This window comes from Seriola dumerili, unplaced genomic scaffold, assembly GCF_002260705.1.
Source record: "Seriola dumerili isolate Sdu_G_001 unplaced genomic scaffold, Sdu_1.0 BDQW01000219.1, whole genome shotgun sequence".
Classification (NCBI taxonomy): domain Eukaryota; kingdom Metazoa; phylum Chordata; class Actinopteri; order Carangiformes; family Carangidae; genus Seriola; species Seriola dumerili.
The window spans coordinates 435,934-545,261 of NW_019174474.1; the positions used below are offsets into that span (position 1 = coordinate 435,934).

At 40.6% G+C, this 109,328-nt stretch overlaps 7 protein-coding genes and 1 non-coding gene across 10 annotated transcripts in view; 5 read left to right on the forward strand and 3 right to left on the reverse strand.

Annotated features, from left to right (window-relative positions):
• The window catches only part of LOC111228547 (multiple epidermal growth factor-like domains protein 11), a 51,972-nt gene extending 13,490 nt beyond the window's left edge, over positions 1-38,482 (forward strand). Inside the window, exons 6-25 of the mRNA XM_022754506.1 lie at positions 14,854-15,100; positions 15,271-15,391; positions 16,162-16,298; positions 18,362-18,574; positions 19,064-19,238; positions 23,162-23,282; positions 25,191-25,354; positions 25,506-25,608; positions 28,518-28,664; positions 30,072-30,206; positions 32,960-33,088; positions 33,630-33,758; positions 34,390-34,518; positions 34,670-34,798; positions 34,902-35,138; positions 35,357-35,523; positions 35,621-35,684; positions 36,979-37,023; positions 37,791-37,997; positions 38,257-38,482. Of these exons, the coding sequence (XP_022610227.1) occupies positions 14,854-15,100; positions 15,271-15,391; positions 16,162-16,298; positions 18,362-18,574; positions 19,064-19,238; positions 23,162-23,282; positions 25,191-25,354; positions 25,506-25,608; positions 28,518-28,664; positions 30,072-30,206; positions 32,960-33,088; positions 33,630-33,758; positions 34,390-34,518; positions 34,670-34,798; positions 34,902-35,138; positions 35,357-35,523; positions 35,621-35,684; positions 36,979-37,023; positions 37,791-37,997; positions 38,257-38,432 (2,975 nt within the window). The 3' untranslated portion in view covers positions 38,433-38,482. The remainder of the gene's footprint in view (positions 1-14,853; positions 15,101-15,270; positions 15,392-16,161; positions 16,299-18,361; positions 18,575-19,063; positions 19,239-23,161; positions 23,283-25,190; positions 25,355-25,505; positions 25,609-28,517; positions 28,665-30,071; positions 30,207-32,959; positions 33,089-33,629; positions 33,759-34,389; positions 34,519-34,669; positions 34,799-34,901; positions 35,139-35,356; positions 35,524-35,620; positions 35,685-36,978; positions 37,024-37,790; positions 37,998-38,256) is intronic.
• A 5,746-nt stretch (positions 38,483-44,228) lies between these two features.
• On the forward strand, positions 44,229-44,300 carry trnaq-cug. The gene has a single exon. It is a non-coding gene; the product is annotated as a tRNA-Gln (tRNA).
• A 4,269-nt stretch (positions 44,301-48,569) lies between these two features.
• On the forward strand, positions 48,570-70,556 carry dennd4a (DENN domain containing 4A). The gene is made up of 30 exons (XM_022754337.1): positions 48,570-48,677; positions 53,330-53,661; positions 53,872-54,118; positions 54,223-54,292; positions 54,436-54,605; positions 55,474-55,712; positions 55,829-55,895; positions 56,030-56,088; positions 56,192-56,336; positions 56,615-56,790; positions 57,159-57,259; positions 58,461-58,679; positions 59,117-59,262; positions 61,366-61,499; positions 61,857-61,989; positions 62,295-62,501; positions 62,625-62,753; positions 62,864-63,008; positions 64,259-64,381; positions 65,178-65,288; positions 65,879-65,953; positions 66,077-66,903; positions 67,027-67,243; positions 67,847-67,938; positions 68,058-68,233; positions 68,541-68,943; positions 69,272-69,389; positions 69,681-69,843; positions 69,935-69,999; positions 70,386-70,556. Exons 2-30 carry the CDS (start codon positions 53,351-53,353, stop codon positions 70,520-70,522), a joined length of 5,205 nt encoding a protein of 1,734 aa, XP_022610058.1. The 5' UTR covers positions 48,570-48,677; positions 53,330-53,350; the 3' UTR covers positions 70,523-70,556.
• A 2,162-nt stretch (positions 70,557-72,718) lies between these two features.
• Positions 72,719-79,700, reverse strand: LOC111228457 (sodium/potassium/calcium exchanger 1-like). Of its 2 annotated transcripts, XM_022754339.1 has the most exons (10): positions 79,576-79,700; positions 78,002-79,197; positions 77,143-77,202; positions 76,752-76,860; positions 75,239-75,319; positions 74,147-74,235; positions 73,721-73,978; positions 73,544-73,633; positions 73,090-73,256; positions 72,719-72,994 (listed from the first exon to the last, which is right to left on the reverse strand). In XM_022754339.1, exons 2-10 carry the CDS (start codon positions 79,043-79,045, stop codon positions 72,745-72,747), a joined length of 2,148 nt encoding a protein of 715 aa, XP_022610060.1. In that variant the 5' UTR covers positions 79,046-79,197; positions 79,576-79,700; the 3' UTR covers positions 72,719-72,744. The 2 variants fall into 2 exon arrangements, with proteins under 2 accessions (XP_022610060.1, XP_022610061.1); XM_022754340.1 differs by lacking the exon at positions 75,239-75,319.
• Positions 79,701-82,416: 2,716 nt separating this feature from the next.
• Positions 82,417-84,808, reverse strand: LOC111228622 (sodium/potassium/calcium exchanger 1-like). Its single transcript, XM_022754615.1, has 5 exons — positions 83,897-84,808; positions 83,343-83,597; positions 83,177-83,266; positions 82,800-82,960; positions 82,417-82,633 (listed from the first exon to the last, which is right to left on the reverse strand). Exons 1-5 carry the CDS (start codon positions 84,806-84,808, stop codon positions 82,417-82,419), a joined length of 1,635 nt encoding a protein of 544 aa, XP_022610336.1.
• An 863-nt stretch (positions 84,809-85,671) lies between these two features.
• On the forward strand, positions 85,672-92,919 carry ints14 (integrator complex subunit 14). The gene is made up of 12 exons (XM_022754341.1): positions 85,672-85,740; positions 86,169-86,455; positions 86,986-87,093; positions 87,249-87,404; positions 88,844-88,962; positions 89,072-89,214; positions 89,306-89,398; positions 89,842-89,986; positions 90,126-90,259; positions 90,592-90,710; positions 91,955-92,020; positions 92,130-92,919. Exons 2-12 carry the CDS (start codon positions 86,234-86,236, stop codon positions 92,361-92,363), a joined length of 1,539 nt encoding a protein of 512 aa, XP_022610062.1. The 5' UTR covers positions 85,672-85,740; positions 86,169-86,233; the 3' UTR covers positions 92,364-92,919.
• Positions 92,920-93,024: 105 nt separating this feature from the next.
• Positions 93,025-97,189, reverse strand: LOC111228459 (very-long-chain (3R)-3-hydroxyacyl-CoA dehydratase-like). Of its 2 annotated transcripts, XM_022754342.1 has the most exons (11): positions 97,021-97,189; positions 96,289-96,331; positions 96,129-96,202; positions 95,337-95,501; positions 95,125-95,170; positions 94,781-94,891; positions 94,539-94,666; positions 94,308-94,420; positions 93,760-93,866; positions 93,543-93,674; positions 93,025-93,453 (listed from the first exon to the last, which is right to left on the reverse strand). In XM_022754342.1, the coding sequence occupies exons 1-11, from the start codon at positions 97,096-97,098 to the stop codon at positions 93,377-93,379; spliced, it is 1,074 nt and encodes a 357-aa protein (XP_022610063.1). In that variant the 5' UTR covers positions 97,099-97,189; the 3' UTR covers positions 93,025-93,376. The 2 variants fall into 2 exon arrangements, with proteins under 2 accessions (XP_022610063.1, XP_022610064.1); XM_022754343.1 differs by lacking the exons at positions 96,289-96,331; positions 97,021-97,189 and adding an exon at positions 96,371-96,386.
• Positions 97,190-97,325: 136 nt separating this feature from the next.
• Positions 97,326-104,056, forward strand: ppcdc (phosphopantothenoylcysteine decarboxylase). Its single transcript, XM_022754344.1, has 5 exons — positions 97,326-97,515; positions 99,400-99,495; positions 99,938-100,066; positions 100,167-100,335; positions 103,911-104,056. Exons 1-5 carry the CDS (start codon positions 97,372-97,374, stop codon positions 103,997-103,999), a joined length of 627 nt encoding a protein of 208 aa, XP_022610065.1. The 5' UTR covers positions 97,326-97,371; the 3' UTR covers positions 104,000-104,056.
• The last annotated feature ends 5,272 nt before the right edge of the window (positions 104,057-109,328 follow it).

Sequence of the window (109,328 nt, forward strand, 5' to 3'; positions counted from 1 at the left end):
TTGCCTCTCAGATCTTTCCCTGTATGTCTCTCATGTGACTTATGTGCGGTGTAAATCACTGTGTCAAGACTTCAGCAGAGTGATGGCGAGTCCACCAAATGAATTGTAGTAAACACACTGTAGCTGGGAGCCATCTTTACTGCTGACAACACACACACACACACACACACACACACATGAATGCTGATCGTGAACTAAATACGATTAAAATATTCTTACTGAAAGCGACCAACACAATCTTTTGAAGAGGTTTTGCATTAGCATCATGCATCAGCTGGTTTGACACACACACACACACGTATCTGTAACACTTTCTGTACATATAAGCCTCATTGGCCCAGTATGCAGATTGACTTTGCCCGGCTCTGAAGATTTTTTGTACCATCCCATTAAGCAGGATTTATTGTTCCCCAAGAGCTCACTGCTCCATTACCTTTGGGAGAATGCCTAAATGTGTGTGTGCGCATGTGTGTGTGTGTGTGTGTGTGTGTGTGTGTGTGTGTGTGTGTGTGTCTATGTGTGTGTCTGTGTCTGTGTCTGTGTCTGTGTGTGCTTTCCTTCCATGCATATAAGCCGGTGGATATCATGGCATATCGTGGTGATGGTTAGTATGATACAACATCCAGTCCCGCTGGTCATTATCACTGTGATGTTTGTCATTAGTCAGAGAAAAAGTGTTAAGAGCTCCTGGAACACACTACCCAGCTCTGAGAGTCTGCATAGATGGCTTGATTTAATAAGGACATTAAAAATCCTTATCTCCTGTCCTTAAGAGAAGGTCAGTGTGTCTAAAATAGCTGAAATGCTATGATAACAGAGATAAGATATCTCCTGAATACTAACATGGAACAAAGCTGTTTTAGGCTCATTTCACAGTCTATAAATCACACTTGATTTTGTGGTTCATTGCCGTTTTTATGAAGTTTGTTTCCATAGATTCAATAGATTTTTACTGACCATTGACTTTGATGACCTTTTTACAGGTCAATATGTGGTAGACTTATTATCACACACCTGATATAGACTGTCATGGTGTTTTGTTTTGTGTTTCTCTCCATCTTCTCCGTTCAGTCTTCAGTGTCATATTTTGTTTAGTTTTGACCAGTTGCACATCCTTTGTGGCTTGTGACCTTTTAAAGCGAAGCTGTGTCTTCTTGTGAAGCTGTTTTTAGGGGCTTGAAGAGATATATCTAGTCAGTATAATATGATGAAAAGAAAACGATTATATAATTTTCTATTTCTCTCCTTATTAATCATCTCACTCAGTTGCGTATGTTGTGAGTAAGTAAGTTCAACCAGAGTGAGATTTTTTTCTATAGTTTTGTTTGAGTAATTTTTAAATGCTAGAAAAGCCTAAAATTATCCTATAATTCACAAAAAAACAAAGATTAGAGGAAAGTGTGAGAAAAAGACAGAATATTGTTCAGAATAAACAGATTTTTTCTCCTTTTAACATCCTGTTAATCTGTTCAGGACCCCCCAGTGTGAACTTGTGACCCCTTGTGGGGGTCCCGAACCCCAAATTGGGAACTACTGATCTAGACTATGCACATGAAAAGACTAATATAGTATTTTCTTTGCAAAACATTTGTCATAGACACCCGTATTACCTCTCGGGACCTTGGATTTGTGATCATTTTAGTCAGAATAATAGCCCGAGGTGTGACTCTGTTCTTAGGGATCATCACAGTCCTTTGGGTGCTGTGTTGCAGTGTCCTTGGTTTGCTTTGGGAGTGGGAGCATATTAGCAGTCTTTCTCAGATCCTCTGGTGCACCTGCAATCTCCTGATGTTTAACCCTGGACTTCATTGGAGTGTTGCAGTGATTACAGGCCGTCCTGAGGGACATCGATTGTCCTGCTCCTCCTAGGCAAGCCCCACACAATGCTGACGAATGAACTCGTGGCCCTGCCAAGTCCAATTAACTGTCAGTGCCGCATCGACGAGCTCCTCCGTTTGTTGAGAGTGAAGAAAAACAAACTTTTAATCAAATTTGCCTCCGGGCCCTAGGGTATTTGGGGTTGTATTTTGCATTCCACTGTGATCTGCCTCGCCTGCAGTTGTGCCACCCTCTCAGAAGGTTATATTGCATGTTGTTTGTGTGAGATAGCAGAATGCCCTGCACCTTACTTTAATGGCAGCACTATCTTTCCACTGTCTGTGACTGATGAATCATCTAGCTCTAGCATCTTAATATTACAGCCACAAAGCAGAATGACAAAAGACTAGGAAGCTAGGTCAACTCATGCAAAATTTATTTGCCCACATTGGCATTGTTTTATATTAAATGCAGAACTGGTTTGTGAAATAGACTCACAGTAGAGTATTGTGTATCTTTGGTGTGAGTTTAGTGCATTTTGTCACTGTAACATGCTTTCTTTCTGATGCCTGACTGCACCTCACTGACTTGAATGTCTATAAGCACCTTTGACTAGTTGATCGATAAAAGCTTAGGTCACGATCTTGCAGAATAGTTTGTGGGTTTTTTTTTTTTTTTTTTTTTTTTTTTTATAAACGTTACCTTCTCCACAAATACCCTCTGCTAATTCTACCAAGGTCGAGATAAACAACTCCCCTCCTCTCTGATTAGAGTAATGCAGACATTAAAAGCCCAGAAATTCAATTAAATTGGTGGCTTTTGCCACAGAGGAAAAAGGAAAAAGGACAAAATGCGAAAAGACACTATCGCATAGCTAGGGCGTACTAAGTGGAACAAAGAGATGTAGCCTGGGATCTAAACATTGACAAAAGGGCATCTGGATGATAAGAATCAAAGGAAATTTTAGAGGAAATGTAATCATTACCAGACACAAGGATGCATTCATAAGGATCCAATCTGTGTTGTGCAGAAACCGATCCAAAATTAGCTGCAAAGCCGATACAAACAGCACCAAACCCCCCCCCAATTACCCATGATCCACCAACAGACCACACACAAAAAAACCAAACCAAAACAAAAAACAAACAAAAAAAGAAAAAAACAAGGTCAATGCCGATGAAGCGGAGTAGCCAAACACGTGTCGCTGGCCAATACGATGTCAGGTCTGAGCAGAAAAAGCAGCCCTATAGGAGTTCATCATGTCCTGTTGTGTGCACTTCATTAGGACCTTTCAACTCAGTTTAGATGGATAAAAGACAGAAAATGCTGACTTACTGGTTCAGGCACCTGCATCCTCAAAGTGATGAAGCCCCCCTGAGAAATTAGAGTTACAAAGAAACTTGACACCATGTGATTATCTCGGCCTCGCACTTTAAACATTAGCTTGTATTATGATTCTGGGACTCACTTCCATTCCAGGCGTATGTATACTGTAGTATGAATGACAAAATCGCCCTCCGCCACAGAACAAAAAGAGGGTTAAGGTCCATGGATCAATAACACTGGTTCTTGCCTTGACTCTAAAATAAGGTTTTGGATGGAAATTTTTTTTTCTCCTGTAGCTTCTGTCTGTCCTTAAACTAGACAACTTCAGTTTAATCAAAAGTGACCAATGATTAAATCTATTGTTGTGCTTCTTTTAAATATTTTAACCACTGCTCCTTCACTCATAGTAAATGTCATGTAGACTAGATTCAGGATTTATGCCCCATGCTGACAGGGGCTGGAGCCTCCTGCTCTTCCCAGATGGCTCGATTCATTTCTGAGCTGCCTGTTTAATGTAACTACAGTATCCCTTTCACTCACCCTCTCTCTGTCACTCAACCCCCCACCCCCCCACCCTCTCTCACATACACACACAATACTCCCTAAGTTGCTGTTGTATACTTTTCACTTCGCTTTGACTTTGAGAATCGAGGAGAATAATTCATGGGCTTAGCGAGTTTCAGGGACTGGGAGAACAACGCTGCTTTCAGAGCCAGCAGTTCATTTGAGATGAACTCCAGGATTTCCTTTTTTTTAAGCAGGGGGGGGGGGGTTCTGCATTATCCTGGAGAGATGATGGTATAGAAGAAAAACCCTTAATCTACAGTTTTTCTGTGTTAATCAAAGGCTAGAGATGTTTTCCTGTTTCATATTGTACCAGCTATTTATCCATCCTGCACCGCATCTTTTCATACCTAATTGAGTGTTACGTGCTGCTGTGGATTTCAAACTTCTATTTTTCAGATATTGGAATATTTCACAAGATCTAGTGCTAATTTGGTATGTTATTAAACACACCACACTTTGTCTGTTTTTAGATAAATATCAGTGAAGTCAGCAGAATTTTGCACAAAGGTTTTCTGAAAGTTAAAACTGGTGTTTCTTTTTTGGCTTCTGTCTTGACGGCTCAGATCATTTAAATGCACAGGAGAGCGCTTTCTGATTGCACAGAGGACTAGATGGAGGCCAGTGAAAGTCTTCTGCCTCTTAACTTCCCTCACACAACATAATACAGTGTGTCAGTCTGTTGGCATTACTGGTGGTCAGGCAGGTAGAAACTCCCACCAAGATTTATGGCTTGATGATGGGCATTTGCATAATGTGAGATCATTAAAAAGCAATTATCCTTGTGTTTGTGTTCGCGTATGTGATCCTGTATTGTTGGGATTAATTTGGAAGGTTGATATCGGCACTGATGGTCCGTCTTTAAGCTAAATCATGTTTGTGTTTACAGTGAGGGACACATCCATATGCTGTCACATGTTAGACGCGTACCATCGTTGGTGGGAGTCAACACTTGACAAGCGGTGTTTGCTTGCACAACACTCCACGGAGAGAAATGGTCAAGGCATACAAACAGGAAAAAATAATAATAACTTGCACTGCATTTGCATTCATACACCTCTCTGTGTTGAGTGATGGGTTTTAGTGCTCTTTGACTCCAATTTTATTACTTTCCTGCAGAGATACAGCTTTAGGTAATGCCAATAATCAAATAGATGGAAAACATTATTTACAACCGCACACTTTAAGTTCTTGTCTTTTTTTAAGTGACTGGTCTGCTTTTAGACATCCACAGAAAGAAATATGACTTGGAGGCATGTAACAGTAGTAATGAAAAAGTTTAACTATTCTATACCCATTATAGTTTAATTTTTTTTTCATTTACTCTTGGAGCTTAGATTTCAACTTGAGTTTAATTTTAGTTTGTTCCCATTGCACATTTGCAGTTTTTTTTCTGGAAATCTATTATTGTCTAAGAAAAGAAATTTCTACAATTGATTTGGCTAAAAAGAAGTTTCTGTGTATTTTTCCTTGCACAGACTGTTGGTGTACTTACTTCCCTTCAGGTCCTGGACACATGATTGATGATTAATTGCAAGGGACTAAACAATAAAACGAAGTCTAAGTTGACAGTCAAACAGCATTTTCCAATATCACTTGTTTTAACTTTCACGACAACTGGAATAAAATGTGAAACTGTGTCTAAGAAGAGATCCACCAAAGATTTTAAACTGGATGCAACAGTGGTTCATTAAAGTTTACAGTCACATAATACAAACCCTTAAACCCTCCAAAATAGTAAATACACATGTTCCATTTGTCACAACCATAACTTAAGTGGCTTTTCACCTGAGCTCAACATGTCAGCAGCAAATGAAAAAAATGTCCATACAGTCAGTGGTGATTCAGTAGTAGAAAATGTGGATGTGGACGTTCTGATTTTCCAAAATTTTCCATTAAGAAAAATCCTTGCAGTCAAATTTAACTGTCATGAGTTCAAGCTAACCAGAGCCACTGTTAAACTGCCAACTTTGACAGCGGCTTTTCAGGCTTAGCAGGAGCTGAGTATTTGGTTCTTTTTTTTGCCACTGACCAAATGGCAGGTGGTTGCTGAGATTTGGGTAATTAATACTGAGGAACATGTTCAGGTAAAAAGAAAGAAAGAAAAAAAAAAGTCATGGCACATCCTGTAACTGCAGTCATCGACATACTACAGGTTGGACTATCTCAATTCCTCTCAAATCTGTTGATTAGTCAGTCAGCAGATAATGAATTGAACTATTTTGGTAATTGAATTAAACTTTTAAATGGTTTTCAAGCTAAATGACAAACATTCTTTTGTTCCAATATCTTGATTGGTAGTCCAGATTTTTTTATTATTATTTTGGACAAAGAATAACCAACCAACAGAAATTGGACAGGAATTGATGATTAAAATAATTATTAGCTGCAGCCCTGTGGAGTTTTTATGTTCACAAAAATAACTCTGCAATCACTGGTGCTTTTATCCAATTTGCACGAATGAGCTGCCTACAGGTCAGGGGGAAATTATTGAAATTTAAAAAATCTTAAATAAATAAAATAATCATGTTATCTTTAAAAAATTATTTGTGCTATAGGCTGTTCAAACAGTGTCTACTGTATATTTAACTGCATGGCCGCTTAGTGTTGGTCATTTATGAATGAATGAATGAATGAATGCTTTTCTGTTGTGTGACATTGACTGTAATGTGTGCATGTGACTGAGCCACTTGGCCTCACAGCTGTATGCTGCGTGATATCAGGTTGTCTGTACAGTGTGGCGTGCTGCGCTGATGCTGATTTTCGTGGTTGTGTTTTTGTGATGTTCCAAACAAACCTCCTTTTTCAAAACCTGCTATTTTCTGGCACGTACATAGATAATTGATGTCACCTAGATGTTAAAGCAGACTAGTTTAAAAAATCTCTTTCAAGCTCACATCCCCCTGATAACAAGTCCTAGATTCACCTATGAGTGCGTCTGTGTCCTCTGTTTGAAGAGAAACAAACTTGCATGTTCAGTGTCACATGAAACGCTCCTCATGCAGAAACATTTACAGTAGATCATCATCTGTTAATGGACTGTGTCAAATTGTCTGTGTGTCTGGTACAGAATTAAAGTCATACTATGCACATAGAGGTGCACTAATTTGAACCATGTGCACAAATTTAACAGCTAGAGTTTTATTTATTAAGACCACTCATGCAAATCAAGTCAGCTACAGTTCTCTAATGAGGAAACCTGAGACATAACAATGGACCCTGACACTGCAGCCTTGCACTACAAATGAAATATGGTGCAGGGGAAAGAGACCACTGTGATTTCACTTGTGTGGTTGAGCACACCAGAGGCTGCAAGATGGAGGACTGCCACGTCGCCAAGTTTTGTTCATCTCGCCTTGATTTGATGTTTTAGTTCACTGTGTATTTCATCTAGCAACATTGGGAATCTCTATTTTCATTCATTTCATCCCCTGACGTTTCAAAGATAGTTATTATCAAATGGAACACCTGTCCTTTGAAAAGTTTTGTTTTGTCAGGATCAGAGGATGTACCTTCTCTAAATGTGCTTCACTAGAAATTTACCTGGTCATTTGTTCAGATCATTTACATAAATAAGAGTAATAATACCACACTATAAAAATATGCCATTACAATTTTTATTTTTTACAATACAAAAAATGTATTTCAAATATAACAGTACTCATTATGCAGAATGGGCCCCTCTCTGTTTATGGTGTTATTGGATCATAATTATTGATGTGATAATATGTAAACAGTCTTTTATCGTTCTAGTGGGTTGAAGTGGGGCTAATCTTACCTACTTAATATGGCGTATGTGATATATAATACGGCACAAATAATATATATAATAGAAAATATATCACATTTTATTAACTGATTATATTTTTTGTATGTACAATGTTGCCTGAAAGGCAACTTGTAAGTGTAGCTTTGAATTAAATATAGTAAGTGCAGTCTTTGCCTCTGAAATATAAAAGTATATATTAACATTAAGTTGAATTTCTCAGAGAAGGTACCTCAAAATTGTACTTGGAAAAAAGCACATAACTAATTGTACTTAGTTATTTTCTACCATTGTTTGTGTAAATAGGGAATCTGAAACTTTCTCTCTCAGACTCACACACACAGCTGCATCAGTGCCAAAGCAAACATGAAATATGGCCCTGAGGATTCTTCGACTTTCTCATGGTGTTGATGGGGATGCCCCTACTGACATTATAGGAATGTCCATCAGTCCTCCACTCTGTGACCGCACCCCTTCATATTGACTGCTGCTGCCCCGTGGCACATTCTACTTCATCCTAATTAGAATTAATAATTGAAAATAGGAAATCAATGTGTGCAAATTAAGTGTGGTAACAGTTGGTTTTATCGGGTTGACATTGTTTTTTTGAGCAGTCACGTCGGTGCCCGTGACTGTTGTGTGTTATGTCTGCGATAGCTTTATTTATACTCTGGTCACTGTGTGTCGGTGTGTACTGTAGATAAATGTCCACCTCAGCTGTGATTGCTTTTTTGTTTTTGTCCTGTGGCAAGAGAGCAAAGGGTTTGTTTTCTGCAGGACAGGGTGAGGGATAAATTATTAATTGGAAGGAGCGGTGGGCTGTGTAACAATTTGCTCATCCAGAAGCATGAGCCGTGTCAGGTTCTGTTGAACAAGTGACTGGTTTACTGCACTAAAGCGAAAGCATCTTTTACAGCCTGCTTGTATTTCAGCTCAACACAGCCAGCTTTATTAGAAAGAGAGGCCGCTCTTTTAAGTAGCATCACTCTTAAGTGCTTGTTTAGAATAAAGCACGAATTGACCTGGCCTTGTCTGTCTCGGTCAACCACCAGCCCTGTTAACCCTGTTAGAGCTGCGCTGCAGGGGAGACGGCTGGCACCTGCAGGGCTTGTATTGATCCAGGTTCACATCCTGAAGAGAACTTGGACAAATGATCAGATCCTCCACGGGATAAACAACCAGGCCAGACTTTTTAATCAGTAATGCATAGATTTTAAAGGATTAAGTTATTCACTCATTGGGTTTGTGGTTCCAACTAAGCAACAGTCAGATCGTGTTGCTTCTTATCCACCTCCATGGTGGTATCAGGGGGAGGATATGGTGCATTACAGTGAACTGTGTCTGTTGAGAGAGTCTCTGTGTTGGTATTGTGGGCTTGGTCCTGTGCTGCTCTTCCCTCCAGGGGAATGTGAACACACAGTGGCTCGGCTAAGATGAATTAGGGCAGGACAAACGACACGCCCAACAGCAGAAGCTGCAGCATGCTGTTATTCCAATTCAGCAGAATTGCCCCCATGACTATTGGCATTTTTTTCTGTATATTTAGAAATTCATTTGTCAAGCTCACAGGGATGTATCTAACTGTTTACTTGTCTTGTCGGTGTTTTCTGAGGACTAATAAATAACAGTGTAATAGGTGTCAGCAGAACATGGAGGGGGACAGTGGGGGCTGTCTTGTAGCGTAGTGGCAGCTTTTACAGCCGCAAGTTTAACAACGCTGAGAGACATTTGTCACTCAATGCAAATTTACCACTTTGCACAACAATCATCACTTTCCCTCTAGACCCCGGTACCAGTCCTGTCTGCTTTTCACTCTATTAGTCTGCGTCATTGAGTCAGGGAGCTGTGATGAATAGCTGAATGTTGAGTCGTTCTTTTATTGAATAACTCCTTTAACAAATAGCTCATACTGACTGAAGAGCAGAATATTACATACTCTTGTGTCAGCTAAATTGTAGGCAGAAATGTTTCATTGTTCCTTTTAAAAATGATCATTCTGACATTTAAAATCTCTAAAGAAAGCCCATCTCCTCATGCCATTTTGAAGGAGTGACTTGTCGCCATTAATTCTGGTCATGAAGTGTAATTTGGAAATTCTGATCTGTCACGGAAAGTAAAAAAAAGAGCAAAGTGAGTGGTACAAACTGTGAATCAGACAATATGAAATTCAGAGGTGCACTCTTCTCATGAGGCAACGCAGGAGACTCGTCAAGACAATGAGTCACGCTGCTTTGCTTCGCCAGAAGCTCTGCTGGAGAGTAAGCAAGAAGTAAAAGGCTCTCAGGAGCCTGAGCATTTGTCTTCTAATGTCTTGTCTGAGTTAAGTTATTTCTCAAGTGTCAACAGTGTGTGTTAATAATAGTTATGTGACAGTGAGTGGCTCAGGCGGTGGGGTGTGAAGTCAGGCTGCGAGCCAAATATTCCAGTAGCAATGATATGGTTTTTCCCAGCTAGAATTGGCAAAGCAGTAAGCAACTGTCTGCACCAGCTGCGTCGACTGGCCAGCATTTATCCAGCATTTTAGTCCAGCCACGATTCTAATTGAAGTTTACTTTTGCCCCACGTCCAGCCGAATAAATGAAGAATAAAACCAGAATCCCACTTGAATGGAGAGAGAGATATTCTGTGTTTAAAGAGCTTGACTCAGGCCCTCATTTTCAATTTGGTTTTGAGAAGCTTACGGCAGCTTTCTGTGGCACAGGCTCCCCCTCATACAGAACAGTGACAAACATTTTGCTGAAGAGGCCAAGTTCAGGAGAACTTCTGAATGCAGTCAGCTGCTGAAAGCTGTTTGGTTTTAATCCTGTTGCAGCCAGCCCCTGATCATGCAGACTCTTGAGCACACTTCAAAGCTCAGCACCACCATGATGGCTCACTCAGCCCATTCTTTGGACATCACCTTCAGAAGTTTACTATCTGCTGGTAGCCCTCAACGTGATCTGTTTTGTTCCAGCCAAGGGGATTAGCACCTTGGGATTGGACCTTTCCCTGTGTGTGAGGTTATCCACATTCTAACTGTTATGTGTTATGAGCTCTGAGAGTTCAGTGTATGTTTCCTCTGTTAGGCTCACTGACCCAGGCCAGATCAGTTAATGGGCTGGACTGCAGCTTCTCGAGTTTCAGACTTGTGTGAGATTCGCTGCCTACACACCACAACCCACGGGGTCCTCATCACCTCACACTATTTAGCTGTACTCTCCAGAAGCTGAAGGCTTCATGCTACATGCTACTTTCCTGTGCTGTTTCTCTCTGTTTTTGCCTGAAGCTCATCATGAACTCTGACTCCTTAATCACAGTTAAATGCTGTCAGAGCTGGGAAGTGAGAGACCACTGGGTAAAGTTTGAGAACCTCTGTGTAGGAGAGAGACAGCGAGATAATGGGCTTTGCTCTCAATGTGCTGAGGCCTCTAACTGCGAGCTAAAGAAGGTTTAAAACTTCAAATGGCAACATTTGCTGAGCTCCTAAGCACCAGAAAACTCTGCAAATTAAGCGTTGGATAGATTTTGGTTTATTTCTCTTTTTCTCTGCTGCTCTGGGTATTTTTTTTTTTTTTTTACTGACATCATATTTTGAGTTATACATGTAAGAGTATAAAAAGCACTCTGTATTAATATGGTCAAGGTTTGAAGCTGAAACCAGAGGTGATGATGCCTCCAGTGCACTGCCTGTTTTTTTTCTGCTGTGCTGAGGGAGCACTGTTGAGCTGAGGGAGCTCTGAAGAGTACTTATAGACTGCTAAACCAAGTTGCAGCTAAACTGCTCATCCATTACCCCGGCTGCCCGCACACACCTCAGATTTAATGTGCCTGGGTCGTTTGCGTGGCAGCAGCTCAACCCTCAGGGAATTCATTCATGCCAGACTGGAGGCTGGGAGCAGATTAGATCAAATCAATGTGAGCCCTGTAATGTGGCCTCTAGTCTGTCTGACCGTAGAAGTAATACTGCACTAGCCCAGTGTTTCGGGACCCCCTTCAGGGCAGACCTGTCTGTATCAAGGAAAGGCTGATCATCCTCCTGCTGTGTACATGGAAAAACAGGCTTCAGTGCCGACCATGAAACAGGGTTCATTAAGCTCCCACTCTGGCTGATGAGAGTTCTGGCAAAGTGAGCATACAAGGAGAGGGCGTAGTGTCTTTACATTTACAACTGAGTCTGCGATGATGTGAGAATCAATAGTGGAATATTTGCCTTCCTAGTTGTTGTGCTGGTCTGGATCTCGAGCTGGGCTTTTATGTGAGGCAATACAGCTGCTGCTGCTGCTGCTGCTGATGATGATGATGGAGAGACATAAGGCCATACCAATCACTTAAATCACCAGTAGATCCTCAAAAGAACAAGACCCTGGTGAGAGTGAATACAGCCTAAAACCCCAGTTCAGTAATTGTTCCTCACATAAAAGCTGGTTGTTCATTTAACCTTGAAGATTAGCTATTTGCTTGCAGTTTATGAGACATATCGAGTTTTTCTGAGCAGAGCCATCCCTTGAGGAATGTGGAAATTGCTTGTTTTACATCATTCCCTTAGGTACCACTTAGTAATGTCACAGAACTGTTTACATTAACCCACGTAAAGCAGCTAGGTTATATAACTTAACTTAATTTTCTTGAGTGCCAATATTACAATACAGCTGGGAAGACTAATTTTGCTGCTCATCGTTCCTGATGGATGACACCTCTGGGATATTTGCACAGTCGTCACAGAGGATGAACATTGTCTCATCCAGGTGTTATTCCATCAAATTGAAACTTCCTGCACTATTACTCCAAGTTCATTCCAATTAGTCTTTTTGAAGTCGATTTGGAAAAAGTGAACATTTATGAACAGAAGTTTGAAAGTTTCACAGCCTCCAGTCTCTAAAGATTTTTTTTTTTTACCACTGGCCATTTTGACAGCTGACTGCAGAAGTTACACCTGCAAAAAGGTGTTAAAAGACATACTGTTATACATGAAAAATCTCTCGTTCCTCGTGTTCTTACTCTTTGCGTCCTCTTTTGCTCTTCCCTCTAGTCACTGAGAGGTGTGAACAGCTTGCACATTTGCGTCCCATTTTACAGATTAATTTCATGGTGTTATTTAGACCTTTCTCTATGATGTTTGTGGTATGTCAACATCACACACACTCAGTGTCGTACATTTAATTTCTTTGCCCATTTCTCAGGAACAGAACTCTTTTTCTCACCAGTTTTTATTACCAACAAGTAAAATGAAATGATCAGTGTTAGTCATTCTAAAACAAGGAAAGTGCGAGTTTTAATTAAAACACATTAAACCTGCATAACCATTGTTGATATTTACTCTGAATCTAATGAGTTAATGTCTACGGCTGTGTGTAATGTGTAGGCTGCTACAGAGGGTTCAAACAAGTCTGAGTGAAAATGATTAGTTGATTAATTAATTTGTCAATTCTTATCAAAGTCAATTTTCAAGCATAAATGCCAAAAAATTCACTGTTTCCAGCCTTTCAGATGTAAAACCTTAATGGGTTTTTTTTTTTAGCCCTCTTTGATAAGTTGACTGAATATCTTTGCGTTTTGGACTGTTGGTCGGATAAAACAAAGCAATTTGAAGATTTGTGCTCTAGGAAATTGTGATGGGCATTTTTCAGTTTTCTGACATTTTACACACAAAAAATTAATCAAGAAAATAATGTGCAGCTTAATTGACAAAATAATAGTCAGTTGTCCATCTTCAAGCTCTGCTTAACCCATATTAAGCTAATTATCAAGCACCAAATGACAGGCAAAGTTAGCTAGCATTAGCTGGTGGATATGGGAGAGCATCTAATTACCTGTTCCTAAATACACACAAAGTTTGCAGAGACCTAAACAGAACAGATAACCAGAAAAACAAGCGAGTACTGATGTGTCAATAGTAGGCTACTGTTGCTGCTAACACTTGCTGCTGCACGGCTGTGTAGGAAGAAGATATGTTAGCATGTTTTGATGCTTCTCTTCCCCCTAGTGGTCAAAACCGACTGATAAATGATAGACAAAGACTAAGCAGCTGCAACCAATTATGCTCTTAGCATTAGCAGTCTTTCTCGAAGATGTGGATTAATGTTAGGAAATTTTTTTTTGCAGGTGCTATCCATAGAGTTAGCTCACCATCACCATTTCTGAAAAAGAAAATGGAGAAATGCTTCAAAATATGCAATAAGACAATTTAGTTAATATTAATGAGGTAACATACAGTCTCGTCTGATATATTTAGTGACTCAACAAAAAGACATATGATTTTTTTTAGTTTAGTTTAGATTTTTTGAGTTAACTTGATTAAGCAACCTGTACGCAGAGTAACAGAAAAGTTTGCAAGCTCTCTATGCAGTGTATTTTTCAGCCAGGAGCTTTCTTCAGTCACTTGTCTGGGATACCAACAGGTTGGTTACAGCTTGATTAATGTTTTGGAAGGCTCATATTGACAGGTGATATGAATTTTGTTCTGCAATGTCGCTGGCTTTATATTTGTCTTTCAGAAGCTTTACACATAATAGAGTGTTTGATAGTGTGAAACAGAGGCTCAGTGGTCACACACACAGTCTCATTTTGATTTCTGGCTCTGGTCCGTACTGTGTGGATTTTGCATGCTCTTCCTATGTTTGTCTGTGAATGTGTAAGTGAGTGACTGTCTGTCATTGGTTCACTCTGTGATGGATAGCAGCCTGTAAAGGGTGTTACTCCACTTTTTGCTCAAGGCATGCTTGGATACTCTCCTGTACCCTGTGACCCTGACCATGAACAGTCCTAAGCCCATTTATTCATACTGAACATGTAAATCAGGTCAGGAATATATGCTTTTATTTTGTGAAAAGGCTAAATAAGCTCAGCTTTTAGCAAATACTCAGACAGGAGAATTTTGTGTATTTGGTTATGCTCCACAGAGTATTTTTAGCTATAGCAACAGCAAGGTGTATGTGGGATTGGCCCAAAATAAACTACAGTGCCCATATTCCTGGTAATGAGGTTATCGAGTGTGGCTCATTTATGTGTTTTTAATAGTTTTTGGATGACAATGGAGCTCTGTGGAGAACTAAGCTAAATCAGGCTTTGGCAGCACAGATAATACTTGTAAGATCAGGAATTGGATTATTAGTAGCCTTATCATTTAAGACAAGAACACAATTACATCGAAATGAATGAACTGTGATTTTATTGAATTGATAGAAAATGATTAATATAGGCATAAACTGAAGATTGATGTCAAGAACATCAAGCTTATGCAGCATTGTAAATGATGAACTATGGCATGTATTATACAGGATTGAATTTCTTGCTTAATTTGACATATTATTTCAGGAGTTTTTGAGGGTAAATGCTGGTGCAAATTCTCTTTTATTTTGTTACTCTGCCCTGTCTGATGCCACTTCTCTCTGTGCCTGCAGGTTGTGAGAGCGACTACTGGGGACCTCATTGCAGTAATCGGTGCCAGTGCCAAAATGGGGCAAAGTGTAACCCCATCACAGGTGCCTGTGTCTGCACTGATGGGTACCAGGGATGGCGTTGTGAGGAGCCCTGTGAGTACGGTTACTATGGCAAAGCATGCCAACTACCATGCCAGTGTCTCAATGGTGCCACCTGCAACCACGAAACAGGAGAGTGCATCTGTGCTCCAGGGTACACAGGGGCTTTGTGAGTACCAGCAACATATTTACTCGTTTGACACGTTCTTTGTGTCTATTAAAAAAAATTTGATGAAGTCTTTTTTTGTTTGCCCGAGTGTTCTTTGTTGATGCAAAGCACTGCAGGCAAACACAGGTTATGTGTCTGAGACATCTGACTCTTGACTTGTGTGGTGACAGCTGTGGAGAGCGCTGCCCCTCCGGTAGTCACGGGCCTCAGTGTGAGCAGCGCTGCCCCTGTCAGAATGGAGGAACATGCCACCACATCACTGGAGATTGTTCCTGCCCTGCCGGGTGGACGGTAGGTCACATAAGCAAAGGTGGGAGGGAAATGAGGTAGAAAGGCCAGAGAGAAGAAAAGGGCTGAATATTATTGGGCTTCTGGTTGAGGTCTGTAATGTAGTCTTTACTGACGCACACAGACTGACCTGTTGAGAACATGCACCTTAGGATCAAGATGTTGTGTTCAGTTAAATATGAGAAAGTGGGATCCTTTGCTCACTGCAAGAAGACGTTCCTAGCGGAGAGGCTGCATGTTTTCTTAAACCTTAATTCATAAAGTGAAAGTAAGTCAAGTGAACATTGCCACCCACAGTTACCATTGTAAAGTGTTTCTTTAGGCACATCCTCATGGACTAGTGGTTTGCATACGAATTAACCAGGTTGAAATGTCTGTTTTTGGCTAATCTATTGAATGCAGTACTTGACAAAATTGACACACTTCATCAGATGTTTTCAAGAATCCAGTTGTGCTGTAAAGAATTTCTGCTCATTGGTTTGCCACACCATCCACAATGACCTAGAATATTTTAAAGGGACAAATTATGCTATATAAACAGTGATAATTGTCTATGTTAATCCAACCAAGGGGTGGAGGTCAGTAATGACCACTTTGGATTTCCAATGTGAAAATAAACTCTTCATTAATATGAGCTTTTTGAAGATAATGTGTGAAAACAGTGTTAAAAGAAGAACAGTGTTATTTTGAGTGGTGTTGTCAGGTTGTCTCAGGTACTGCAGTCCTGGCGAGGTGTAGTGATTTGCGATGGTTCTTTGTTGGATGTTTTTCAGGGTTCAGTTTGTGCCCAGCCCTGCCCTCTTGGCAAGTACGGCATCAACTGCAGTAAAGACTGTTCCTGTCGTAATGGCGGACTGTGCGACCACATCACGGGACAGTGCCAGTGCGCAGCTGGCTTCAGTGGACGCAGGTACACAGCTGACACCCCTGGCAGACAGACTGCTCAATTATAATGCACAAAAGGCTTTTGTGAAGTACTCTGTGCAAACTTTTGTACTCCTACTTTGAAAATAGGTCAGACAATGGCATGATTTATTGATATTAGTATTTAATGCCAAGGGATGGTTTCATACCGACAGTTACACATTAAACAGTCACTCATTGACCTATTCTCTTTGTTGACTTCCAAATAAGGCACAAACCTGGCTGTTCTTTTATAAAAGAGAAAGGAAATGCAGGAATAATCTCATGCTCAAGAGAAATAAGCATTTATAAATGCCCATTAGTCCATTTGAAGGTGGATTTGAAGCTTTTAATAGGGGTGTTTATGTTTAATTAATCTCGTACTTCATGCTGGCCGGCAAGGCTTCATGTCTTCAGCCTTCATCCTCCTCCAATCCTAGCCTGTCCATTGATCTCACCATGGGCTACATACGGTTTGGATTCTGCTCATTAATTATAAGTAATGGGCTTATATTAAGGTCTCATTGAAATCCACAGATCTTTTTAGTTCCCCATGCCTGCCAGAGCAGCCCAGAGCAGCCTGGGTTTATTAGTTCAGCTAAAGCAATTGTCTCTTGGATGGAAACACTTCCTCGACAAGACCTTTCCTTTACTTTATTATTTTGTAAAATTGCCCTCATTCGTTTTGTCAGTGGCAGGTGAATTAACCTGCCAGGAATAATCTGAGATTGTGTTAGCCCCCACCCTGTCTTGTCTAGTATAATAATACTATTGTCCCCTGATAAAACTAAAGCTGGGGTAATTTAAACATGAAACATAACTCGACCATTTTATAATGTAATTGAGCTATTTATAATAGCTTTGTTAGGCTCTTGAGATTGATGCTCCACCAAGACTGTATCGTTAAGTCAGTATATTTAAGTGAAGAAATAATCCATTTTCTCATCTACTTCAGTGCTTCATGTGGAGAAACTCCTCAGCAATTCTAATTTCTATGGTCAATGACGATTCTTGTCCACCTTCTGCAGAGAAACTAAAGTCGTGACTGCTGACAGCAGGGTGCTGCTTTTAAGGTCTCCCTGCTTTCAGGGCTTCCCTGTCATGTACTCATTGATATTTGGCCATGTCAGCCTTGGATTTATGAAAATGTTTTCAAATTAAATATTCATTATTCAAATGATGAAATATAAAAAGACTATTAATAATGTAAGATGACCATATTACAGTAGCTGCCGGAGAATTTTATTCGAAATTGAAATGGTCACGTTTTTAAAATACTAACGCAAACTTCGTTTTGTTGCACAATGTCATGAAAGTGTGTTACATGTTCAGTAAAAGTTATTATTCATCCTTAAACCTTTTCTGTCAAGATGGGCAACAGTTGCAGTTTTTTAAACACTAACTGAGAACTTTAGTCATAAAGTCTGTCAAAATTTGCAGCTTTAAACTTCACTTGCACAATATTAGTAGTAGCAGGAGTATTAACAGTGGCGGTAGTGTGATGAAAGAGACAATATTGTATATGTATATGTATATTATGTTACATAAAATATAATTATTATTAGTCTCTTCTCAAAACTCCAACAATATAAAATGTGTAATATTTTTAGTATATTTTTTTACTCCTTTAAGTAGCAATTTCTTTATTGATTATTTTGTCAGTTACCTCATTGGTTACACTTCACCTATAAAATGCCCAAAGTCATTGGAAAATGCCCGTCACAGTTTCCCACAAGGTTGTTGTTGATGTTTTCAAAGTACTTGCTTTGTCCAACCAGCAGCTTAGATAGATATAAAACAGAGAAAATGAGCAAATCTTCACATTTGAGAAACTGGAACAACAGAAAGTTTGAGATTTTTTTTTCATCATAAAATAAAGAATTAATCAATAATCATGATGTTGCTCAAGTTGTTACATCTCTTCGTTTTTTAATGCATCATGTCTGCAGAGCTGCTCTAACCTTTTTTCATATCTGAATTTCATGTCACAAGTCTTGACTTTAATTTATTTAATACACTTGACATAGTTAGAGAACTAATTTAAAAGACAGTCTATGTAATTTTCCCCAGGTGTCAGGATGACTGTCCTGTGGGCACCTTTGGTCCGCAGTGCAACCAGAGGTGTGAGTGTCAGAATGGAGCCAAGTGTCATCACATCAATGGAGCCTGCCTGTGTGAAACAGGGTTTAAAGGGCCTAATTGCCAAGAGAGATTCTGTCCCCCGGGCCTCTATGGCCTCATCTGTGACAAGTACTGTCCCTGTAATACCACCAACACGGTGAGGTAAGTGAAACATCAGTTTAAGGCCACACACAGCTTCACTCTGACCAAGCCCTGAAGCGAAGTCACCTATAGCTCCATATGAATAAAGACTTAAACTCCAACTCAATTTTGCCTCATCTCTGCTCTAAGCCAGGACTCATTCTGAAGTCTGGACACCTCTTAGCCGTGTCATCCAGTTAGCTTTTAATCGCAACCTTTGCTTCATTCATAATTTCTCAGCCGCATTCATAGTTAATGCAATGTTAATGCTCTGATTCCGGCTGGAGTCAGGCAGCGACCATAGAAGTCATTACAGAAAGAAGGAGAGAAGGGACACCTCATCTATCTGAAACAAGCACGTAGACACATCGATGAATGAATTGCTGTTGGCGCAGACTTCACACTTTGACCCTGCTCAGGAATGAAGTGTTGATACTCTCAGAGCTGAAACTTCATCTCACTCTTTTTCTTCCCGCTGTTGCCGCATCCTTCTTCTTCATTATGTTGTAGCTGCCACCCACTTTCTGGTGAATGCACCTGCTCTGCGGGATGGACAGGGCTTTACTGTAATGAGACCTGTCCACCTGGATACTATGGAGAGGTATGCATACTGCCTTGCAGCTGCACCAATGGAGCTGACTGCCATCCTGTCACAGGTGGCTGTATATGTGCCCCTGGGTTCATGGTGAGTATCGTGTATCTTTACTGCAATACAGTGGCTGCTATCGTGGTAATGTTTTATTGTTATTTTAGATGTTATGTGTTTTATTGTTTTTTTATTTTATTTTTATTTGACCTTTACATGCTCTCATGACATCTAAATCTCAACACTCTCAAACTGCAGAACAGTTATGATACATAATTCATCACGCAGCAACATTTACTATAGAGTAGTAAAGAAAGGAGGAAAAAGAGGAAAACTTATTATCTGTTTAACCACATACGAAACATTCATTTTTCTTGAAACTATCACAGGTTAATTGCCATTGTAACCTTGCTCCTTGTAATCTTTGTTATACTAAAGAGAATCTCTCATAATCTACTAATAATTATATAAGGAGATTCCAGTAAGAGTATCTCATACCACAAGTGCTTCATCCTTCTACAGTCTAAACTTCACTTGAAAAGGTCATAGCGTTGATTTATATTTCATGTTATTTGTGGCCTTAGTAAAATGTTTGCGTCAGTGTGACTATAATGTCCTGGACGTGGTCCCAGTATTACTTTAGAGGCTTTTTATACATAGGCAGGCAGAAGCAAGGTGAGACGTTTTATTATTGCCTCATTATGGATGTGCTCTATTGCACCACAAGAAATTCCTTGCTAAATGTGCAGACATTAATAATTAGTCGTGTGTATTTTACAAATGCGCTTCGTATGCCTTAACTTGCAGCATCATAAAGGACAAGGTGAGAGCAAGCGTGGATCTATATTCCTCGACCAATTGAGAGAAAATTGAATCTTTGACCTATATACAGTATGTTTCTGTTTTAGTAGTTTTTCCGCAGCCATATTGTTCCCTTTTACAACTGTCAAATTAGTTGGGTAACTTCAATCAGTTTTCCCATTGTATTTCTTGTCTTGCAATCTGAAGTTACAGAGCAACAGAGACCGAGAGGGTACATTTCTGCCAACATTACATTTCAGTGGAAATTGCCTGTGTCTTACAGCGGGCCACTGTGGTGAATTGAGCTACCGAGCGGGGCCGCAGACTGTGTCTTAATTTGCTCCACCTGTTCTCTTTGGCGGCTGCTGAGAAGGGCTGCCAGATCCATTAAACAGACCTAGAGGGCAGGAGCTGGATAGAAAAGGAGGCAGTCAGATGGGAACAGACACACCTCATATGGAGGATTGGAGTGTTTGTGTGTGTGCGTGCGTGTGCATGTGTGTGTGTTTGTGTGTGTGTGTGTGTGTGTGTGTTGGGGGGGGCAATCGTGGCGTTTTTAAAATTTTTTTTTATTCTTTTAACAAAGCTGCCTCTTTGCAAACAACACAGATGGTTTGTTTGAAAGGTAAAGCTGTGATCGTCTTGAGTGTGTAACCTTTTGTCATATGCATGGCATATGATCGTTATCACACAGTGGGATTTTAAAATGTGGCTAATGATGGAGTTGAGGATATGATTGGTGGTGAAGTCATTTCTCCAGGGGGCAGCTGATAGGACTAAGCCTCCCCGCTGCATCTTTGTTCTAGAGTCCCATCTGGGGGCAAACTAGGCAAAGTGTTGGAGCAGACTGAGCTCCTGCACGCTTGATTTAGCTCTAGTAATTGGACATGCTCTTTCTGACTGGGACAAAGTGATTACATGTTACCTATTCAGGCATTGTCCCTTGCAATCTGCAGCATGTACTCATACTAACATTTCTCCCCTATGTCTACAGTTTATACAGATTCTGTTGACACTGCGGTATTTGAAATATGAATGCATTAGAAATGGTTTCCAGTCTGCATTTGTAGGTGGTGAAAACAAATCATTTTCCCATCTCTCAGGGCTTTCTAGCCTCATCAAAAGGTTCAGCGGTTCATTTTCTGTCTTGCTGCATGAATTTTAAACTGCAGTCACTCATCCTGCAGTTAGATGAACTGTTAAGGAGTGAGACTGATTGGTAATTAGTGCTGCCATTTGCATCTAGTCTCAGTGGGTACCAGGCTGATCAATGTCATGTCAGCGAGAGGCTTTTCTCGAAGAAAATACTCACCAATTACATTAAGATACTAATAGGTATGAATTTGGTGCCTTGGGATGACCTGGCTGCTTCTTAGCGGCTCAGGTCTGGTTGGTGCCTCCATTGACTGTGTAGTTATGTAAGGGCCTCCTGCTCTCATGCAATGGACTGACAGCCCGTGTATTAATAATGATTCTCCACATACAGACTTCTATTCTTCACAGCTCAGAAGGAATATGAATCAGGCGACTAATGAGAGAGCTGCCTTTCCCCTCTTGAGAGCAGACCAACCACTGGTCTCTGCACCTTGAGGGTTAAACCAAGTGGAATTTGACGCAGCCATGGATGCAACAAAATCCATGTGGTCATTTGTGGCTGCGTGACGTTTTATCCATGAGTCCAGTCACCAGTAAATTGCCTCTGCTCTGAAGACAGGCTGAACACCCACCCCCTCATCCCGCAAACACCCCCTGGCGGGTCGAACTTCTCTCCGCATTTAACAACTGTAACTGAACTGCTATTGTTAGCAGTCTTGAAGCTGTCATTTTCAGTAGAACAAAGGTTATTGCAACCGATTGATAAAAATTTCATTCACAGACAGGCGCTTTTATGTGGTGTACAGGGAGGAGAGATGTTTTAAGATGTGTGTCCTGCCCCTGGCGTCCACTGGCACATCTCCTCCTGCCTCCTGTTTAAACTGAGTTCAAAATGATAATGAGAGCAGCGAGCAGCCAGCAGTCCGCCAGTGCTCTGGTGAGCGAAGCAGGAGCCACTCAGGACTCCTCTGGGCCACTAATTGGAACTCTAAATCATCGTGTCACCTGTCACTCAAGGCCGGGTTTGGAAGGGAAGGTGCGGGAATCCATAGACTGGCTGTGATCTCAAGCTTAGGGAGGGACGGGACTCATGGAGGTGGGCTGTGCTCAGCTTTTAAAGCAGAGAAATTCTAATGACCGAAGGCTGCAGAGGACAGGGAAGGAATACTCCGTGTTCTTTACCAGATAGCTCGCTCTAATGCAATAGTAGGAGACTTAAAGGCTACACCAGCATGGCTGCCGATATCCCACTGGTGTGCTTGTTAATAGCAGATTGAGACTCGGCTGCAGTCTGTTAGAGATGTCTCGGGGATCCAGCTTTCCCCCGTCCCTCCACCTCACTGTGGAATTTATTTGTTTGGTTTTTACAGGTTTTACAGTATACACCTTTTGTGTGAGCAACTCAACCAACCAGTAGCTAATTAGAGGACAAGGACATAATCCTCAAAGACCGTCAGCTGTGTCCTTTGGGATGTAGGGACAAAATGGAGGCTTGGACTCTGGTCTTTGATTTGGTAGATGAGGCTTTTGAGTTCTGCGTTGCTCCACACTGGGAATTAATCACTCTTGGTGGTCCCTCTTATTATGTCTACAAAATCCCTACATCTTTCAGCAGCCGAGAACCACAGTTTATTTAGAACAGAAATGATTGTATTGAGGGCAGATTTGAGAGAAGTTTGATTGGAGATGAATAAGGAAAGCGTTGGGGTTCAAGGGTTTTTTTTTCTGCAAGACCCCCCCATGAGAGCAACCTAAAAGGAGAGCGAGAGCAAGAGAGAATGAAAGAGTAGTAGAGTGATGGGGTGAAGCAGAGCTGCAAAAAGGAAAGCATGGCTGGCAGTAGGTGCTGTCAGAATGTATATATAGACTGCATAATTGGAAGCTATGAGGCAAAAGCTTGGGGTGATCAAGAGTGGTCCTTCCTCTTGAACTTCAGTCTCTATCATAAATCCCTTCAGTTTTACAGTTCTCTCTCTCCTCAGTCTGTATACAGAGAACAGACATCGAGAAGCGCTTTCTGTCTGCATCTGCTCGGACTATATTATTCTTATTTTAGGGCTGCCAGAGTCAGCATTTATTGCCATGCTGATTCTTTGCCTCATGACTTTGCATTATTTCTACCACAGGGGGAGGACTGTGCTACAGTGTGTCCTCCTGGTCTGTATGGACCAAGCTGCATGTCCACCTGCTCCTGCCATAATCATGCATCCTGTTCTCCTGTCGATGGCTCCTGCATCTGCAGGGAAGGTACAGTATAACTAAATGTGGTGTAGGCTCAGAGCAGCTACTGAGTAAGATAGCTATACTGACTGTAGATGAGCTGAAGAGACAGATTCTTACACTGCCCACATACATACTTATGATCTGACTTCTCTTGCATTCTGTACTTGGAATATAAGACTAATTGGTTGTTTACTTGTACATACTGTGTCACACACAACTGACAGATTGCCCCTGATGCCAGATGACCTCCTCCTGTTGTCTCCTTGCTATTTTCAATTTTCTTTTTTAAATTAATGATGCATTACATAAAATAATATTAATAATAAGTTATTCTCTTCAGGGGCCATTTGGAGGAATCTGAGCGCCATTGTCATACATTCTGTTCATAAATGTGGGTCCCAGATTTTTTGGTTTGTAACCCTTTAAAATTAGACAACATCTACTTGAGACCCTTCAACCTGCCGTATGAGCTTAGTTAAGTTCCATCAATGAATGATTTTTACTTCTCAGATTGTTTTATCTGCGTGATTTTAGAGGCCATGAAGAGGTAAACGTTTTCTGTATCTCAGAAAAAAGGGACAATTAAAGAATATAAACAGGGAGCACCCATCTGGTCTGAAGTTAAGGAACCATCCATGAACTGCAACGTCTCTGGGTCACATCCACCTGGGGACATTTATTGCATGTCAGTCCCAGTCTCTTTCTCCCTCGTTTCCTTTCATCTTTCTACTTTCAACTATTTAATAAAGACATAAAAAAAAAAAAAAAACCCAAAATTAAAGGTCTTGTAACAATACTAGGAGTCTGTAGTCACGCCAGCTGCTCTGTTGGTCTGTACTTATGTATAGTGATGCAAGGAGCTAAATACTACAATACTACTACAGTTTATCATGTTAGCATACTAACATTTCCTAATAAGCACTTAGCACGAACTACAGCTGAGGCTGATGGGAATGTCGTTAGTTTTGCAGGTATTTGGTCAAAAACATATTGGAGAATGACAGTTTTGAGTCGATGGTTGCGCTAGAGGGAAGGTTAAGGTCTCACTAAAGTTATTACACCTGAGGGAAACATGAATATTTGTACCAACCAAACAAATGGTTTTTGAGACATTTCACTCACAGCACAAAGGTGGCATGGTGTCGCCTGGGGGCAAGAGTCAGGGTATCACCAAAGTCAGTAGGTCCCCGGACCTGTACAAAATTTCACCTTAATCCATCCAGAAGTTAATGAAATTTCAGTTTGAATCAAAGTGATGGACTGACCAACTGAGTAACAGATGTCACAACCTGGCAACATTGTCATAAGGCCATGACCAAAGCCAGAGACGCAGACTTTTCAACAGTCAGAAAAAAAAAAAGTTTTAAAGAACTGAGGATATTTAAATACATAACGCAAAACACAATAATTCATGGTGTGTGAATGTAGAATCCGCAGTGTAGGAAGTGCATCAGTGTAGGCAGTGCATGAAAACAAAGTGCAAGGAAAGAACTAACAAAGGACTAAAGCGTCCTAACTAAACGGCTGCCCACAGGGAAGGTGAGAGAGACACTTCCAGCAGCAGCCAGAGCTTTTATAGGCTGTTAGCACCGGGCCCAGTTGATACCAGTTGGCACAGACGAGGAAAGGGCAGAGGTCTTCGCACAGAGCAACATCACGATCACTAGATCCTTGCATGGCTACCAATAAACAAGATTTTTGCAAAATAGAAATTATTTCTTTCTTTCATATCCATTAAATCATAGTCACAGTCGACCCCTCAGATTTATGTTGAGGGTTTGAACCCCAGGCTGGGAATCAATGTACTATACCATTATTTTGATTGTCTATCCGTGTAAAATTATTATCTGTATTACAATGTAACTATATCTATAAAACTTTGTTTATATCAGTGTCTAAAGGTTGATATGGCTCTGCTTTCTTTGACCCCAGGATGGCAGGGAGTGGACTGCTCCATCCTCTGTTCCAGTGGAACATGGGGTCTGGGCTGTAATCAAACATGCTTATGTGGCAATGGAGCCGCTTGTGACCCTATGGATGGCACCTGCACATGTTCTCCAGGTTGGAGGGGAGAGCACTGCGATGAGTCCTGTCCTGTAAGTTGGCCCTCTAACTGAGAGGGTGCTGCAATGAACCCTCTGACTCTTGAACCTTTTAGACCGCCATACAACTTGTAGTGTCTCGACATGCCCTAGTGTCACTTTTGAAAACGGTAGGTTTTTTTAAAATTCTTTTTATCATTGTCAGGATGGCACCTATGGGTTGGAGTGTCGTGAGCGCTGTGACTGTACCCATGCTAATGGCTGTGACCCAGTGAGTGGCTACTGCCGCTGTTACCCCGGCTGGACAGGTCAGTACTGCTTTTTCAAATCAGTAATCAGAGCAAGCGGACATTAGGTGCAGGAATAACCTCTTGAGACCTAAACTGTATTTATTTATTCTCATCAGGTGAAAATCACAAACATTGGATGCTAGTCAGACATACTTGTTTCACAAAACAGAAGAATATGCTGGGGCACTTATGGTTTGTGTTTTACAGTATGTTTACAGAATGTCTAAGCAGTGTTTTGTTAATTAAATGTTCAATTTGTTTTGCCACTGAGCCAGCGGGGTATGTGAATGAGAGATGTTGAGAATTGAGCTCTAAATTAATTCTGTTGGCTGACACACTGGATGCTGGTATGCAATCATGCTTATATTGCATCCATTATTAGTTATACACAACATCTGAAGTGACTCACCAGATAAATATTTGGAGATCAAATTATTGGCACAGAATGCCCCCGTGAGTTTTAAACACAGCCTATGATAATTTTATTTCTGGCTCTGTTAATTATTTGAAGTTGCAGGTTGTTGTGAAATCTCAATGATCCGACAGCCATATTTATACATCAGAGGATTCACTCTTTCTTACGCTCTACGTTTGAACTCTGATCCCCTCTAGATGCAAATTCTCAGTTTTACATGAACATATGTCTGCTCTTTGTTTCTTGTCATTTCAAACATTTGCTTACAGGAAAAGAGCAGTAGGAGGTAGGGAAGTGTGAATGTCACAGCAAGGGTGAGGATCATTATTCTCAAAAATGAAGCGTTGCATCTGAATGTCAAATACAGGGGGCTAGCAAAGGACGTGGTCTCTGAGCCTGGGTGGAGAGGTGCAGTCAGGGAGGGAATAGATTTAGCAGGAAAGGTCAAGCCTGTGAGCTCTCAGCAGCCCACTCCATTCAGCCTCCTGAGCTTAGGGCATTTATTCTGGGAAAAAATGTGGGTTTTATTATCTGCAAGAACAGTGCCAGCAAAACGGGCCTCTCATGCTCTGAATCCTGCACAGGTCGGGACCATCTGTCAGCCTTAATTGAGTCACCGGGGTGCTGGGCTGGGGGCAGCCTGCAGCCCAGTGGGCCACACAAACACACATACATACATACTTGAATCGCCGAGGCTTGACAATGGGTTCTCTGTAGGAAGGAGCACCTAGAGAGAGGACAATGTGGGATTCGTCACAGGGCTAAGTCAGGGATGGAATAAAATGGCTATTCACAGAAACACTATAGCTAGTTTCTTTTTGCCGTAGACACTGTCATATCAGCCCTACAAGTTGGCATGGCATCGTACTTTGCTGTCAACTTCCTGTTTGTTTTATTGTGAGGTTTGCATGAACTGTCAAGAAGCTCGTCTCTAGGAGGGTGTGCGGGTAAGTGGCTCAGCTGCCTGTGACCCACACAGATATTGCTGGACTGTCGTAAGCATGACATCAGCCAACAAAGATTTAAAACAGTGCTCTGTGACTAGACACTTGATGCAGGGGCTTCATACTAGTCCATGTTGGATAGGACTTCACCCTTTATTTCTGAGGAGATTCTAGTCCATGTCAAAGAGCAGTTAAGGTGAGTGTGTGTTTACATGCACTGAGAGAGAGAGAGAGAGTTAAACAGGGAGAGAGAGGTTTGCTTTGCTGTGCTCACTCTGTACAAATTGGATAGTGAGACCTCTGGCACTTCTCAGCAAAAAGCCTCCTTTGAAGAGACTTCAGTTCTGGCTTCTTTCACTCTTTCTTCTTCTCCCTCACTAGGCATCCAAAGCCCCTCTGTTTGTCACCATTAGACTGAAAAGTGTGATGCTCTGTCCGCATTCATTTTCTGACAGTAAAGGCAGTCACTGTTTTTTCTGCCTGGCCTAGCAGAACCTCAAACACACTTGCACAAGCCTTGCCCTCCTTTTGATCTCCATGGCTGGGCTTCTGACTAAATCACTGCTACCATGCCCCCTCCTCATCAGCACTAACATTTCCTTTCCGTTACTCCTTCATTCCAGCCCTAAGGCGCCCTGGTTACTGTATAACATTGGTCCCCAGAGTTTAGTCCAGGTTTAATTCAAAGGTACTGCACTAATGCTGCTTTAATGGCCACACCATTCTCAGATATTCTCATTCAAAGGAAATTTCAAATGAGGCTTCGAACTAAGGGCTGGTGTTTGAAAGGTTGCAGAGTTTGTGCGCATGTGTCTGTGTGCATGTGTGTGTGTGTGTGTGTGTGTGTGTGTGTGTGTGTGTGTGTGTGTGTGTGTGTGTGTGTGCACAATTGTCTGTGTGTGTGCAGCGAAATATTTTATTTTATGAACCTGCATGTATGTACAGTACAGCACATGTGACTTTTCCCCTTCGTTTTTTTTTTTTGAAAACATGGGTACTGCTGAGAGAAAACGTGCAGCTCCAAAGGATGTGTTAATGCATTCATGTGCAGAGTGAGAGCTCTGTATGGATGCAGTATTTTGCGTTTGTTGGTTGGAGCTGCGCCAAATACACAGTGACACTTCCAGACTGTGCTCTTGTAGCCTGAATACTTCCCTTCGGCTCTGTACACTACCCCGGCTCTGCTGAAAGAGAATGGGAGACAAGCTCGGCCTCTCCGGAGACCCAACCCTGTTAATCAACACAGTGCACTGGCAGGGAGCCCCAGTCAGATCAAAAATAAAATACATTTGGAAAGGAGAAACAGAGTCTGAAAGGATGGGCTGAACTAAAAAAAATAAAAAAAAAACACACTCCAAACTGCAGCTTCTTCATTCAGAACTAAAATCAATCGAGGGTCCATGGTGGGTGAAAAACCCTCCACAGATCCGCTGTGATCAAGCATTGTGAATGCTGCCCTTTGATGATGTGTTTTTACACAAGGCACGCTGTTTACACTTTTACAGCATACCAGTCTTTGCCCTCTTAGTGTGCATTCGCTGAAAATTCATCATTGTGTGTGCCTGCAGGAATCCACTGTGATAATGTGTGCCCACAAGGCTTCTGGGGACCCAACTGTTCAGTCAGCTGCTCCTGTCAGAACGGAGGATCCTGCTCTCCAGAGGACGGCACCTGTGTGTGTGCACCTGGATACAGAGGGACCTCCTGCAAACGAAGTGAGCCTCCTTATCTTTCTCTGAGGAAACTTCCTTTCTATCCAAGCTTTCAGACTTAGAGCAGTGTACTAACAAACTCCATCGCAGAACTGACCTTGCTTTGATCTTTGAAGAATTGCTGAAGGGTGAGCCAGCTGAGGAGAAGCACTGCGTTGTCGGTCATAACTGCTCGAGTGTAAACCCTTCATCACTGCTATCACTTAATCACAGTGTCTTTACCCCATACAGCAACCCAACAGACACGCAGACACACACACACACACACACACACACACACACACACACACACACTTCACCCCCCTACCCTGTCCTCCACAACTAACTCTCAGTGGGAGACTCACAGTCCTCACCCAAGGCTCATCAGAGGGCGTGCACACTGGGAGTGCCAGCTCTGGTTTCTGAATGGGGTCTGTCTGAAGCTGCTCTCAAGTGATGAGCTCACTGATTGGGAGTGAAATTCACAGTCACAAACCTGTAAACATCAATTTGAGTGGAATTTAAGAGAGTGACTTAAACAAGCTCTGTGTGTGTGTGTGTGTGTGTGTGTGTGTGTTTGTAAGAGACAGGAAATGATTACTCCTCCAAATGCAATGTTTACACAGATAATTTCCTCGTCAGAAGAAAACCTCATAACTGCAGATTTTCTGTTTTTCCTGTTGAAACTTTAATTGAAGGATTACATGCTTCTCTGCTTCTCCAGAGGCTGATAAAGGTGCATCACACCTGCTGCTTTAAATAAAATCAAAACCCATGGGTAAACTTACCATTGTATGGTTGTCAAACAACAACCCAGGGTGTTTTTGTCAGTTCCTAATAGGTTTCTATTTTTGAAATACCTGATCGTCTCCTGAGAATGGTGATATCGGAGTATGAATTTTCCCAAATCACTGCGTGAAAAAAGGAACATAACATGGGTATTCAATGCTCTCACTTTACTGAAATGAAAATATGTTTTTAATATAAACTGCTGCCTCTTATCACAGTTGCACAGTTAAGACTCTTTGTATAAAATGTTCGTATAATTATCTTTGTATCACCTTGTGAATATCTCTTAATGGTTCACATTCTTTCAATAAAAATCCACATTATTAACGCACAGTTGTGTGTCTAGAGCTACTCTCAAGATATTACATAAAACAGACTTTCATGATTCTCTTAACTCATTTACTACCTCATCTCTGGCAACAGATGAAATGCAAGTGACTACAATAAAGACAGACTTTTCTGCTTTTTCCCTCCCTTTGCTGTCTGTCCTCATCTTTTCTGCTTTAATTCTTCCAGCCTTGATTTTTCTGTACCCCCTTGATCACTCTTGTCATGCCCTGTTTCATTATTATATACCTCTTGTTCCACCCAACATTGTCGACTGATTCCCTCTTCTCTCCTGCCATACTCTGCCGGCTGCAGTCTGCTCTCCGGGCTTCTATGGGCACCGCTGCAGCCAGTCGTGTCCACAGTGTGTCCACAGCACCGGGCCCTGCCATCATGTCACGGGCCACTGTGAGTGCCTGTCCGGCTTCTCTGGCTCGCTGTGCAACCAAGGCAAGTAGCCTTCTGTGTCCCTTTGACCTTTCCCTGCTGCCACTAACCGTCAAATTCATTCACTGTGAAATTTTAGTCATTGCTGCTGGAAAATGGTAAGTACAGTTTATATCTGAAAATGTCTTGGCATTTTGTCTTGGCATAAAATACAAAAATCTGTATTTAAATGGTTAGAAAACAGCAATGGCTATAAAGACAGAATAGAATAATGTGCCATACGTTTAAGATTATGCAGTTTTAAAAGTTATTATGTGCTGAATCCTACAAAATCTTATAATATTCTAGGGCTCAGTAACATGTCAATAAACCTCTCCTGTCATTTTGTGAGGACACCTTACAGTCCTCTAATAAGATCAACGGATGACCTGCTGCCTCTCCCACTGGCATCTTAGCCTTGAGACGTTGAATAATGCCTATTATCAGTGCAGCCCAGACCTAAAGAAAAGAAAACTCAACCTTCAACAGGAGCCTGAATATTGCAGGGACCCACTTTCCAGACAAAGGATACATCAAATAAATGTTTCTGTCTCTCTTCCTTACTCTGCAAAGGGAGATGCATGTAAATTGCTTTTCACAAATACAAGGAGACAAAGGCAAAACACGTGTGCACATCTGTTGTTTTGGTTAAATTTCATTTCAAGGCACCAGACAAACTTTTCTTTGTTAAATTGTCCTTGCGATGCTGCATAGCAAGATGATGACAGAAAGCGTACCGCTCACTTCCTTACAGTTCTTTATTTTAGCCCCAGATGTCTTTGATTAGGTTGTTACAATTTTAGAAGTCATGACACATTTTTACACATCTGTGTCTTTCTGAGCCAACATTCATTTTAAATAGAAGGTATGTCGACAATTAAGATTTGTTACAATCATACAATGTGATGACAATGTCATAAATGTGTCAAAGGTAATACAAGTGTTTCTTTAATAATGTAGCTGGTACTCTTGTTTTTTGTCAAGCGTATTTAAGCCAAGAACATTTAAACTGAAACTTAAAAACAGATTAGAGGTAAAATGTCACCTACTCTAAAAATCTTTGTGTAGCACAAAAAAATAAATAAAAATAAATTAGAGAAGATGGCTCAAATACTTTTATTTTAAAATTCAAAGCAGCATCATGGATTTTTTTGTGTCCTCTCTCATCTATTCACTATCTATTTAATATTATTATATTTATTCAACAAAGTATCTACAAGTGTATAAACATTTAATAAATGGTGTATAATACACTAGAATGTAGTTGTGCACAGACTAATGTTTTCGATGTATTTGTCAGCAAGTTTGACTCCCCTTGTGAGACACCCACACTTGGGTGCTGGTGTATAAATGAATAATGAATGACAGTATAGCAGTGCAAACTTTTCTCTATGAATTGTTAAAAAATATGAAATATGCCTTCACAGGAGAAGTTATAATTGTTCACTAATACTGTACATTAATATGTATTAACATGACCATAGAACTGCATAAATTACATGATAGTGTGTAATCAACCTTGAGTGTTTATAGAATGTTTATACACTGCTCATACATGCTAAATAGTCTAAGTTGATCTAATATGTGCGATCATTTGTGTGACCAAAGGTACTGTCTTTGTCTTATCAGCTGTTCCTCACTGGCCATAAAGTGCAATTGAAATCTGCTCTCCATCACTGTGTTGAGGAAAGATACCTACAATGTACTGTAGGTTTTATGTCTAATAATTTAGCTTTTTTTTTTAATATAAATTACAGAAAGGCAGATGGGAATTTTTGAATTCTCTTTCATGGCTTTGAGCAATGTCTTACAAATAAAAGTTTAATAGGTTAGCTCAAGGAAAGGGAAAGAGAAATAACGAGACCCAGTCCTAATTTGTCTGGACTATAATTACTGGTGAGCAGGCGTTAGGCCACGGGGGACGAAGGTGGCCAACAACATGCACATTCTCCTCTTGTTGAGCCCTGTTGGCGTCCTCACTTGTCCTCTGTCCAGCACAAAGTCCCAGCCTAATGAAGCTCTCCTGGTGTGTTGAGGCTTGAATCCCCAGAAGCAGCAGTATGGGGGAGCCAACCTCATGGCCTAATGACAACCTGCTTGAAGGAGCTTGAAAGAGCTCTCAAGAAGAGGGGAAAGCCAGTTGAAATGTAATCATTAAAATCCCCCCACATGAAAATGAGTTAGACCCATGTCTTTTACAGCCAGCCACCTTATCTGATATGTGTAACTCTGGGCTATTCTCTTTATATGAGACCTTTTGATGTATTCGCTGGCGCTGCAGCTCCCTCATCCTGATGGTTATAGAAACACCTTGGTTCACTTTGTCCCATGGTCCAACAAGAAAACACAATGGAGATTTCATTGGAAATGACATCTTTTATTGAGGAGTGCCAGAGAGCATTGAAATATTAATTTCATAAAAAATGTATAGAGTGGTCTGTGTACATGGTCTATTTTAATTCTGTGGCACATCACTCATTCCACTCTAGCGAATGGAAATGGGGCAGTTGTGCCACTGGAGGCAGTGATTGACTCCTCCTTTTGTCTAAACAGATCACTTCATGTCCACTCAAACAGAACAATATCATCCATTAGAGAAATATGTTTACACAACCTTTCACAGGATGAGTTTGTTTGTATAAATGTGCTCACAATAATGTGTCCAAGTTTGATGTCATAATGTTAATGGATTTTGCTAATCTTTGCATGTAAGTGATAACATGCAGATCAGGGTTGTTCTGTCAAGTGATGTTTTTTTTTTTTTTTGTGTATTGTAGTGTGTCCAAGTGGCAGGTACGGGAGGGCCTGTGCTGAGATCTGCCTCTGCACCAACAACGGCACCTGCAACCCTATCGATGGCTCCTGCCAATGCTTCCCTGGCTGGATAGGAGAGGACTGCTCTCAGGGTATGGCTTCACTCCTTTGTCCTGTGTTTAATTTGCTCACTTTCTCCCTCTCATTGTCCGTCTCCACTCCTAATTTCTCTCTTTCGCTTACCCTCATACACATTTATCATTTTTGTGGCCCCACATTCCAAGAACTACCCTGAGCCCCAGCTGATGTAAAACACATAGCTTGCTTAAATGATTGTTGTAATACATTATGCTCTTTGATTAACAGCACTGTAGGCCAAAGATCATTAGCAAAGCTTTGAGCTGTCATGCCATGTGAAATTGATGTGTGGTTTTTCATTGCATTAACTACTTAAAGTGAAAATAAGTTATGATCAGATAGATGTAACATTACCAGCGCTTTACTTGGCTTCTTCAACCTGACACCAATGTCTGCTCATATAACACAAATGATGGGCTTGTGGAGAGGAAAGATCATGCTCGATTTTTCCACAAGGATTGTGTAAAGTGTACTGTGGAATATTGTATGTATGTGTTTGAGTTTGTATGGGAGAGTGTGTGACCATGAGCTTGACTGTGTCTCTGGCGTCTGCAGCCTGTCCCTCTGGGCACTGGGGCCCTGATTGTCTCAACTCGTGTAACTGTCACAACGGAGCCCAGTGCAGTGCCTACGATGGGGAGTGCAGGTGCAGCCCCGGCTGGACCGGACTCTACTGCACACAGCGTGAGTCTCTCACATGCAGTTAGTAGACACACACTGTCATCTACTGGCAGGCCAACAGAACTGCAGCAGACGACAAATGAGAAACAAGACATTTTTGTCAGAGGCAACTGGATGATACTGGGTTTTTATTTACAAGTTCTTTTTCTTAGAGAAAGCAACATTAAAATAAAACTAATGGTCACTTCATTATTTTGCTTATTATACATTCCAGTCATTCACGCAGGGATAATGCAGACCATCATCATCAGTCCACTAATTTGAATTCCATTATGTATCGCCCCAAGGGTTTATTCAGTCTTTTTTGTGGTGCCATGCTCCTGCTGTTGTGCATGGAAATAACATTTGTTTTAACAGTTTTTTCCCTCTACCTCAGAGAGATTCTTACTGTGTCCAGTTGTCTTTATCTCCACCTCTATGTTATGTTCACAGCATAAATGCATTTTCTGCTGAAGCAGGAAATGTTTCATTTCCATTCATTCTCATTGTCCCTTATTGAGTATGCTGCAGAGACATTGAATGGTATTGATTTTCCTGTTCCCTTGCAATATGACCTTGACTCTATACATTGTCTTCCCCTCTCTTTGTTTTCTTCACCGCTCCCACCCCAACATTTTATCCATCCCTGTCCCAGGCTGTCCTTCAGGGTTTTACGGCAGAGATTGCTCTGAAGTCTGTCGCTGCCAAAACGGCGCAGACTGTGACCACATCACTGGCCAGTGTGCCTGCCGAACAGGCTTCATTGGGACGAGCTGTGAGCAGAGTTGAGTAGGCCCGGCTCTTTTTTAGCTCTGAGCAAAAATTACCCTGTGGATGAGTGTGGTTATGTGTATGTGTTCTATAAACACTTTGGCTCCCACTCTCTAAGTGCTTTAATTTTGATGGATGTAGTAATGCACCTCTCTCCCATGCAGAGTGTCCTGCTGGCACATTTGGATATGGTTGCCAGCAGCTGTGCGAGTGCCTGAACAATGCTACCTGTGACTATGTGACTGGAACATGCTACTGCAGCCCTGGATATAAAGGCATCCGTTGTGATCAAGGTGAGAGGTGATTGAGATGATGGAGACTCTCCACTGTAATATCACTCAAACACAGATGTGTACACAGCACTTAAACAACCCACTTTCTGTGTTTTGTCTGTAGCAGCTCTGATGATGGAGGAGTTGAACCCGTACACCAAGATTAGCCCGGCACGAGGCTCCGAGCGCCAGTCAGCAGGGGCTGTCATGGGCATCATCTTTCTCCTCCTCATCATCATGGCCATGCTCAGTCTGTTTGTGTGGTACAGACAGAGGCAGAGGGACAAAGGCCACGAGATCCAGCCCAGTGTGTCCTACACACAGGCAATGCATATCACCAACACTGACTATTCCCTGTCTGGTAAGATATTTTAGAGACTTCACTTACTGTGACTGACCATTTGTCCACCAATTAAATATATAATTTTGATTATATTTGATTTATTGGGAGTAAAAACAAACATACATGTTAAAATCTCCATGTATTTCAGTGCTAGGAAGATAGTAGCCAAAAACATTATATGCACAAACGCACACATTTAGTTTTAAATCTTCTAAACCTGTTGTTTGAATCCTCAGAGTGTGGCAGTACTGTAGCAATGAGGACCAGTGCTGCAGAGGTCAATCAGAGCCAGAGCAGCAGCAGCAGTGGCCAATGCTTCTCCAACCCCAGTTACCACACCGTGGCCCAGTGTAATGTTGTCTCGACCATTTCCAGCAACCTGGATGGCACCCTGACCCTCAAAGTATGACCACTCTCCATATGTGTTTCCATAAAACATCATTTCCCAATAACATACTGCAGTGTAACAGCAACACCAAACTGTGCTCTTCCTTTCACAGTCAAGCACCCTGAAAAGCAGAAATGGCTCCGAGTGGAGAGCCTACTGCAACCTCAATGATCTAGGTCGGTTTTCCTCTCTCTTACCGTGACAACCCACATACACCCTGAATTTAGACTTTGTAGCACAGTCACTTAAAGGGCAAATACGCATGCATCATTAGTGCAAATCTTTCATTGGCACCAGCCTGGACATAGCTAACCTGCTGTGAATGAAGATGAACCAGGGGTTTCTTGTTAAGACCTAACCTTTGCTCTGATTTTGATAAGATATGCGAGCGGGACAGAGAAATCAGTGCTGCAGAGGTGAATAGGGGTCACTGTGAGCTCATTAGTCCTCTTTCACTTCCCCCAGTTGCACATTTCTCTGTGATGACTTACACTGGGTCAAGCGGTGCACTCCTGGTCTATGGATTACAGAAAATTAAGTGTGACGATAAAATTACTTAATAATAGCTTAAATCTCAGGTTTATTATCTGTGCTCTCTGGCTGTATCCTATTTAACATTTAGAAGCAGAATATAAACATTTCATGAATGGTTTATAACAACACTATAATTTGTGTTTATACGTGTATTTGTCAACAGCTGTAACATGAACAACAATGAATGGAAATATAGTAAAACACAGTTGCAAAAGTATATAACTATGTCTTCATAGGAGAAGTTATAATTGTTGACAACTACTGTGCATTTATAGACATTTAAACATTTCTTGCGTAAAATGACATTAAAAATTGCTAAATTGTACTGATTTACTAGTATTAATGGTTATATAGATAAATCATGCCCTATAGTCTCATGGTTTGTGGTGGTGTGAAACCAAAATAGATTGTAAAAACTTTGCTGCTGGTGTGAAAGCTATGCTCGTGTTGTCATTACAGGCGCATTACTACTAAGCAGCATGCAAAAAATCTAAATATCTACGTACGACTTATGCTTCGTCATGCTTGGCTTAAGTCAGATATCTTGATCTGCACATTCCAGTTTGTGTTAGAGCGCACAGCACATCAATCATAATGACAAGTCACTTCCAGAAAAAGTTGCGCGTGTTCATCCTGATGTACTAAAGTCCATTAGACTGATGTAGCCTCTAACAGACGCATCTTCTATTCATGATGTTTTGTTGTTTTGGCAAATATCCCACCATGACCACCGTTGATTATATAAGCTTGTAAGCCTTGGGGGACTGTGATAGAAACCGGGGGAAACATTCAATAATGTCTGTCACATTCCTTATATTCTTTCAACAAAATAAGACATATATCATTGTACCTTAATGAGATATTTCCTGTCAGCTTTCACACATTGGGGGTATTCATATGTGATGCTTGACTTTCATGTTCTGACATTTGTTACAGATGTTCAACAGGGAGAGACACAGACACAGAGAGGGTCGAGAAAAGGTAAATAATTCATTTTAATAACAATGCATGTGTTCTCTCTGTGTGTGTGTGTGTGTGTGTGTGTGTGTGTGTGTGTGTGTGTGTGTGTGTGTGTGTGTGTGTGTGTGTGTGTGTGCGCGTGCAGACAGACACTTCATGTGGAATCCTGTTCAGCTTCACCAGCACCAATATTACAAAATCCTTTTATGCTCAACAGCCCATGTATCAGTTTCCCCATTTGGTTTCTATTCCCCTCTGAGACTGCTATTTATGTGACCTGAAATCCCATATCCTTATATTCTCTATGATTTATGTGAAAACTCTCTGCACTTTGGACAAGATCATGGTGGGCTGAGGTTTTGTTCCAACGGTAATTGCTCTCTATGGCTCAGTGCCCGATACGTCATTTTGTCTCCCACACTGTGCAGTCGGTGGTGAATGTGAGGGACCCAGGGGTGTGAAGAGTGGTCTGAAGGAGCTTTGCTGCGGTCTCTAATGAGGCCTCTTATCAGGCTGATGAGACTGTTATGGATGAGATGAGCCCTCCACTTTCTCCCCTTTGTACTCTGATTACTATATACCACCATTAGTCACATGTCAGAGACAAAAGAAGTACAACTTCTTCAGAATGGCAACGATTTTCATTTCCATTCTCCTGGCCACACTGATGTCTCTTTAAATTTTAGTCGTAATATCAGAGTCTAGCATTAATGCCACTGCTATTGCTAAGTGACAATCTCTTCATCTTTGCTGATACTGAATATGTCCTTGTCTCACAGCCACTGCAGATTACATCAAGGGCTCCATGTGCAGCAACAGCTCCTGCTCCCTGAATAGTGAAAATCCATATGCCACCATTAGAGACCCACCAGGGTTGACTTGCAAGCATACAGAGAGCAGTTATGTGGAGATGAAGTCCCCCTCCCACCGTGAAGTGCCCTTTGGAGGCACTGCCACCCTCCTGGGCAGTGCGAGCAGGAATGTCTATGATGTTGGTGAGTGCGTTGTTGCTCTGATGTGTGGAGCTCAGCAGGGTCCTGCAGTTTTTGGCCTCTCTGGTCATGTTCCCTGCTGTGAGCCTGTGCAGACTTTGTAAGCCTTGATAACAGGAAGTGTGAGCTGCCTCTCTATTGCATGCACCTCTCCTCTCTCCTCTCTCCCTTCTCCTCGGTGTGTGCCTGCCACTTTTCTACCTCAGTGAGTCTCATGCACCTCTCCTACTTTTTTCCCTCCTTCTTTCCCAAACTACCACAGAGCCAACGGTGAGCGTCCTGCAGGGACCCAATGGAATGGCCACCGGCTTCTCCCAGAGCCCCTATGACCTTCCCCGCAGCAGCCACATCCCCAGCCACTATGACATACTGCCCATGCGTCACAGCCCCACACACACACCCCCGCCACCCCCAGAAAGCCCCAGCTCCCTGCTCTAGAGGGTACAACTTCCACCTGGCCCTGACAGCGTGCCAGCATCCAGGCAACATTCAGCCAACTTTCAACCAACGGCCCTCCCTCTGTCTCCGTATGTGTTTGATTTAGATACTGAGATGTTGAGATGAAGGGACAGCCACAGCTCCTCTGGACCCTGCTCTCTTTGGCTCCCTCACCCACAATCTTTCTGTGGCCCTGAAGGAGGGAGGGGAGGAAAGAGTGTCCCACACACCAGCGACCATTCGTCCATTTTATTTTCTTATAGAACTGATCACTCAAACTGCTGCCCGGCCTCTTTATGGACCTCCTGAAGTGGAACATAATGGTTCCAAACAGCGCTAAGGGCGGCATACATGGATTGTTTGGAGGGATTATTTACAGGGAGAGAGCCACACTCACACTCATTTTTAGCCCATGGTATAGGTTTACTCCTCAAAGGCAGCCAAGTGTTTATAATATCCCCTAAACAGAAGTGATTCCCACCACATGAAGGAAGTTATAGCAACCTTGACCATGTCAAAGCAAGCAAAGATTTATTACATATAGACACCAGAGTTTATGGTTCTTCACTGTGTGCAGCTTACCGTGCAGCTGACATGAAGTGATTATGATCATCTACTCTGAAGTAAAGATATGTGCAGTCATATAGTAGAGAACTTTCTGTTCTAAATAACCATGGAAACCTAGCTAAGAGCGAACCCAGTCTGATGAAGCATGGATAAATAATAAAGTATATTGTAATGGTTCTTTATTCATTCTTACTCAGTAATGATCACACAGTTAATATTAATGTGATCTCTGTCTGTGACTTGAGATTTTCTTTTAAGTTACAGTGTAAATGAGGCCCAGTGTGTCTGGAGATTTATTCAGGTCACCAGTGTTCATGCCCTTATTGCATAACTGAGTTACACACACACACAGTAGGTTTAAAGTTTGGATTTTTCCCCACACTGATAAAGTGATCAGGTCTTGTGTTGTTTTCTATGTGAAAGCATTTTTCTTGCAAATGTCTTAGTTTACATTTTTGAAATATTGGGTGTTAAGAAGGGATTGCTTTGACCCTTTATGTTTTGTATTTATTAAGGTAATTGCTTTATTCATTAATTTATATTAGTGATGGTGAATTTTTATCAATGTGACACTCGAATTAAAAAAAAAAGAAAAAAGATGAGCATGATCAGATAATGGATACCCACCGATGTAGATAACACATAATTTATCTTCTTGTGAGATGATCAGTGTCATTTTGTGAACCGTTTTTGAAGTTACTTAGAATGTTCTTTCTCACTCTCTGTCAGATTGTAAATTTAAAATAAGGTTTCATCTGACCAACTCTAGACCCACAAATACCCTGTGCAGTATGTACAAAGGGAACCGTATGTAAAAAGTCCATTTTAAAAAATGTTTTATGTTTGTATCTGGCTAATTAACTTATTTATTGAACATAATTTATTAATTCACTATGTGAATTCCATTTCACCCTCTGTAGAAGCAATAACATGTTGACAATCGATGCCCAGACAGCATTTCATTAGTGCTGGACATTATCTTTCACCATCTTTGACCAGTGTGGTGACAGTGGATCATATTTTATGTGGCTGTTTTTCCTCTGAGGAACGTTTTTCCAGTTGCTGTCATATCAATGCTGCTTGTTGTTTTGGTACATAAATTTCAAATTAAAAACCTATTCTATCATCGGAAACCTGTTTCAGTCAGGTCAATACCGGGAAAGATAGAGATGAATTTAATGAATTCACTGCTTATGTCAAGTGTTAGACAGGACATGCCTCTCTTCATCTGTAGCTGTGAATATTGAAATGTCATGGCAATGAATGTTGACGAGACTGTTTGTTGCCGGTGAATGAAGGATTCTACTCTAGCAAATAAGAAATGTTATTCAAGTTTGTAGCTGGGTGCTTACAATTTTTGACCTACCTCTGCCCGAACTACAAAGTGTCAAAATGTTTTGAGTCTAGAGTCAATTGGTGAGGAAAAAATCATGGCCAAATATTATTCTTCGTAAACATCTTCCAGTTTCAAGAATGGGGACATTCTGTCAAAGAGCTCTCATGTTAAAAAGACTTTTCAGAGAGGTGAACAGCACTTAATTATTTTAAAGGTGTGTCAAGCTTTTCTTCTGACGTTTGGACATTTGTGGCATACTTGAGTCAGAATCACTCTCATATTTTCAAACATTTTAAAAGAAAAGGTTGAATTCCTACACAGTCAGCACCACCAATGTTCCATTTCTAATAGACCTGACAATGTGGAAATTCAACACTTTCCAGAACTGCACACCGGGCTGAAAATCAAGACTATTTCACCACTATTTCACAGCATGTGGCTGGATGTGGTCAGAAGTTGCTTTGTTGTACTGAGGGATACTGGGATTCAGACTGAAAACACACCTGTGTTATAGCGCCGTTCTGCGTTAGTGAGTGTGTGGTGTAGATCCAGGAAATGCTCATAAGGTGCCAAAACACTGCACAATAGTTTGTAACACTCACAGACAGGCTTTTACAACTCAGAACTTTCGTCTTTAATCACATGATCATGAGCTGAACAATAGAAATACAGTGTTCACTTCACACAGGGAAATGTGCGCTTGCATGCATGTGATTGGTCGACACAACACCTCCATTCAAATGAGTGAGACAGCTCAGTGTGAACACAGCCTAACAAATACGCTGCACTGTAACAAACACCAGTAATGTCACAGGGTCCTGGCGTACACTTGTTCATCACTGCATCGAGGTGAGAAGTTAAAACCACTAGTGGTCACCAAAGACAAGATTTTTAAAGGGGGTGTTAAGTTACTTTTTGATTTCCCTTAGCAGCTTTCTACCAGGTTTGCATCAGGAAACACTTTGATTCTTAAACAGTTTAAAATTGTTAATATATGAATTAGATTTTGCACTATGCAAATATCAAATGATCTATTGGTCTTTCATTTGTGCATGATATGCATACATTACAGAATACATTATGTTACAAAACTGCAGGGTTTTACAGGCGCTAGCTTAACTACCGCTTCAGGCATCCAATGACCTCAACCACAAAACCAAAAGTGCATAAAAGTATCTGCAGACAAAAACAATGTGCTTTCAGTATAATGGAAAGCCTGAACTATGTTTGATGCATAAAGAGATGCAGTGGAGTTTGGGCTGATTATTAAGCAAGTTGTCTTTACTGAATACAGTGGAGGAGTTCTGGTTGCTTCTCAGTTATTAGGAGCAGGTTTCCTGAGCTCCGCAGATGATGGACATGCCGCCCAGCTGACAGCCAACAAGCCCTGAGTGATGCCCCACTGAAGGGGAATGCAGCCAGTAAGTCAAGGATCTAATGGACCGAATACAAGTGGGCACTTCAGAGAGAGCTCAAAAGAGAGAGAAGCGAGAAAAGACAAGGTCACACTGCGGCAAGGTGAGAACTGAAGAGAGATTTTGATTTTGTGTGTAGTTTGTTGAACATCCTCACAACATTGAAATAATTCATGTGATTTCTCGCAGCTCAGTTGGAGAAGAGAGATAAAGACAGCGCCAACAGAGATTACATTTAACTTCTAGACTTCAGATTCAGAGCCGGGCAGATACTGAAGGGTGAAAAGTGTTCAAACTGTGTGAAAATCAGACTCTTCGCAGCACGACGTTTCCCTGAAAATGTACTGAAACCACTACTCATGTTCAAATGCAGGTACGATTACTGCTGCTAGGGGAGCTGGTGCTGCCTTTCAACTGAGTCACTGTGACAAGAAAAAGGAAATGTTTTTGATTTTCCGCATGTTGATTTATTGTTCAACCATTCTTGGCTAATCTCGGTTACAGTTCAGTGCAAAGTATATCATTAAATAATATCAGTCAACTTTTATGAAACACTAGATTCTTGAATCTTCATCTGTCCACATCTGTGTCATTATTTCTAATTTAGCAGAGGAAGAAATTTGTTTTTCTATCAAACACATTTTCAGGTTTAAAATTAATCACAGTCGGGGAAAAAAATTGCCTCTCTGTTCCTGCTCCTCTTTCAGCATTGTGTGTTGAATACTTGATACTTCACTTGATTAAATCCACCAGTTAAAATTCTATGCAACTGGCAAGTTTTCTGATGTAAAAATCACAATGAAATATGTGGAGAATTTAGTTTAAAGACTTCATGTGCCACATTTCATTAAGTCAATTCAGTGTGTTTTGCATTAAAATGCATAGAGCACAGGTACAGAAGAATACAATACATATAATATAAGAAAATCCAACTTTAACAAAGAGGAAAACATATGAGAAAAAACAACACCAACCCACATCCACCTCACAGACATAAACTAGCAGAGGTGAAAGTGTAGAACTTCAAGATAGTTAACAACAAACACTCAGTGTCCTTGCCATAGAAGCATAATGTGAATAAAAGTTCACAGACTCATGGGATTGTAATTTAGGTTGTACAGTACAGGACTCTTGACTACATGAATGTCTAACAGACATTGTCAGAAAACAGATAATGTCAAATTGCAGCACAGTAACCAATATTAGCAGAGAACTAGTTTGTTTCCAGTGTCAGTTCTTTGCAGTTCAGACTGCAAAGCAAGCACTTGCTTGGATTCAACATGATCTTGTTTCATGAAAAATATAGGTGCAACACATGGAATAATAGAACCTGGACATTGTATGAATTCTATGCAGGGCTGTCTCTAGGCTGATTATTTAAGTGCTGTAAAATATTGCAGAGGAAAAAGAAGAATTGCAGGGACTTACTAATGCAGGCCTCAGGCATAATCCTTTCTGCTGCAGTCAGCCTGTCAGCTATAGCTTTCAGCCAAAGCTGTTTTTCACAGAAGCTGCCACTGAAAAGAGGCTATACTTTTAAATGATCTGACAGAGTTGCACCTTTGGTTTATTCTCAAGAGGCTGCACCTGGATGCTGACCACACTGCTGCTGGATAACCTGTCACTTTTACTTCAGTCTGACATCAGCTGCTGAGACCCGGGGTGGTAGATTTATGTGGAGTGAAGAGAACATGAAATGTTTTAAAGAATTACCGGCGCCCGAGACTCACTTACGTTAAGATGGGCTTCAGTTCATATTGTCGCAATGAATGTAATCAGAAACTGCTACAGGAACTGTGAGGATTCATCAGACCACAGCTGGATCTTTTCTGAACCATTCTTAATGGATAATCTGTATTCATTCCAGTCAGGCTGATCATTTTCACTTCCTGTGTCTATAACAGCTCTTAAATTCAGATCAAAATGTACCTGGACATGCATAACTCTACACAATAACCAAGTAAGCCCTTTAACAAAGTCTTGGACAGTAATTAAGGACAAAAGTTTTGTCTATAAATAAATCTAATTAGAGAGGCCACGCATGAAGGAGACTTCTGCAAGAATACTTTGGACAGTTATTTCTACATTATTTCAAAGCTGAGGTCTCCAGAGAATATTTCATAGACATAGACCTACAGAAGGGTTATTCATCATTACACTGCTTCTTCATCCACTTTGAATGCCAATACCAAGTCTCATTATGAATTTAGTCAACCTTGCTTGTATAGCCCGTTTGGCATAAACACTGCCGTTCTCCTCCTCACCAACAGGGGGCAGACAACGTGACGGTGTGAGAGTGGGTGAAGAACTGAAACCAGTGGTAAGTTAGTACCGGTTTTCTCCCTCCATGAATGCGTCTCAATATTTCTCACTAACTAAACTCATAAAAGATTATTATTAACATAAACATTAACATTATTAATACAAAACCAGGACAATTAAATCTACCTTTTAAAACATTTTGAGAAACGTGGGTGTGGTTCCATGGTGTAATGGTTAGCACTCTGGACTCTGAATCCAGCGATCCGAGTTCAAATCTCGGTGGGACCTGACTTTTCATTGTCACCAGTTAGTCAAGTATTGATCACCGGTGAATATATCGCACATGGAAATAAATGAAATCACTTGTGATAGCAAGTAGTATGTCTGTTATTGCCACATTGCTATCCCTGCTCTACCTCTGTAACCCTCAAACTGTTCAGCAAGTGAGAAATCATTTTGAATTGTTGTAACCCAATATTAAAGTGTTCACACACTTCAGAGTTTGCTTGACACGTTCACTGAGAAACAGAAGGTTTTGGTTTGCAGAGATAAATGCTCTTTCAGCCTCAATGGCTGTTTATTTCAAGATTTTTAACATTTTTTTGATTCATTTTTACAATATAGGCCTATATTATCATCAACAATAGACTCAGTCCATCAAAAAGTAAGCAGTGTCTATTGACACTCTGCCTGTAACATAATTCATAATGCCCTTATTAATCGTGAATAATGACAGTGACTCACACATTTACATAAGACAGACCAAAATAAAGCTGTCGCAACACGAGGAGGGAGGCTGGAGTTCTTCTCTAGTGTGTCGTCTTGGTCCATAAATGGTTTTGTGTAGAGCTTACGTTTATCTGAGACACGACAAACTAATTCACCACTTTTTTTGTGTTTGCAAAAATGACTGTCCTACGTGTTAATGAAATGATCATCACCTTGACTTAATGCTCAAATTGCCGTGTTTTACTTAGTCATTTAGTCGTTTTCCTCTTTTAAATATTTCACTGTTGTACAGTACAGGCTGTTGCTATGGATGCTCCGTTTCCCTCGTTTGAAGCAGCACGATTGTAGTTATTGACAAGCTTTCATCACAGGCTTCATCGTTACATTCCCCTTGTTATGTGAATGGGTGTAACGCCTGCAGAAGCTGTCTGTTTTGTCTTTGATCTATGGCTCCTGAGCTCATGCTGAGCTTCACACTGAGATCAAAAATGTCATGTGATGTAAGTGCCAATGATTCATGTTTCTGCAGAAGCAATGACTTCATTGTCTCTGGCTTCAGACAGCAAGAGGTGGATAATATTTTCTGCAGCTCCCTATAAGAAGTCAGAGATCATGACTGATCCTAGCATTAAATGTTATTATGATCACCTTTGATCATATTCTGCAGATGACTTCTTGTGCAAATTATACTCTCAGTGTAAATCCATAATTGCTGCCCATATGTCTTCCATTTACTCCCCTCCACACCAAAATCTAAGGTCATAGTCAGCCAATGAAAAACACCCTCAAACCTGGAAGCGGTTTGAGTTCTTATCAAGCCACTTCAACAGAGCAGATGCTCAACAAGGATTTGAAACCAGAATCCAGTTGAAGGCCAGTTCACCCAACTTGCCAACAGCCCTTTTCACATTTCATATGTCTTTATAGTCATCATTCAAATTACTCATCCACCTTTGGCAGCTTTTCAGGTAAGCTCAATTATTTGTTATGCTAGATCACAAAATATTTACTTAGTGATCTTGACATAATTGAAGAGAAAAATGACTGCTGCTAGCTAATGCAGATAGATATCAAATAACTAAAGTGTTCTTTGAGACTTCTTTTTGAGTTTGTTTATTATTTATCTATCCTGACAGCACTTTTGTGGAAGGTTGGGTGACCTCTGTTGAACTGCTATTTGTAGTTTAATCAGAATTGAACTTCACAAACTGGTCAAGGCCCCAAGGTGTCAATAGAAAGTGTTTTAATAGATGATCATGATTTTTACATTTAAATTAATGTTGCAACAACAACAAGTCACCTTGGAATATCATAAATAATATCAAAATGTATGGCTCTGTGAAAGGGAAACTTGAACTTGTTGATCCTTTTTGAGTTTGTTTATGCATTTATTTTCCAGACAGGTATCATGGTAGATTTGGAGGCATCTGTTGATACCTGTCATACATTTTCAAAAGCACCTGAATTGTCTATAGTAGCAAATCAATGAACAGTTACTTTGGAGGCTTGTTCATAACTACACAAACTGCAGAGAATTAGCAAATTGTTTGAACTGATGTAAATCCTTTTGGCTCCAGTGACTGGACCTTTCCAGACTAAATTTGAGCACATTGTCTCACTTTCTGTGAACACCTGCACATCACATCTGAAATACCACACAACATCTCTGTGTGATAGATAGAACAGATGATGATTTTTGTTTCTGCACAGACATCCTGGACTGGAGTCAGGGGCTTTCACTCTGTGTATGATTCAATCTCACAGAGACAAATGCCGCTGTTGGCTATTATGCAATAGATTTAGAGCATTCAAGATTGTCATTCATTCTCTCCTTGTAATCTCTTGCATTAATATTCTCCATTTTTTATCCAACCAGAGCTTCACAACCCAGACGGTCACCATCATTCATAGATTTATTCCACCCTACCTGTCTTATAACTTATTTTTTCATCTAAAGTACTATGACTCACTTTCCACTTCTCTGTTAAGATAATACAAAGTCTAACATTTTTGATTTATTGATTGTCATGATTGGTTATACCACAAAACTGCAATGTCAGTACGGCATGGATATGATTATTATAAAGATATAATTACCACATCAAAGATGACACAGCAAAACGTCTGAGAGGCTCAGACATCTAAGCTGCCTACAATCTTCCGGTACTCAAATATGGTCATTTGTAAGTTTTAAGAAAACTGTGTATCTTGGTAATCTCCACACAAGGGCAGTAGAGGGCAAGACAATAGGCCATGTTGTCTCTGGCCTCAGGCACTGATAGTTTTCTGTACTGGTTCAGTCTTACCAACCATGAGTCATTCATAGTTATGTCACTAACAGGAAAAGTGTCATGCCTGGAGCAGTTCAAGTCTAATTAAATAAAATACAATAGTTAGTTATAGCCTATTTCTTTGTACTCTGCACTAATATCCATTTTGGTTCAGTTTAACTATAAAGTTAGCTGACACATAAGGAAAGTACTCTGACTATGAAGCCGGTAATATGTTGTAGATTAGTCCTCCTCATATAATTCCAGTGATGATTTTACAATCCTGTTTCTCTTGGGACATAATCAGACTGTACTCTAATGTATATGATGTAGATTTCAGTCATCAGTCTGTCTTTGTTTCCCCAATTTCCTGTGATCACTGCAACACACCTGTGATTTCCAATTAAAGCTAATTGCATGGACAAGGTTTCAAAGGAATAACCAGCGAACACCAATGCAACATGGCTCCACATGGTAAAGAACCGCCCGAGCAAATAAGAAACCAGACTGTAAAGCTTCATAAAGATGGGAGAGGATACAAGAGCATCAGTGGGCTACTGATGTGAAACACAGCAATGAATGAAAATATAACTTCCAGTCTCAAGACACTTGGATGGAGAGGAATGAGCCCAGAAACACTGACAAGGAAAAGTGGAAGGTGGAGCAATGAACCCCACCAGCAAAGAGCAGGTGAAAAGGATGGCAAAACATCACTCCACAGATTTGTGGTACCACCCATGCTCAGGATGGTTGAATCTGTCATCCAAAATAAAGGTGGACATACAAAATAAAAGATAAATAAAAAACAAAGTATAACAGGATAGAGCCTCAATAATGATGGTTGTACTGACTTTTGTTGCAGTTGGTTGTTAAATATGGAACTTTCATTATAGTTTAATTAGTCAGAAATTTCAGTTTTTCAAATGAATTTGCTTCATTCTTCTCTTCTAAAAACATTTTTGTAAATACTTAAGATTTTAGTGATATTGACCACTCAGTTTTTCAGTTTTGTTGTACATGTGTGCAAAATGTCCCAGAAAGACAGGTGACATGATATCAAAGAGACAAAACAAAGAGATGCAAGATAACTATAAAGAGGAAAAACAACCACGTGGCTGCGTGGTTTGTGATTGTTTTGTGTCTTTTGTCTTTAACAGTGTGGCTGTCTTGAGTGTGTGTGATGTGTGTGGTGTGTGTGGTGTGGTGTGTGTGGTGTGTGTGTGTGTGTGTGTGTGGGGGGGGGGCAATATTACCAAAACTGCTCCTACTACCAACAACAACAACAATAATAAAGATATCTTTTTTCTGTCACTCCGTGTGCAGTGGTGTAGTACAGTATGAACCAGATGTTTCTTCACAGCTACAGACGTTGTTCCTCTGTCACAGCTGCCAGTCGTGTCATCAGTGACGTCGGTGAGGTTTGTAATCAGTCACGTGAACCGCGCAGGTCTGGATAAAGCGGTGCTCGGGTGTACACAGGCTATTCCGATGCGTCCATCCCACTGTGAATTGTTTTTTTGGGGGTTTTTTTTTACGATAACACAGGAAAAAATAATAATAAACGAAGCAAACACCGAGGGATAACATTTGCTATCAACAGAAATCTGGGTTTTATTTCGCCTCGTATTCGACACATTGATCTTGCAGTCGTCGTGATTCGTCAGATGTGAGTAGATTCTTCTTTTATTGAGGATAAAAACAAACCAACCTCACACACCCAGTCTCTATAATGAAGGGGTCTCCCAACCTTCATTTTTAATAATTTGAACCTGTGATTGTACGTGAGGTGATGACTGTTATCGTTACAAACTGAATCCTTTATTATTATTTTAATGTTGGATGCTTGGTTAGGATAATTCAAACGGCAAACAGGTCATATTATTGTTGTATAGCTATATGCATTGCAAAAATAACTTAATGCTTTATAGTGAGCATCGCTGCCTGTGTGTGATTCACTATATTTACAGTGCGCTCATTGGCTACCATGAAGTCATATGGAGGCTTATTTCGTTGCATCCCGTGTAGATGCTCCATAAGATGGCTTCTTCTGATCGGGGCATATGAGAAAACCCCTCTGTATTATTGTGGTCGCTGTGATCAATTATGTTTTTCAAATGACCATTTGTTTGCTTTATGGTATTCCTAATGTAGTTGCAAGCTTATCATGGAGGGTTCCTATATATATATATATATATATATATATATATATTTGCATTACCACCTTAGAGTATTTTATTCTTAATCTTTCTGCTCTGTTTATCTTGGGCGTGTGTGGTTTCCTCATCAAGCAGCCAGGGTCTCCCCCTGTCAAACATAAGGAATGCAAATGGCTGATGGGGGTGAGGGTTGTCTTCATGGCTAAGAGGGAACAGATGCTGAGTGAAATGTTGTGGTGGTTCCCTCCCCAGATCAGACTGCCCATCCTCCCTGCCCCCCTGCTGTTAACACATCCCTCTATAATCCCTGCATAGCCTGGGTCTGACTGTCCAGCAGCCGCGGCCTCTGTCTATTGGGCCATAATTACAAGACCACTGTGATGCTCAAAGCAAAAGTGAAAAGGCCTTTATTTCACTTCACAATATCACATGCATTGTAAAGAGAGGGTCAAGATTTTTTTTTATGGTTTAATGTCAAAATTCTGCTGTTTGGGGGAAATGTAGAAAATAAAATGTTTCTTGCATGAAATACTGTATCAAGAAGACATGTAAGATAAATAATCAATTATGTTTTTTCAAATGACAAAAGCTCCTGTTATAATTTCAATGTTGGATTTAATCACAGTTCTGTCAGAACTTTGAAATATTTGCCACTGTTCAAGCTTTTAACATTTTCTTCTTTATTATTTAATGAAATATTCTTGCCAAAGGCCCAAGGTACCCATGCATAACATACCAGGCTGAAATACAAGGGAGTGTTTAAAATTATGCATAAGATGTCAAGAATATTACATTTAAACTATCTACAAAAGGCATCTTGGAATATGTCAAATGAAGCTTTGGGACTATCAAATACAGAAAATGATGAGTTATGTGAGACAGTGTGGGAAAAATCTAATTTTGTGGCTTTTTGTGAAAGCAATCAATCCAAACATGGAACCATTATGGCACAAGTGGTTAGAGAATTACTGCAAATCTGACGGTTGGAGGTGACTCATAAAAACAATAGTGGATGTGAATGGGGAAGTTGGCTTGTTTTCTGGTGAGAAGAGGAAATCCGCTGTGTCCTTATTTGTCTGCTTTTATGAAGAAAACTGTGGTGAATGAAAAGATTGCAGTTTCTGGGGAGACCGTGAGTCACTCACTTCCAGTGTTGAGCTAACGCAGGGTTGCCTGCGATTAGTGTGATGGTGTGAGACTGTTGAAAACCATATGGAAAATAAAACGTCAAGTCTGGTCGAATCGGGTTTATTTATGGGCTTTTTTGTCACTAAAGTCTCAAAGGTCTCAAAGAAGTTTAGAGGACGAGTCTTTCTAGACTGATACACAGAACAATCAAAGTGATGCAGTATTATGTAGACAAAAACAGCAAACAAAGCACTGCACACATGACAGCAGAAGGCTAATGACCTTTCGACTCTAGTGCAGCCTGCCCAGCAGTACTAATGGAAAACACACAAAAACCACTGCTAGGAGAAAAGGGAAAAACTGTGGACAAGGCCTGCTCACTGAGAGGTGACATGAATGTGTAATAGCTTCCAGGTCAATACAAGAAGGAGGCCACGAACATGAAAAAAAACTTAATCAGATAAACAGACAGAAACTATACCTGTTCATTGTACATTCAGGGTATATCTGTTAATATTTAGACCTGAATAATTTTATTCTCTGGCTCTCCCAGAGACTCTGTGGTAATGAAACAGCCCATTAGTCATTTCAGCATCTCAGTGAGAAACATAGAATCTTCAATTTTAATGTTGTTGCTATGGTGAGGATTAGATATGATTTTAGGCCTGTGCTTCCTGTTGAGGGGGAGGAACAGACGCAGTGGATGTCATGGTAGTTGGAACTGGAGATTACATCTATATTTAATCCTGAACCTTCCAAGTATTGTATGACACATCTGCCATGCCATCAGCTGTATATTTAGCAGCACTCATGCAATAACTACTGAGAGCGGGGATGTTTTTACGGATTGGTGTGAGTGCTGTGTCACATTCAAAGGAAGGGGGATCTACTGAACAGAATAATTAAGGCCTTTCATGACTTTCATTGGTTGTTAGTTCCCTAAGTAAAATAGAAATATGATTCTTTATTTCATAATAACTCTGTTTTGCTGTGACTCCATTTGGATCAGTCTGTGAATGTGATCACAGTGACAATGAAAAGTTTGTGAACCCTCTAGTAGATTATCTGAATAGTATATTGCCTCAAATGACACTTGAGACTTGAGCAGCATGAGACATCTTTTGTTTGGAAGGCGTTTAATAGTCTAATCCATCCAATATGGGAAAAAAGATGATCTTTTATAGACAAATCAGTGTTGAAAATTTAAAGGCTGCTGAATAAAAAATACTTTGGTGCCATTTGTCAGAGGGATAGGAAAGTACAACCAGTGGAGAAACATGGAAAAGAGACTATTTAAGCAACTAAGCAACTTTAAATATGCATCAGTTGTGAAATAATGGGATATTTTGAAAGACACAGAATGTGTCAAATTCTGGACTTTTTTGTTTTCCAGAAATCAACTTTACAGCTCATACCACTTTTTAAATTGTTTTTTGAGAGCAACAGTGAACAAAAGATGCAAGGGAAACATAAATACTATAAATCATAAGTGCTACTGTAAGGTGTATTTACATATTTTTGTCATTTAATGAAAACCAGTTTTGGAAGGAAATCTGAAATAAACTGTCCACTTTTTGCTATAAATGCTGAGTCACTGGGTTTACCCACAGGGCTGCAGAGTACAAATAACCTGCATCAACACAGCCACTGGCTAACCAGGGAACATTGGACTTAAAGACTCTTTAATGCAGATGAAAACACTGTAAGGCCAAGAGTGATGATGAGTCATGATTTTGAAGTATCACTCTCACTGATGCACAGAGCAAACAGGCTTCTGAAACAAGATATTAGACTGAATTTTATTCGCAAATTGTTTTGCTTGGTCGTATGGATTCTAAGAGGATCAGTAATTAGCCAAATAAGTAAATCCAGGTGTCGTTAGATCAGTAGTAACAGCTAAATCATTCTCATCCCAGCATGAGCGTGAGCATGAAAATGGAAATTCTGCAGCATGTTTGCTACTACAGATTATCTTGTTTTTTTCCCCCCTTGTTCTCATGTTAGCGGTCAGTTTCACGCCCTAAGCCTGTAAGCAGTGCTTAGCTTTCTGTCCCATCACACGGCCACAGAGGAGGACAGCACACAGATCCATTCGCTTTAAAGCCAGTGGAAGCTAAAGTCCACTGGCTTTAAAGTGGGTGAGATATGGTCGTGGCTTCTTGTAGTACCATGGCTCCTGGTAGTGACACATCTAGCACAGAGGAGTGGGATAACTTTATGCTAACTCCCTCATAGCCCAGTGGGGAAAATAATAGGCAGCTGTTTATCAGTTTGCTAGTGAGTGTGGAAGAACTGCTGAGAGAGATAAAACAGGCTCTTCAGCTGAAGCACAATAAGCTGGCCCAGTGCTAAGAGGCCTTCCAGGGCTCCATGCTTTGTGATAAAGCTATAACAAGCTGACTCACAGACGCTTCCTCTATTCCTTTTTTCTTCACAACATTGTTCAGCGCAGAATATACGCTGTCTGAATATCACCTCGCTAAAAGCTCCAAAAAAAGCTTTTTGCTGCACTACAGTGCGCACTCTCTTCTTTTCCCACTGCTCAATTACAGTTCTGGTACTTTTCCTTTGCACACATTTTTTTCTTCTTCTTTTTCTACAGACGCATGTGTTTTATTTTACATAATCAGTCAGGGCATATAGCAAGGTCATTGGTCTTAAACCCTCCCATATTTCTTGGAGAAATATGGTGTTGTTGCAGACAGGAATGCATGCTAAATGCTTCCAGATGCTCTCATTATATTTGGTTATTTTTCAGTATAGAATGTATGTGCAATGTAGGTAATGTCTCTATTTTACATGCTGCACGGTATCTCTATCCCCATGATTCATTTAACAATTATAGCAGCAAGACAATTAATAGAGTGTGCTCAGAGAGTGAATTTAACGCTGATGCTGCTCAGCCAGGTCCCTTCCTGATTGCAAAGGCCCACTTTCTTCCTGTGTTTAAGCTACACTACATCATATGTAATTGCAATATGTTTAACATGTATAATGGAAGCCCTCCGTCTCTCTCCCTCTCTGTACTTTCCAGCCCTCAGTGTGGGAATGGGAAATGATGGAGGATAAAGGGCCTCGTGTAGCCGACTACTTTGTGGTTGCCGGCCTCACTGACTTGTCCAAGCCTCTGGAGGAGGAGCTCCACTTTGACGACGCCGGTCCCAAGTCTGTGAAACCCAACGCCCCCATCACCGACGTAGCTGTGGTGATCCGCTCCCTGGGTGAAGAGGTACCCCCGGGATTCACCTGTGTGGAAAGCACTCCCTCAGGCCTCTCTGCTGAGCTCAATGGAGCCAGCCTCAGGGGCCCGCAGATCTTCCTGTGTTTCAAGCGAGGCAGAGATAAGCCTCCACTGACAGATCTTGGGTAAGCAGTAATCCTCAGCCTGACCCTTTACCCACCCAGCACCACTAATCACTTCTCTGCCTTGGGTCACTGTAATCTGCTCTTAAACACATCCTTTAGTCTGACATCTCTTCTATGAATATATTATCAAAGTTGAATTCTTTCTCAAGATTGTCTTTGATTGAATAAAAATTGAGTAAAAAGTCAGTCTAACACAGCCTTGTATTTCAGGGTTCTGTATGAGTGGAAAGAGAAGCTGAAGCCTGGATGTCACATCGTCCAGACCACGCCCTCAGGTCGCCCTGCCAACATCAGCAGCTCGTCCTCCCAACGCATCTACATCACCTACCGCCGTGCCCCGAAGAGCCAGCCCCACACTTCACTGGCTGTCACTGATGTCTGCATCATCATCCCAGGCAAGGGGGAGACACCCCCTCACACCTTCTGCAAGGTGGACAAGAACCTCAACAGCAGCATGGTGGGATACACCTCTGAGAACACAGCTAAATCTCAAGCATGCTAGCAAAAATAATTCATGTTTTCATTGACCCGTGGTGGTCTGTGTCTTTTCTCGTATTCCAGTGGGGATCTTCGGTCTACCTTTGTTACAAGAAATCTCTGGCTAAAGCAAACACAATTGCATACAAAGCAGGTAAACTAGTGTGCAGAATTTGCACTACGTATGAAATTTGATATTGGATATGTCAGTATTTTATCACATCCTCTTTTCTCTATGTCAGCATGTAGTGAAGTTTTGAAGACGTATTTGACTGTGTTGTGTGTATTTGCGTCTAGGTCTGCTGTGCAGGTACCCTGAAGAGGACTACGAGTCCTTCCCACTGCCTGAGTCAGTGCCTATGTTCTGCCTGCCCATGGGGGCTACGATCGAGTGCTGGCCAGCGCACACCAAACACTCCCTGCCTGTTTTTTCCACATTTGTGCTGACAGGGGCCTCTGGAGAAAAGGTAACACCACCACCTACTGACACGAGTGTTACCAATAACCATGTCCGTTTCTCCGTGTTTGACTTATCTTGTCTTGCCTTTCTGTGTCATGCGAAACACACAGGAACCTACAAACCTGCACGCTGATATTGCCAAGAAAAAGAAACACTACTTTCTTCAGAGTCTCATTTCTTTCATCATTTCATTTACATTATCATTAATTAAGCAGTTCTCCCAAAGTTGGCATCAGTTTCTCTGCCCTTTAATACACAAATGCTCTGTTAATTGCTTAATTTCAGCCAGCCTCTCCATCTTTATTTCCCCCTCTGTCTCTCTCTGCGCATTAGTATCCCTTATGGATTAGTATGTTGATGAACTGCAGGAGTATTTCTAAGAATACCAGACAATCTTAATCAAGGAATCAAAAACGGTCTAAAGGCTGTGTTTGGAATACTAAAAGGCTGTTAGGCTTTGAAAGCAATGCAGCATAAAATATTTTTTTGCAGCTCATCTTTTGAATAATGGATAACCCATGCGCCACTTGGGCTGGTGCACAAGTTTTAACTGCTGAATGCCTCAGTGCTCACTCCTTCTTTCCTGCAACCTCTAGTCTGCAGGCTAGTCTCCTGGCACTTCATGCCTGGAATGATTTGTTTATTTATTTGGGAGGAACAACTTCAAAGGACTGAGGATGATTTAGCTGATTTATTATGATGAAAATTCTCTAGTGGAGCAGCCACAACATCCTTACCTGAATAAGTTCTTTCAAAGGACCTCTGACTACTGTGGTTTAAATCTTTGTAATGTTTATGTCTTTTTTTGTGTACGTGTGCGTACTTGTGCATATATTGAATCATCAGCCTTTATATTGTGATCCCTTTGTGTGCAGGTGTACGGAGCAGCCATCCAGTTCTATGAGCCTTACTCAGAGGAGAATCTGTCTGAGCGTCAGCGCTCACAGCTCGGCCTGCCAAGCTCTGATCTCGGACCTGACGGGACCAGAAGTGTTTACAGCAACAAGAGCATCTGTCTGCTCTCCCACTGGCCCTTCTTCCAATCCTTCAGGAGCTTTCTAACGTTCCTCTACCGATACTCCATCTCTGGGCCACATGCTCTGCCTATTGAAAAGTTAGCAAGTTTAACAGATTTAGTCTTTTTGTTGAAGTCTATCAGAAACTGGTTAATTCTTAGTCTTACAGACAGTACTGGGTGACTTTACTGACTCATTTTCTCTTTACTTTCAGGCACATCTTTCACTTCATGCAAAGTGTGCCATTCCCCTCCACTCAGAGACCACGCATCCTAGTGCAGGTCTGCTTAATATGTGACATTTGATGAGTGCTTGCTTTATTTGGTTCGTTATGAAAGTCTGTAAACACACTGTAATCACAAGCTGAATCCTCCACCCACTGCTGCTCTAACGCTCCTCTGTGCATCTTCCATAGCTGTCTCCACATGACAGTCTGATGCTGAGCCAGCCTGTCTCCTCTCCGCTGCCTCTCAGGTGGGGGAACGTCAGTAAAATATAAAATTATAACACGAAGACATACTATATTTGTTGCTTTCTTGATCTGATTTGTTTTTTGTTTTGTTTTTTTGTGCGCTAGTGGTGGAAGCCTCTCCACATTACTGCTGAATCTGGGCCCGAAAAACGCAGCCACTCTTCTGGTGTTGGCTGTTACAGAGCACAAGATCCTGGTTCATTCCTTGCGTCCAGCTGTACTCACCAGTGTCACGGAGGCCCTTGTGTCTGTAAGTGGTTTGTTCTTTTCTTTCCATTACACTAATAATAACTCTTAAGAGGACGGTCTTTAATGTGATTAGAGGTACAATAGTTGATGAGGTAAAAGGCAGGGCTGCGGCATCAATAAATCACCCATAATCACATCAAAAAAGACCCTCGCTTATGGCATTAGTGGTGCAGTAGTTGCTGACTATCTCCCAGTTTAAATCTCTTCTTTTGTCCCTGCAGTTTATGTATGAATTATATTGATGCATTGTACTGATGGATGTGTCTCTTCCCTTTTCAGATGATCTTTCCCTTCCACTGGCCGTGCCCCTACATCCCTCTGTGCCCGCTGGCCCTGGCCGATGTGCTCAGTGCACCATGTCCTTTCATTGTGGGTGTGGACTCCAGATACTTTGACCTTTACGTGCCCCCATCTGACATCAGCTGTGTGGATCTGGACACCAACACTATCTCCCAGTAAGTAACCTCTAACCGCAATCCCTCCGTGATAGATGGCCACCTTCAACTTTAACACACCCAACCGAAAACCATCTTCCCATGATTTAGGTTTTTTATTGGTTTGATGATGAAAGTTCTTCCAGGGGTTATCTGTATAAGTCAGTGAGAGCCTCTTTTATGTAACGATAAGAGCTGGAATGTGAAATATTCTTACTATACACGAAAGCACATTTGGGTCCCACTGGTCTACCACATCAATCCAAAAGCTATTTTGCAATTGTAGTTGTAAGTGCTGATGTCAGTAAATCTATCTCCCTCCTTGTAGCTTTTTGCAATGTTTCTTCACTGTCCTCCCGTGTAATGAAAAGCATATGGTGTGCTTTCAGAAAAGACGACAAGAAGGCTTTAACGTGGAAAATCTTGCCGAGGAGAGCCTGCAAATATCTTCTGAATACCCTGAATAAGCTCTATCAACAGCTCACTGAGGGTGAGTCCAGTCTGCTGTGTCATTATATGTGTAGTTTCATGAATAATTTAGGCTGGCTACTTAAGTCTGTTGAGTCAGCCTGTAGAGTCAATTTACAGGAAAAGCTCATTAGATGATTACATTGTTATATAAAACCAACCGATAATGTTTTGTGCATCCCAGGAGATATTGTGGATGAAGTGTAATTTAGTCTTATGGTATACACTCCTACTCAACCTGCCTCATCTACTTATACTTCAATTTGTCAAATACCGTGTTTCCCAGAATCGCTTTTGCCCCTTTACTCAAATTTCAGCACATGGCTGTATTGTATTATGGGCTAATGTGGTCTGTAGCAGAGAAAACAGAAATATCTGCCTATTCTAACATGGATTTCTTGTCACTGTCACAATTAAACATCAATGCCAAATGAATCCCTTTCATTGTAGCAAATTAACATTTATCTTTGATGCTTTCTGCTATCACACTATATTTTAGCTGAACTGGAATGATGCAGTGTCAGCTGGTCTGAATTGATCTAGTTATAATGAAACCCACTGTACAAATAAGAAATTGTTACCAATAGTTGTTTACAGCAGTGTTTTAGAGTGAGTAAAATATCTCAACAACTGGATGGATTACCATGAAATCTTGTGCAGATATTCATAGTCCCAATAAGATCAATCCTAAAGACTTTGGTGATCGCCTGACTTTTAGTCTAATACCACGAGGTTGACATTTGTTTTTTTAAGAGAAATGTCTCAAAAATATGAACGCTCCTGTGGCACCATTATCAGATCAAAATTTCAATTAGTCCAATTAATTGGTTTATTACCAAATACTCGCAAAACTGATGACATTCCCACCAGCCTCGGTTGGTCTTTATGTTTTGTGCTCATGAGCAGATGTTTGTATGCTAACATATTAAACTAAGTGAACATGCTAAATTGTATGCCTGCTAAACAGCACATCAGCACTGTCAGTGTGAACATGTTAGCATGCTGACATTCACATTTAGTTAGCATGGTTGTATCTTAGTCTCATTAACAGGTTACCTTTCTCCTGGTTGCCACATGTCATATTGTGGAAAGAGTGCTTGCACAAAAATGATAGTGTTTACTGTTATACCTGACTTTACTTCAGAAGTTAGAATACCTTGTGCTGGCGTGTATTTCACGTCCTCTATATACATTCCACGTTAACATCTGTTGTGGGCTCTCAGGTGGTCAGCTGAACCGTGAAGATGTGCAGATGGAGCACACAGTGACTGACAGTGAGCTCAACGGGGGGAAGAGCCTCCACACTCTGGAGCTGGAGATCCAGGAGGCCTTCCTGCGGTTCATGGCGGCCATCCTACGAGGATACCGCTCCTACCTGCTGCCCATCACCCAAGCCCCCTCTGAGAAGACCACAGATGCCAGCTCTCTCTTCGACATCCAAGGTACACTTCAGCCTCAGTCTATGATATGTATTACTGCATGTAATCACAAAACACACTGACAAAGCTATTGTTGCCTTGCCTTCATGTGATTCAGTGCTGTTTGAGGTCTGAGCACTGCTGCATCAAAGTTTGGCCTAAATCACTGCTGTAATGACTCTGGTGATTTAGCTTAGGCCTCTGTGGAAATTAGACTTGGATGACAAGTCAGAGAAACGGCCATGATTAATAGCTCAATGTCCTTGCACATCTGTGTGCTCTGATGCAGCAGGGAAGAACTTGTTTCACAGCACAGTATTCACTTTCTGTAAATGCTGCATCTTGACGCCATAAACGCTCTGCAACAGTTTGAGAAGTGCATGTCCAGATTTAGAATCATGATGCTGCTATTAATCAACACCTATCATGTGTTTCATTTCGTAACATGTTTTGTTCCATAGGCTTCCTGAAGAGCAGAGACCGCTCCCATCAGAGGTTTTACTCCCTCATGACCAAGACTCAAATGTTCAGCCGTTTCATAGAAGAGTGCTCATTCGTCAGCGATAAAGATGCTAGCCTGGCTTTCTTTGATGAATGTGTTGATAAGGTGAGGCTTGCAGCTAATCTTTATTATGGATTTTATGTGTCACAGACAATTCATTACAAAAACTGTATCATTGCGCTGTGTAAGAACAATTGCTCCGGTAACAATATTTAGTCTCGCCTCAAACCATTTGCAGAAGTTCTTGGAAAAAAAAGGCTGAGGCATTTAGAGGAAAGATTAATCACACGCTTTCCTCTCAATTAAGATTGAGGTCTTTGTTTAATTTGAAGGAGCTAATAAGCAAATAACAGGAACTAATAGAAATAAACAAACACCCCAACATCTCCCTCGAGCCTCTTATTACCATCAGCACTAAGCTTTTCTCATCTATTATTTCCCCCCTGTTCTTTTCAATCCTTTTAAGTGTTTTTCTGTCTTCGTTCTCGGCCGTTTTCTCTGATTTTCTGCTTATTGTCTTCTTCTCTCTCTTTCTCTCTCATCCTGACCCGCCTGCCTGGCAGCTATTCACCACTGGAGGCAAGGTAAGCTGCTAGAGCTTGTGCTGTAGTTTAAACCTGGGTGCACGTTTTAATACATTTTGCCTCTTTCAGTGATAGTAGCTTCAGGTGTGATCCAAGTCGCAAAGTGTTTTCATGGTTCAGGGCAGAGAGCTGTGTGTGTGTGTGTATGTGTGTGTATGTGTGTACTCATTCTGAATAAGTCAAGGTGAGGTAAAGAGGCAGTGAAGCTAAAAGTGTAGTAAGGTCTTAAATGTGAGGGTGTGCATCAGCCATCTGCGTCTGTCAGCAGTCTGCATTATTGAACCAGGTGCCATTAGAATGAACAGCACAGAGAGGTTATGCAGAGCTGATTTTGTGGTGATGCTGAGATATAGAGATTAATTATTTGTGCTTGCCATTTTCTGAGACTCTGTGCACTGTCCGGACTTCAGTAGCCTCTGTGAAACATAATATACAAGAGAGGAAGATAAAGATGGAGGCGATAATCCTTATTTGTCAAAATGTTATGAGTTTAGTTGTGGAAATCCTATGTCATGTGGGCCTCATTGTCAGTTAGAGGGCTAATCTTGCGGGGACTTGACAGCTTTCATTAACACATCCTGCCTCCACATGTTTTGTAACACACAAAAATGACAAAACACCAACCTCCCCTCCAGAAAGCCCTTTGTGCTTGCAAACTTGTGCAATCAGGAAGTCACATTTACATCCTGCATGAACGTTTTGAGCTCCTGTATGAATGGTCATTGCGGTCATTATTGAGAAGTGGAAGCATTGATTCATTCAGCGTCATTGCTGCTGAGGTTGACAACAAGTGCGTGATTGGGAAAGACCACTTGGGTGTAAGAGGAAGGGCAACAAGCGGAGAAACACTGAGTGGAATCGAAGTGAGGGCAAACGGGTCAGTGACAGTCAGTTGACTGAATCATCCACTCGACTGAGTGGAACAAACGCTGTAAACGCAGTACCACTGGGGAGCTATTCAGCCGCTGCCATAATATTAACGTTTTTGTAAAGCTCATGCCTAAGATAAGCTGCTAATCGATTCAGATAAGCCAAGTGACTGCACATCAGCATAGCAGGCTTTTTATGATCTCCCAGAAAACTATTCAGTGGTGATTTTCTCCTAAAAAAAACAAAAAAAAAACATGTAAGCTTTACCTTGTCATCCTCCTTTGTGCTGCTGCTGTTGTTCTCAGACAGGCAGCGCGGCTTTGTACTCTTCTCTTCATAGAGCAGATCCGTCGGTCAGTTTTGAGTTGAAGGAGATTTGACAGCTTAGTATCAAGCATTGCTGCCAAAGCAGTAAAGTGTAATGGTTTCATGTCCACGGAGCAACATGGCATTTCGTCCAGGTCACTGTGGCCTGGATTAATTTAGTCTTGGAAGATTCGTAGGATCAAGTCTCTGCCTTGGCAGTAGGCTTTTGATAAATGGACCGGGGACAGGGGCCATATTTCTGGTGTAAATGGACTCATTACTGACATCTGTTTGTCCTCACTGACCCTAATATCTGGTCTGATCTGAGGGCTCATATGGTATCGAATGCCTGTGAGCCTCCAAACAGCATTAGCCTATGGATTTGTGTTTACAGCAAAGCTAAGAGGAAAGATGAAAGACAATGACGAAAGTGTGTTTCCCTTGCAAGGTGGACAGTGAGCGGCCGGAGGACACCAGACTGATCGAACTGGATGAATCCCACCGCAGTGAGCACACAGTCTATATCAACCCTCCAGAGCTGCCTCCACTTCCGCAGGGAGAAGAGCATCCTCTGTGCTATAGGTACCACACTGCAGATCAATCTCTTGACGACAAAGCAAACTGTTTCTTTCTTTTACAATGTCTTATTCACTTTAAGAGCACTTCTCACCGACACTGGGTGCACACAATACGGCTCCCGAAGGAGAGACTTAGTGTAAATTGCTTCTCTTGTTAAAGAATTTGTCACTGCTGTGGGGCTTTGTGATTATTTTGAGCCGGAACACATCGCTTTTGGATCCTTGTGTTGTTGCTCAAGCTTCCAGGGTGTCGGCGCCAAGCTGGTGTGCATGTCACTTTGCTTGCCTTTGTTTATGTGGGATTGATGCCTATTTCAGTTTATCTCATGGTATATGAGAGTGTGTATATGTATTTCTGCAGCTACTCTGGATTCCCTGTGCTGAATGTTGAGCTTCTGGAGCCACTGGAGGGACAAAATCCTCCATCAGCAGGCATGGCCTCGCGCCACAGCAGCCCAGCCAGCCCTACCGCCATCTTTAGACGCTCGAAACAGGTCGGCCATATATGTAGTTAGATTTTCTTGAAAACTGCTTTTTAAAAAAAAAAAAAAAATCTCTTTAACTTGTTTTTTGTATTGTGAGACCATATAATAATAGATAACATTAATATGTGTTAAATGTATCGTCAGATTTTATCCTTATTCGAGCCTTTTTCTTTCTTTGCATGTTCAGCTTATTTTACTGCAGCATTCATTCTTCATAATGATGGATAAGGGTATAAATGTGAAAACAAAATGCAAATCCAGTTTCTAAAGGAAGATAAATCATCTCTGTATGTGATCTTTTTTTTTTATCTCAGGAGATCAAATCAGCTCAAAGGATGGCCAAAACCTATTCATCTATGCCTCAGATGTGGTCCAAGTGTCTGTTGCGCCACTGCTATGGCTTGTGGTTCATCTGCCTGCCAGGATTCGTCGGGACGTGCCACTCTAAGGTTCGAGCTCTGCGTACAGCTTACGATGTGCTGAGGAGGATGCAGGACAAGAAGCTACAGGCTCCAGATGAGGTAGGAAACTGAATTATAAGACAACCACACAGATATATACATGTGTATTAATGACATTAATGAAGTTTTTGAAGTTATAGTGCACAATCTTCAGCTTTAAAATCCTGATGTTTTCTGTCCAAGGTGTGTTACCGTGTGTTGCTGCAGCTGTGTGGCCAGTACAGCCAGCCTGTCCTGGCTGTCAAGGTGCTGTTTGAGATGAAAAAGGCTGGAGTTCAACCCAATGCCATCACCTATGGGTACTACAACAAGGTGTGTTCTCTTGATATAAATTGTACCAGCAAACAGTAAGCAATGAACAAGCTAATTTGACTTTGGTTTAAGTTTAAATCTAAAAGTCTACGACCATGTTCCTGCTTCAGGCGGTGCTGGAGAGCACCTGGCCCTCCACCACCAGAGGAGGCTACTTTCTGTGGGGAAAGCTGAGGAACGTGGTCCTAGGTGTGCTCCAGTTCAAGCAAGCCGGGAGAAAACAACAGACTTCTCACAGAGATCCTCAGCTTTCAGGTAAGACTACCAAAGTCCTGACTCAGGGACGCGTTAGATTCGATTTTTACAGATATTTGATAACCCCTAATTTCCATGGTAGTTTCAGCTAATAACTATACTCATATTCTTTTCATTTTATCTCAATATTTCCACAAGCATCTGGTCTAACATCTCTCTAGAAAGTGAATCATTGATGTCTCTTCTGCACAGATGCTGACTGTCAAAGTTTTTGTAAATATTAGAAGGGTGAAATTTGTTTCCGACAGTCATGACTCAAGAAATGCACAGAAAGTTAAATTTAAACATCATTAATTTAAAATTGACTAATAATCCACATCCACTAATACAGCATATTATGCACTCCCACACTGCCTTCATACAAATACTAAAACATACACCACTAGTCATTACTTTATATCCGAGACTCATTGCATTAAGTTCAGTGGTAAAGCCTTTTCACTTGCACACACATTCAGTAAATCACAGCCCGATAGAGAAGGATTTTATGTCTGTTCTTAATGAATAGACATGTAAATGAGTACGATCCTATGGGAGCAGTTTCTTCAAGGCATCTCTCCTGGTCTCATAACAAGGTTTATCCTGACTCCAGCCTCCTCCAGCACATATTGTTCCCAACTCGCTTTTCTTTAATGACACTAATTAAAGAGAGTGAAGAGGTTTTCTTCCCCAGCAGTCACAGCACACAGGTTGCTCTAGATGTCAATTTCCACAACAGCCCAAAGAGACTGTCATTACCAATATGACATGTTGTATGAGGGGCTCTAATGAAAACATCATGCTTTACACCATATACAGTAACACTGTTGTCGTTGTTGTTGTTGTTGTTGTTGTTGTTGTTGTTGTAGTTTGATTTCATTCACTTCACAAAGAGGATTTTATACAAAATTTCAGAAATGGAAATATGATCATGTTAAGAAACAGGATTTAGTGGTTTGTGAAATGAAAATGTGCAGTTAAGTGTGATTCATTCAGCTCTCATTCTGCTCTCCTTTGAGCTAAAAATAAGCCAGAAAAGTAGAAGCTTGATTTTCTTTTGGCGCCCTGGCGTCCTTTTGTGTTCAGCAGTGTTCAATCATGATGACAGCTACTGCATGTGGGATTTAGAGCATCCCTGCTTCTTTGCCGTGGATGACAATGATTACATAAAGTGCTCTTAGTCCAGCTGGGCTCTAGTCTTATAATCCTGTTGGTATCCTGACATTTGTTTTAACCTCTCATCCTCTCTCTTAACTGTTATCTCCCTGCAGACGGCAGTGATCTTGACACAGTCAGTCATGGGAGTTTGGACAGTGCTAATGACTCTGCTGAGCGAACCTCCATCGACACTGACTTCACTAAAATGGACTCCAGTGATGATGGATTTAGTACAGGTAGGAGGCAGCGGCTTTGCTTTGTCCTTCCTCCAGCTATTTCACTCTCATCCTAATTTCGTCACCGCTTCTCTTGGTGTCACAACGTCTTACAGTTAAATTGAATTGATTTGATTTACCACCTTAAATGTGTCCAAACCCCAGGATTCATAACCTTTAATTTTGCTTCCCTTTGCTTAAATGTCACTGGACTTAAATAAATTGCCCCAACATGTACTCTGCACATTCTGCTTTTTATCAAGCACCCGACACCCACAGTAAGAAACGGAAGTGACCTGTAGCACTAAAACGCCTCAAGAACATGTCACCACATAACTATTAAGTCCCAGAAGTGATACGTGTTATAAATACATAACTCCATCAAGTAAATATTTTAAAATGGTAAGAAATAACAAATGCTAAAAATATGTTAAATATATTCCGATGGCATTTAAAAGTGATGGGGGAAAATGTAAACTACGCAATCATCAGGAGGCACATGCACATCCATAAAATCTTTGTGCTTTTTCCTGCAGTTTGACCTTGTGAATATGATGCTAGTTTTCAAAGACTCTTTTCCTCTGCTGCTGCTCCTGCTTTTCTATTCTGGGACTGTTGCTGAGTGTGCTGCAAGCTGTAGGGAATGTCGCCATGCTCAAAACTCTCAGATCAATTGTCTCTTATCCATGGATCCATGGAGACTTAATATCTAGCTTTTGATTCACTCAGCGCTTTCTGAAAGAGGAAAACAGTCAGAAATAAAATATGAAAAATAACTCTGATTTTCAGAGGAATAAAGCTTCTTATCTGTTTGCAGGTGGACAGTCAGACCAAGGCTACGATTCACTGTCCAAAGAGGAGGAGAGACTGTGCGGCAGAGAGAGTGACAGCACACCACTGGTGGAAGACAAAGCACAGAGCCAGTCCAGTGAGTTATGCATGAACTGCTATCACTAATCTTTGACACTTAGTGACCATTTGAGCAGAAGTGAATCACTGCGTACTCTCAGCAAAATCAACACTCTCTCTTTAAAAGCTAGGGTGTCATATCGCAGTGTGGGTGTAAAGTATTCCCTACCCATCCATTTGCTGATATATTTAGATGTTTTGGAGAAACAGATTCTGTTGATGGATGTATGTGTTACGTAAGCAGGTGATTGTGTGCGTGACAGGATTTGTTGCAAACAACAACATGCTGTGTCTCTCTGTTCCAGTCTTCATGATCAATGCTGCTCGCTAAATAAGGCATTTCATCAGTCCTAATTGCCTCTAATTTTGTTTTTTAGCATTGAATATAAGACGACCATATTTTAAGATAAACAGCTCTCCCTTAAGGAAACACTCAGCTGCCAGTTTTCCCATCTCCACCACACTGCAGCAGCTTTATATTGGCATAAACACCAACACTACAGCTGCAGTTTACATTCATAAGTGTAGTCGAATGAATCCTTTGCAATAACAAAATTTGTGATTTTGTGTATTATCTCCTTGACAATTTGGTATCATTTAAATCTCCAGCACCTGAGACTGAAGTTCCAATCAGCAGCATATCTCCTTCTGCTAAAAGCTACAAATCAACAGATGCCAGTGCAGGTGAGTTTTATTCATAAAGAAGATTGCCATGATTGTGTAAAAGAGTGCCACAGATTTTCAGTTTTACTGTGTCAGAGCTGAATGCCTTGCCGCATTTTTTTTTTTTTTTTTTTGTTATCACAGGTAACGTTGACAGGCTGGTTTCCAGTCCATGTAGTGATGCCATTCTGTGTGGAGTTCTGCCAAAGACAGAGAGGCCAAAATCTCTAGACTTGTCTGGTGGACAGGGGAGCCTGAGGCTCACCGTGCCTCATCCGGGCGCAGCGAAGCAGCATCACGTAGCGGCTGAGAGACTGCATGGAGTAGAGGAAGAGGAGACAGAAACTGATAAACAGAAACCTCTGGTGGAGAGGAGTGTGAGCTGCAGTGATGCAGTGGAGAGGCAAGACTTCCCCATAGAGAGGAGTGTCAGCTTCAGTGGTGGAACTGTGAGGAGGACAGGTATAGAGATGGGATTTGACCCCCTGTCACTGATGGCAACCAAGGCGGTAGAGTGTGACCAGGACAACTGCAGCACACCTACCACCGGCCGCAACCTCGCCGAGGAGATCGAGATGTACATGAATAACGGCAACAGCCCTCTGAGCAGCCGCACGCCCAGTATGGACCTGCAAAACCCCTCGAGCCCCTTGTTTCGATCCCCTCCATCTCCTCACACCTCACCAAGACCCTCCACTCTACTGCGCTCCAACACACACCTCCCACTGCCTGTCAAACCCAAAGAGAGGCTGAGGCCATCACCCTCTCTTCCTCTGGGTGACAGGGAGAGGCCTTCCTCATTAGTGTCACCCTCATCTCCTACTCCGTCCACCTCATCGTTCTCCATGGACTCTCTCCTCACACCGACTCTGGACATCTTTAAGAGCAGCGTCATTTCAGCAGGGAAGGGTGTGGCTGAGAAGGCCAGCCGCCTTTACTCTCGTCTGTCGTCCCAGACTTCATTAACACAGGTCATTAGTGCAACATTTTTCACAAACAAATATTTCCAACACAATTGCTCATGGTATCAAATTGTGTCCTCGATGAACTACTGTAATGGTGACGGTATTATTTTCCTTTTTTCTCTCCTGCAGGATGCAAACTGTGACAGGATTAGTGTATCCTCACTGACCTCAGGAGAGGCAGACTGCTCCTCGCTTCTTGATAATGACTCCTGTCTGGACCCAGACGGCTTTACCTCACCCCAGCATGGCAGCATGTCCCGACTCAGGAGGAGCCCTGTTGTGGGCCATACTAACCTGGGCAGCCCCAGCACACCCAACAGAGTGTTCAGACACAACTCCTTCTCTGGTTTGTCCTTCAATCCATCTGCATAATCAATATTGTTGGAATAAAGCTGCTACTTTATGTTTTTCATTTTCGAATCTCGAAATGTTTGAGCTAGACAAACGACACAATCCACATGTATTTAAAGTAGTTTGCAGTCTTTATCAAAACATCTCCAGCTTTAAAAAAAGGCCATCGCTTACAGCCATGCTCATTAAATTACTGCTTCAACTGCAGCATTGTATTGATCCCCAGCAAAACACTTCTTGACTATCTAAATTTAGAGCAAGAGTAGGGCTCAGTAATGGAGAGAGTCGGGTGTTTTTCTGTGGGAAACTAGGCCAGCAGGCAGGAGGGCTGATTCAGTGTGTAGGCTTTTCTGCACTCAGCCAAAGGCCCTATGCTAAACATATACACGTGCATGCACACTCACGTGCACACTCCCAGAGACACGGATTTGCTAAACTTGAAACGTCCTCTGAGTGCGCTCTTTGAAGAACAGGGTGCTACTTCGTTTCATTCTTGCACATTTGCTTTATTTAATTCAGATATGTATAGCTTTGATAGTTGTGCTCAATCTTGGCTTTGCCTTCTGTGTCTTATTGCGTAATCTTCCATTGTATCCAGGTGGTTTGGCGCTTCCCTCTAAAACTCCTCACACTCCAGATTCCTCCCCCGACACCAGCCGCTTCCAACCCACTCCCAATTACACCATAGAGGTAAGTTCCTCACGCATCAAAACCCCTTTTCGGACACTTCTCTTTAGATAGACTCGCACTGTCATGACTGAGTGTTACTGCATCTGATTTCCGCCACATCCCGATGGTTTTTGTTGCAGGTACTTATGTCCAGTTGCTCGTTGTGCAAGACGTGTGACTGTCTGGTGTATGATGAGGAGATCATGGCTGGCTGGACAGCAAATGACTCAAACCTCAATAGCACTTGTCCCTTCTGTGGCACAGCCTTCCTTCCTTTCTTGAATGTGGAAATCAAAGATCTGAGACCACAGAGCAGGTAAATACTCCCTGTGTAAACAAGTATTTACACATTTTATATTCAGGTACACACACGCTTTGAATAATTAATCAGGTACCTGCATCATTTCAGGACGAATTCAGTAATAATATGAGGTTTAATGTCTTTGATCTCTTACACTAGATTGTCTATTTTTAGACTGCCTTGCTAGCTGTCTGGCACTTTTTTCAAAAAGCACTGACGCACACGCACACACACACACACACACACACACACACTCAGACAGACACAACATCTTTTATCCCAGTGGCCTCTTTAAACAGATCCATGGTGTGTCTCCCCCCAGGTCTTCTAAGCAAAGTAATCCTGTTACTGAGGAGGACACGTCTGCGTCTCTCAATCCCGAGGCCAAAATGTCTGCGTCAGACTGTGCAGCTCAGTCACCTGCAGCTCCCCCGCAGAAGCAGGAGAGCAGTGGGAGTGCTGGGACAGCTGTGCCAGCCTCAGCCTCAGCCCCAGCCTCCGCCTCTGCTCCGGTGACGGTGCCCTACCTGAGCCCCCTGGTTCTGTGGAAGGAGCTGGAGAGCCTGCTGGTGAACGAGGGCGACCAGGCCATCTCCTCTCCGAGTGTTGTTGACCAACACCCCATAGTCTTCTGGAACCTCGTGTGGTACTTCCGAAGGCTGGAGCTGCCAAGCAACCTGCCAGCTCTAATCCTGGCCTCCCAGCACTGTAGCCAAGGAGACGAGGTAAATATGTCAACAAGCTCACCCACATATAGCTGTGTGTAGATTGACCCATTTAATATAAAGTCACCATTTAATCAGCTTTGTTTTAAAGTTCTTATGTGGAGGATGTGAACATTTGGGACTTTGGTGACTCCTAGTGGTAGTTTCAGAAAAGACACCGTCCAAACAGCAATGTATGAAAGCAGCACATATTTTGACTGGGAGTGCGTCATTTTTTGCAAACAAATGAAAACCACGTATTTTTAAAGACATAACATCCACTAACATCCTGCTCAAAGGGCCTGTAAGATACAGAATAAAGGATTAATCTTCATTTTACTCCCTTTAGACTCCTCAAAGCGTTTCATCCGAGGACAGTAAGCAGGTGCTGGTGAGGATTATGTGGGACAACCTGAAGTTGCACCAGGACAAAGTTCAGCCCTGCTATGTCCTGTGGAACACACACTGTAAGTTATTTCAGCATTTACTTTGACAGAATGATGTCAAGTATATTATGTTTCAAAAGGTGAAATTACTTTCAGAAAATCATGGTAACGCTGGCAAGAATGATTAAGGTCAGATATTTACATACAAATTAAATAATGCATATGAAGTAACTAGAAAGTCATGCATTATTCAGTTCAGAACTCCTATTAGTCATGCCTCCTATATCAGCGCTGCACTCTCAGACTGGATTCTGAGTGATGGAGATGAATGAACCTTTGATCAGGGTGACTTTTATCTCTCCTTCTTTGCAGGTGCCAATTCCCTGGTTCGCTCGGGGCTGTGTGAAGAAGGCCAGCTCTTCACTGTGGAGCTACTGCAGGGTTTTGTGAGGAGCATTAAAAAGAGTGATGTTTATCAACCCATGAGCCAGATCATCCAGCTGCTGGGGCCGGAGCTGGGTTTTAAGAGGCAGAGGTGAGGAAATAAAGATGTCAGTGTATAGTCATGTAGAGAACATGATGTGAATGGAAAGTCTAATTGCGTTTCTCTTTTTTCTTCCAAAAAGGAGCCTTTACAGAGATTTATTGTTCCTTGCTCTCGTTGCCTTGGGGAAGAACAACATTAATATAAGTGAGTTCAAAAGCCTATTTTCATTCATGCTAGTGGCATGGGTTGGTAATGTCAGTCCGTTGGTTGGACAGTTGAAACATCTCAACAACTATTGGATGGATTTCCATGAAATTTGGTACAGATATCAATAGTCCACATAGAATGAATCCTAATGACTTTGGTGATCCCTTGGCTTTTTCTTTAGCGCCACCAGCAGGTCAAAATGTCAATTTTTCCAGTACTTTGATGTGAGGCAAAAATCCTTCAAAATAAATGCTATTTCATCAGCCGCATCTGTACTTTGTGTTTAGTGCTAATTAGAACGATGTTAGCATGCTAACACACTAAACTCAGATAGTGAATATCTACGTGAATAACATTTTTATTTAAATATTATCTCATTGCAGATGCTTTTGACCGGGAGTACAAGTTGGCATATGATCGCCTCACACCCAACCTGGTTAAACTGACACACAACTGTGACCGGCCCCCTGGAGCAGGGGTCATGGAGTGCAGGAGGACTTTTAGGGAGCCCAGTTTGTAAACTACTTCTCTCCTTCTGTCCCATTATGTTTTTCCCTCAAACTGTGGTCACTGCTGCTGTTTTCTTCTTTTTTTTTTTTTTTATTTGGACTGCTCTTCAGCCTCAGGACCTGCTCACCTGACTGAAGCACAGAGCTCTTTAAAGCACAATTGGAAAATGACACTTAATAATGTGAAGCAACTGCCATGAGTTTCATGTATACTGTTAGAGCAGAGAGGCAGGGAGAGGCATGGAGTGACAAGCCTTGTCTTTGTAAATATTTAGAAAGTTCCACTGTATTTTCAGTATAACTATAGTAAAATGTTTGTACAGGTAATATACAGTCTATTTTATGACTTTGTTTCTGTTGAAGCTGTGAGTAAATATGTAAAAGTAAGTGTATGATCACGTTGTCTAAATTCCTCAGTGGTCCTGGTGACCTTGTTAAGACTGTTGTTGAGTGTGTGTATAATAAGTACTTGCTCTTAGACGTTCATGTTTTTACAAAGCACTTAGACAAGATGAGCTCTGGCTTTTCATTTTCATTAGCATAACGCTGTGGCCCAGCAGCCTACGCTCAAGTGACTTTTCTATTTGGCAGCTGCAGGATTTACTGTACTGTCTAATATTTCCATTACATGCAGTTCACAAAAGAAATTGTTCCTCATCTTCTGCACCCTGTAAACCTGGCATTGCCATGCTCATATGCCTGAATACACTAAACTAGATGATAACATCAAAAAAGTATAAAACATATTATTGCTTCTGAATCAAAAAGGGAGAACTCAATTAATGTATATGCACAATGTTTATTCATGTATCCTTTTTTGTACAATGTACCAAAAGAACCCAAAGAGGGAGTAACACTTATATGTTTTATTTACAGTTTTTAAGCAATACCTTTTTTAAAGTGAGGACTGAATAATTTCTGTGTTATAAGGGACCACCAAGGATAAATTTCCTTAAAAACAGTACAATCAAACTAACAGGTGACAGATAAAAACTGAAAAATAAATTTCTGTTGGTTTAATCAACACAATTTTTGATAAACAAATTAATGTATTGACACAGAAACAGATCTATAAAATTGTACAGAATATTTGATTCTAGTATTTTGTATATTTCCTTTTGGTCTTCACTGTATGGTGTAGATGTCAGGTTTAGACATTTGGACAACACTGCACTGTTTAAGGTCATTTTAACCACTTATAATAAAACTGACTGTTTTAAGGGATTTTGAACAGATGGCAATGCAGGATTGTTTGCACTGAGCATATTCAAAGATGTGTAAGTGTCAAAGGTGTTAAATTTGAACAACAGCTCTGACCTGCCCTAATTCGAAATCACGTCCAAAAATGTGTGATTGTTCACTGTGTTAATATTGTCTTTCACTTTTAACTGACAAAAACCTGCCTAGATTTCTATTTGTAGTGTGATGCAGCTGCACAGCTTATTACTGAACCTCACAGTTACTTATAATGATAAGATGCTGGATTAGATACAGCTGTGTGCTCACAGCATGTACATTTGCATTTTAACCACCTTGTAAGTTGTAAACGGTAAAAAAACAAAACAAAAAAACACAGTGATGACCAAAACATCATTTGATGTCTACATGTTGTTTACACTATTTGTCGATTAAAACAATGTTTATTAAGTATTATTTATCATTTGTAACACAGATACTAATTTGTATGATTTTTACATTAAAAAAAGAAATCAAATTTTTTCCCTGGCTGGATCTATAGTTTGCTTTTCATTATGAATAACCACGTTTATTCTATGGATGTAAAGTTCATTTTTTTGTCCAAAATGAATAATAGGCCTGACCTTTTTTATAAAAACTCATGTGTATGAAAGTACAGTGAGTTCAAGCAAGCTCAGGTTCTCTATAATGAATGTTATAAAACAGTTGTTGGTGCAAGTGTATACTTACATTTTATACAAAAATCACATTTCGAAACCTACATTTTCCAAAATGTGCACATATTCTAGATTTCTAATTCCATTACGCAGATGCTGTTTTGTAAACAGTGAAAAAAAGTAAAAAGTTCTAGCAAATGTTGTAGTATGTGTACTGCTGCTGACAGGTGAGACAAATGTGACTGGCAGCAGTGCAGAACAACTACAGGAGCTTTCTGAATGGTGTCTACAGATAACAAGACCCTTGTTCATGAGCTCCATACATGTATAGGTCAACAGTTGTGGCTCATGTTACAAGTGAGGTGAGAGAGAGCTTCAGTTCAGATGGAGACAGGGCAGATAATCATGCGATCCTCCAGCATCACGCTCAGCACCAGGAAGATAAAGTAGAGCAGGAACATGGTGGAGCCCAGCGCCTTATTCATCTTCCACTTACAGGATGCTATGGAGATGATGACGAAGAGGAGCATGAGGAAGAGGAGCACAATGGCACAGAAGAGCCCATTGCTGCTGACGGCCACTGGAGCTAGACCGTGGGTGGATGAGTACAGGAGCCACGGGACTGGCAGACTGACAGAGTGAGAGACACAGAAACATGAGAAAAATAGCAGTTAACTACCATCATTTCTTCTTGAATTGTGACTCATTAGGCTGTTGGAGCTCACCCCACAGTGATGTCAAAGATGTTACTGCCCACAGAGCTGGACACAGCCATGTCCCCGAGGCCTTTACGTGCCACAATCACACTGGTTATAAGGTCAGGGATGGATGTCCCTGCGGCCAAGATTGTAAGGCCCATAATCTCTTCAGAGATGCCGATGGTCTCACCCACCTACAAGGTCAAACCACAATTAAGTGTTTTCACTTCTTATGTATGAATTCAGGGAGGTTTTTTAAAGTCTTATTTTCAGCTTCTCATTATGGGGAATGTGGTCCTTCATAAACATGGAACAGTTTTGGTTATTATATATACACACATAAATAATGAGTGTTATTGAGAAATACTCAAATTTAAAAATCTTAATCACAATGTACTTATGTGAACTACGCCACCTGGTCACACAAATGTGTGAAAGCTGCGTTTCAAATCTCATCTTGAGATGTTACTAAGTAACTGACCTGATGGGCCCACCACACCATGAGGTAGGAGAAGATAGCAATCCACAGAATAGAGCCCAGAAAGGTGGCCACAAAGAATTTTCTGGATTTCTGTTATGTGGGTGATGTAAGAGCAAAACACAGTGTTCAGACATTTGGGACATCACATCTGATCTCAGAAATGTGTCTGTATCTCACCTGGTTACGAACATCAGGAACTGTGAGCCACAGAGGGAAGACTATGGGCAGCAGGACGAGGTACGTGGCTTGTTTACGGGGTGTGTCAGGCCACTCTAAAGACAGAGGCTCATCCTCTTTCTCCTCTTCTTCCTCATCTTCATCATCATCATCATCCTCATCTTCACTGGACTCATCGCTGTCCTCATCGCTGGAGTCTTCATCACTGTCAGAGTCTTCTGAGCCCCCTGATCCATCCTCCCCCGCTGGCACATCGTCCTGAAGTGTTGGGGAAAGACATCACGATGGAAGTCAGCAGAAGCAAAAGAGGCCTAAAGAGGCCATTTGCCAAAAGTTGTAGCTCTGTACTTTGACTCTTACATAAACAGGTATTAAAGACTGACTTCTGGGCTTTTTGATAACCACCAGGGCATGGTTGGAGAGTACCTTCTTATCCTCTGGCTGCTCCTTCTTCTCCGTCCCTGTCGCTGCAGCGGCCTCTGGCTCTTTAGTCTGCTCAGTTTTTTCCCCACCATCTGCAAAAGGAATCCCAAACATTCTGCGCATTTCCCTCATGCCTCTGACTCATTCAGCTATTTAAAAGAATTCCCTAACTAAGACTGTAGGACTGGTTATATTGAGAAATGCAGTCAATGTGATGTTAGGACTGACATGATATATGAGGTCATTGTCATGTCTTCACAGGTGTATGTTTGGGGATTTTATTACATGCTCCTGTAGGCACTTTGTCTAGTCTTTAGTACTCTGAATATGTTGTTTTTATATAGTATATTGTACCTGTGTACAATTTAATGTAGTCTTTATGTGTTATTTACACATCCTGCATACACTTCATATTTTACTACCCACCTACAGTATGCTGCCAGGCAGCATAAAAGGATGCTAAAGACACATTTTCCCAGAGGGGATATCTTCTGGAAGAAGATACCGGAGCCTCTAAGCCTGCTCCACCAGACTGGGCATCAGCTTTATCCGTCAGGCTGTCAGGATGCCTCCAAAATGTCTGGACTGTAACTTACATGTCCAACAGCTCCAGCCAGAACTTGTATACAAACATATACAAACACGCCCACGTCCATACTCAGCACAAGCCACTTTGTACAGAATACTACTTAAAACTGCAGCTAATTACTCATCCTGTGCAGGACATATTACTTACACATCTTTTACACCACTATTTGCACTATATTTATTACTATATTACTATGTTTGTTGTTGAGCTGTGCTTGGTTATTGTCCCCCCAGCCCCCAGCTTGATTTATAAATATCTAAATTCTTAGTATTTTTTTTTTTTCATATTTTTTATCCTAATAACACCGAGGTCTGGGAGAAACAGCATTTCACTCCTCGTATGTCCTGTACATATGGCAGAATTGACCTGACTCAGACTCATGCATGGTTTATTGAGAAACAGTGCTTTGTAAGCAAGTAGCTTTCAGGGTCTCTTCATGAGCAGACTCTGAAAGCTTAATGAAAGGCATCTGATCAGTGGCTGACCATCGTATCCTTCCATGTTACCTTCGCTTTTGTCTTGAGTTTTTCTCTCTGCCTTCCGGCTAGCCACATTATTCAGAGTCTCAGCCTTATCCTTAAATTTCCCTACAAACAATCAAACAAGCAAAAACAAACTCAGAATGCTGCGGTGGATTACTCAATCATGTGATAACAATTAGTATAATTTCTCAGTGATATATAGAGGGCAAAGAATCAGTCACAGCAATCATGAATTAAGCACAGAGCAAAATAAAGGCAACACAACATCAAAAACAACACCAGCAGCGTAATCCTTAGCTCAGCACAGAGCAATGTCATGGAGGGAAAAACGAGCTCATCAAAGGAATTGCACAAGAGGCACTGCACAGTACAAGACAAGACGGGAAAACTCATTATATTGTACGTGAATTCCACTGCTACGTTGGTCATTAGAAACAGCAATTTGTTTCCAATGGACGTATAAAGATAGAAAAAATGCATTTACAGTTTTTTTTTATCCAATATCCTCAATTAAATACACCCACACCGAGCAAGCAGAATTAAAAGCAGAGGTTTATACACATAAGTGTGGAGGTAGAAACTGCAAACATCTATTTTCCATATTACATTCAAAGCATTTCAACCTTTTAAAGCTAGTTTTTCTGTGCTCATATCCCCCAAATATGAGAAACATATTTGGTTAATGAAATCATGTTTGTGTCCTTTGGCAGCATGTTATTATTTAGATAAGTTAAGTAAGTCACAGATATTTATAATGTTGCTTTGATGCATCTCCGTGTCACTAGTAATCTAAGATAAAGGAAGTGGGTTGAAGCAGGATCTGCTAGTTGTGATCCAGATTGTGTGGACTCATTCAGAAGCTGATTATTGTACTCAAGTAGTGGAGTGTTTGTTGCCCCAAGGCCCGAGAGATGAGAAAATCAGGAGCCAGGGCCACAGATACAAAAATTAGAAGATACAGAACCATGGCCAGACAACGGGAAAATGTGAACATTGCTGTAATTTAACATTGCTGATCCTAGTGATGTTATGATCATCATGGCATGATACACTGTAAAGCAAACACTGCTAATCTATCAGGAGGAAAAAATCTGTGGGAAAGCTGTACAGAACCCATCCATGACCATATTGTTTAACTAGCAATAATTACATCTTCTTACTTCTCTGTATGCTAAGTAAAAAAAATTAATCACTTCTAGGAATGCCTTTGAATTATATTATAATAGAAATTAATTTCATTATATATATAAAAAATGTGTTCAACCATGGCTATGTTGACTTAGATCATAGCTTAGTGTGTCTTGAGAATCTTTTTTATATTTCACTGTGGGCCTCCAAATGGATCCCTCCATAGGCTGAGATAGGTATTTATCTGCTTAGTTTCAATCTGGACTTAGCGCTGCATTCATTTGGGACACTTTGCTAATCCATTTTACTATGAGAAGTACATAGTCCCCAGACACTCATTGTGAAAACAGTTTTAAAGACGCACGGTTATCAATCCTCAGGCTTGTTATCACAGTGATATGGTACTCACCCTCTCCCAGAGGGTCTAACGTATGGATCATGAGCTGGAAGATGGTGTTTCTCATGGTGCTGTTGTGTAAAGAAGCTGAACTTCCCCCTCGCTGAAGGGATGGCTTTAACTGGGGAGAAAGATGGCTGAGGTCACAACAGCTATACTCACAACAACAGACAGTGACACATCACTGTAAGACATTCATGTCAGAGTGGAGGCCAGCCTTGTATTTTTTTCTTTCTAGACAAGTGCATTTACATGCGCCAACATTTGAAGGGAGGCTTGTTAGCATGATGTTCTATAAATAGGAAAGTAGAAAGCTTAATAATATGTAAAATAGCAAGTAGATGAATGTTTAAATTTTTTTTCTTTCTTTTGTAGTTGACTAGTTGGTTAATTGATTTTTTACCTTTAACAGATTCTTGTCCTCTGGAGCAGGAGGAGCATTATCTTCATCGTCCCCACTTGTCTGCGTGCAACAATGTTTTTTCAGTGATAATCATTCATTGGTTGAGATAGACCAAAGTTATTTAATTTTGGCAAAGCTTAAATATCAGTATAAATTGTATGTTAGTGTTATATGACAGAAAAAAAGTATGTAGTGTGTCCTGAAATTACTGCTCACCTCATTAAAAAAAACTTGTATGTGCTCATGTATGATGTGAAGCAGTATTTTCACCAGATGTAATAATTGCATTTGCTCCTCGGGAACTTCAGCTGCAGCAGTATATCCAGCTCAACAAAAGCCCTGAGTGTGCACAAATACTGTAGCTGTACTTTGTGTAAATTAAGCCTCAATCACACTTACCAGGGTTACACACAGTATATGTTGATGCTACAGTGTCTACAGAGCTGTGGCTCCTCAAGGGATTAGTTTGCTGCAGCTGATCAGCTTTGGTTCACCAAGGCCTTTGCTAGTGTCATTTCGCTCTTTTGATATGATTTGCATATAACTCCACAGGTGGGAACAGAGATGTTGAGTGATGAGTAATGTGGCTTTTCTCTCTCAGTAATAAACCACACTGTTTGTGATGAGCATGACAGAATGAGAGACAAAATTATGCACAAGTTTCACATTTGAGCATATGGATCTTTTGTATTGAGTGCCAAGTTATGTGGTAGTATTGTTTTTAAGTGCCATAGCTTTATTCTCATTTACATACTACATACTGTGTAAACACCTAATAACGTGGTAGACATGAAAGATTAGAAATACCAGAGTATAGATCTATAATATATAAGGTCATTTTTATCACAGTAGTGCTTACCGTTTCAGGTTCCTCCACAGCAATGACTTTAACAATATTCTTGTGTTTGTAGAGTTGGGTCTTGACGGCCTGCTCTATTTGCACATTAAACTTCATGAAGATCACATAGACAGTGTAACCAGCCACCAGCATCATGCTCTCCCACCACATTATGACATTATCCAGGAAGAAGATGATGAGCAGGATGAGGTCAAATATGTAGAAGGATACATCTCTGAAAAGTGGCCACCAGGTCAGATGAAGTACCTCCCGGGAAAACACTGCGCACATTCCAATTACAAACAAAATGTTGAAAACTGCTGAACCAACTATTGTACCAATGCCCACATTGCTGTGGGCGATGAAGACCCCTATCAAGGAGGTAAAAAGCTCGGGGGCAGAACCTCCGGCAGCCATGAAGGTGGCTCCGGCCACGTCATCAGAGATGGCTAACTTGTCCGTGATTACTCCCAGGGCAGGAACAAAGAACTCATCACAGACAATTGCAAGTGACACAAACATGTATATCATCCCAAAAATGTGGAGGATCACCCATCCTCGTCTGCGGTCTTCAACAGAAAAGATATCTTCAGGGTATTCACCCTTAACATGTGGAGCCTCACCAGGAGAAGCTGGAGTGATGGTAGTTACAGGAGGAGTTGGAGCTGGTGTTGGTGTCTCCTGTGGAGGCTCAGGGGCCACGTAGATGCAATGCACAATAGTCCGGTTTGTGGTTGGCAATGGTGGAGATTCAGTGGGGGTGGATGCTTTCAAATCTGAAGTTGTATCCAGATGACTTACCGCATGCATCTCAGGTGTTGTTTGATCTGTGGCCTCTAATTCATGTCCTGCAGTGAGAGGCTCCTCAAGCCCTTGAGTCTCCACTGTAGCCTCTTCAACCCCATCTGTTGAACCCTCCACAAAATCCTCTCCAATCTGAGGCATTGGCAAAGGCTCATACAGTCTGGCACTGATGGTCAGCTGGTAGAGGGTACAGAGGAAAACCCCAGAGAGGAGAAACAGGACCCGGCTCAGCTGCAGTCTCTTCCTTCTTGTACAGTACATTTTGCTCTATCTTGAATTACACTGCATAAATTTGGTTTTGGCTTTGGTAGAGGAGAAGTCCTGCTCTCTCCCCAGCAGACCATGGGATGACAGAGTCTAATACTTCAGTGGTGTGATTCATGTCACATCCTCAGCTCCTTGGAAAACCCAACCTATTGTAAATGAAAAGAAGCATCAGCGATAAAATGACATTTAGACAGCAGGTGGCACACCTGTTGAAAACATCTGAACTGTTACAATACACTTCATACATAACTTACTGTCATGGCATTATTGATAAGCCCATTGAGAATCTGTTGTGACTACTCTCTTTACACATGGGTTGTTATTTGAGAAAGTGAATAATTTGAGTGACAGAAAAGAGAAACACAAACACCAAGCAAACGTAAAATATAAATGCAATGAGAAACAAATGGATGATAGCTAAAATAAATATAAAATGTCAAAGGATACAGGGTTGGCTAATTTCCTTATCAACTGCAAAGAGAACAGACAAAAAGAATGCATTTTTCTCACGAATGCAAACTTACCACAGAATGATTATTCTAAATCAGGGGTGCAAAAATCTCCAAAAGCAGATTTCCACAGCTGGATATTGTGGCACAAGTAAAAGTCCAAACTGTTGCCAGTGGCCAAAGGGTTATGTAGGACGCAGGACAAGTCTTCACAATGGATCAGCATAATACCTAATACCTGAAGTCTTCTAAGAGGATTATGTGCATTGTCTCACTCTCACTTTATCATGAGCCTAGCATAGTAATATTTAACTGAAAGCAAAATTAAAAATTGTGCTTTAGTCTAATATAGCATTAGACTAAAGCACAATATTTTATTGCATAACTTTGTTTTTGTTGCATAACTTTAGCATAAAAATTATTTCATAGAGTCGGGCACTAAAATCTGAGACAAACAATCATAATCTGAACTTGAATAGCTAACCTTAAAATCCAGTCGAAAACGTACAATGTGCAAAAGTCAATCGAATTATTGTCGAAATTTTACTTGCAGATTTTTGATTTGTATTTGATTATGTAAATCACCATGTAAAATATGTATCACATAGGAACTATTTATTTAGTACAAAGTTTTCACCCGGACGGACATGGTGGTGCACATTGCAAATCATGGCATGAGCAAAAATTAAAAGGTTCTTTAGGAAAGTTTTTCTTTCTCTAATGACAGTTTATCATCGGCTTTACGAAAAGCTAAGTGAGCAGTACTGCTAGCCAGACAACAGCTTTAAGAAGTGATTATTAATGGTACGTGTTAGCTTTGGACATCTTAAATTGTTGCTGTTGGGTCTTAAAGAACTTCAGTGTAAAACTTAAACTCTCAAATTCTGGCACTGACACATTTTTCATGTTTACATTTGCATTTGGACTTGTCCTGTCGTGTAGCGAGCAACTTTGATGCCACAGAACTTATCTTTTTTTCTTTTTTTTAGATTAGTTAATTCTATGATAATTGTTTCATCAGAGAACCAGCTTCCACATTGCAATACCTTGGATACCCTGGACGTGCTTTCGTGAGCTGAGCTCAACCTGTAACCCCACGAAATAATGTAGTTAAACTTTGGTTTATGTCACTACCCATACTTACTACCGTATACTGCTTACTACTTTGCCGGAGATAACATTTGTGGCTGGCGTTACAGCAAAATCTGTTTTATTACACTCCTTGCACTTCTGCAGGTGGTTTTTGGATTGGAAAAGGCTAAAAATATTAATATTCCACCCTTTAAATCTAACATTATTTACTACATCTGCTATCATATTACCACAGGGAAATCCACATCTTGAGGGGTCAGCAGTGCTTAGTTACGGTTACTGAGCTATGATTGGACAATCACTGTTCGGGAGAGGGATGTAGCTTTGGAAGAAGTACTTCATTTAGATTGTACAAATAAGTTGTAAAGCTACTCCAACCTTTCTTGTCCCGTAATAATCACACCGTCTAAAAAAAATTCCATATGTTCCATATCATTTTATTTTTCAAATTAATAATATTTACATGTTTGGTGAAAAATATACTTCTAAATTATGACACCTTGCAGCTCCAGATGGTAAATCTGGTGATTTATACATAAAGGCTGATATACGATATTAAGAATTGATGAAAGTACTAAAAAATATAACTGAAAATAACAACAATAATATTGTAAACAATACAATACAACTAAATGTAATATAAACAGAAATATAAAGCTTTATACTTACACTGTGATGTCAGATACTCATGCATTTTGTTATATGGGGTTATGTTTATTTACAGTATGTATCTCTCTGTTTTTGTCCTGCAGGTGGTGCTGGTAAGCTGTATTGGTACACATCACACAGAACAAGGGCCACAGAACATCCTAAATCAGATGTCCACTGCATCACTATTACAATATAAAAAATAGTAAAAAGCAGAGTGCTTATATTATACATTAAACAATTAATATCTCTCTACATGCATACATGCATGTCATACATGAAATGCAGATGTTGTCTATATAATTCATTTTTACATAATTTAATACACAGACCATTAGCAAGATCAAATATGATCTTTTTCATTTTGTTCTTCTTGGCTTTCATTAAGCAATAACATTATTTAGATATTAGGCACAATATATGTGTACATACTGTGGAGAAAGAGAAAAATTGGATTATCAAAAATAATATATATATGGATGTGTGTATGTATATGTTTAAATATATATATATATATATACACATACAGGAAACAAAATTCAGCAAGTGATTTTTAAGGTTTTTTTTTTTTTAAAAGACTATATTTTTGATGTAAAAAAATGTGGGTAAATATTACATAAAATCTTATGGTGAGTCAGATTATTTAAAATAGAAAGTAGAAGGGTGAAAATGACCAAATATGTCTCTACCTATACATTTCAAGCCTTTCCACTTAAATCACAGATCAGATTTTGGGAGTAGGCAATGCCGCAGCAGGTTTATGAGGGGAGGAGAGATAATAGCTCTGCATGGAGCCCAGTAAGTTATCTTCTCTTTACTGGTGAAACAATACAAATGTTTCTGCAGCCTGTGGGCACATTGCATCCTGTGTCCAGTGACCAGCTGACTCACATCAAGCAATCCTATTTGTTAACCCTGAATGTTACAATGTAATATACAGTAGATGCAGAAGTAGGTTTTAATGTGTTTGGATATTGCTTGTGTTTGGATATTGCTGTAAATGTCGGCATTTAAGTAGATATACTTTGGTCTTTGCCTGTGCAAATCAAGGAGTAATTGTCAAAAAAGAGAAAACATATACATAAGCATACAAAAGCATAAGCAATTTCACGAGCATATATAAACATATACAAAAACTTTATGCCCTTTTGCCCACCCAGGCAAGTTAATGTTGTGCTACTGCACCATCACACGAAGCAGGAGGAAGAGAAAGTAGAGCAGGAGCATGATAAAACCCAGCAGCTTATTCATCTTCCACTTACAGGATGCAATGATGATGACAAAGAGGAGCATGAGGAAGAGGAGCACGACGGCTAAAAGGAGCCCATTGCTACTGACAGCCACTGGAGCCGAACTGTGAAAGGATGAGTACAGAAGCCATGGGACTGGCATGCTTTTGAAAGGGAATGGAGCAAGAAACACCCAGAGAGAGAGAGAGAGAGAGAGAGAGAGAGAATGAGAGAGAGAGAGAGAGAGAGAGAGAGATGAAGAAACCTGTCAACTGTATGTTAATCAGCATTTCTTTTTCAGCCATGATACATCAGGCTATAGAAACTCACCCCACAGTGATGTCAAAGATGTTACTGCCCACACAGCTTGATACGGCCATGTCTCCCTGACCTTTACGTGCAACAAACACACTGGTAATGAGATCAGGGATGGATATCTCTGCAGCCAGGATGGTCATAATTTGATGTGAGATGCCGACGGTCTCACCTATCTACAAGAGTGAACAAGCATTCAGACTGAATAGAGAATCACTGTTGTTTTTTGCTATTTGACTGATTCACAATCCAAACCTAATGTGAGTTTCAATACACAGTCACTGTTTCAGGAAGAATTTTAACAGAATAAAAAAAAAACCTTCATTTGATATCAAAATAGATGGATTTAATTTAATGGATTTAAAAAAACTTTGGTATCAGGATTTACTGACCCGATAGGCCCACCACACAATGAGGTAGGAGAAGACAACAATCCACAGAATACAGCCCAGGAAGGTGACCACAAAGAATTTTCTGGATTGCTGTTGGACAAAAGCAAAAACACACAGTTGAGGCATTGTATGCACAGCTGATCTCAGAATTGTGTCTGTATCTCACCCGTTTGCGGACATCAGGAACTGTGAGCCACAGAGGGAAGACTATAGGTAGAAGGAAGAGGTAGATGGCTTGTTTACATCGTGTGTCAGGCCACTCTAAAGACAGGGGCTTATCCTTTTTCTCTTCTTCTTCCTCCTCGTCTTTGTTCTCACAATCATTTTTACTGGACTCATCACTGTCTTTATTGTTTTCTTCTTTATCACTGTCAGATTCTTCCGGGCCCCCTGACCCATCCTCTCCTGCAGGTGTGTCCACCTAGGAACAGACAGATTTGGTGTGCTGATCATGACTAGTTATAGTAAAATAGTAGTAGTAGCAGGATTCATTTGCTGTGGCTGAACAGCTTTTGTTCCTCAAAGCCTTTACTAGTATGACACTTGCAAATTTTGCATATGAAGTCACAGTATATGTTGTATATCAGTGTTGTAGAATGCAACTGATTTGGTCAACTTTGTTAAAATGGCTGAAAACCATTCAATAGTGACTTTAATATTTCTCCCACACTTGAAAAAAGAAAAACAAATATGGTCATGTTTTTTCACAGTAGTGCTTACCTTTTCAGGTTCCTCCACAGCAATGACTTTAACAATATTCTTGTGTTTGTAGAGTAGGGTCTTGACGGCCTGCTCTATTTGCACATTAAACCTCATGAAAATCACATAGACAGTATAACCAGCCACCAGCATCATGCTCTCCCACCACATTATGACATTATCCAGGAAGAAGATGATGAGCAGGATGAGGTCAAATATGTAGAAGGATACATCTCTGAAAAGTGGCCACCAGGTCAGATGAAGTACCTCTTGAGAAAACAATGCACACATTCCAATTACAAACAAAATGTTGAAAATTGCAGAACCTACTATTGTGTCAATGCCCACATTGCTGTGGGCGATGAAGACCCCTATGAGGTAGGCAAAAAACTTAGGGGTGGATCTTCCGGCAGCCATGAAGGTGGCTCCTGTCACATCGTCAGAGATGCCTAACTTCTCCGTGATTACTTCCAGCGCAGGAACAAAGAACTCATCACACACAATTGCAAGTGACACAAACATATATATCATCCCAAAAATGTGGAGGATCACCCATCCTCGTCTGCGGTCTTCAACAGAAAAGATATCTTCAGGGTATTCACCCCTTTCACCTGGAAGTAGTGGAGATTCAGTCGGGGTGGATGCTTTAAAATCTGAAGTTGTATTCAAATGATTTACCATATGCATCTCCGGTGTGATTTGATCTGTGGGCTCTAATTCATGTGCTGCAGTTAGAGGTTCCTCAAGCCCTTGAGTCTCCACTGTAACCTCCCGAATCCCTTCTGTTGAATCCTCTCCAAAATCATCTCCACTCTGAGACACTGGCAAAGGCTCATAGAGTCTGGCACTGATGGTCAGCTGGTAGAGGAAAACCCCAGAGAGCAGAAGCAGAACCTGGCTCAGCTGCAGTCTCTTCCCTGTTGCACAATTCATTTTATCCTACAGAAGCACTTGTATTATCTACAAAAAACAAAACTGCATGAGTGGACAATGGTGAAGTCCAGCTTTCTCATAGCAGACCATGGAGTGAAAGAAACTTCAGCAGCATGATCTGTGTCACATCCTTCGATCACTAGATCGATCTCATCCAACTAAATGAGAAGCAAATCTGAGGTGAAAGATCAATTGAGATAAAATTATATGTAGACAGCAGGTGGAGCAATTCAGTTCTATTAAGACAATGCATTACAATACCAACAAACAAAACTATGCATTTTTAATCACAGATGCAGGCTTACCAAAAATATCAAAAAGCAGAGTTGTGGTTGTTGGTTGGAAAAGTCTTCATCATAGTTTGAGTCTTAAGAGGATTATGACAGTGGCTCATTCTTATACATAGCAGCCTAGTAGTCATACTACAGTATTTACTTACCAGCCATAAACACGCAATAACAGTGTGAGCTGTCTTACCTTTAAATAGGAGCTACTTCCTCGACCAGTGTCTTTGCAAAACTACCTATCCAGTTATTTAAATCCAGCGCTCCAACCGGATCGATAGATGCAAAAAGGTAAATTGTGCACTTTAGGGACAAAAGATTTTCTTCTTGGGAGGAAAATTTTCCACGCATCACTTTTTCAAGTCGTGAGGTTATGGCACAAAACAACTCATCTTTGTTTTCTTACCAGTCCGTTTGAACTGACATCTAAACTTTAGCCTTATATTTATAACGTGCATGAGTAAATAGCCGTGTCGTTGAAATCATTTATGATTTTCCCTGCCAATTTTTTATGTACATCTTTCAGAACAAAAACATGAAAATTTCCTCACTTAGGAACTATGTGGTAACATACACTGGTTTCACACGGACGGAAGTAGTGGTGCACACTACAACACAAACAGTGGATGGCGAGTGAAACATTGAATGGTACGTATCGAAATCTATTTATTTATTTATTTATTCAATTATATATTGACATTGTAAGTATTCACGTTGTGGATAACTATCTTATTACATTCGTGAAATAGTAACCTGGACGTTTCTTCAGTTGGGTCTTCCGGCGTTGTGCTGCAGAATGCTACCGTAATTTAGCCAACATTAGCTAACAGTCCTCTGCTGTGACAAGTTATTTCCTCTGTAGTTTTAACGTCGTGAAATCTTTGTTGTTTGATGTAGACTAACTCCAGTGTATTCCACGATACTGGAACTGACATTAATGCAGCTACTGCAGCGAAATAACTGACGTATGCTCTTTTTTTAACATGACCTCCATAGACAGTAGGAGAAGCTATTACATACCAAGTATGTGCTGGTGTTCTCTCAAAAGTCATCTTCTGCTTTTTTTTTTCCTTCAGCGGGAGCACGCTGGAGGGTACTTTAAGTCCACTGCATTATTGTGAGTCTATATAAGCAGCGAGCCATGCCTACCGTGGTCTTAATGGACGTGTCACTGTCCATGACACGGCCAGTGTCACTGGATGGCAGCGAGGAGTTTCAGAGGAAGAACCTGGCTGTCCACGGACTCAACATGTTGTTTGAACACATGGCCTCAAACTACCGCTTGGAGTTCACGGCTCTCATGGCCTTTTCTTCCCTCTGGGAGCTCTTGGTGCCTTTCACCAGAGATTACAATGCATTACAGGTAAAGTGCTCCAAATGATAAGTCTTAAGGAAAAGTCAGAGCATGTTTCCCTTGTCTGAGTGTTGCCTGAGTTTGACCTCAAAAAAGAAAGACTTAGGGGAAGAGTTTTGAGGGTTTATTTCATAAACATTTTTTTATTTGTGAAAAGATGATTTCTCGTCAATCACGATCAGATCAACAAGTCAGTACTTCAATTTGGCTGGTTTATTCCTGCACAAATCACAGATCTGGTGCAGGGTACACCAAGTCTCTCTCTGGGTAACAAAGGTTTGACTGCTTATATAGCATTTTGCACTTGAGGAATGTGAGTAACCGCTGTTAGACCTAGAGACCTTCACATCTGTGTAGCCTCATAGCTGTCACTTTTATTACTTCCAACCCTTCAGGGGGTCCATGATTAAAGTCTCTAACAGATGTAGATACAACAACAGGCAACAATATCACATTAAAGTTGAGACGTGTAGTGAATACTTTTGGTGTCCTGCCAAAGTTATATACATGCAAAACAATTCGTACCTTACACTTTGCAGGAGGCTCTGAGCAGCCTGGAAGACTATGACAAGACCTGTGTGGAGTCGGCTCTTAATGGAGTTAGTAACGTTGTACAACAGGAGTGGGGCAGTGCCTGTCCCTGTCAGGTATGTTGGCAAGCCCACTGTATAATATCCGCACACTTCTGAATTTATTCTTGATTAAATGAAGCTGGTGTGCAGTCAAATGGTGATTTCAGCTCTCTGTACATGTTTGCTACATGGTTACATAGTGTTATATACCTTCCTTTTATGTCCTACAGGTGATGCTAGTTACTGATGGATCTCTGGGTATTGGGAAGGGTTCTCTACGCCACTCTCTCCAAACACTGAAGCAGCGTGGGGATGACAAGAAGTTCCCACTCCCTTTCCCTTTCCCTACCAAACTGTACATCATGTGTATAGCCAATGCGGAGGAGGTACTGATTCACCCTTTTTTTGGATGCCAGTTCAACATTTTGTTTCCATTTACTTTCATCTTTATCCAAACTTGTAGAAGGCAAGTTTTTACCAGTTGAGGCAGCTGGCCAAAATAAAGCCAATTCTTTCAAAGCAGCACTTTGAGCCAGTAATCCACGCCTTTGTCACCACACGGCTGGATTACTGCAGTGCACTTTATGTGGGGGTTAGTGGGTCCTCCATCAACCGTCTCCAGATGGTACAAAATGCTGCTGCACATCTTTTAACTGGTTGCCCATACATTTTAGGATTCATTTTAAAATTCTTTTATTTGCTTTTAAATCTCTCATTGGTCTCACCCCTCCCTACCTCTCTGAATTGCTGCACCCATATTCACCCACCTGCTCTCTCAGGTCAGCTGATCAGCTGCTCCTGAGGGTGCCAAAAACGAAGCGCAAGCTCAGAGGGGACTGTGCTTTCGCTGTGGCAGCCCCTAAAATGTGGAACGATCTGTCTCTGCACATTAGACAGGCGTCTTCCTTGTCTGTTTTTAAATCCCTTCTTAAGACCCATCTCTTTTCCATGGCCTTTGACACCCTGTCAGATGTGATTTTATTTTATTGTTTTATCTTATTTTATGTTATTTTATTGTTTTCTCTTATTATATATCTATTTTTATTGATGTTTTATGTCTTTTAATTCATCTTGTGTTTTATAATTTTATCATGTACAGCACTTCTGGTACCTTCTGGTTGTTTTTTAAAGTGCTTTATAAATAAAGCTGGATTGGATTGGATTGGAAACTTAGCCAGTGTAATACTGAGAAGGAAATTTAATCAGAAACATGCAACCAGAAGTAGCTGCTGATGTACAGGATCTAAGGTGATGACCTCTACTGGCCTTTATATCTTAGATATTGCTGAGGGAGTCTTAGGATGCCAGGAAAGCAGTTTGACAGTTGTTTCAACTTGCCTTTTTGAGCCAAGAGACTAGGAATTCAGAGATCCATAGTGATGAGTATTCATGACTGTGTTCATAAAATTTCAATGACTAATATTACAGTGACTTGTGACTATAGTGGTTATGGGTCATTTGGAATTGTTCATGTCCCATTCCCTGAATTGAGATGCAAGTGTTATCTTCAAAAGACGTGAATGTCTGCACATCCTACTACAGTTCTCTGAGAGAGTTGTTTGTTGATTGTAAATAATAATATGTGTCAGTATAGGGTTTGCATGATGAAGTACTTAAGGTGACTTAATCATTAAAGCAGCGAGTAAACAGCTGAAGCCAATAAACCTAAACTGAGTGGAATATGCAGTCTCACCTCACGCAAGCCATTTGTTTCAAGTTCCATCAGTTTTCTCTAATTTGCATCTAACTTGTGTATAATATTGACATCTTGCAATATGTTTGTTAGCTGGAACAAAATGCGACCCACTGTCTTGTGTAATTGCAGTTACAGATGACAGATGCCATGGACAACTTGGAGGAACTACTTCGTCTCAGTGGAGGGGACGGACAGATCTTCACTATGGAGGGACCACTTTGCATGAAGAGTGTACAGGCAATGTTTGGGTAAGACTATTCCTGGTGAAATAAACTACTTTTTCATCATTTTTTATATGTTTGCTAAGGCACCTTTTGTACCATTTTACACTTTTTTTTTTACTTTTCATGTCTCCAGGAGGCTGATTGATTACGCATACTCTCCTTTCCATGCGGTCCTACACTGTGGGAACCTGTCCTCAGACGTTCAGGTGTTCCCTCGACCTGAGCCTATCGTGGTGGATGAAGAAGTGGAGCCCATGCCACGAACAGTCAATACAGGTATCCAGCTAGCTTTGAATTTATTGATTTAAAGTTTAATTTAAACTTTGTTTTCTTCCAACAAATCTTCATTCTGTTATGCATGTTTCAGATTTGGAAATTGTGGGCTTCATTGAAATCGCTGATATTTCCAGTCCTCCTGTGATATCCAGACACTTGGTACTGCCTATTGCTGTAAACAAAGGTAACAGTTTAATTTTTTTGTTGTGTTGTTTTTTAAAGAAAAACTAAACATTCATAGACAAAACAGTTATACGTCATGCCTCATGGCTGATTTTCACAGAAAACATTCAGAGTTTCTTTAATGGAGCAGATCATGTTAAACAGTTCAGATTGTAATTTCAGTAATAGGAATTAAAAAGAACAATGAGGAGAAAATGTAAACAAGCTGCATGAAATTTGATTAAATCAATTTAAAAAAAACCTTATAAGTAGTTAAAGCTGTTTTTGAAGCAAATAATATTTTAAAACCCAGTTTTTGCACAGATGATTGAGTTTTTCTAAAGTTCACCTTCCATATTTAACGTAAACACACAATTTTACTTTATATACCAAAATGAATGAGCTCAGTATACCACGTCACCTTTTATGGTATTATCAACTTATTTTGTTTGTACTTGATTTCAGAGGTGGATGAAGTTGGCACAGGAGCCACAGATGAGCTTGAGGAGGAACCCTCTGCCAGTCAGATGGCAGGCAAAAGTCCAAATTTTTGTGTGCTTTTACATGGCAGTCTGAAAGTTGAAGGAATGGTGGCACTGGTCCAGCTAGGGTGAGAATCAACAGAGTTGATTATATGTAATTTATTTGAAAGAATTTAGTGAATTTAAATATTAAGACACCTGCATAGCAAAATGAGTTTATACATTTTATGAACAAATAACTTAAATATGGTTTGCTTTTTTTCTCAGGCCAGAGTGGTACGGCATGCTGTACTCCCAAGCAGACAGTAAGAAGAAATCAAATCTGATGATGTCTCTGTTTGAGCCTGGTTCAGAGCCTCTGCCTTGGCTGGGCAAGATCTCACATTTGGGACCAATCTCAGGTAACCTGCTGCAGACTTGTCAGACAAGCAAACGGCAAGTTTTCTGCATATATACAGCAAACTTATAGATTCTCCTTAGCTTACTGTTTACAAACTATCTGCTCATTCCTGAGGGCATCATTTTGAAGGAATGACATATTTGGGATATTGTGAAACTGCAGGTAAATGACAGTCTATTCCTAAAGAGCAAAGGCCTCTTTGTACTTGTATGTGTACATAATCAAGCAGTTAATTATTTACACAGATGTGTAACAAAGTTGCACTTCTCTGACTGTGATACCATAGAAATACTGATTTCACAAACATGTTTCATGACCTTTGTGGTATTTCAGAGGCTGCAGAGAATCCCTATGGAGAGGATGACAGTAAGAGTCCTTTTCCCGTGCAGCCACAGGTCAAACGAAGCTATGCCCAGAATGTGACTGTGTGGATAAAGGCCAGTGGACTACAGGTACAGTAAAATCACTGAAACAGGGCACTGTTGTTTGTTGAAGTCTTTGGACAAATGACAAAAATAAGATGAATTTAGTAGCTTTTAATTCTGCTGTCAGAATCAGACAAAATACCTCTCAGAAAATGAAAATGCCACCACAAAATTCAGGATGAGTTCAGTTGGTAGTTGTGTAGAGGCCATGAATTGTGTTCACTTAATGTATTGCAGCTAGGACATATTACAGTTTACAGCAATATTCACACATTCAATATAGAAATCAGCCTGGACAAGACAAATTAACTAACACATGAATTAAATGGATATAACATGAACATACTGAGATACTATTATTATTATAATTATCATTATTGTTGTTATTATTATTATTACACAGAGCTGGTATATATTACTAGTTACATAGTGTAGATATAATCATTCAGTTAATGGGCCTTTTTCACAGACATTTTGACTTGTCATCGTAGGAAAAGCACAGGTTATTAATAACATTTATGATGGCTCCATTCTATTCAAGGGCCCCACAAGGTATTTGCATGTATCATAAATTCAAGTACTTCAATGAATCAAAGAATGAGATATATTGTACTGTGCGCGGTACTTGTCACTGAAGATAACACGTTTAAATTTGAACTTGTCTTTTTGTCACAAATGAACTCTAGAGGTGCATAATAAGCAGCTTCTTGCATGAACCATGAACCAGATATTTCAGTCTTTCCTTCACCTTGGAACAATTTGATCAAATTGTATCACAAAGCTCTGGGCAGGCAAGTAAACCAACCTGGCTCCCATGCAGTGTGTAGAACTTACAGGCATTACCTCTTTGCACTGGACCTTTGGTAATGCTTACTGATGATGCGTTCATGTCACATCTGAGTTATCATAGTTTATCTGACTTGTAATTGACGCCTAACATTAGCCAGAATCTGGTGAAACATAATTACAACCAAGTTGTTGGACAAAGTCTTACATTTCAAATTCATAGTGTTTTAACTTTCACACAGTTAGCTCTGTAATCATACAACTGTTCTGATGACATGAACACTCACAAGTCATTAACATGGGAATCTCTCTCATCTCTACCATTTATCCCATATGATCTGAACATGTCATGAGTGTGTCGTTGGTGAGATATATTATTAGAGCCTTTACCATGTGTTTAGTTTGAAGGAGTACCTGAACAATTACTACTCAGTTTTGCAAACAAACAAACTCTTTGAGGGTCATTTGTGCTTGTTATTTAACAGACTGATGTTCAGAAGATTCTCAGGAATGCAAGAAAATTACCAGATAAAACTCAAACCTTCTATAAGGTAGGTTTGACTGAAAACTGCTCAGACTTGGAATTACAGCTGAACTATGATTTTTTTTTTTTTTTAATTTTTTTAATTTAAGTAACTGTTTTGTATTTTCATCTGTCAGGAGCTCAACCGTCTGCGCAAGGCTGCCTTGGCTTTCGGTTTCTGGGAGCTCCTGAAAGGAGTGGCCGATCTGCTGGAGAGAGAGTGCACTTTGTTGCCGGACTCGGCCCATCCTGATGCTGCGTTCCAGCTCTCCCATGCCGCACAGCAGCTCAAACTGGCCAGCACTGGTGATTCCCAGTATGCTGCTTTTGATCACAACATTGCCCCCATGCACACTGAGTTCTCAAGCTGAGCCACATCTGAATTGGTAAAAATGGACTAAAATATTGCAGCTTCAGCCTGTGCGGACCAATGTGAAGAAAGCACCTAGTGTGTGCTGGATGTTGTTTGAAGAATTCGTCAAAGGGTCAGCTTCAAGTTTATGGAAATGAGTCGCGATGGATAACTTAAAACTCCTCTGTGACACTGCCTAAACATGGCAAAACATACACGATGAGGTATTTGTAAAATGTTTGTGTGTACATATTTTTTTTTACATGTTACTTTGTAGGATCTTTTTACACAAATTGACCAGATGTAGATTCCATTTTTATTCAATGTCAAATAACTGCCAAATTTACAGGAAACCTGGGAAATGACTGTTTGCTTTCAAAATTTAGGTTACAAAATAATAAAACAGCAGTGTGAGGAAGGGATACAAACAAAACTTCTTCACAGCAGTTTATTGTTGAGCAGGAGGGACAGAAAACACTCTTTGTATTTAAGCAGTCACAAGTACAATTTTCCCTGAGGTTTGTGGGACGGTTTAGAAACGTGGAATAATAACAAATACAATATTTGTTGAGAATGTTGTTACTTTCTTCATTTATACAGAAATTACTGTGTATCAAATGACTATAGTATTTCCTGATCAGTGCTTGTTATGTAGTCAAGCAAAAATACCACTGCATTAAACAAACAAAAAACTCAACCTAGATTAAAAGGAAAAAGAAACACTGTATCACACCGGATCACATGATCTGTGACTGGTTATGGGTTAGTTTACTATTCTACAAAATTCACATAAGAGAATTCAATCACCGATAAGTGAGACTGTCTATGCAGTGATGAAATATTGCATCATCTTTAGGATTTTCATTTTGACCATAAAGGAAATCATTGAGAGCAAACAGGCTGTGGAAAAGAAAATATCTTCATAACATCACTGATTTGACTGGACCATGGTTTGTGAGGATCATATAAAAAAATCCTCCAGAAAATTAGCAGGCAGCAAAGGTGTTTGAGGATTGTTGTTGGTGCTGAATCTCAATTTGCTTTCCTCTTCTTGGTACGGAAACGCCTCTTCCTCTGCTTGTAAAGATGACGAAAGTTGATAAAAAGTCCTGAGGGGGGAGGGGGAACAAAAGGTTTATATCAGAACATAATATTTGTTGAGTGATTTTAATTACTCGTGTTTTATCTGGAGACTTACCCAGAAACATGAGAACAAGATAAATGTGCAGGATGTAAGAGAAGCTGATAGAGGTCCCGATAGCTTTCGGCAGAGGAATGCTGAAGAGTTTGGTTTCGTAAAAGATGGGAATGGATTGTATAACAGCAACAGCTACATGAGAGAGGGAGATGAGATAAATGTTAGTATTTGTATGCGGAGAATTGTAATTAGTGCGGAGAGACGTAAAGAAGCTCACCTTCAGCTAAAACACCTAGTGGGTACAGTGGTATCCAGATTGTGTACCGCAGCCACGTGAGGGTTTTCCACTCCGTATCAAAACAGCCCAGCATGTAAAATGGATACCTGAAATTGGCACATCATGTCAGTTTTGGGCGGGAAACACAAGTTGTGTTGCTCATCAGCTAACACGACAATGTAGCCTAAATGCCTGCTGGTATGTTGCACCCATCTGCAGCTTGGTAAAACCTAACCTCAAACTTTTGTGTGTAAAGATAAGTCTGGTTACACTTGATGTGATGATGCTGCACAGAGTGGATTTGTATAGTAACGCTTTTCTGAAAATATTCTTCTAGTGTCAACAGCCAATAATGGTTTTATTTTCAGACTTAAATGTTTGAGTGGAATCAGACTAAAAGGACAATAATTTGATATATTTATTGTTTTCTGGTGTGATTTGAAGAATATTGGTTGTATACAGATGATTGTGAGACTGACTTGAAAATAATCATCAGTTCTGGAGTTAATTTACATGACTGACCAATGACAATGCAGATGCATACTTACCTAAAAATCTCGATGGCACTCCACAGATAGAAAACAAAGAACACAACTGGCTGGTGGTGCATTTCCTCCAAACTACCAAAAATGATGAAGAGGATAAAATTCCTTCCAACCACCTAGTAAAAGAACAAAAGCCACAAAAGCATAATAAAGTAATAGTTACGCTAGAAATGTTGATAATCTGTGAAGCTGAAACCCATGAAGCCGAAACTCCGGCACAGGAGCATCCCATACCTGTATAAGTGTTGGAACAACAGCTGTTCTGACTACACCAAAAGCAGCGTTGAGGACCTCTACTGCTGCCAGGATCTGGCAGAAGAACATCACATCCGATATTGTGTGAAATGTGTCGTAGAGAGAATCTGAAATGAGAGTAGTGTTATAAAGGATTGGTCTTACCAGGTTTTTGTGAAGTAACTGAACAATGAAGGAAAAACAATGAGAGACTAAGCTACAGCAGAATTAAAATTTCTCACCTTGGCCGAAGATAAAGAGGCGCACAGTCATGTTGACAAAGATCCATGAAAAACCAAGAAACTGTACCAGGTTATATACAAACAAAAATCCTGTTTTCAGGCTGACAAACCCTGGAACATTTCAAAGAAAAAGAACAAAGTCATGATAAAAGACTGCTACCAAAAGGTGAAAATTAAAAAAATAACTTCTCATCAAAACCTGGGAACTAAATTGTTAGAGTTAAGATAAACAGACATACATTAAGATATACTTGAGTTTCAATTTAAGTTTTTTTTAAATTTGCAATACATTTAGAAACCACCAACTAAAATAGACATTTCATGGTGTCAAGATTAGTATTCACCTTCCTCTTTCTGCCTCAAAGCCTTCAGCTTGTTCCTTTTCTCCTCCTTTTCAAAGTAATAAAAAAAAAACACATTAATACAAATTTTCATATCAATGGTACAATCTTTACTCTGATATTAGGATCATTTTGACATTTTGTCAACGCTGTCAAATGCACATAAATCACGTGTGAAATGTCCCAGTGAGTTAAAGACACAACTTTAATCCCACCTTTTCTCGGATCTCCATCTCAGCATCTGACTCATCCAGCCAGCGGTCAAAGTCTGGTGCCAGGAAAACAGGTTTACGCTCCTGTATGGTGAGTCTCTCCCACCAGCCACGCTGCTCTTTCCGCACTGTGATATTTACCTGCCGTTGTGTGGACTTGTGGCTCACCTGGGCACACAGGTTTATTTGAGAATAGGTCAGCAAAACTAGAAAACATGAGTGTAGTGTATTATTCACTTAATTTCCTTATGTTACAACATTCTAAATTGTTGCATGTTCTTCTTCTATGTGTGTCTCATCCTAAAGTTCAAGAAGGGTGTCAACTAAGACTTTGTCAAAGGTTTCCTTGAACCATCCATTATAGGTTGAGGTTAAGGAATGTGCATTAAAGGGCAAAACTGTTTATACATCAGGTTTCTGTTAAATACGGTACGAGAGACTCAGGATGTGGGGGTCCTTGCTGGCCCAACAGGCCAAAGACTAAAAGCCACAGTCCAGATGTGGTCAATCAGTGGGTGAAGGCTCCCCTATTGAAAGAAGGGTAAATCCCAAAGGAGGGTTGAGACCTATAAGTAGAGGGGTTTTGGAGACGTTGGAGGGGAGAGCTCACATTGGCAGAGATGCTCCAGGATTCTGCATTTTTTGACACTGTTTCTTTCTTGTAAATAAACTTCTTTTTGATTGCAAGTAAAGATGTGTCAGCGGTGATCACTTCTTCACATCAGCACCTCAAGATACCACATGAGTAAGAAAGATCAGTAGATCTCTATGACCAGTTTTAAAATGGGCACATACCTCTGGCTTCACTGGTGAAAGAAACTCCAAGCGGAACTCATATTCATTTTGTCCTTTTGCACCATGGCCCCGGGCTACACACAAAATGCCATATGCAGTGTCACAGATGATACATTTTTAACATATATACTTAGTCAAATGCAAATGAAATGTTTGTTACCTCTAAACTGAAGGACGCTTTCCTGTACATGGACATCTATATTCTGCAAAAAGAAACAGAGGCAAATGATGAGCTTACTTACTTAAGTTAGAATTTGAGCATCATACTTCCGCTGCACAAAAGCTTTCGATCAAAAGAGCCGTTTCACACAGTCTCCACCCTGAATCATATCTTGTTCATGTCACTGTGTGCTGTATAATTAACAGTACAGCAATGTACAGTGCTCTAAAAAACAAACTACATGACGCCTTTGGGTGAAGCAACACCTGCCTCTCACCCTCTCTAACCCCACCTGTTTGACTGAGTACACACACGCGCGCGTGCACACACACACGCACGCGCACGCACACACACACACGCACGCGCACGCACACACACACACACACACACACACACACACACTTATATCACACGCCACTAATTCGGGGCATCACTGAACTGGTTTGGTGGGATCAAACTTGTAAGACAAGGCCTTAGCAGAGGGCTTTGTAAAGATCAACTATCACCTAAAAGGATCTCTATATTTATCATCCAACATGCAAATCGTACAGCTACCCAGCGGTGTGGCATTTACAGGAACATGCAGCCTTCATTTGCATAGTTTAATATTTGCCCTTAGAGGCATAAAATACAGCTGTAGCCGGTCTCGATGAAAGCAATTTTCGTATTTAAAGTGAGTGCACACAGTTACCAAACAGGGTCCTGTCCTGTACACCCCATTTAGCTGCTCACCTGAGCGTCTGTCAGCTCCACTCGCAGGTAAATTTCTTCATGGCGTTGAGCCCAGTAAACGAGAGGTGTGAGTGTCATTGTTGCGTTTTTATTTTGTTAAAGAGCTTCGTTTCGATCACAATCAATGAAGCCTCCTCGCTTCATGCTAACTGACTGACCTGGAAGTCTTCAGCAGATACCCAGAATGTTCTGTGAACGCGCTCGCTCACCAACCGTCAGCGTAGCGACGTGCTCGCACTTGGGACAGAGCCGCCTTTGATTGGCTGGCGGTGGGTGAATATTTACGGAAGTAGTTGGTGGTTTGAGGGCGCACGGCACAGGCAGCCCTAAGACCTCCCTTGATATACTAATATGCAGACAGAAGACCATGTTTCATGTCTAAAAACTGATTTGGTAAAATCTTGTGGGACATTTCATATTCTTGTTGGCGTAACGGGAAGCGTTGCAGCCTTGAAACTGCCTCTTTTGGTCTCCCAGCTTCTTCAGCTCTCTGGGGTGAGCTCCTTCGTATTTTTTTTGTCTTAATTCAAAGCCTGCTTTCAGTTGCCATTTCTCCTGTCTTTCTCTGATACTTCTACACCTAGTACAGCACTCTGTAAACGTTTGATCCACTTTAATTGTTTAGATTCTTATCCATCAGAGAGGCGTCTGATCATTGTCCTAGCACGACAACGACCCCAAACATAAAGCTAGAGGAATAAAGAACTAGATATATTATGACCACCACAGAGCCCTGATCTCAACATCATGGAGTCAGTCGGATTACATGAAGAAGAGACAGAAGACAGTGAGACGTCTAAATCCACAGAACTGTGGCAAGGCCTCCAAATGCTTGGAACAACATACCTGCCAAGTACCTTGAAGAACTGTGCATAAGTGTACCTGACAGAACTGGTGCTGTTTTAAAAGCAAAGGGTGGTCGTATCAAATACTGATTTGATTTAGGTTTTTTTTTCTGCTTGTTGCATTTTGTATTGATGTGTAAAAGCTATTCATGGAATTATTTTTCACAGCATCATCACTTTACTTTTATTACCTAAAACATTTGCAGAGTACTTTTTATGCCCATACGTACGTTATTAGTTATTAGTTATTTCTCTGCCTGGCAGAGCACTCATGGGCACACATTAGCCACAAGATGGAGATGTTGCAGCTGTTAAGCAACAATACAACCACAGCAACAACATCACAGCAGTACAATCTTCTTATTGTAGTTCTTGTTTTCAGCTACAGTACTGTTGTTATACTCTTAGATATAGTGGTTTTCATTTAAAGCCTCAAAAAGTACAGTGGAATTAAACTAACAGTGGCGCCAGACAGTTGACTCAGCAGACCAGAATTAGCAAAAACTGCATATTAATGAAACACCTAAATAGTCAGTGTCAGTGGGAAACTAAACAGTATTTAAAATGTTAAGTGTCAGAAAGGAAGGTAAGGTATCACACACCAATGTATAGATTAAATGTTTTTGCGATGCAGAAAATAAAAGCAGTGTTGTATGTATTAGTGCACTGCTATACAGGGAGACACAGCTATGTTGTATTTGCATGGTAATATAAATAAATTATTTCATATACTTCTAAATTGTATTTATAATCGCTAACACGTTACCCTAGACAGAAATATTTATTCTGACCAACATGTCCAACTAACAATATGTCTTTCATCTAAGTTAAAATGAAACCCTTTGCTACTCCACAGCTATGTTTGGATGATGCTCCAGGGAGCAGAGGGATAAAATATGAACCAAATAATTGGTGTACTGATTGTTTGTAAAACAACAGTGGACCAGTCATCAGTGTTCAGCATCTGTAGCCACTGTTTGCTTTTAAATTGTTGAAGTGACTGCTTGTTTTTGTGAGGGGAGAAAAGTGGGATGTTGGTCTTAGTAACAACCAGTTTGAGAGATATTTAGCCGTGTAATGATCTGTGATATTTTCAAGGGAAATTCACGATGAGAGAGAGTGAGAGCTTTTATAACTGCAGCTTGGGAATTAAGAAACTCAAACTGGTTATTACACATGGTAATGAATGTATAGTATGATGATAGCAAAGAATAAAATGACGATACAGAGGTTACAAAAAATGCTGCTGGATACTGGTCATATGGTGCAAAAACATGTTATAGCAGTTGAAACTATAGGGCCAGTGTTATTGCATACATCTAACCACACAGTTCTTTGAGAGTTGCTGAGGTATATGTTAAAGTGTAAGACCCATAAAATGGACAGAGATAGAATGATACGAAAGATAAAGATTCGTCAGTTGCCTTTTTCAGGTGTCTTTTTTTCAGTTTTTCAACTCTTCAGCACTGTGGCAAAACTAAAAGGTGCTTGTAAAAAATCCCAATGAATGTCTCTGTCTTGTTTTATGGTTTAGGTCGATGTAAGAGTGATCACTACGGAGCATGCCAAGCACTTCTACAATCCTGCAGAGGTTTCAGTAAAAATCTACAGTGACAAAGATGAGTGGGAGGTAACAATGAATTTGACAAATGTCCTAGTAAACCACTACAGTCTTCTCAAACTTGGTGCCAAAGATAAACAGATGGGATTGTGGAAAATTTCAAAAATGTATATCTGAATAATACGTATTTTTGATAAATTATAAATTAAATTAAATAGATATGCAATATCATAACTTTATAATCCATTATTTCATGCACTTGAAATTCAAATATAAATTAATACCATACTCAAAATCACACTGAGTAAATTTAAGCGTGGCATGAGTTGTCAAGTATTCACTTGACAGCTTTCCAGTTGCTGAGCTCATAAGAACTTTGAAACATAAAAACATGGTCAAGGGTCAGAAAACATTGAGAAATTCTGGTCTAAAGTATCATGCATTCCAGAATAGGAGTCAGGAAGTAAGTGCCTTTGTTAGATGTGTGCCTAACAGCATGTCTCTACTCTAGATGTGGACGCAGAGATCTGACCCTGTGCTACACATTGAGCTAAGGCGCTGGGCAGACCTATTTGTCATTGCCCCCCTAGATGCCAACACTCTTGGAAAGATTGCTAATGGCATTTGTGACAATCTGTTGGTGAGAACATTTGTATCTGATTACTTACAAATTGTTTTGGCAAATAACACTCTCTGTGATTTCTCTGAAATTATTTCCGAGTTGATTTCTATGTTGGCAGACGTGTGTGGTAAGAGCCTGGGATACCAGTCGGCCTCTCCTCTTCTGCCCTGCAATGAATACGGCTATGTGGCAGCATCCCATTACAGCCCGGCAGGTATCCAGTTTGAAGGAGTTTGGTTATGTGGAAATCCCCTGCATTGCTAAGAAGCTAGTGTGTGGAGATGAAGGTAGGTTTTTGATACCACAAAAAACCTACGATATTAAAAAATCTACCAATATTTTCTTTCGCCTTTATAAAATCCCACAATGCAGGACCCTGTTGGTTTGACCATAACAATTAGAATACATTCGTTATTCACATTTCCATTATATAGATTGTAACTGCATGATAGTCTTTTGAATATAGATGAGCAGAAGATGAGCTAAATACATGACAGAGCAGACAGATGGCAACTAGTCACACTGCACCCAGATAAATATCCACCATTGTATAAAAATTGGATATTTAAGAATTGCAGCAGTTAGTTTATAAAAATGGGTTTCCATATGTGTAAGTGGACTGTCGCTGTTGATTTAAAGAGCAACTTTTTAAAAATCCTCCTCCAGTGGTTTAACTTCTCACTTTGCTGCTGTGATGTAGAAGTGAGTCGAGGGTGAGTCAGTACATTATATCATCTCTGTTGGGTGTGGTTACAGATGCAGTATAGGGCACACTTTAGTTGCTGCAATATAAAGAGAAATGCTCCAAGAAAGTTTTTGAATGCCCGCCCTTCTTATTTGGAAACTTTTTGTTCTTTTAAGGTGTGCCACCCTCAGACGTGTGTGATAAAAGATATATACTCCCTTGTTTTCATAACCCAGAATCAGTACACCAAGGCTTCCACCTTCATCTGCTACTCGGCAGACAGTCCAACTAATCCTTATGGCCATCCTTGTGGGTGGTGGTGGGACCCCACAGTAGGGCCCCCGCATTGTTGTAGCCTTTGGCAGGCCCAGGCACTAGGCTCCCGCCAGTGTGCCCCGGGCAAATGACTTTTCATGAAAGAAGATGTTGGCAGGAGTTTGGATTAGAACCACTGCTCCTTTGCATTGAAAGGCGCCAGTTGAGGTGGTTTGAGCCTACTAGGATGCCTGTGGAGGTATTCCAGGTATATTCCACTGGGAGGAGACTATGGGGGCAGACTCAGAACAGAAGATTGGGATGATTATATATCCCCTCTGAGTTGAAAATGCCTCTGGATCCCCCAGAGAAGGACAGGAAGAAGAAGTTGTGTAGTAGAAGGATGCCTTTTGGGAAGTAAACCGTGCACAACAGCTGACCCTACTGAGCTATATCTTTACTAACAGAACTAAAGGAAAGGCCTCTGACTGATAAGAAGAAGCAGTGGGGCATGACCATCACTATTTCACATAGCACACGGGAACCGCAAAGTATTCTAATAAAGACTTAATATCCTCAACTGCAGAGAAACAAGCAAAATCAAGGCTTACTCTCTATTCTGTAATAACAAAGAGCACTTCCTGGGTACGTGTCCTCAGTTTCAGAACAAACATCACTACCGAGCAGGAGACTGCATGAATCATAGGAAACAGTAAATGTGTGGGAGGGCATATGAACCTGTTCAGTATGCTCTGTAAACAGAAAGCCAGATACACACCACTGGTATGTCACCTGCGGCATGGGCTAGTGTAAATGTGATCAGTAATGTGTTCACACCATAATAATCAGACTATAGCACACCATTCATACACTGTAGCCACTTTACAGATATAGTACAAGCAGTTCTCTTGTAGTAATTTCTGGCAGTATACTGTAGAGTCTATTTGTTTAATTGCACTTGTTAATGTAGTATGTGGTCTGTTTTGTATGAGTATTTGGCACACCTATTGGTCTGGCATACATCCAGCTTAACATGACTAAACGTAAGTCCAATCTTTAGATGTTGTGATAGTTCTGATAGTGCTGCACCTCTCTAACCCCCTAATTTTATGATTGAAAAAAAACACTTAACATTTTAGTCAGTTTATTATATTGTGCATTTGATTAGAACATGATAAAATTTCATGAGCAACTTTTCATTTCAACCCAATACAAACATATATTTCAAGGGGAGTATCGCCCATAAGAGAGTTGAGTATGATTCTAAGATTTACTGTAATTTAGGCAAAAACCGAGGCTGGTTCATGAACACAGACACTGAAGTAGAATCCAACAAACATCTTTTTAAATGCCCTGGGGAATCTCCACCTATTGCAGGACTTATTCCCCAGGGCATCCCCTTTTTCTTGTTATTAGGGAATTTTCCACCATTATTTCCAGGTTCTTTCCTTTGAGTTGATCATTTATTCCAACTAATCTGATTTGGCATCTATCTAATTGTGTTATTTTTACACACATTGATGTCAGTCCAGGGTCTCCATGGATAATTCGGGTGATTTGTTTTGTTTCACCTGTTCCATGACCCTGGTAGTGACGTGAAAATTATGGAGTCTTCCTCGTGCCTTCCAAGACCTAGGTTTTTCCATGATCTAATTTACCATACATGTACATGTCATTAATTAACCAATTACCTTGTGCCACTACATACCTACATCATGAACTGTTAATTACATCCATTTGTGTGCTACCCACACCAGTGACCACATAACACACTTAGTGCACGCATCTTAAATGCTAGTCATACATCTTGGCTTGCTTAATACAATATTAGGTCTAAATCTAAAAATATACCGCAACATCACCACAGCATACTCGTTAAGCAGAAAGTGTCCTAATTAAGCCGTCTCGACCATTAGTTAGCAAGGACAGTGCTCTACAGAGGCAGACTGTGTGATAAAACATGACGAGTTACACTTGCCCATGTCTGGGTAGCCGTACTTCAATGTATAAATAGCCAGTATGAGAGCACCTCAGCGCTCACACAGTCTGATAGTCTGATGGTTGTGTTTCGCACTTGCAAGTGAATAAAACACAGAGAGATACTCTTCTCTTTGTGAGTCTTTATTATGGGAATTTCCACCACGCCTTCAATGGAACTAAATGTTTTTGTAGCCCTCTGCAGATCGTTGCCTCAACACAATACTGTCTCTGAGCTCTGCAGGCAGTTCCTTCCACCTCATGGCTTGGATTTTGCTCTGCTGTACATTGTAATCTGTGAGACTTTATATAGACAGGTGTGTGCCTTTCTAAATCATGTCCAATCAATTGAATTTACAACAGGGGGACTAAAATCAAGGTGTAGAAACATCTCAGAAATGATCAAGAGAAATGGGAGGCACCTGAGCTAAATTTCAAGTGTCATAGCAAAGGGTCTGAATACTTATGTCAATGTGATATTTTAGAAAAACAGTATTTTTTTCTGAAGAAAATCATACCAAAATACATGTACATATAGCTTTAAAAAGAATATAAAAGTGATCAATTAACAAAGTCTTAAAAATGCTCAAATGAAAATTTAGAATAACTTCTAATCTCAAAGCCATACCTTAATAAATTCTCTATTCTTTAAATCTTTTAATTTGAAGTAGTTTGCATTAACTGTATAACAAGTCATAGCACATACCAGCGTTCTGACTGCTTTGCGTCATTGATTCCCTGGTTTTGTCTGAACAAAACACTCAGATGACTCAGCACAAATCCAGGTAACGCTGTGTATGTACAAGGAATATGTTTATTAAAGTGTGTTTCATTCACAAGGGCTTGCAAGATCATTTTAATCATTGTTTCCAGGCCACTGACTGACAATGCATTCCTCTCGGCAGAGGGTGTTTGTGCAACCAGTGACTTTTCACTTTGTTGCAGGTAAAGGCGCCATGGCAGAAGTATCGACCATTGTCAGTGCTGTCAAACAGTATCTTCAGAAACCAGATGAGTCATCTGAGAAAACATGAACATCACATTGTATTGTACATTCAGCTGACACCAAAGACCAATAAAAAGAAAAATAAACATGATGAATTGTCTTCAAAAGAGTTTGTGTTTGACCTCTTACTTGATAACTCCTCCTCTTGGGAATGTGGGTGTGCACGGACTGTCATAAACTGGCATCTCTCTGACTCTTCTGTGAGTTTTGTTACACCTGTTGGGGCAGTACAAACACACACCTTTAACCTTTGTTTTTGGACTTTGATGATCTCATGGAAGTTTTGGCAAATGTCTGTCTCACATACTGAATGCAAATAAGCATTTTCAGTGTTGGGGGTGAAAGACTATACACATGCAATTCAGTATGGGAGACAGACATTTGCCAAAACTTCCATGAGAGCATCAAAGTCCAAAAACAAAAGTTAAAGGTGTATGGTATGTGTATAGTTTTTCATCCCCAACACTGGAAATGCTTATTTGCGTTTTATTCCTTAAAGGAAGTTGGAAAAGAAATGGTGCCTTACTGCCACCCTCTTAGAAAAGGGTGAGGTTGAATGTACGAGCTGTTTGGCAATCCTGGTTAATGATGTGCTCCACTTGGTATTCTAGGAAGAAGCTTTGTTCCTCTGAATTTGATTTATTTTCTGATTAATGCAGGTAAACAAACAATACAGTTGTGGTTATACTGAGCATATTATTGTGTTATGTCAAATTACCATATGAATACAGTTCAAATACTACACCTGCTTAAAAAATTGTGATTGTAATCCCCAGGCTGTTATCAGAATGGGATAAATACTGTATCACAGGTAGAAGGTGAAAGAAAGTTGAGTTAAAAATGTCATTTTCAAATTTAAAGAAAAATAAATCATTAAATGCATGTGCTTATCAAGTCATCAATTCTACTGTGAACAACATTTTCTTATTTGAGTCAGTAGTAGCTGTCATGATGGTGCCTATGGGGTTAATTATGTGAGACAACGCAGCGGAAAGTCTTTTCCCACAAGGCAGTTTGACAGACTGGCTTTACTGCAGGCAGCGACACATGAAACTGTCAGCTGAGGTAGGGATGCCTCAGCCTCGGTGACCATTAGCAAACATACACTTTTAAAAGAGCCACAAAAGGGGTGGTAGATGTTCCAAAGTGCATTGCACCAAATGCTTTTTCACCATGACTGAAAGTATCAAAGGTAAAAGAGTGATGAAACCCACAGTTCACATTAGAGTTAGACATGTTTATCTTTGTTAAAACCCTCCATCTCTTAACAAAGTGTAACGCACCAGTCTGGATTGTGTCGAGGAAGCAAACTAGACAATGGTTTGTTTATACCACATTGGTGAGCAGAAGCAGACTTTAACAACTGTCTTACTTGTAACAAACTGGAAGGGACTGAACCTTGTAGGTGGTAACACTGGAGGTTTGTCTCCTCTGCAACATAAGGAAACATAGCACACACATTTTAGTCTAGTTCAAGATATGAATACTCAAACAGTGTCATTCACAGACCAAAACCCCATGACAAGAACATGACTGCAAAACAGATTCACATTCACAAACACCATCTAAATTAGTGCTGTTAGTATGAAGTAGATCATTAAAATTATTCTTTCTTATAGTCATACAGCTTTTATGGTACAAAACATAAAAGTTTTCCTGATCAAATCCATTGTTGGTGAATCATTAATTTAATTTTTTTTGTCATCAAACTGTAAACTGAATTCCAAAACATTGGTATTTCTCTTCGCCGTAACAGTGAATCCATCCTTTATAACAAACATGTAGACATATGTACTGCTCAAGTTTTTTTTTTTCTCCATACTTTTCCAGATATGTTTTATCTTGGTTTATCTGTGTTCCCACCAAATCCAAGGGAAGCGGGGGGGGGGGGAATTTGGTTTGCAAATAACATTATTACTGTGGAGTAGTCAAGGTTGCAGCACATGGAGTCGTGTGAATGGCTCTTCAAATGAGAAGCATCCTTCCCTGAGCCATAACTTGTCTTGCTGCTATTGGCTGCTGTGTTTTGTTAATGAGGCCACAGACACATTACATCAGCCACACCGTTGAGGGGAGTGTCACTGCAGCCTTGACAGCGCTGTGGGAGTGTGCAGCCTGCAGGTGCGCCCGAAGGGAATAAACACCATGCTCTCAGAGCTATGGTCAAATCACCAAAACTGCAGATAGGCTGTAGTCAGAGTCAGTGTGAACTAATCAAAGCTTTGCTTTTCAAGACTAAACATACCACTCTTATCCACTGCCCCTTAATTTCCTGTTTATCAAAAGATGTTTATTTCAAGAAGTGTCTGAACAGTGTCACAAATAATATTATCATACTCTCAGCTCTATCAGATCTCTTTGTTTTTTGTTGTGAATCACATGAATACTGTTGAAAATGAAGGCTAACAAAGCTAAACATAAAAGATGATAAAGCTGTAAGTCTGCAAGAGACAAGAGATGCAGCATACCAGCTCAACACAAAACAATCACAATGCAACAACTCAATACTGGTTTATTTCCCATGCAATTAAATTAAATGATTGTTTCAACTAGTTTGTCACTGTCATTACAATTCCAGCCTCAACCTAAAGGAGTAACTCGGGTAGTAGCTTAACTTAACTAACACCTATCAGGTCATCTCATTGCAATAAAAAGGCCTAAAAACAGAACCATACGACCAGAAAGCAAGAGCAACACATCATAGTTGACCATCTAGAATGACTAAAATCAATATCAGGAAGTAAAAGACAAATCTGATTGGAAAGTTTTAAAATCTTAGAGGGAAGCGGGATAATCAAATAGCTCAAGGGGAGTTTGCAGTTTATTCTATATGAAAAGCGCAATTGTCAAATGTAAAAATAGTTCAGCCAAGGTTAGTGCATACATATACATATGCATACTATATGTTATTGTTAATGGCTTGTGAGGCAGTTTGGAAACTTTTTGGGAGATTTAGTTAGACCTTGAATGTGCTATGATCAACTGTTGAGTTAACTTGCTGAAGGTTAAGTTAAATATTACCTTCAGTGGGACCATGGAGTTTAGTATTAGCAGATTTGTTAATTCCACTGAACTCTAGATGGAAAGCTGCAGTGGAGAGACTGAAAATGAAATATATGTGTGTATTACCAGAGCAGCAAATGATTCAAAAAAGTAATGTCAGCTATCCACATTGCTCAATGCATACTTTTCACAGTGAGTATAGTCTACAGTACACCATGAAAGCTTTGGATGGCAAATATGCATTACGCCTATATGATATCTCCTTCTCTGTGATAACGTGTGCACGCTCAGGTGCACATGCATCTCATGTGACTGATGCAACTCCTGCAGTCTCTAGGCTCAACGTGTATCTTCTGGTCTCCAGGGATGTTCAACCAGGTTTCATCAGAAACTACATCCTGAGAGATCAGCTGCTCTGCTCCCTGTGTCACCACAACTCACTTTATTGACTCTCAGACGTTTAAAAGAGGTAAACACCTCGTAGATTCACTCAGGAGCAAGTAGAAATTTATGAAGTGCATTTCTCTCACATGGGTTGAAATATTGTACTTGATATGGTCATAATGTTCTGTGTACTTTCTGTACATATTGTCCTGTATGTTACACAAAAAGCAATTATGAAGTTGTGTCTCTGCCATTAGAAATGTCATGTGAGTATATCTGAGAATTTACAATTAACTGACCAATAAAAGCCCCTTGAAATTTATATCCAACTTTTTGCACAGCCGCCTGTAAAAAAATTAACTGACCCAGATTTTTACTACTCAGTTTTACTACAACCACTCATTGTTCATATCCAGGATACAAACCCACTGAACAGAAAATGCTACCCATGTTGTTAGCCCCAGGGAAAGACAAACCCTTCTTTGAGCTCATTTGTTTACCCTATGAACGGTTAGAATTATCTGCAAAGTGTTTGCTATGAATTATTATGTATTTATGTAGATTAGACACTTAATATGAGGAAGTTTCACAGAGAGAGATAATCTTCAACAAAATGGTGCTGCCAACTCTGCATATACTGCTGATAGTTGTAAGTATCAGGAAATAAGAGGCAGCAGGTTATTTTAAATGAAACAGATAATCAAATCTTCCCCCCATTCTGTATAATCATTCACCGACTTACCTACTACAGGTCCATGGGGGTGTTTAAGGGTGGATGAGAATATCTGGCCCTTTCCTACAGTTTTCTGTCTGTGAATGCCGGACTGCTGTGTCTATGTCTGTTTTCCTTTCCAGTTTAGAAACCCATTTCTAACAACTGACTACAATACTGTATGTATTTAATGCATCATTTGCCTTCCATGTTTGAACATCTGTGTTGGTGTACCCATATGGCATACTGTTAGCCCCTTGATGCCTTGTGTTGGCTAGCCTTAAGCTGTAATGTCATGGTAACTGGAAATGGGGGAGATGTGAGAGCGCTCCGTGGGGAGGCTTCCCTGCCTCCTCTCCTCAGTCAAACCCCTTGATGAGCATCTCTTTACCTGCGAGGCCACAGGGACTGATGGAAGCCACCAACTTGTCGAGACTAAACTGTGGCAGCCCCGCAGGACACACAAATTAGGCTCCAACTCACGGGTGAGGAGGGACCAGTATGATGCAAGTGCAACAAGAGATGAACTCATTCAGAGGGTAAATCAAGTGGAAGAATTCAGATTGATGATGATGTTGGATTGTCTGTATCTCACCATGATGGTCTTATTATAGTACCGGCCATGCTGCTAAGTCGAATATCACTACTTTACTAGCACTATTACAGTGTAAAGTAATTGTATGTCACTGCTGTTGGACAAACTTAAATGTTGGACGTGGTTGACAAGAAGAGGTAAAACCAAAAAACAGTCTGACTGAGATAATGACTGACCTGATTTCAACTTTAGTCAACTGAGGTCAACCATTAACTACATTAGGATGAGGTCAACAAATGGTGAATCTGTACCAGAGCTTTCCTTCACAGAAGAATTTTGCCCACACAGACAATTTATATGTTATGCTCATCCTGAACTGCTTTTACTTTACTTTTTTTTTTAACATTAGACAGCACTGTACCTGTCATATAGCAAAACTGACTGTGGTGTTTTTACAAGGGAAACACGTGATCATGCTACCAGGCTACCATGAAATTCATTTTGTTGTTGCAGATATCATTACAAATTTGTACTCCTAATCCTTGACTTTGTCTGTGCCTTATTCTTCATCTAAAGCTATATGCAAAAGGGGGCTATGCTATACACGAGTCTGTACTTACTGTACGTAGTTCACTTTAATGTAAAAGTGCAGTGGGATAACTTAAATCTAAATACAAAGATGTGTATTTTGTTCCATGCAGTGTTTTCTGCTCCAAGAACTAC

Excerpts from the sequence above, each read along its gene's own strand:
- LOC111228457 (XM_022754339.1), bottom strand. The coding sequence starts at position 79,045 with ATGTACTGTACAAGAAGGAAGAGACTGCAGCTGAGCCGGGTCCTGTTT. Across the intron at positions 76,861-77,142 it reads AGGACAAGAATCTGTTAAAG|TTAAAGCCATCCCTTCAGCG; the intron begins GTAAAAAATCAA and ends CTTTCTCCCCAG. Across the intron at positions 75,320-76,751 it reads GTTAGACCCTCTGGGAGAGG|GGAAATTTAAGGATAAGGCT; the intron begins GTGAGTACCATA and ends GATTGTTTGTAG.
- dennd4a (XM_022754337.1), top strand. The coding sequence starts at position 53,351 with ATGATGGAGGATAAAGGGCCTCGTGTAGCCGACTACTTTGTGGTTGCC. Across the intron at positions 54,606-55,473 it reads CAGGGGCCTCTGGAGAAAAG|GTGTACGGAGCAGCCATCCA; the intron begins GTAACACCACCA and ends CTTTGTGTGCAG. Across the intron at positions 69,390-69,680 it reads TGTCCTGTGGAACACACACT|GTGCCAATTCCCTGGTTCGC; the intron begins GTAAGTTATTTC and ends CCTTCTTTGCAG.
- LOC111228459 (XM_022754342.1), bottom strand. The coding sequence starts at position 97,098 with ATGACACTCACACCTCTCGTTTACTGGGCTCAACGCCATGAAGAAATT. Across the intron at positions 96,203-96,288 it reads AAGCGTCCTTCAGTTTAGAG|CCCGGGGCCATGGTGCAAAA; the intron begins GTAACAAACATT and ends TTTTGTGTGTAG. Across the intron at positions 94,667-94,780 it reads CCTCTTTATCTTCGGCCAAG|ATTCTCTCTACGACACATTT; the intron begins GTGAGAAATTTT and ends CTCTCATTTCAG.
- ppcdc (XM_022754344.1), top strand. The coding sequence starts at position 97,372 with ATGCAGACAGAAGACCATGTTTCATGTCTAAAAACTGATTTGGTAAAA. Across the intron at positions 100,067-100,166 it reads GCATTTGTGACAATCTGTTG|ACGTGTGTGGTAAGAGCCTG; the intron begins GTGAGAACATTT and ends CTATGTTGGCAG. Across the intron at positions 100,336-103,910 it reads GCTAGTGTGTGGAGATGAAG|GTAAAGGCGCCATGGCAGAA; the intron begins GTAGGTTTTTGA and ends ACTTTGTTGCAG.
- LOC111228622 (XM_022754615.1), bottom strand. The coding sequence starts at position 84,808 with ATGAATTGTGCAACAGGGAAGAGACTGCAGCTGAGCCAGGTTCTGCTT. Across the intron at positions 83,598-83,896 it reads CTGTGGAGGAACCTGAAAAG|GTGGACACACCTGCAGGAGA; the intron begins GTAAGCACTACT and ends GTCTGTTCCTAG. Across the intron at positions 82,634-82,799 it reads ATCTTTGACATCACTGTGGG|CATGCCAGTCCCATGGCTTC; the intron begins GTGAGTTTCTAT and ends CCCTTTCAAAAG.
- ints14 (XM_022754341.1), top strand. The coding sequence starts at position 86,234 with ATGCCTACCGTGGTCTTAATGGACGTGTCACTGTCCATGACACGGCCA. Across the intron at positions 86,456-86,985 it reads GAGATTACAATGCATTACAG|GAGGCTCTGAGCAGCCTGGA; the intron begins GTAAAGTGCTCC and ends TACACTTTGCAG. Across the intron at positions 90,260-90,591 it reads ACATTTGGGACCAATCTCAG|AGGCTGCAGAGAATCCCTAT; the intron begins GTAACCTGCTGC and ends GTGGTATTTCAG.